General features: G+C 42.2%; 2 protein-coding genes across 5 annotated transcripts in view; one reads left to right on the top strand and one right to left on the bottom strand.

Moving 5' to 3' along the window:
• LOC125453943 (protein FAM117B-like) overlaps positions 1-34,990 on the top strand; it is a 222,987-nt gene extending 187,997 nt beyond the window's left edge. Inside the window, exons 6-8 of one of the 2 annotated variants that reach the window (XM_059647022.1) lie at positions 7,066-7,288; positions 23,908-24,028; positions 30,533-34,990. In XM_059647022.1, the coding sequence (XP_059503005.1) occupies positions 7,066-7,288; positions 23,908-24,028; positions 30,533-30,848 (660 nt within the window). In that variant the 3' untranslated portion in view covers positions 30,849-34,990. Of the gene's footprint in view, positions 1-7,065; positions 7,289-23,907; positions 24,029-28,417; positions 30,513-30,532 lie in introns of those variants that run through there. The other variant, XM_059647023.1, reaches the window with a different exon arrangement.
• Positions 34,991-46,676: 11,686 nt separating this feature from the next.
• On the bottom strand, positions 46,677-141,356 carry LOC125453942 (islet cell autoantigen 1-like protein). Of its 3 annotated transcripts, none has more exons than XM_059647025.1 (14): positions 140,977-141,356; positions 132,487-132,529; positions 129,996-130,164; positions 120,356-120,428; positions 112,936-113,059; positions 111,704-111,902; positions 84,383-84,508; positions 81,659-81,757; positions 76,924-77,015; positions 74,948-74,991; positions 69,505-69,606; positions 51,518-51,757; positions 50,785-50,883; positions 46,677-49,777 (listed from the first exon to the last, which is right to left on the bottom strand). In XM_059647025.1, exons 2-14 carry the CDS (start codon positions 132,501-132,503, stop codon positions 49,662-49,664), a joined length of 1,500 nt encoding a protein of 499 aa, XP_059503008.1. In that variant the 5' UTR covers positions 132,504-132,529; positions 140,977-141,356; the 3' UTR covers positions 46,677-49,661. The 3 variants fall into 3 exon arrangements, with proteins under 3 accessions (XP_059503008.1, XP_059503007.1, XP_059503009.1); XM_059647024.1 differs by having other exon boundaries at positions 50,785-50,892; positions 140,977-141,353; XM_059647026.1 differs by lacking the exons at positions 129,996-130,164; positions 132,487-132,529 and having other exon boundaries at positions 50,785-50,892; positions 140,977-141,355.
• Between the last annotated feature and the right edge of the window lie 2,823 nt (positions 141,357-144,179).

The following is a 144,179-nucleotide window of genomic DNA, read 5'->3' as shown; positions in this document are numbered from 1 at the left end:
ATCAATTTAAATACTGTAGTGTTTGAGGAACTAACATTTTAATGAGATTGTTAATCTAATTCTGACCATGCAAGTACCGTGCATGTCAACCTAAATAATGAGGTATTGTCATCATAGGACAACGTCCCCTTCTAAGTGAGTTGGTGAGAATGATGACAATAGCCCTTGAGAAAATCGGAGGCACTTTCAAGAACGTTGATTTTGACCTGAGATTGCGCTCAATTGATCCACCCTCCAGCTAAATAGCTCATTGAGAGGTGCTGTTTATGAATAATGGTTATTTGGGCATCATAGCAGACAGATCCTGAGCACTGTGGGACTGCACCCCTCAAATGAGATCAACTTTTTGGAGCGAAAAAAAACTACTAAAGTTTAGGGAATTTGTCTGCCCTGAACAAGAGTTAAACCTAAAAGAAATTTTTAAGCTTCTTGCTATCCTCCAGATCAAAGATGCAGCATGATAGCAACATTCTTGACAGATGCATGCTTCACTCAGAATCTGGCGAACTGGACAGCTGAAATGTTGTGTTGTAAAACTACTATTGTTAGCTTAGGCTATGATTTTTTTTTAACCAAGTGTAGTGCTGCAGAATTGAAAATTGAGGGCATACAGCCATCCCCCAGTTTTTGCTTGACTGTGGATTCTCTGCAGCAAGAACCCTTCGTTAGTACCTCGTTGGAATTGCTGTCATACAACAAATCGACCATTGCAACTGTCATGAGCATCATTAGTAGAAATGAGCATAGGTGTCATTGACCATCAAGTTCTACCTTAGCATGTCATGCATTTTATAATGTGGCATGACAACCATGCTAAATCTGGCACTCAAAACTAGTCACCCATGAGACATATATGCCATTGGCAACAGAATTGTATCTACCACAAACTATAAGTTTATGGTCTTGGATATTACTCACTAATTTGTTAGCATCAAACTAGACTGCAAACTCTGGATCGGCAAAGAGTCTAGAAAAGAAAGCAAGGAGCAAAACAGGCCTATCGAGAAGAGCCTGCCCACCCAGTCAAAGTGAGAACATCCATGTTAAACAGCAGCAGCTATGGACAGAATTATATGATCCCATAGCCAAAGATTATATGAAAGCTTATGTGGAAGGATCACTGTCCTTAATAAAAGCAAAGCTCAGTTCAAGTGTATCAGACAAGCTGGAGCTGATGTTATGATTTTCAGTTGGAAGTGTTGGGTGGTGATCTCGCGTTTCCCTTCTGATGTGCAATTACATGGCTTTTACACGTTCAAATTCTCGGTTATTGTTGACCAGAAACTAAACTGGACCAGCCCCAAGACTGTTGAATTGGAGCAGCTGAATAGTCTGTGGAGAGTTGACACTCCCAAAACTTAGTCCAACTGCAAGATGCAAGCCAGAAATATGGTGGGATATTCTTCACTTGTTTGGATGAGAACAGCCAGACATACCCTGAAGAACTGACAGCCTTCCAGGGCAAGACCATTGATTTAGTCGATAACCCAGGCACTGGCTTAATTGTCATCTTCCTCCACTGTCAGTACAGTGTCACAGTTAACTATTTATAGATGCTTCTCCCGCAGTATCTTCCAAACAATAGTTAGGAAAAGGTTTAAGGGTGGTGCTCTCGGAGGGGTGTTCATTCATAGTTACTGGAATCCTGGATTCCCCGAGCCTATTAGCATGTTATCCCCATGACGTAAATGGTTTGATAAGAAGGTTCTCATCTGCCTTCTCAAAGGGGGTTGAGAATAGGCACTGGAATGCCTGTCTTGACAGTACAGAAATAAAACAAACAAATCCTAGTGCGTCTAGACACAAGATAAGGCCCACATTAGAAGCTGCTTCCAAATGAACCATATTATTAATAACCTCCATTGAAAATTGTCTGCCTATGTACAAATAGAATGATCTATGAAGTAGAAGAGACAAAGATACGAGCTCAGCTGGAATTGTATACCGAAGCCAGCAAGTTATTGCATTATCAGATGTTATTAGCTTCTCCATTTCAGTGAGGAATGAAGACAAAAAAATTCTATGGTTTTTCACTCTTTATTTTGTTCCATTTTGGAACATTAGTCTGGTTTTGAACCAGTTGCTTTACTTGTATTTCTGTTCTTTGGGTGTTCCTGTTATTTGAATCTCTTGTTATTTTCTGTTGGCAAGGAAAGGAGAATATAGCCCGGAATGAGACTTGTGTGCGCCATTTTGGTGATTGGGTGTAGTCAGTGGTGTGTATCCTTGACTTTGAGATCCTTTCTTAAAAATTGATAGTGGAGTTTTTTTTTCCCTGTTGTTCCATGCCCTGTGAGATACTATATATGACAATATTTATTCATTGAAATGAACTTGCTTCAGAAGGAAAGACCGTATTGATATGGGAAATGCCGGGGAAGAATTTGTTTAACACAGTGCCTTATGATGGCCAATTTTTTGAGATGGGGCTGTCCTAAAACACTTGATTTGTAGTTAGTTACATAGGAAGCCTATTAAACATATTGCACATAGTGAGATACCACAATGACTAATTGATCTATAAGAATGGAATTTTCAGTGGTGCTTGTTGGCCCATATCAACTATATGTTTTTATTTATTCCTGCATTTCTAATGCATTTCCTGCATTTCCCACGGTCAGTTCACCTAACCTAAACATCCCCAGACACAGTGGGTAATTTTGCATGGCCACTCTGCCTAGCTCGCACACCTTTAGACTTGTTAAAAGTTCCAAGAAGATATCGCAATTTTATCCGTTGTATTACTGAACAGACTCTGTGGAATTTATGAATTCTAGTTCCTGTGTGAATATATTAAGGAAGAAAACAGGTGTTGTCTATATTTTACATTTTAAGAATGCATGCAATTTATAAATTTGCTGCTAAAATGGTCCCTGGCATGAAAAACGTATTAGTACTTCAACAATAGAGTTTCCGAGAGGCTCCAGGCCACTTAACCCCACACAACTATGCCAACATTTCTAATCCACACTTGCATTCCTTGAGGCATAAATTCACCAAAAATAACTTGTGATTATAGCAGTGCATTTTGTTGGAAATGCATGCTTAATTATTTAGTGTTTATTAAACAATAAGCCAAAATTCAGGCAATCACCTTTGTATTTACTTTTTAAATGGCACTTATATGAATACTTTAAAACATTTTGACAAGCTTTGAGATATACCCCAGCAGGAGGGAAATATTTTGTATCCTGCTCACTAGTCATTACTGGCATGGAGATGACCCTGGAAATATATTCTCAGCAGTGAAATATGTAGGGACATATCCTTAGAAACCACGCTTCTTTACAAAAATAATCTAGGCAGCAGACTTCTACCAAACAATATTTTTCCTTTTTTCATTCCTTTATTCCTTTATCCCTTTATCCCTCTATCCCGAATGTGCTGAGTATTGCAAGATAAATTAAACAGAAATAGCTGATTAACCATTGACATAGTGACAGTCTTCTAGCTACATGCATTGATTTTATTCAAACTCTTTGCACACAATACACGTAAATATGTTTCAGGTCTTTATTTATTACTAGCATGCATCCAACAGGTTTCAAAGTGAAATTTCATTGAAATGTATCTAATTGAAACTTAGAGAACACTGAGAGGTCTGGTTAGAGTAGACATGAAGATGACTTTCCCACTAGTCAGAGAGATTAGGTCCTGAGGACACAGCCTCAGATTGAAAGGACAACCTTGAGAACTGAGATGAGGCCAAATTTCTTCAGCCAGAAGGTGCTGAATCTGTGCAACTAGTTGCTGCAGAAGGCTGTGGAGTCTAAGTCATTGAATGCATTTAAGACCGAGATAGGTTCCTAATTAGTAAGGATATTAAGGATTATGTGGAGAAGGCAGGAGAATGGGTTTGAGAAACATACCAGCCGTGGTCAAATGGCAGAGCACACTCAATAATGGCCTAATTCTGCTCCTATATCTCAAGGTCTTAAGAAACTCCATTCGCTTTCTTGCACTGAAGTTCAGAATTCTCGCAGCACGTTTTAATGTTGTCCCTTTGATTTTATACATTAATTGTAAGCCTATTTCTGGACTTCGAGGAACATTGGTTCATAGAGACAAGTTAATCCTTACCATCCTTGTCATCGTGAATGCAGTCAGGTGCTGCTTTGCTCAGGTACAACCTTTTGGAGTGCTTGTTATTGGTTGGTATTTGCTTTCTTCTGATAGCCATGGAATATTGGAAATAACAGAAATAGTCCATTCTACACATCAAGCCTGCTCTGTCATCCTAACAGATGATAGTTGATTATACCTCTGGGAAAATTTTCCCAATGCTCTCCCCTGTATCTCTTACTTCGTTGGTAATCAAAAACCTGTTGATCACTTTTGAAGATATTTGGTGACTGATCTTCAGCAGCCGTCTGAGACAGAGAATTCTAAGGATTCACCATTCCTCCCCAATACTGTCTGCAATGGCCTGCCTGTTATTCTAAGATTGTGTCCCCTCGCTAGCGTGGTAAAAAAGAAAGGAGTGGCAGTGGGCCATATGGCCTTTGAGCTTGTGGCCCCACTCAATATGATAATGGCTGATCTTCTAACTCAGTATGCTGTTGCCACTTCCTCCCCATACTCTTTGATACCTTTAACCCTGAGAAACATATATAACTCTTTTCTTGAAAACATGGTGTTTTGACCACAACCACTTTCAGTGGCAAAGAATTCCACAGGCTCACCACTCTCTGGGTGAAGACATTTCTGCTCAACTCATTCTAAATGATCTGTGCAGTAACCTTCAACTGTTACGCCTGGTTCTGGGCTCCCCAGCCATTAGAAATATCCTTCTTATGTTTACCCGGTCCAATACTGTTAGAATTTTAGATGTTTCTAAGATCCTCTCTCATTAATAACGTTGTGTGAATATGGTCTAAAATGATACAGTCTCTTTTTGTACTTCAGTTTATGGCCCTTAATCACATGTGCCATAATTCCCTACATATTTCATTGCCGGGAATGTATTTCCAGGAACAAGACCTGGTTCTTTGCAGGCAAAAATAACTGAGTTGAAGCAAGTTCAGTGTCTGTGCAAGCAGGTGAGAATCATTCTCATTCATTTCTTGGGTCTGTCTCTCGATCAGTCATGGTCAATGTGCCCAGTTTAACAAAATTTGGCAGTTTACTGCCATTCTTCGTCTAACTGGTGAATTCTCTGTGAAACATTTGTTACTTGAGTTCTGTACTAACAGTTACTAACTATATTGTTTACTCAATAAAGGAGACCAAAACAGTACGTTACACACCAGGTGAAGACTGACCAAGACCCTGGGCAGCTGCAGTAGAACTTGCCCAGTATTGTATTCAATTTCCCCCTGCAATAAACAACAAAATTACATATGTCTTTCTAATCATTTGCTGAACTTGCAGACTAACTTATTGTGATTCATGTACCAGGCCACCCACATTGCTCTGTACCACCAACTTCTCTCCATTTAAATGGTATATATTACTTTTGTATTCTTTGTGCATTCCCAAGAATTTCAAATTTCCCCACAATACAGTTTTTTTGCCCATTCATTTAACCTGTCCATATCCTTTTGCAAACTTTCTCCCTTATCTTGACAGCTTACTTCTTGGTGTTATTGCAGATTTAGTAACCATAAATTGAATCATGTCATCCAAGATATTGACAAAGATTTTAAATAATTGTTGCCAATAATTGGTCCCAACTCTCAGTATTCCAAGGCATTTAGCATTAAGTGTATTCAGTCAAAAAGATTGTTACAAACCCTTGTATATCTTTTTCTGACTCTGGCTTCTTTCACATTTGCACACCAATTTCACTTTTGCCACCATTTGCATTCCTTCAAAGCCTAGGCCCGCTGCTTAGAAACACTCCCCAAATCCCTCTGCTGCGGATCTTCCTTAAGGTGTGTTTTTGACTCAACTTTTGATTGCCCTAGTATCTTGTTTGCATTAACTGTTCATTTTTGTCTGAAGAAGCTTTGGGATATTTTTCTAAATTCAAGGCATCATATGATACACTTGCCACACTAAGATTGAACCAAATTCCTCCTCAACATAAAATCTCAGCAGGCTATGTAACCCCTCAGGCCTGCTCTGCTATTAACTAAGATTATGGCTATCGTGATGTGGTCTTAACTCCATTTTCTTGCTTGTTCCCCCATAACGCATGCAAATCAAAAGTTCTTGGTCTGTGAGGTTCTGCTAGTGGTGATCTTTGTGGATCAGCCAGTGTTTTTTTAAATTCATTCATGAGATATGGGCACTGTTGGCCAGGCTACCAAATTTTACCCATCCCTAAATGTTCTAAAGACAGTTAAGAGCCATCTACGTTGCCCTGAGTCTGGAAACACGGGTTTACCAGACCAGTTTCCTTCACTAAAAGATGGCAGATTGCCTTTCTATGGACATGAGTGAAACAGATGGATTGTTCTGACAGTCAACAACGGTTTCATGATCATCATTAGTCTGTTAACTCCAGATTTCTATTGCATTCAAGTTCTACCATCTACCATGGCAGTATTCGACCGTAGGTTCCCAGAATGCTATTTGGGTCTCTGGATTACAGTCTAGCAATAACACCACTAGGCCTTTGCCTCCCCAAAAAATACTTTCCTGAAATGTTAATTTTTTAAAATATATGTAATTCATGACCCAATAAACTAGAGTTTTTTTTTGTAATACAGTTGCATACCTTTTATCAGCTCCTATATTTATTTTTTGTACCCTAAAAGCCAAGAGATTTACATATTTGGTTGTTCAACTGCTTTTTACTCAAAGACATACCCGAGCAAACCAATTTTGCAGTATTTTACTCCTCTGTTAATCCTTTCCTTCTCTTGTTTGTGTATTTGAACCCAGTATCTATTCCATTCTTCACTCCCAATCCATCTAGATTCTGAACTGGCCTGAACAAATCTGTTTTGTAAGAACTTACACTTCACAATCTCAGGACAGCTGAGAGCAGCCAATGACATTCTTCTGAAATGTAGCCACTGTTGTAATATAGGAACTTCAACATGAATAAAAGAATGTAGGAGCTGTTATAATGTAATTCAAGTAATTGGTTAACTCTTGCACTTTGATTTTGTGTGTTAGCCACAAGATACTCCAGATGGTCATCGTGCTCCGTTTCCTGTACAGCAGCGAAGCAGTAGTACCCGCAGTATTGACACTCAAACCCCATCAGGAATGGACCGGAGCAGTACCAGCAGCAGCCGATCCCAGTCTGTTTCACCAACATTCCTCACGATCGCCAATGAAGGCAGTGGAGAGAGCCCATGCTATATTGAAGATCTGCTAACGGATAGCCGAGAGAAAGGTATTGGGAGTCAACAGTTAGGATGTCAATTCTGCTAATCAGCATTTTTTTGTTTAAAACTGCTGGATTATATTAGATTTTCATCGATAACTCACCTGACAAAGATACAGTTTTTTCTCATTCTATTTTGTAAGCTGTCTGTTTATGTTGGTCTTCTTGAGGATTTATCATGGCAGAGCTCTAACAAGACTTGTGCTCTCGAAATAGACACGTTACTACCCAAGCTGTTCTCTGCAGCTACAATGCTGTCGTCATCTGGTACTGTTACAAATTGCTCAAACAGGACCTTTCTACAAAAAGCAGTCTTCTCTCAATCATCAGCACAGAGAATGGTTGCAGGGATGTGGAACATCACTAGAAGGATCAATAAGAGAAGTTGGGTCTATTTTGTTTGGAGAATAGGCTAAGAGGAGATTGGATAAAAGTTTTGAAAATCATGTAGGATCTGGACAGAGTAGATGAAGAGAAATTGTTCTCGTTCATAAAGAACCAAGGATTAGAGGGCACAGATTTCAAGAAGCAAATAAAAGATTAGAAACAACTTTTTCACAGTGGATTGGATCTGGAATGCACTGCCTGGAAGTGTGGTGAGGCTAGTTCTTCTGAGGCATTTGAGAGGGTATTGGATGATTATTTTGAATGAAAATAACCGAAAGGCTTATGGAATAATACAAGCGAATGACAGTAGGTCACGATCCCATTTGGAGAGCTGGTAAGACATGTAAGGCTGATTAACTACTTCCTTTGTTGGGACAATCCTGTTTGAAGTGGTCATTGACAGTAGGTTCAAGCTGCATTCACTGAGCAATAACTTGCTAAATGACACCAAGCCTGGATTATGTCAGGGCCATATAGCTCCTGAGCTCAAGACAGTCTTGGTTAGTACATGAGCACTGCAAAGTCTGAAGAGAGTATTCATCTGGGCAGTCCACCCCACATCACCCTAGACACTAGAAATAACTGTGACATAAATAACCGAGTTTACTCTACAGAGGTCTCCTTATGAACACCTGGGGGCTTATGCCAAGATTAGAACAGCTGTTCCACATCCTAGTCAACCAACAACCTGACGTTGTCTGTATGTATGATTTTGAGTCTATGACTGTGTCCTAGACGCCACCAACCCTAACCCTCCAGATTTTGTTCAGCAGGACAGAGCCACCAGATGGGCACTGTGGTATACAGTTGGGAGAGTGTCTTCCTGCGATTCATCAGCATTGACTGCAGAATTCATAAAGCCGGATGTTGTGCTCAACCACTATTCATACCTCATTGCACAGCATTTTCCCATCTACCATTACAAATAAATCCGAGGATTGATCCCAGTTCATTGAAGCGTGCAGGAGGGCATGCCTGGAACAGCACCAGACATTTCTCAAAATGAGATGTCAAGCTGCTGAAGGTACAGCACAGGACTACTTGCATGTTAAATAGCAAAAACAGACAGCTATGCAATTTGATGATTGATGGATCTGATTTCAGCTGTGCAGTCCTACCATGTCAAGGCAGTGAATGGTTGCAGATAATTAAACAATCACTGAAGGAAGAGTCTCCAGAAGTATTCTCATCTTTTGCAGGGAAAATCTGCATTGTTAATCAAAGATGGTATTTGTGCAGTCGTTAGATTTGACCTTGATTCAAATCAGGATGTAGAATAGGTGAGGAAATGAGTCACTGGAGGAATAGTCAACAAAAGAAGTATATTAGAAATATTCCACATTTACTAAAAGGGGACAGCAATAGTCGTGGGTGGCTTTAGCCTCCATAAGACCTGGGAAAAAAAACAAAGTGACAGTAGTAGTCTGAATGAGGAGTTCATAGAATGTTTTCAAGAATTTTGTAGAGCATCACAATTTGGAAATCACCAGAAAGGAGGTTATATTAGTCTAGCAATAGTGTAATATGAAAGGATTAATTAATGACCAGAGTTAGCTACTTCTAGGTTACAGTGACCACAATATGATTGAACTTTATGTTCACTTTGAAGGGGAGAGGACTGACTCTAAAACTCATGTTTTTAACCAAAATCAAAGTAACTGTGGACATGAAAACTGAGCTGACTGAAGTGAATGGTGTAACAGATAGATCAACAGATACTTGAGCAGATATCTAAGGGAATGCTTCAAAATAAATACATTCCTACAAGAACAAAGATCTTCTAAAGAGTCACCAACTGTGATTAACTTAAGAAGTTGGTGGAAACAACAGAGTTGCAGGGGGAATAAACGCATGTAACTGCTCAAAGATCAGTGGCAGGTCAGATAATTGGCCAGAATATGAAAAATGGTAGGAATGACTAAAAGAATCATCAGGAGGAAGAAATTGAGATAGAAAGGAACCTAGCTAGCAATGTAAAAATTGATAGCAAGAGTTTTGCAGGTAGTTCAGAAAGGAAAAGAACAAGTAAGTACCAGCCCTGTATTGAGTGAGAATAGCAAGTTATTAGAATAAAGAAACAGTAGATAAATGAAGAAATGTTTTGCTTCAGTTTTCTTGTAGAAGACACAAAATATTGCAGTAATAGCTGTAAATCAGGAGGTGGAAAGGAGAGACGAACTTAGCAAAATTTTAATCTTGAGAAGTGACATTGAGCCAGATGATGGAGCTTTGAACACGTCTCTGGGTTCAGATGGATTTCATATTAGGATCTTAAAAGAAGTGGTGAATGAACTAATAGATGTAAAATAAAATGAAGAGCTGTGGAGGCCAGAAATCTGAGACAAAAAGCAGAAATTGCTAGGGCAACTGTAAGGATTAATTAAATCAAAGAGGCAAGACATGGCAGGAGAGTTCCAAATCACAGTCTGCACCTCTTGGTCGATGTGGAAAGCAGGGCATATTTCCACTGCCCGGGACCTCTGTGTGCAAGAAATGTCTCTAGCGGCTGCTCCTGGAAGCCTGAGTTTCAGAGTTGGAGTGACGTCGGGGGACACTATGAAGGATTCGCAAAGCAGAGAGTGTCGCGGTAGCATGTCTTGAGAGGTGGTCACACTGCAGACTCAAACTCCACGGGCAGGAAGGGATTGGGTGACCACCAGGCAGAGCAGGAGAGCTAAGCAGACAGAGTAGGAATTTCCTGTGGCTATTTCCCTGCAGAACAGATATACTTTTGAGGGGAATGGCCTCTCAGGGGATAACAGCAGCAGACAAAATCATGGCACCATGGTTAGCTCTGCTGCAGAAGGAGGGAGAAATAGGTGTAGAAATGCTGCAATTACAGGGGATTCAATCGCAAGGGGAACAGATAGGCATTTCGGTGGCTGCAAAAGAGAATCCAGGTTGGTGTGTCGCCTCCCTGGTGCTCAGGGTCCTGGATGTCTTGGAACTTTGCAGACCATCCTGGAGGGAAGGGTGAACAGCCTGTAGTTATGGGACACATTGGTACTAACAACACAGATTTTAAAGAAAAGAGTGATGAGCTCCAAAAAACAGAATATAGACAATTTGGAAAAAACTTGAAATGTAATACCTCAAAGATAGTTAGCTCAGGCTTAGTACCAGTGCCACAAGCTGGTCAGAGTAGAAACAGCGGGATGTATAGGATGAACATGTGGCTGAAAAGATGGTGCGAGAGGGAGGTTTCAGATTTGTGGGGCTTTAGGACCGGACTGGGGGGAGGTGTCACCAGTACAAACTGGACAGGTGACACATGGGCAGGACCGGGACTGATGTCCTTGGCAGGAGGCTACTTGATAGAGTGGTTGGGGAGGGTTTAAACATGTGTAGAAGGGGAAAAGAGCCAGAGGAGTAGAGCAGTAGATGCAGAAACTGAGGGGAGAGGTAGAACCAAGGCAAATATGACTAAGAACAAGGACAAGCAGTGAAATACCCCTGACAAGAATAGGGGTGATGGTCTGAAATGCAAGAGTATAATAGGCAAGGTAGATGAACTTAGAACTTTGGTTAGTTCTTGGAATTATGACATTATTGCAATTACAGAGACTTGCCTGAAAGAGGGACAGGACTGGCTACTGAATATCCCAGGATTTAGGTGTTTCAGGTGTGATAGGGGATATAAAAGGGCAGGGGGGGGGGGGAATATATTTTGCTGGTAAGGAAGTATCCCTCAGTTGTGCTGAAAGAGGATGCATCAGAGGACTGATGTTGCAAGGCAATATGGGTAGAGCTCACGAATAGGAAAAGTGAAACCACAATGCTGGAGGTATGCTACAGGCCTTCCAACAGCCTGTGAGAGATAGAGGAGAAAATATTTAGATTGTGGAAAGATGTAAAAACAGCAAGGTTGTTGTGACGGGTAATTTAAATTTCTCCTATGTTGACTGGGACTCGCATCGTGCTAGGGACTTTGATGGAGCAGAGTTTTTAAGGACCATTCAGGAAGGTTTCTTGACAGAGTACGTAAACAGTCCACGCGGGGAAGGGGTTACAGGGGACTGGTTTTGGTAAATGATCTGGGCAAGGTGTGAAGGGGGATATTTAAAAAAAGATGCGCAAGGCAAGTTTTTCGCAGAGTGGTGAGTGCCTGGAATGCTTTGCCAGAGCAAGTAGTGCAACTGGACTTAATAGCAGCATTCAAGAAGCACCTAGATAAATACAAGAATAGGAACGGAATAGAGATCCTATAAGTGAAGACAGTTTTAGTATGGAAGGACAAAATGTGGCGGTTCAGGTTTGGCGGGTCCAAGGGCCTGTTCCTGTGCTGTATTGTTCTTTGTTCAGGTGAGTGATGTTTCAGTGGGGGAGCATTTTGTGAAAAGTGACCATAATACCACAAATTTTAAGATACTCGTGGATAGGGATAACAGCAGTCCTCGGGTGAAGGTGTTAAACTGGGGGAAGGTGAATGACAACAATATTATGCAGGAACTGGGAAGTGTTGATTGCAGGTGGCTGTTAGAGGATTAAATCCACATCAAACACGGAGTATTTCAAATGGCAGTTGGCAAAAATTCAGGAGCGGCACATTCCTGCAAGAATGAAGGACAGGTATGGCAGGTTACCTGAACTATGAATGACCAGGAATTTTATGACCTTGCTCAAAAAGAGCAAGGAAGCAGAGTAAGAAGGATGGGGACTGACCAAGCCTTTGAATAATATAACGAAAATGGGGAAGATCTTAAACAGCAAATTAAAAGGGGTCATGAACATCTCTTAAGTAAACAAGACTAAGGAGAATCCCAAGGCGCTTTATACATGTATAAAAGCAAGATAGTAGGCAGGGAAAATGTTGCCCTGATCGAGGCCAAAGGAAGGGAGTCTGTGTGGAGCCAGAAATACTAACACTCAACAAATACTTTGTGTCGGTATTCACCAAAGAGAAGGAATTGGTTGAGGATGATTTCAGGGAAGGGAGTGTCGAATTTCTGAAACAAGTTGCCATTAAAAAGGAAGAGGTGTTATGTGTCTTAAAAAGCGTCAAGGTAGATAAGTCACTGAGTCCTGATGGGATCTGCCCAAGAACATTAAGGGAGGCAAGAGAATAAATTGCTGGAGCATTAACAGACAGCTTTGTACCCTCTTTGGTCACAAGTGAGGTGCCAGAGGGCTGGAGAATAGCTAATGCAGTCTCATTGTTTCAGAGGGGTAGCAGGGATAATTCAGGAAATTACAGGCCTGTGGGCCTCAAGTTAGTGGTTGGGGAGTTATTAGAAAAGATTCTTGGGAACAAGATCTGTCTGCATTTAGAAGCAAACGGACTGATTAGTGATAGATAGCATAGTTCTATGTAGGGGAGGTCGTACCTCGTTAACTTTATTGAGTTCTTTTGAGGAGATGATGGATGAGGGAAAAATGGTGGTTGTCTACGTGGACTTTGGCAAAGCCTTTGACAAGGCCCTTAACGGCAGGCTGATACAGTAGGTGAAGTCACATGGTTTCATGAGTGAGCTGGCAAGATGGATAAAGAACTGGCTTAATCATAGGAAACAGAGTAGCTATGGAATGATTGTTTTAGGAATGGACAACTGTGACTAGTGTTTCACAGGGATCAGTATTAGGACCTCTGCTGTTTGTGGTCTACAAAAGTGGTTTAGAAGAAGACACAGCTGGTCTAATTAATAAGTGTGCGGACGGTACAAAGATTGGTGGAGTTGCAGGTAGTGAAGAGGATTGTCAGAGGATACAGCAGGATATAGATCATTTGGAGGGACAGACAGAAAATGGCATATGGAGCTTAATCCAGACATGAGTATTTCATGGAGTTCATTTAAGACTGAGATGGATAGGTTCTTGATTACCAAGGGGATCAAATGTTACAGGGAGAAGGCAGGAGAATGGAGTTGAGGAACTTATCAGCCATGATTGAATGGCAGAGCGGGCTGAATGGGCCGAATGGCCTAATTACTGCTCCTCTGTCTTACAGTCTTGTGGCCTTATGTGAGCTGATGCACCTTGGAAGGTCAAGTACAGATGGAAATTATATAGCGAATGGCAGAACCTTTAGGAGAATTACTATGTCCACAGACTGTTGAAGGTACGATAAGGTAGTGAAAAAAGGCGTACGGCATGCTTGCCTTCGTTGAAAGGAACATTTAGTATACGGATAGCCAAGGCATAGGCTGGGGACGGAGGAGTTTAGTTGGAGTTCAAAAGAGGTGTCCAAGCCAAGTTTTTCTTCAGTGCCTGGAATGCAGTACCAGAGGTGGTGTTGGAAGCAGAGACAACAAGAGCATTCAAGAAACACCTGGATAAATACGCGAATAGCAAGGGAACAGAGGGTTACGGATTCTGTAAGTAAAGACAGTTTTAGTACAGAAGGCTAAAATGTGCCAGCGCAGGCTTGAACGGCTGAAGGGCCTGGTTCTGTGCTGTATTGTTCCTTGTTCCTACCTCCTACCCCATGGACCAGGAGGCTTGGGTTCAAGTCCCACCTGCTCCAGAGTTGTGCATTAACATCTCTGAACAGGTTGATTAGAAAAATAAGTTAAATTTTTTTTTAAAATTTAGGCTACTCTTAAGACTGTTGTGACACACTGGTAACATCCCTGCCTCTGGGCTAGGAGATCCATGCTTGAGTCAGACTTACTCTCGAGGTGCGTTGTATCCTTCTTGGACAAGTTGATTTTTAAAAAAGTCTGAAAGACAATGATCAGGGCTCTTGTCCTGCATAGCTGAGCCAGGAAAAGCCTGGCCCCCAGTCCCACCTGCATCCTGGGTTTGTAATAATAACATCTCTGAATAGACTTACTAAAATATAATAAATTCTTTTTAGGCTCTTGTGGTGAAATGACTCCACAGAGGCCAGTATTCCGTCAGCAAGTCACCCTTTATATGTGGAGCGTCCTTGACACTGATCCAGCTCCCTCAGAGCCAGGATGCCTGACACTCCCGCTCTTATTTGTCAGCCAGGGCTGTTGGATTAGATAGATTAGCAACTGCAGTCAGATAACTCTGAGGTCCATCTGGCTGACATTGTACAATCACTGAGTCCAAGGACACAGTCCGGCACCTTTTTTTATAGTTCCTCCTGGGGCTTTTCAGCAGTGGGCCAGGTTCCTCCAACTCTGATCCAGGTGGCATGTAACACACAGTTGCTCGCCTGATGCACCTGGGGCCTCTCAGAAGAAATTAATTCTGTTCACCTGGCAAAGGTGTTAACCCAGGACACCTACTGTATCTATATCAGAATCCAAGGAATCTTGAACGCTTGATGGAGAGGGAGAACTCATGGATTCTGGGACAGTTGGAAAAACAGTCAAGGAGCCAGGCACGTTTTACTCCCGCATTGTTTGTGAATTTACAGCTTTCAAATGGTTCACATTGTTATTCAGGACCAGCGCACCTACGTGAGCTTTATCTGTCACTTGACCTATCCTCACATTCAGGGCCATTCCCATGGCTCCTAGACTAAATGTCATCCCCTGAAGTAAACTGCCTGTCACTTAACATTCCATATTGGTGTTCTTGATGCTATTTCATCTCCTCCCCCCGGCCCTCCCCCCCCCCCCCCCCCAACACTCCCCCACAAAAGGATCTGCATAGTCCACGTGTAACTGAGTCCATAATTTACCTGACGGTTCCAGTGATTGTGAGTAGCTGCTGGAGGTAATTTTTGTCCGTTTCGGAACTCTGAGCCCTGCCCCACCAATGCACCTATGTTTACATCCAATCCTGGCCACCAGACCTAACTTCTCACTAATGTTTTCATTTTGGAAACCCCTGGATGATCCTGGTGGAGTTCAGCTAGAGTCTGGTGGTGACCTTTACTCAGGACAATCAGTCTTGGTCCCCATAATAATATGCTATCTCCTACTGTGATATGGTCTCTCCAGGTCTAAAAAGGTTTCAGCTCTGATTATGATGGCTCTTTGGTTTCCCCATCACCACAAGCTGTTTCAGTTTTGCTAGAACCAGATCTTTCTGCATCCAAACTTTGAAATTGTCAGCTGTGACTGGAAGTGTGGCCAGAAAATTTAAAACACTTACAACTTTTCCAGTGGCACAGTACCACCAGTGGTGTATCAGCTAGCGGGAGGCAGTTCGAAGGAAGGGTCAACGGACATGAAACGTTAATTTTGTCTTTTCCTTGACGGATTCTACCAGACCTGCTGAGCTTTTTTAGCAACTTTGTTTTTTTTCCTGATTTACGGCATCAGCAATTCTTTTGTTTTTTACAAGGTTACTTGGGGTGCCTGGTATGTGCATTTTTCCTTTCTAAATCATACTTTCAACTCGGAGAAATGTCCCAGGTACTATGATCAAGTTCTCTAGGTGTTCCTTATTGGTCTTCCCTGTTATTAGCATGTCATCTGGATAAATAGCGACCTGATATAGACCATGTACAATCTTCTTCATCGTCCACTGTTGATACTTCAAATGGCAGCCTTGTATATTGGTAGAAACCTTTATGGGTGTTAATTGTTGCAATAATTCTGGGAATCCTCATCTAACCACAGCTGCATATATGCATGGCTTACGCCCAGCTTCGTGAAGGACCGACCCCTTGCCAGCTTTGGATATAAATCCTGTATGCGAACAATTGGGTATTTATCCAGCTGCAAAAAGCAGTTTACTGTTTGTTTAAAATCCCCACAAAGGCAAACCGACCGGTCGGACTTCACAACCTGTATGACTGATGCTGTCCATTCTGCAAACTGGGCTGGTTTGGTTCTTCCACTTTCTAACCTTCTGATTTCTACCTCTACTTTTGCTTGTAAGTCTAAAGGCATTGGGTGGGCCTTGAGGAATTGTGGAATTGCATTCTCGTGAATATGCGAGGTGGCCTTGGCTCCTTTGATAGTCCTGAAACCTTTGTGAAAATCTCCCAGGTATTTAGTAAGGACTTCTGTTAGGCAGCCATTTTCTAATTGAGCCAATCTAACTGAATCTTTCTCAACTAGTTTGCCCCGTCAAATATGGAACTGAGCCTTTTACTACAGTCAGTGCTAACTGAACCAGCTGTTTCTCATGAGAGATCAGAACCGAAGTTGCACCCTTAATATTACTCGGAGAAATCCTACAGTGCAGCAACAGGCCATTCGGCCAAGTCCACACTGACCTTCTGAAGAGCATCCAACCTACAACCGCTCCCCTGTACTTTCTCTACATTTCCCATGGCTGACACACTTAATCTACACATCTCTGAACACTGCAGGCAATTTAGCATGGCCAGTTCACCTAGCCTGCACATCTTTGGACTGTGGGAGGAAACAGGAGCACCCGGGAGAAACACCCACAGACATGGGGAGAATGTGCAAACTCCATACAGACAGTTGCTTGAGGGTATAATTGAACCCAAGTCCCTGGTGCTGTGAGGAAGCAGTGCTAACCACTGAGTGACCCTGCTGCTCAATCTGCTTCTGTGATCGCTGAAACAGCTGTACCAGTATTATTAGAATTAGAACTGGGTAATTAGAACTCCATTAGAACTGGGTAACCCCTTAACCATTTTGGTTATTTTGGTTCTGATTTGGAATTTGTAGATCGTAGAATCCCTATAGTGTGGAAACAGGCCCTTTAGGCCAACAAGTCCACACTGAACCTCAAAGCATCTCCCCCCTTCCCCTAGACTCACTCTGCTATGACCCACCCAATCTACACATCCCTGAACAATACGGGCAATTAAGCATGGCCAGTCCACCTAGTATGCACATCTCTGGACTGTGGGAGGAAGCCAAGCACCCGGAGTAAACCCATGGAGACACAGGGAGAATGTGCAAACTCTGCACACAGTCAGCCAAGGGTGGAATTGAACCTGGGTCCCTGGCGCTGTGAGGCAGCAGTGCTAACCACTCAGCCACTGTGCTGCATTGCTTAACAATGTTTCAAACCAGATATAGGTGGACTTTGCAGAGTGTGCACTCTCATAGATACTGATTTATGAGTTGTCTTACTCACTTCAGGCCTTGTGGGGCTCTAGCTGTTTTGAGTCTGCATCCTGACAGCAACTACAATGGCTTGCCAGCCCGGATCCTGAAGAAAATTTCAACCATTTGGTCAAAACTTGGGTTTGTTTTGAGGTTTTGCTGTGGGCAGACCTAGAGTTGCTCTGTTCAGGATATGTCGTGTGAGGCTATGCAATTGCCTTCACTCAAGTGGTGTTCCCCAAGCTCAGTTGGACTGATGAGGGTATCCACTTGCATCATATACCCTGCTACTCATATGCTCCACTTTCAGGATTTTCCAGTAATAATGCCTGTTGTGACACCTGTTTGAAGCTTCAGCTAGTAGGCACTTTTGCATCATTGATCCCACATACCAAATGATCTCTCAGCATGTCATCAAGGGTTAAACCAAAGTCACACACCCCCTGCCAGTAGTCTTAACCTAGGCAAAAATCCCAGTACAGATTTCCCTAGTTCTCGAATTGCTGAATAAAACTGATAATGTCTCGGAATTAGAGGGTTGGGGTTATAATAATCCTCAATTAAATCTGTGAACTCCTGAAAGTTTTTAGTATCTGGTACCTCAGGGAAGGTTAGGCTCCTAATAGTGGAAAAAGCTGCAGGTTCACAAGCTGCCAGGAGAATTATTAATTGCTTTTCACCTGCCTCAATATCATTTGCCTAGGAAAAAAAATACATTTTTTTCCACATGTTGGGCCCAGACTTGGCAGAATCGAATGAGTCAAGCTTCCCAACAAAGGGCCTAGTGCCAGAAATGCTTATTCCAACTGAAAAGACGACTGTTAAGAGCAAATTTCTCTGAGAACATGTTTTCTTGCTGCCGCTGAAATTACTCCACAGAGGCTGGTATCCCATCACCAAGCCACCCTTTCTTAACACATGAAACAGCCTTAACATTAATCCAGCTCCCTCAGAGCCAGATCTCAGAGTTAACAGGATGTCTTGCGCTCCTTATCTGTCAGCCAGCACTCCCTGATGGGGCCTGTTAATCTGGTCCAATAGGGGATCTCATTCTGAGGTCTACCTGGCTGACCTCGTTGCAATCATTGCGGTGGCACACTGATAGTGTTCAAGTCCCACCTGTGCTGATGAAGGGTCGAGGCCCGAAACGTCAGCTTTTGTGCTCCTGAGATGCTGCTTGGCCTGCTGTGTTCATCCAGCTTCACACTTTGTTATCTTGGATTCTCCAGCATCTGCAGTTCCCATTATTTCTACTGCACTGGTGTGTTGTCTTTGGACACATTAGACAAAACATTGAGAAGACAGTGCTTAGATTTAAAGACAGCATTTGATAAGACCCTGCAGCCAAAGGTTACTGAAGAAAATACAAGCTTGTGGTGGAGGGGATGACCCATTAGCACGGACAGAAGATTGGTTGGCAGGAAGCAGATTATTCATAACTGGCAAAATCTGACAAGTGGAGATCTGCTGGCGGTTGTGCTGAGACTTCAACCTTTTACAGTTTTATTTTATTATTTTAGATGAGAGCAAAGGCATGTTAGCCAAGTTCAGAGAGAGCACCAAGATGAGTAGAAAAGTACGATGTGAATAAGTAATGGGAGTTGCAGATGGATATAATCAGCTTGGGTGACTGGGTAACATCTGGTGAATGGAATGTAATGTTGAAAGACGTGAACTCATTCACTGGTGGGAAGAAAGGAAAAGCAAAGTATTGTTTAAGTGGAGAGTGACTGCAGAATTCTGATGAGTAGTGCAATCTGGGCACTCTAGTTCATGAGTGACCAAAACTGGTATGCAGGTACACTGTATGCTAAGAAGGTTAATGCTGTTCTTTATTACAGGAGGAATGCAACATCAAATTAAGGATGTTATGCTTCAGTTATTGGTGAGACCACATCTTGAATACTCTGTGCAGTGTTGGTCTTCTTATTTAGGGAGGAATGTAAATGTATTGGAGGCAATATCACAGGTTGTCCTTTCAAGACAGATTTAAGATATTTTGTCTGTGGTTGGGTAGTATTCGAGCCCTGTCTCTGAAGGTAGTGTAGGTGAAATTATTGAATATATTTAAAGTGGATGTAGATGTTTCTTCAGGGAAGTCGAGTGATACTAGGGATAGATGGAAATGGGACATTCAAAATGCAGGTAGATCAGTAGTGCAAAAAACAAAATTAGCAACTGTTGCAGCCTGGATTGCCTAGTGGATAATGTATCTCCATCATCTCCTGAGGTCCCCAGCATCACTGATCTGTGTCCTCAGCCAATTTGATTCACTTCACATAATACGAAGAAACAGTTGGATGTTCCGGATATTGCAAACACTGTGGGTTCTGTCAGCATTCTGGCGGTTTTGTTGAAGTCCTGTTCTCCAGAACATGCTGCGACTGTAACCAAGCTGTTCCAGAACAGCTACATCACTGGCATTGATCTGACAGTGTCCTAAAGACCCAAAGACTGCAGCAATTCGAGAACGCAACTCACCACCTCTGAAGCAATTTAGGATGGGAAATATTGCTAACTGAGCTATGTTCACATTTCCCTGAACAAATTATTTTTGTAAAAAGTTGTGGCTTGAGTGTATGTTTGCTGAAATGTGGCTTTTATAACAATTTACTGGTGGTTTTTACTCTGGTACTTCTTGTCTTTGAGCTACATTTGTAGCTTTTTCAAGTTTCTAACTATGGCCACGGTAGGTGGCGAATAGTCCTAAAGTCAGGAGCCACGTTGTGTGAGAAGGAAGCTGATAGCACTGATAGAAACCACTGTCCTTTCAGTATAGTTTTCTGGCAATCATAAAAAGTTTTCCATTTTCACTATTCTTCTTTGGCAGTGCATCTGTCACTGAGAGAAGCAAACATTTTTCCTATCTCTAGGGATTAATCCTGTTTGGGTGAACACCTCAGCAGGCATTTGGAGACTTACATGTTGAATTTTTAGTAGCAGTTAGGCTCTACTTTCTAATGTCCATGTACCCTCCTTTATTCATCTCCATGTCTCTGCTTCCTCAGGAGGCTTAAAGAAATTCGGCACGTCCACAAGGACTCTTAACCACTTCTTTTAATAAATGAGCATAGAAAGCATTCTATCTGGATGCATTGCAGTATGGTTCGACAACTGCTGTACCCAAGAACACAAGAAATGACAGGGTTGTGAACAGAGCCTAGTCCATCACATAAACAAGCATTCCATACATTGACTCCATCTATACTTGCTGCTGCCTTGGGAAAGCAACCAATATAATTAACTAGATAATAAAATGTGAGGCTGGACGAACACAGCAGGCCAAGCAGCATCTCAGGAGCACAAAAGCTGACGTTTCGGGCCTAGACCCTTCATCAGAGAGGGGGATGGGGGGAGGGAACTGGAATAAATAGGGAGAGAGGGGGAGGCGGACCGAAGATGGAGAGTAAAGAAGATAGGTGGGGAGGTCGGGAGGGGATAGGTCAGTCCAGGGAAGACGGACAGGTCAAGGAGGTGGGATGAGGTTAGTAGGTAGCTGGGGGTGCGGCTTGGGGTGGGAGGAAGGGATGGGTGAGAGGAAGAACCGGTTAGGGAGGCAGAGACAGGTTGGACTGGTTTTGGGATGCAGTGGGTCGGGGGGAAGAGCTGGGCTGGTTGTGTGGTGCAGTGGGGGGAGGGGACGAACTGGGCTGGTTGAGGGATGCAGTAGGGGAAGGGGAGATTTTGAAACTGGTGAAGTCCACATTGATACCATGTGGCTGCAGGGTTCCCAGGCGGAATATGAGTTGCTGTTCCTGCAACCTTCGGGTGGCATCATTGTGGCAGTGCAGGAGGCCCATGATGGACATGTCATCAAGAGAATGGGAGGGGGAGTGGAAATGGTTTGCGACTGGGAGGTGCAGTTGTTTTTTGCGAACTGAGCGGAGGTGTTCTGCAAAGCGGTCCCCAAGCCTCCGCTTGGTTTCCCCAATGTAGAGGAAGCCGCACCGGGTACAGTGGATGCAGTATACCACATTGGCAGATGTGCAGGTGAACCTCTGCTTGATGTGGAATGTCATCTTGGGGCCTGGGATGGGGGTGAGGGAGGAGGTGTGGGGACAAGTGTAGCATTTCCTGCGGTTGCAGGGGAAGGTGCCGGGTGTGGTGGGGTTGGAGGGCAGTGTGGAGCGAACAAGGGAGTCACGGAGAGAGTGGTCTCTCCGGAAAGCAGACCACACCCGGCACCTTCCCCTGCAACCGCAGGAAATGCTACACTTGTCCCCACACCTCCTCCCTCACCCCCATCCCAGGCCCCAAGATGACATTCCACATCAAGCAGAGGTTCACCTGCACATCTGCCAATGTGGTATACTGCATCCACTGTACCCGGTGCGGCTTCCTCTACATTGGGGAAACCAAGCGGAGGCTTGGGGACCGCTTTGCAGAACACCTCCGCTCAGTTCGCAAAAAACAACTGCACCTCCCAGTCGCAAACCATTTCCACTCCCCCTCCCATTCTCTTGATGACATGTCCATCATGGGCCTCCTGCACTGCCACAATGATGCCACCCGAAGGTTGCAGGAACAGCAACTCATATTCCGCCTGGGAACCCTGCAGCCACATGGTATCAATGTGGACTTCACCAGTTTCAAAATCTCCCCTTCCCCTACTGCATCCCTCAACCAGCCCAGTTCGTCCCCTCCCCCCACTGCACCACACAACCAGCCCAGCTCTTCCCCCCCCACCCACTGCATCCCAAAACCAGTCCAACCTGTCTCTGCCTCCCTAACCGGTTCTTCCTCTCACCCATCCCTTCCTCCCACCCCAAGCCGCACCCCCCGCTACCTACTAACCTCATCCCACCTCCTTGACCTGTCCGTCTTGCCTGGACTGACCTATCCCCTCCCTACCTCCCCACCTACACTCTCTCCACCTATCTTCTTTACTCTCCATCTTCGGTCCGCCTCCCCCTCTCTCCCTATTTATTCCAGTTCCCTCCCCCCATCCCCCTCTCTGATGAAGGGTCTAGGCCCGAAACGTCAGCTTTTGTGCTCCTGAGATGCTGCTTGGCCTGCTGTGTTCGTCCAGCCTCACATTTTATTATCTTGGAATCTCCAGCATCTGCAGTTCCCATTATCTCCAATATAATTAACTATCCTGGTTACATTCTCTTCCATCCTCTTCGATTGAGCAGAAGATATAAAAGTCAGTATACACATAAAAATGGATTCAAGAACAACTTTCCCCTCTGTTATTAGACTTCTGAATGGACCTCTCAGATTTTAAACTCAATGTTAATCTCATGCTCTGTGCACCTCCTCTGCAGCTGTAACAGGCATTCTTCACTTTGTTCTATTATCCTATGCAGAATTGCATGCAAAAACGAACCCCTTCACTATACCTGGATACATGTGACAACAGTAAGTCAAATCAAATCGTAACCGGTAGACATGAGTAGGTAGGGCTGGAATATTAACCCACTCTGCTTTGAGAGTTTGGTTTGTGGACTGGCTGAATGTATTAGTTTTACTTCTAAATCAGTCTGATTGGATATGACAGTTCTCCTTGAAGCCATGCCCTCTGGCCCAGAGGAATGGACAGTACCATTGCATTGCCAGACTACTGTATTGGAGATATTTTCTAATCAACTTGTTCAGAGATGTTATTGTACATCTTTGGAGATAGTGGACTTCAACTGAGGTTTTCTGACTCAGAGGTAGGGACCTCTGCACCGCAGAGCCTTCTATTCCTTTACTCTCTTTGATGTTAATGCAAAGAATGCATATTATCTCATAACCAGCCCTTTACCCAGATAATTGGAAGTGTTGAGCGGTATGATTTTTGTTTGTGATGTAGTAACAGTGTTCAAATCCATTACAGTTACGATGATTTTAATCAGGTGACAATGGGATGTGATACCTGCAGTAAATAGACTGCTGGCAGATAGAGTCATTAGTTTGGTTGAGTGGTCAGCAGATAAATTATAATTACAATCTGGTATTAATCTCCGTTACTCAGTCTTTTTTGGTCAAGGTTGAATTAGGTTGTGGAAGTAGCTTTAGCAGCCAGCTCTATATTTTCAGCTGTTTATGGAGTAAAGTGAATAATGATATGTATTGGGTTTATTTCACAGTATTTTTCAACCTGCCTTCAAAAAGACACGAAAGGTACGTAAGGAACAAGTGGAAAAGACTGATATCAAGTCCCATCTCGAGTCATATTGTCACACCTTAAATTACATTGTTATACACTCAAATGTTTGGCAGTGCCGTCTGCTCCTAAATGCAAGCCTCTCACACCAAAAAGGATACCCGACACCTGTATAAACTGCAGCAGTTCTATTGAAATTTCAAGCTTCAAGATGCAGGAGCTTTGCCTATGTAAATACTGAATCTTGATCTCTCTCATTGCAGAAAGTGGAACTAGCTCTCCATTACCTAAGTATGCCTCCTCTCCGAAACCAAACAATAGTTATGACTTCAAACGGGAACCACCAGAAGGCTGCGAGAGGGTGAAAGCCTTTGAGGAAACTTCGTAAGTATGAGACTTCTCAGGGAGGGCATTGAACAATCAGTATTGATTCCATGCATTCCTGGCCACTTGATTTCTGTTTGTATCCACAGTGGTTGATCTGTATTCCTACTGCATTATAGCTATCAAAAGGTGTTGATTAGCCTGTGATTATTCTTTCTGATGTGCTTTTACTCTTTGCTCATTTTAAAACCTCTTGCCCTTATCTGTGAGAATTGCACATTCCTTCAAATATCATTCTTCAATCAAACTTCAAAAGCAAGTTGGATACTTATTGGCCCAAATAGTAGGTGCCAGGATCTTTATATAAAAAGAACCATTAATTATTCAGACCTCCTTTATGTTTGCTCTTTTATCTGAGATCTTAATATATTGGCAGCGATATGTAAGTTTCCTTGTTAGTTTGGGATCGTGCCCATGTCTAATTTATTCTAAGCTGCTGCCACTAGAAATAGTCAGAGTTATTAACATTGTTGAAATTACATTTCATTGACATTTTTGGGCCATTTACTTGGATATTGCTGGGTGTTAGCTTTGCAATTAATCCAGCTGACCTATCCAGCTCTCATTCTACAGAGGACATTTTGAGCTGTAATACAGCTGCACTACTGGTTTTGTAGATCTGTCACGAGGGGAAATAATAGCAAGAAGTACCCATCTTTAGTTTATCACAGGAGACGAATAAACTGAGTACCCATCCTTATTAGTCTGTCACTGGAAGAAACAATTTAATGTTTATTCAAGAATAGCAAAATATTAATTTGATCAATGTTGACCTGATTCAGAACTGCAATTAAAATATATTTAACAGATTCTCTTCTCTCTTTGAATAAAAATTGGTTTATATGTCAAACCATTATTTCAAAACAAATAAAGAACTCTGTATTCTATGCAGACCAAGATTTAAAGTCCCCTCCCTTTAGAACCCTTAACAATTCTTCCATGCCCCTATTTTTGAGCAAGTTATCAGTCAGTTGCTGAGTTCTGTCTGTTTTCCCTTCCACCCTATTAAATTATAGAGTTTTTCTTTCTCCCCAACCTTTCTTACGATACGGCTAGATTAATCTGTCACCGCTCCTTACTCATGTTCATGTTTTTTGTAGAATGTTCATAATCTCACATTGCATAATTAACTCACAACGTTCAATGGGCATGTTATCTTCGTTATGCTTGTTGAACCAAATATCTCAAAGTATTGAAGGCACAAAATGCCGTACCCACTGCTGGAATTTGGCAGCAGAAGTACTTTGAACAATCCTTCAATGTTCTTAGTTTCCAAAGTGAAAGGACAGAATTTCTCATTCCAACTATTATGAAACCAACTCAACTTGAATACCTGCCATGAAGATCACCATGTGAAGCATTTGTAAAAGCGACTAGCTTCATTTTCTTTGGGCGATCTAAAAATGCGAACTTGATTATGTATTCATCCAGTTTTAAATTTCGTCTTCTCTAGTTCAAGTGTGTAACCAGTAGAACTGATTAATCAAGTTTGAAATTGTTGTGTCCCATTAGATAACATCTTTCTGTGATTGACTTAAAAGGGGATCAGTTAGCTCAGTTGGCTGGTTTGCAATGCAGTGTGATGCCAACAGCGTGAGTTTAGCTCCTGCACTGGCTGAGGTTATCATGAAGGAGTTTCCTCTTTAACCTCTTCCCTCACCTGAGGAGTGGTAACCTACAGGTTAGACCACCACCAGTCATCTATCTCTAAGCAGCCCTAAGGTCCTCTGGGACTGTGAGACTTAACTTTTATCTTAACCTTAACTGTGATGACCGAATGCAATTAACATGAATGGCTGTAAGGGATGAAATAGAATTGTTGATGTCAAATTATTTCCAATCTGCTTTGAATATCTGAATACCTCAATCAATACTTCTAAAAATCTCACAGACCTAGTTCCCAGTTTTAAATTTTGTGTTTAAAAGTCACAGGACATTTCTCTCATTCTGCAGGCATTTCTACCTTATTGGCAAGCATCAGTATAGTGCAGATGGCTGAAGTTTTTCCTGCATGGTACCACAAAAAAGTTGTTTAGTTTCCTTCTTTTTGCTGTTTCTCTGGGAGTTTCAGATATTTTCTCTGAAAAACATAATCTCACAGAATTGTGTTTCTTCTTAGGTTGACTTGGGCTCTCATGAATGTGACTAAAAGAGCTAAAAAGATTTTGAAGATTCCTTAACACTGATTTACTTTTCAAATTCTCCCAAAATACCCTCACATTAGCTGCATAAGTTTGGAAAATAGGTGGATTTGTACTGAGAAAATCCCATATGGCAAGACTGGCCACATCTTATAGATTCATAGAGGTCTTCAGCATGTTTAAAAAGCCCTTCGGCCCATCAAGCCTGCACCAGTTAAAACCAGCACCTGATAATTCTGAGCCCATTTTCCAGCACTTGGCCTTATGTCTTGACATTGCAAATGTACTCTGGTACCTCAGCATAAACTTCAAACTCTCTCCATGTAACTAACTCCATGTTTGTCTTTCCTGTTACTTATTCCTCATATTTATAGATAGAATACCAAACAGTACAGCACGGGAACAGGTCTTTTGGCCCACTATGTCTGTGCTAATCATGATGCCATTATAAACTAACATCATCTGCCTGCACACAGTCTGCTTCCTTCTGTCCCTGGTTTGTTCATATTTCTGTCATATCTGTTTCTACGACCTCCTCTGTTATGATCATGAAGATTTTGGCATGTAGTTCTGTTTTGAGACTGACCTGTTGTCTTGCCTTATCCATTCAGCTATGCCTGTTTCCGTCTTATTGTCTACTGGGACCTCTCCTGCAAGATTTTAATGGCGAGTCTTTTCCCCACTACATCATTGTTTTCTGTTGGAAGAGTCATTTCTGCACTTGCAGTCAATTTTTCCACTGTACTTTCTTACTCTCCACACTCACTCTCACCTCGTCTTCACCTCAGTAACTTGCACTTACTGACCATTAATTGCCCCTGCATCTTTTAATAGGATTGTTAACGTTTGACAAATAGGATGACCAGGTTCTCTCTGAAGCCTCGATGCCAATTTTTCTTGAGATGGTAGGATCTGCCGATGCTGGAGAATCTGAGATAACGGTGTAGAGCTGGATGAACACAGGCCAAGCAGCATCTGAGGAACAGGAAAGCTGACGTTTTGTGTCAAGACACTTCTTCAGAAATGGGGGAGGGGAAGGGGATTCTGAAATAAATAGGGAGAGAGGGGAGGCGGATAGAAAATGGATACAGGAAAAGATAGGTGGAGAGGAGACAGACCGGTCAAAGTGGCAGAGATGGAGCCAGAAAAGGTGAGTGTAGGTGGGGAGGTAGGGAGGAGATAAGTCAGTCCAGGGAGGATGGACAGGTCAAGGGGGGTGGGATGAGGTTAGTAGGTAGGAAATACGGATGCGGCTTGAGGTGGGAGTAGAGGATAGGTGAGAGGAAGAACAGGTTAGGGAGGTAGGGACGAGTTCGACTGGTTTAGGGATGTGGTTGGGGGAGGGGAGATTTCGAAGCTTGTGAAATCCACATTGATAGCACTGGGCTGCAGGGTTCCCAAGCAGAATATGAGTTGCTGCTCCTGCAACCTTCGGGTGGCATCAACATTTTGTGATCAATGTTTGATGTTTGAATTTAGCATCATCGTCATTCTCTTATGAAAATTCTCTTTTTTTTGAGTGAAAAGAGAGGTCAAAGAGGTGGGTATGGAGCCAGTAAAGGTTAGTGTAGGTGGGGAGTTAGGGAGGGGATAGGTCGGTCCAGGGAGGACAGGCAGGTCAAGGAGGTGGGATGAGGTTACTGGGTAGGAGATGGAGATGGGGCTTGAGGTGGGAGGAATGGTTTGCGAGGCGGGGACAAGCTGGGCTGGTTTTAAGATGAGGTCGGGGAGGGGAAATTTTAAACCTTGTGAAGTTCACATTGATACCCTTGGGCTGCAGGGTTCCCAAGTGAAATATGAGATGCTGTTCCTGCAGCTGTCAGGTGGCATCACATTTTGTGATCAATATTTGATGTTTGAATTTAGCATGATCGTCATTCTCTTATTGAAAATTCTCTTCATTGTGTGTCATTTTGAGAACACTGAAGATTTAGTTGAATGGATGGAACAATGATAAATGGAATTCAGCCTGGCGAAGTGTGAAGTAGTTTCTTTTTGAGAGGGAACACAAAGCTAGGGAGCAAACAATAAACTTGAATACTGAGGTGTAGAGTAAGTGAGAGATCTTGGAGTGCATGTCACAAGTACCTGAAGGTGCTAGGACAGGTAAATAATGTCCATAAAGCATATGGAATGCTTTCCTTCATTGGATAAAGTACAGTATAAGAGATGTATTGCCGAAACTTTAGGAAACCCTGATTATGCCAAGGTTGGAATTTTGTGTACAGTTCTGGTCATTGCATTACAGGAAGGACATAATTGCCCTGGAGATGGTACAAAGGAGGTTTACAAGACTGTGCTGTTTCAGCTTGAAAATTTCATCTACGAGAAAAGGTTGGCTAGGATTGTTTTTCCTTGTACACAAGATGCTGACTTAATCAAGGCATGCAAAATCATGAGCTTAGGGTGGACCCTAAGTTGGAAGTCCTATTTCCCCAGGCAGAGAATATGGATAAGCATATGGACGTACATGGAATAGTGTAGGTTAGATGGGCTTGAGATCGGTATGACAGGTCGGCACAACGTCGAGGGCCGAAGGGCCTGTACTGTGCTGTAATGTTCTGTGTTCTATGAGAGTTAATTATGGAGGGCGCATTTGAATTAATTGATAGAAGGATTAGAAGGGCCATGAGAACGGTGGATGTCTTGAATTTACTACTCGGTTTTGATGGTTAAATTTGAAACCCTCGGTACATATTTTTAAAATAACCTGGATCTGCACCTAGGATCCTGTAAACTGCAAGACTACCTACCTGGTGATGAAAGGTGGGGTCAGAATGAGTGTCTAGTTTAGTTTTAGACAGACACAGTACACCAATTGGTCTTTTTCTATGCTGTAAGTTAGTAATGATTCTTTACTTTGGACAGATCATTTCATTATGGTACTTCATTTCATGACTTAAGTACTTCATTGTTCCTGTGAAATGTTCATTCATTATTTTTATTCCAATTTTGTCTTCTAATGTAAGACCCAGATCTGGTGAAGATGCTTTCATCCCACTTTGCCTCTTTCTAATGTTCTGATGCCCACATCCATTGCCCAGTCCAGATAAAAGTTTGGCAGTCATCAGGCTTCTACTTTTATTGCAGAATGTCTCATTTGCTTGATGAAAGCTGAAGGAAATTTCAGTTTGCCCAAGGATTTATTTTAAGGCAACAAACATTTGATTCAACAGTATGTCCTTCCAGAACCAGTTCTCTGTTGGTTTTATACATCTTAGCCAATAGTGATTTAAATGCTTCTACTGAGCTGACCTCTGAAGAAAAATCATACTAGGCCTAAAGCATCTCTCACTGCACAAATGCCAGACTTGCTGATTTTCTCCAACGTTGTTTGTTCCTAATCTTGGATCATGGTATTGGATGGACAGAGAGACAAATGATGGTTTCGTTTGAGTAGAGGTTCAAGAATTGCAAGAATCACTGAGTACAGTTAAAGAAAGAAAAACAGCATTTGGGAACGCTGGGAATGAAGTCCCAAGCCTTGTCCTGGTAAAATTGGAAGTAAAATTAAGAGTAAAATAGGAAGAGGGAAAAGAAGAATCCAGTGACTGAATAACCTTGAAATGTGGAATGAGGGAAACTTGAAGACCAGAAATGATCCAGTGGCCCCACAATACCATTGCACTCCCCCAGTTGAGTTTCTTCAAGCCTAATTTATTTTTTTCATTGGATTGACCTTCTGTTTTCTAAAATAATTCAATTTTACCATATTGGCATCATTTTACATGTTATCTTGTGCACTTCTATTAAGAATCCTAATAGAATGTCCTGATCTTTAAAACAAAAAAAAGCCCAAGAACTGTAGGTGCTGGGAGTTTGAAACAAAACCAGAAATTTCTGGGAAAACTCTGGACTGATGGCATCTATGGAGAGAAAGCGGAGTTAATGTTTCAGGTTTAGTGCCGCTTCTTTAGAAGACTATGTTCTGCGTTTACATTTCTACTGATTTGTTTATGATCTCAGAATTTTTCAAAACTCTTTGCAGCAGTGAAGTACATTTCTAGTGTAGTCACTGTTGTAACGCAGAAACCACAGCAACAATGAGATAACAGAGCAGCTGATCTGCTTTAAGTATATTGGTTCAGGAATAAGTATTGGCCAGGACACTGTGGACAAGTCTGCTGCATTCCTCTGAGTAGTGCAGTTGGATTCTTAGCGTCTACTTCAATGTCGTCCAGCATGCCACTGAAATGGCACCCTGGATTACATGCCAAAATATCTGGCATAGAACTTGAGCCCACAATTGGAAAATTGCAATTCGGTGACTGCACTTGAAACAAACAGTGCCCACAAATGATCTTGATCACAGCTGTAAAATTTCATTTATTTTATAACTGATGTTATATTTCCTTTATTCCAGACCAAAGCAGCTGCACGAGATTCCTCAATTCTTCTGTCCAGATAAAAATAAAGTGAACTTTATCCCAAAAAGTGGCTCAGCTTTCTGTCTGGTCAGTATCTTGAAGCCTCTCCTGCCCACGCAAGACCTTACTCTGAAGGGCTCCAATCACGGTCTCATAGTTCCTGCTGCAGTCATACCTACAGTATCACTGGCACAACCTATTCCTCTGCCAACACACATGGAGCAAGATAGAATTTCAAGGGGAACCTGCATGGGCCACCTGCAGGCATCAGTACACCAGCAGTCAGCGCAGACTGAAGAGTTGGAGAAATGATCCAGTGAAGCGGGCCTTCGCTGGGAAGACCTACAACAAAGTCACATATCTGCAGCTCTACAACTTGGCAATAAGGTTTCAAGCCCAGGGAACAGGCAAAGGTGGGCTGGGAACAGGGGATGTAGGGGTTTATAATTAACCCAACAGCAAAATTAAGTAATTGCCTTCCATTAGCAGAGTGTAGACCTTTTCACAATGGGACGTTGTTCTGCTATGGTGTATGATGTTTGGCATACTTTTCTTTACATGTGTATGTTCCCCCATTCAGGCAAGGACTAATCTGTGGAAGGCTACAGCTTTGAACAAGGCAATTGGACAGAATTTTACTTGAAAGGACTACAACTGTCACTATTTACCCCCTCTTTTGTGGAGCCTTATCTTTTATGGTTCCTGTTCTGTTTACATTTAAATAAAGATTTTATATATATATATATATATATATATATATATATCTATCTATATATATATATATCTATATATCTATATATATATATATATATATATATATATATTATATACAAGGTTAATATTTCCAAGTTAATCAAAGGCAATTGAAAGCCTGCTTTACACTAGTGCAACACTTGAGTGCTACAGTAGTTCTGTTCTCAGGAAATTTTCCTCATTTCATTTGTGCTGATCTACATTTGCTGTATTATTGGCCAATTTCACATGAGAAAGCCTAACCTGATAAAGTGAAGATCTCTCAGACAGGCCATTACGCTGTATGGAGTATTGCTCTTATGTCCATATTAAGACAGTAGCAGTAATAGAAGTGGAAGCAGCGATAGTGAATGAAACAGTATTAAAGCTTTTCATTCTCTATGCCCCTCTTGCCCTTTCTTATCTTCCACTGAATGTTGACTGCTGTGATCATACCAATGTAAGCTGAGCTTGTGGGTTATTGTTGCTCAATAATATTTTGTCTCTCCCCACTGCCTGTAATGATGCCCATTATTGTGCTTTTGCTTAAAACTATTCAGTGTACTGTGCCCTAATGGAATTTATTTTTGTCATGCTATTCAGCCACAATTTTAAATCCAAATGTTGAAAATTTAAGGTGTTGATTTTATTTTTGGCAATTGGCTGCAAACAAGCACCCCGATACGTTAAAAAGCTTAATATTCTTGGGGGAGTGAGAAAATATTTGCACCTTTCTCAAAATGTGCTGTTTTATAGTGTGTCTGTACCCTTCTACATCCTGCCTCCCCTTTCTACTACTACAACCTTTTATTTGGAGGATGTTCAGAGTGGGGGGGGTGGGGGGAACCAAATCAATTTCACTATTTATTGAACAAAGCCATTTTTGTATTATAATGTTGAAATTAACTTTGGTTATAAAGGTTGAGAATGTGGGAAATTTAACCTTGAGTGTGAAGTTCGCCTACGCTCTCGCCTCCTTATTGATCACTAAAACATTTCCTCTTCAGATGGTTGAAGCACTCTAGGCTCATTAACTCATTATCTGGATTGACATTTTCCCAAGTAAGGGAAAGTGCAGCGAGTCCAGATCAAATGTGATTTAATTAAATGGCATAACAGGCCTGAAGAGTTCATAGACGGGCTCCTGTTCCTACAATTTGGGTGAGGATCAGTTTTTCTAAATTGTTTTTACACACTGTTTGGTAAAATGTATGTCCCATCCTGTTGATTAGTATGAAGAGGTTGGCACTGAGTCACCACTTCTGTTTTCTTTTAATTTGTGTTCATTTCTACCTCAGCTTTTTGGATTGTATATTCATGCATGTTGTAACTGAAGGTGCACGCATGGAAGGCGATTATGCATTTGTGAGAACGGGAGATGCACTGTCTGGTTGCACTGCAGAATTTGCATGCTCCTTGTTGACAGGCATATGGTGTGTGCAACCTTGAATTTGGGAGGGATCCCTTCCTTTCACATATTCAGGAAGTACTGACTTCAATAGGCAGAGACATTGCAGGAAGTATGCTTTTTCTTCATAGATCATAATAATCTCACAGCCTGTGAGATCAAACACGGTGTACTCAAAACCTTTCCTTTTCTTTTAGAATCTTGCCACCCTTACAAATGGAACCTCTATTTTGAAATTTATTTTTAAAATAGCATTTGTTATACAGCTTTCAGAGGTTGAGTATTGTTGACCTAGGCATTACGTTTTGTTCCAGCTGCTGTAGCAGATTTATTGCAGAGCTCTTTTTCATATCTTGAAGGTATGATTCAAAGTAAGAGGAATCTACCTTTATTAAGTAGATATTGTAAGTAAGTGTTAGTGACGGCTTGAATTGAGGTGCAAGTTCTATTTTGGAAAGAATACGGTCCGTTATAGGATTTTATCTTGGAGTAATCTTCAGACCAGTTGCCTTGTGCAATGAGCTTTGCGCAATGACTGAGCTTTTGATAATGGTGTCTTTCATCTTGAATTTAAAACTATTAAAAAAAGTTGCTCACAGCCCAGGGCAGCCATGGAAGTGAGAATTGTGTACTGATAACGGAGGAATTAGAGCAAATTGGAAAATATGTGGACTAAAGTTTTGAAAAGGGGTCTCCATTTCTCCACTGCCTCTGGTGCCTGGATATCATTGCTTTAGCTTAACCTGAATTCACCTAGTTTGAGTGTGTATGTGCCAGCAACTCATTGTCACCTCCTCAGACTGACAGTAGTCTATCCCAATATAATTTTTTCTTTTTAAAAGTTAACAATTAAATGCTTTCCAATCTTTGGTTTCAATTTTCGTTTCTCATGATTCCTGAAAGATGGTGTGACCAATTTCAGAAGCCTACTTCTTTAAGTTCCCTTGTGCTATATCAGGTCCAGTGTCATTTGCTCATTTTGACTTACTCAGCATTTTTATCAATGTATCCCTGCGCCTCATCCCTCATTCCCTTTCTAAAGAAAGAAGCTTTTGTTCTTTGGAGATTGCCAATGCTTTCCTTTTGTGAGCACAGCAAATAATCTTTTATAATATTTACTGTTCCCTGATTACTTGAGTTTATGTCACCATTGAGATTGCTGATCTCCTGCACGGTTTTTCTGCATGTTTGCAAATGTATTGATCAGAATATTGACAATTTTAATATCCTTTGCTATCCTGGCCTCCTGTTCTATTTTTGCTGTGCTCACCAGTTTCTTAGCCTTTCATTTATTTGCCTTGTTTTGCTGTGTTGTCTGCAGTTTATGCTATATGAGCTTAAGAACAAGGAGTAACTATTAGCCCTTCAAAGCCCTTCAAAATACACCATAGAGCCTGCCCAAACTGCTGAGTACTTCAACACTTATATTTATGAAGTGTAACTCCCATACTTTTCACTTCAAACTCCCTTTGGTCGAAAGCTAATGTTCTATTAATTGTTAATTAATAACCCAGTGGTTATTGTTCTCTCCTTTTCCTTTATTCTTGTACCCCTCCTTTAAATGTTTTGAATGTTCTTGTATCACCATTTTGGCATGCACATTGATTGCTCCATTTAAAACAACTGAACGCACTCCTTAAATGGGTGAGGTTCACTGTTGCTAGGCTCCTCATGCTGACTCTTGTGATGTCAAGGAATCTGTTCTGTGCATTGCAATGGACAAGCAATAAGACATTCCAAATGAGTAAATAAATGACTACAGGACTGTGTTGGAGTGAAATGTTTGCTGTAGCTGTTATTATAACTGGACCATTATAATGTGGTAAGGAAACTTATGTGAAATGTTTGTACATGCCAGAAAGAACCAGTCACGTTAATTGAGCATTTTATTTCAGTGTTTCACCACTAAAACCTCTCTTCAGTTGGTCACGAATAGAACATAGAGCATAGAACATTACAGCACAGTACAGGCCCTTTGGCCCTCGATGTTGTGCCGACCTGTCATACCGATCTGAAGCCCATCTAACCTACACTATTCCATGTCGTCCATATGCTTATCCAATGATGACTTAAATGTACCTAAAGTTGGCGAATCTACTACCGTTGCAGGCAAAGTGTTCCATTCCCTTACTACTCTCTGAGTAAAGAAACTCCGTCTGACATCTGACCTATATCTTTCACTCCTCAATTTAAAGCTATGCCCCCTCGTGCTCGCCGTCACCATCCTAGGAAAAAGGCTCTCCCTATCCACCCTATCTAACCGTCTGATTATTTTACATGTTTCAATTAAGTCACCTCTCAACCTTCTTCTCTCTAATGAAAACAGCCTCAAGTCCCTCAGCCTTTCCTCGTAAGACCTTCCCTCCATACCAGGCAACATCCTAGTAAATCTCCTCTGCACCCTTTCCAAAGCTTCCACATCCTTCTTATAATGTGGTGACCAAAGCCGTATGCAGTACTCCCAAGTGCGGCTGCACCAGAGTTTTGTACAGCTGCAGCATAACCTCTTGGTTCCGGAGCTCGATCCCTCTATTAATAAAAGCTAAAACACTGTATGCCTTCTTAACAGCCCTGTCAACCTGGGTGGCAACTTTCAAGGATCTGTGTACATGGACACCGAGATCTCTTTGCTCATCTACACTGCTAAGAATCTTACCATTAGCCCTGTACTTTGCCTTCCGGTTACTCCTACCAAAGTGCATCACCTCACACTTGTCTGCATTAAACTCCATTTGCCACCTCTCAGCCCGGCTCTGCAGCTTATCTATGTCTCTCTGCAACCTACAGCATCCTTCGTCACTATCCACAACTCCATCAACCTTAGTGTCGTCTGCAAATTTACTAACCCATGCTGCTAGGCCCTCATCCAGGTCATTTATAAAAATGACAAACAGCAGTGGACCCAACACCGACCCTTGCGGTACACCACCAGTAACTAGTCTCCAGGATGAACATTTCCCATCAACTACCACCCTCTGTCTTCTTTCGGCAGGCAAATTTCCGATCCAAACTGCTATATCTCCACAATTCCATTCCTCCGCATTTTGTACAATAGCCTATTGTGGGGAACCTTATCGAACGCCTTGCTGAAATCCATATACACCACATCAACCGGTTTACTCTCATCTACCTGTTTGCTCACCTTCTCAAAGAACTCAATAAGGTTTGTGAGGCACGATCGTCCCTTCACAAAACTGTGCTGACTATCCCTAATCAACTTACTCTTTTCTAGATGATTGTAAATCCTATCCCTTATAACCTTTTCCAACACTTTGCCAACAACTGAGGTAAGGTTCACTGGTCTATAATTACCGGGGTTGTCTCTACTCCCCTTCTTAAACAGGGGAACCACATTTGCTATCCTCCAGTCATCTGGCACTATTCCTGTAGACAATGACGAGTTAAAGATCAGTGCCAAAGGCTTGGCAATCTCCTCCCTGGCTTCCCAGAGGATCCGAGGATAAATCCCATCCAGCCCAGGGGACTTATCTATCTTCACCCTCTGTAGGATTTCTAATATCTCTTCCGTGTGAACCTCAATCCCACCTAGTCTAGTAGTCTGTATCTCAGTATTCTCCTCGACAACATTGTCGTTTTCTAGAGTGAATACTGTTGAAAAATATTCATTTAGCGCTTCCCCTATCTCTTCTGACTCCACACAGAACTTACCACTACTATCCTTGATTGGGCCTAATCTTACTTTTGTCATTCTTTTATTCCTTAAATACCTATAGAAAGCCTTAGGGTTTACCCTGATCCTACCCGCCAACAACTTCTCATGCCTCCTCCTGGCTCTTCTGAGCTCTCTCTTTAGGTCTTTGCTGGCTACCTTTTAACCCTCAAGCGCCCTAACTGAGCCTTCACATCACATCCTAACATAAGCCGCCTTCTTCCTCTTGACCAGAGATTCCACCTGCTTCGTAAACCACGGCTCCCGCACTCTACAGCTTCCTCCCTGCCTGACAGGTACATAGTTATCTTGGACACGCAGGAGCTTTTCCTTGAATAAGCTCCACATTTCTAATGTGCCCATCCCCTGCAGTTTTCTTCCCCATCCTATGCTCCCTAAATCTTGCCTAATCTCACCCCCCAGCTATAACTCTTGCCCAGTGGTATACACCTATCCCTTTCCATCACTAAAGTAAACATAACAGAATTGTGATCGCTATCACCAAAGTGCTCACCTACTTCCAAACCTAACACCTGGCCGGGCTCATTACCCAGTACCAAATCTAAAGTGGCTTTGCCCCTTGTTGGCCTATCTACATACTGGGTCAAGAAGCCCTCCTGCACACACTGGACAAAAACTGACCCATCTATAGTACTCGAACTATAGTGTTCCCAGTCAATATTTGGAAAGTTGAAGTCCCCCATGACAACTACCCTGTCTCTCTCACTCCTATCGAGAATCATCTTTGCTATCCTTTCCTCTACATCTCTGGAACTATTCGGAGGCCTATGGAAAACTCCCAACAGGGTGACCTCTCCTTTCCTGTTTCTGATCTCAGCCCATACTACCTCAGTTGACGAATCCCCAAACATCCTTTCTGCAACTGTAATACTGTCCTTGATCAACAATGCCACACCTCCCCCACTTTTACCATCTTCTCTGTTCTTACTTTCTTTGAAACCCAAGCCATTTTTGCCCAATTTGTCTTTATAGGAGAGTCTTGGCACCCCAGGAATAAGTCTGGTGTACTTTTGTTTCACTCCCTGTATGTCAATAATATCTTTCCCAAGGCAAGAAGAAAACTCTGCATAAATGCCAGGTACGTTGTAACCCAAACACATTCACAATGGAAGCAAGACTTCACTATTTCTGTATCCAAATCATCTTGCAATCGGTTGCTTTGTACACCTACAATTTCCAACCGTATTCTGCACATAATGTCCTGTTCAACTTGAGGATTGCATGGAGACAAGAGCCATTGATGGATGATCTGAAGTATAAAACCTTTCCACTTCTCATTAATTAAAAGTAATGTTCTCATGTGAAAGAGGCCTTTTCTTAGCAAAACTGAGTGAATTTAGTCAGACTTGTTTTTAAAAAATCTTAAAATCGCATTGGCATTTTTCAGAGATTTGGGGTAAAGAAAACTGTTTTATTGTTAGTATGTTTGGAAAAAGTTATATAGTAATGTAATGTCTATTTTCTAAACCTTTTTCTTATGCTGAGCTTTGTGTACTAGGTCTCGGAATACTCTCTTGTATTTCAAGATCAGTGCTAAAATTATTACTGCAACAATCTGAGTAACACATTAGACTAACTTGTTTCAGAGACACTGGATCTGTTGCCCTAACATAAGGGAAATCCTATGTTTGAAGTTTTCAGAAAAAGCAAAACTGCATTTTTGTACTGCCTTGTACTCCCTGAGGATCTGTTACAGAATTTCTCCTCCAATGAGTTACATATTTTAACTGTACTCATTTGGTTTAATATCACTTCATGTTTTCGGTGCAGCTCTGCCTAAGACCTCTCACAGCACCCCATCCTTGATGCTAACTGAAGTGTCCCTAATAAATCAGGAGTAGTTTGATGGCTCCAGCACTGTCAAAGACCGGAATTAAACAGATATTCATATTCTTATTTGTTCCTCAAATTTGAAGGTTATGTTAGCCTCTAGCAGAGAAATAAAGCTTAGTTTGGACCTTAAGAAAAATATCAGGTAGCTGCATTCTCACTGGGCTAGGCCAGGCGGTGTATTGAGTTTAGTTGTACCACTAATGAGCAAAAGTCTTTCTTTGACAACTTTATAACTGATTTTGAGTTTTTCCTCTTGATAATGTGCTATACACCAACTGTTGGTACCTCTTGCCCAGCCTGTGATTGACTTTTCTCCCCACATCTTTCCAATTTCTGTTTTCGTTTTTTTTTATTCTTTCACTCTTTCTTACTCCTTCATCATCAGAAGATTTCTCCTGCCTCTGGTGAAACAACTGAGATTGTCACTTGGTGAGGTGAGTGGATTGTGAACACCAGGCTGCAGCTATTGAAATCATAATCCCAGCTTTAACCTTGGCCCGGGCAGTAATTGCTGTATGTAATGAAACAGGATGAGATCATATTCAGATCTGACTTTAACTGGGGCAAGTTGTTAGGTGGGAATGCAAAGTGGTACTTGCTAGTGGACTTTTCTACAGCATGTATAAGAAGTGTAGCAGCAGCCTTGGCTGTAATTACCAACACAGCTACAGCTACTGCTACTTGGACTAGGCTTTAGAAAAGTGACAATTGACTTTGAAATTTACAAGACATAGGGGTAGAAAGCAAGTACTTTTACTTTGATTTACTTCATGACAATGTCCAAAAAGAATTGTATCCAAAATTAGTTTTAACTGGACTGGTTTTCCAGGCTGCTGTAGGGTGATGCTACGATATATTGGTTGCTAGAATAAGTTTATCTCTTGTTGAAAGTTCCATGTAAAATGTATTGCTAATATTGTCCCCCTGTTGTAAAAGAGAGTAGCCTGTTTAAAGAGTGGTGATGTCACTGGGGAAATGACTTAAGGTTACTCTTTAATATCTGAGATATACGTTATGCTATTGCAAAACAGAGGGGTATTTTTGTGCACCCTTGGCTATTGCTGTGATCTGGTCCAAACAGTGGTAGTTAACTGTCAAGTACTTAAGCTTTGCGAAAGCTTTATCACCTCTGATCTTATTTGACATACAGACAAAAGGTACAGGAGTAGGCCATTCGGCCTTTTGAGCCAGCACCACCATTCATTATGATCATGGCTGATCATCCACAATCAGTATCCTGTTGCTGCCTTATCCCCATAACCCTTGATTCCACTATCTTTAAAGTCTTTTATATTTGATAGTTTCTCACTAAGTTCACTGGCAAATCAGGAACAAGGATCCAAACTTATTTTGTTCATTCCCCTTCTGTCCCTGCCTTGAGTGATGAAGTTTGTTGGCTTCTCCACCTCACCTTCACTACAATAAGGATTTTTTAAAACAAAACTTTTATTAGATCTGGACTACTTCCAGTAATTAACCACATATTTACTGCAACTCCCCAATAGAAAATGAAGCTGTATAATTACACAAAAAGGTAGCCAGTTGGTTACATCAATTACTGTCTTATAGTTCAGACTTGGCAAATCTCTGGTCATGAGTCTACAGTTTAGTGTTAAAAATACTGTTAGAACTTTTGGACAAATTGCCAAGATTCTTAATTGTTATGGTATCCAGTGACCTTGAACTGGAAACTGATAGCTGGATAAAGACAGGATCAGATTTGACAGCAATACAAAGGCAAAATATTGCAGGTGCTGGAAATTTGAATTAAAAACCTTTCTAAAAAAATACTGTGAACTTAGGACAGACAACATATATGGAGAGAAACAGAGTTCAAGTTTCAGCTTCAAAAGGTCACTACCTTTTGTTATGACAGCTTGACCTGAAGCATTAACTCTGTTTCTCTCCATAGATGCTGCCTGACTGTTGAACTTAAGCGATGTTTTCTTTTGTTTCTAAATTCCTGTTTGGCAATGAGGACAGTCAGCTTCCAGGATTCTGTATTTATTTAGTGTGATCTTTGCTCTTGCGTTATGCTGTTATCTGAAACTCAAGATTATACTTTGATAAATCAACCATTCACGGTATGAACTGATTTTCTGCACTGTTGCCAGCTGCTTTGTATGCAAACAATTCAAATTCGTCAGTAAGATTCCATCCTCTGACACATTCTCAGGATATATCCCTTCAGATTCCAGTCTTACGAGTGTCCATTTCAGTTACAGCTCTTTTATGGTCCCCAGGTGTTTCAGCCTGTCGTCTAAGACAACGGTTCACTTGTAATTCCATGCTGTGCTCTGGCTGTGTTTTCAGTTTGTCTGGCCTTGCCATTTGTAGGATAATATCACATTGTTTGCCTTGGTAGCAAAGAGAATGCAGTTTTGAGTTTATTTTATCGAGAGTTTTCCCCTGCATTGAAAGCCCATTGTTTCTGCCTTACTGTGGGGCACTCTGTTCCCTGAACCTTCGTTCAGTTGGAAGGTTTAGCTAGGAATTCTGATGCCTCTCTGCTGCAGATGCATTAAGCTAACCTGTGTTCTCAACTGCAGGATATTGCTCTATTTGAAAGATCTTGCCTATTTCTGCTTTTTAAACATTATATGACTGGGCCATTTATAGGGACAACTGTGGGACACTGCTTAAAATGATTCATTCCTGTTCTTGACCTGGCACAGTTCCATGGCCAAAAGAGATTGTAACAACCCAAGAATCACTGCCAACTTCCCTGACCTCTTGTTGAGGTTAATGATTGAATGCTGCCTATTTTGGGTCATGAAAATGTTATTGACAACTTATTTGGTGCATTTGGTATTGGTAAATTTAAGTAAATCATTCACTTTGACTGCCAAAGTGTAGGTGGTACTGTAACTTAATTTTATTCATGCTTTGGGGAGGAACCTGGGTTCGTCAAATCTTTCTATGGTCTAAGACCACATTTCGCAGAAACCGATCCAGTGACTCTGTTAGCTTAATACTGCTGACCAAATGTTTCGGAGTTGTTGAGATTCACTCATAACAAGAGAGAATTGCAACCTTTGAACTGGAAACTCCTTTTGTATTGCATGAAACATACATAAAACAAGTAAAGCAGATGATTAGCAGGAACTGTGTCTTCATTAATTGCTGTCATTTTGATTCACACAACATGGCTTTGTGATAATATTGGCTAATCTCAGTCTGCACAAGGAGAGGTAATCTGTTGAATTGTGCTGGAACTTCTCACATTCCTTTGGTATTTTCATAGATTGTTGGAGGAATGTTAAACTTTACTTTATTGATTGGCTTCCACTTCATCCCTTGTGTAAAGTAGCCTGTATCTGAATCTTTGCTGGTAATCCAGTCAGACAGGACTGCTCTTTCTTCAGATGTGCTAGTACCCCTGCCACAACATTCCACCACTTTACCATGAATGCCCGCAGATGATGACAACAACAAACCAGTAAATGATGCTATCTTCAGCCTGCTGACGAAACTATTGATATATCTGTGGTTATTTCCTTAACGCATTCCTGAAATCAGGACTGAAATGTTCCTAAATGAACTGGTTTGCAACTGTGGGACAGTATTGGCTTTCTGATTGTGCAGACAACTTCTGGCAAATGTTTAAAATGGACAGGTACAGGCAGTGACCCATAAATAATTAATCTATCTGCCAGTAAGGAAACATCTTAGAACCAGTGGCAATAGCATTCAGGTTGAGAAGGAGAAAGCAGACACAAACTAAATTGTGTCTGAATCTGAACTCAGTTGAAGTCCCATGATTTGGGAATTAAGGTTGGATTTTCTTTGGAATTGCACTTAATTATTTACAAAGGCTAGAACAGAAGGGTCATGCAACTCTCAGGTCGTACACTCCAGTATGTTCTCCATAAGTTGCCATTAGTGTTGGACCTGACACTCTGAAGCAGGGATAGGTCGTCTGGCTCTTTGAGTCTGCTCTGCCATGAAGTGACTGAACACATGAATGAATAACAGTGATAAAGAATAGCCAACATGACTGCTATATATTATGTTACATGTTACGTGCAGGAGTAGCTGAATGTTATGAGATCATGAATATGATTCATAAAATGTGTTTATGAATGTTATCCTTAAGAACTTCCGAAAAGCATTTGGTAAGATTCCCCAAGAGACTGCTAGCAAAAATGAGTGCACAGGATTGGAAGTAACCTTGTGAGTTGGATGAGAAATTGATTTAGGAGATAGGCGAATTCAGGATGAAGAACGTGCAGTCTGGCACGATGTGACTAGTGATATTCTCTAGGAGTCTGTTCTGGCATGTCAATGTTTTTATTAAATTTATTGAGATGGGGGCATATTTTTAAGCTGAGAGGAGAGAGATTTAAAACATGAGCAGTTTTTTTCTCACGGGTGGTTTGTGTGTGGAATAAACTTCCGAAGGAATTAGTGGATGCAGGCACAGTTATAATGTTTTAAAAGACAGTTAGATAAGTGAATGAATAGGAAAAGTTTGGAAGGATGTGAACCAGAAACAGACAGGTGGGACTACTTCAGTTTGAGATTATATTGGAACGAGCAGTCTGTTTTCCCTGCTGTATGATTCAGATGAAAACTAGAATTTGTAGGAAGTTTCTGATGACATTGAGGAGAAACGATAAATAGTGAAGGAAGTTGCAACGGGATGGGTAAATTGCCACATATTTTGCTCAAAATGAGAGGAAGCCACTTTGACCTTGAGAAAATTAAATTAGATTATTTTCTAAATTATGAGAAGCTAGGAACTCAGAAGGAGCAGACAGGAATACATGCGGATGGAACATTGTTAAATCATTTTTATGGGTTGTGGGTGCCATTGGTTGGCCAGTACTTGATGCCTGACCCTAGTTGCCCTTAAGAAGGTGGTGGTGAACTGCTGTTGTGGAGTGAATTCCAGGATTTGACTCAAATACAGTGAAGGAATGGCAATATATTTCCAAGTCAGAATGGTGAGTGGCTTGGAGGGAAACCTGCAGGTGGTGATATTCCTTTGTAGCTGCTGGCCTTCTGGATGGAAGTGATATGGATTTGGAAGGTGCTGTCTGAAGATCGGTGCTGAATTTCTGTGGTGCATCTTGTAATAATACACACTGTAGCTACAGTGTGTTAGCGGTGGAGGGAGTGGATCTTGCTGATGTAGTACCAGTCAAGTGGGCTGCTTTGTCCTGAATGGTGTCAGGCTTCTTGAGTGTTTTTGGAGCTGCAGTCATCCAGGCAATTGAGGAACATTCCATTGCATTCCTGACTCCTGCCTTGTTGATGGTGGACAGGCTTTGGTGAGTCACTTGCTGCTGTATTCCTTGCCACTAACCTGCTCTTGTAGTCAGTGTTTGTGGTAGCCCAGTTGAGTATCTGGTCAATGATGGCCCCCAGGGTGTTGATGGTGAGGGATTCAGCAATGGTAACACAATTGAATTGCAAGGAGCAGTGGTTAGATTGTCTCTTATTGGTGATTGTCGTGTCCTGGCATTTTTGTGGTGTGAATGTTATTTGGGATGTGTCACTGCCTGGGCCAGCATTTTTTGTCTGCCCCTAGTTGCCTTTGGGAAGTTGGTGTTGAGCTGCCGCCTTGAATCTCTGCATTCCATGTGCTGCACATAGACCCACAATGCTGTTAGGGAGGGAAATCCAAGTTTTTGACCCATAGACTCTGAAAGTATGGTGATATTTTTCCAAGTCAGGATGATGAGTGGCTTGGAGGGGAACTTGCTGGTGATGTTTCGATGTATCTGCTGTCCTCGTGCTTGTAGATGTTAGAGGTGTATGCCTTGGCTCATTTCCTGCAGTGAATCATAGGGTCATACAGCAAGGAAACAGACCCTTCGGTCCAACCAGTCCTTGCCAGTCATAACCCCAAATTAAACTACTCCCACCTGCCTGTGCTTCATCCATATCCCTTCAAACATTTCTTATTTATGTACTTGTAAACGTCATAACTGTGCCCACATCCACCACTTCCTCTGGAATTTCATTCTACACATGAACCACTGTCAATGTAAAAAAAAGAATCTTGCAGATGATACACTGCTGCTGCTGCTGAGAGTTAGTCATGGAATGACTGCATGATACCATACCCACAAGCAGTCAGGTGGCTGCTTTGTCCTGGATTGTTGGAGCTGCATTCATCCAAGCAAGCGAAGCATATTCTGTTATACCCCTGACTACTGTCTTGTACATGAGGGATAAGCTTTGGGGAGTCAGGAAGTGAGTTATTTGTTGCCGGATTCCTCGTGTTTGATCAGCTGTTGTAGCTACTATATTTGTAACAAGTTTGTGGTCAGTGGTAACGCCAGGATGTTGATAGTGAGGAATTCAGTGATGATAATACAGTTGAAAGTCAAAGCAGGCTGGTTAGATTGTCTCTGTCTCTGATTGGAAATGGTCATTGCTTGGCATTTGTCCAGGTGTTGAGGTATTTGGAAATGGATTGCTTCAGAATCTAAAGAGTTGCAGATGTTGTTGAGTAGTGTGCAGTCATCAGTAAACATTTTTACTTCTGATCCTATGGAGGTCATTGTTAAAGTAATTGAGGATGGTTGGACCTCAGACACTAACTGAGAAACTTGAATGCAGATGTCCTGGCAAGGAAATGACGGACCTCCATGTGCGTACTTTTGTCTTAAGGGGTCAGGACTAAAATTTAAGCATCAGTTGTTCAGAACCTTGACAGATCTCATCCAGAGTAGCATGTTAATTGTTACCCTGCACCTTGGAAAATAGATATTGGAAGGGTTGCAGTGGACAGTCACTAGAATAAAACTTGATTGATATTCCCTTTAGGACAGGGAGCAGTTATCTCATTTGAGGTGTGTTATGGTGAGGAAGACAAATTTTCCCAAGGTGGAACAATCAAAGGAATACGTTTTTAAAGTTAGAGCGACATCATTCGAAAGTGAAATCTGGAACTGTAGAAATTTAGAATTGTTAGATTTCTGGGGTGTTGGAGTTGATTGGAACTTTCAAAAATGACGTGAATAGATTTTTGCCGAACACTTGAATATAGAAGCAAGCCATTGGATCCGACAGGCTTAACCAATGTTTGCTGGTTTTTGAAATTTATCTCGCATTTATTGCCTGTTCCTAACTGCCTAGAGGGCAACTGGGAGTCAACCACATTGCTGTTGGTGATGGTGCTATACGTAGTCCAGACCAGGTAAGAATGACAGATTAGTGAACCAGATGGGTTTTTAATGATCATTGACAGTGGTTACATGGTCACCATGAGACCAGCTTTTCATTTCAGATTTTATTGATTTCAAATTTCACCCTCGGCCATTGTGGGATTGAACCCATGGTCCCAGAACTTTGGCTTGGAATTCTGGCATGCCACTGCCTCCCCTTCTGTTTCTTTTGAAACTGAGGATCATGAAGGATTACAGGTGAAAGGTGGGAATTGCAGGTCAGTTAGGATCTAATGAAATAGTGTAAAGACCTCAAGGGCTGAATGGCTAATCCCCATGTTGGAATAGGGATAGATTGATGTCCTGGGTGAAGAGTTTGTGGCAAGAGGAAAAAGAACTACATGTGCCAAATGTTAAGCAGCTGAAAACACAGCATATGAAACAAGCTGTTGATTAGTACAGTTGAGGTGATGCAGTAGAATTGCGTGTCATTGGACAATTTCTATTTGATTATCAGTAAGCATGGACAGTGGCTGTCAACGAGAAATCGGGGAGAAGAGGTTAGAGAACATAAGAACCAACAGCAAGAGTTGGCCATCTAATCCTTCTGGCCCACGCCATCATTCAATAAGATCATGGCCAATCTTTTTGGAGCCTCAGTTCCACCTACCCATCCTCTCACCCTAACCCTTAATTCTTTCCTCCTTGATTCAGTCCTAAATCAGCTTCCCCTAATTTTGAGGTTATGCCGTCTTGTTCTCGTTCCACCCACCAGTGGAAACAACCTCCCTGCTTCTATCTTACATATTCCCTTCATAATTTTATATGTTTCTATAAGACCTCCCCAATTCTTCCAAATTACAATGAATATAATTCCAGTCTATTCTCAAGTCACCAAAGTAGAGATAAAGCCATGATTACTTCAGCGTTGATTTGAGTGGAAGGAACAGTGGACACAGAACGATAAATAATGGAGATCAATGAAAATTAGCATGCGATGGTCTTAAGGTAGGATGCTGCTCATTTAATAGTCTTCATGTATTCATCCCACTATTGATGTTATGTTCCAGATGAAATTTAGACTTTATCTGGTAGTTTTAAAGGTGCTGATCTCTAGCAATGGAACCTAAATATCTGGAATTGATGGGGGTTTAAAAAAAACTGACTAGGAACAGGTGTCATAATGGTACTGGACAATTAAGATAAAATGTCATTGTGTCCCAATTGTTTTATGTACAAAGGTGCATTTAAAGAAGGATAAATCCATTAAATATTGAGAAATGACTATTTTTAATAGAAGACTCAGTTTCCAGCTAAGTATTGAATAGAAAATACAAACACTCAACCAGTGGAGAAACTCGAATCCTACATTTTCTTTATTGACTTTTTAAAGTTAGTGTTAAACATCTTCATAGATATTCCTTTTTTGTCAAGTTACAGTCCTCAGCTTGCAGCATGACCCTCACTAAAACAAGTTGACATCATCCAATTAACTGCACTTTCCACAAGTGCAATTTAGCATGATTGGTATGGATTTCACTGGGTACAATGCTGGAGAAACTGCTGAAATTTTGTTATGGAAGTTAATTATTACAACTGGGCTGTGTGCGATTCTGTGCCGATCAACTGAATTATTGTATAATTTTACACTATTTAAAACATTAAATATTATTTGGCAATTTTCTCACCCTGTGTTCTTTACCTGCCATCTGCTCAATTGATTATGGGCCACACCATTTCACTCCAGTCAAATTCAGTCCAGCCCGGAGGGCTAGGAAGGGTGGGCACATTGTAGCTGTACTGCTGTCTACCTCGCTGTAGGTTAATGAACAGTATGCAGGCTACAAGCAAAATCAAACGAGAGTGGAAAAACAAACCTGGTGATTTTCACACAAGTGGAAGTTAGAAATGATTAAAACAGGCTGCTTTTCAAAGTGAGTTTTCACAAGGATGCCAATTGTCACAAAAATAGTTGAAAATGGGCAGGTATGTCTGCACTCAAGAGCCTCAAAAACAAAAACGAAAAACACCAAAAATAATAATGACAATGGTAGTAAATGAGACAGACTTAAATGGCAGACAGTGGTCAATAAATTACTCATGCTTCAGTTTATGATGTCAGATTTATTTTGTGAACTAGAGGTATTATTCTTTGTACATAGACTTTTCCCTTAGTCCTCCTCTGGTAAGATAAAGTTTAATAAAGGTGAGGCTCCCTCTTGTAACTCACCTAAGATCAGCCGACAGCATGTGTCATGACCGTGGAGCAGTATTGATGTTCTCATATGCATGCTGTTTTGACTATTAATTGAGATTTCTGTGCAATGTATATGAATTGCATTTTATCCAATACATCCTGTGCAGTTCTGTAACTGGCAGGCTATATAATGTTCGGGATCACATTACAGTTACTAGAGATTTCCAATCAAATGTACTGACGATTTTATGCATGCACTTCTGTGATAAGAAAACAGTTAAACTCAGAGAACACAGCCAGAGCAGACCTTACGGGGATTTACTGGACCGTATGACTCAATTTTCGATAAGAAACAGTCCAGGTTTGAATTCAGTGTTACTGTTGCACTGTTTGAAGGAAGGCTGTGTTCAATTCCAGTGTTTGACAAGGTAACAGTTTCCTCCTTTATAGGCATGCTGTGCTCAAGAGTCCTCTTCATTTTAAGAGAAATCTTTTCCAATTCGGTGGTTGTAACTTAGAATTTAAAAACTTTTCTTGAATGTTACTTATTCATTTTCTCTAGAAATATTGGTTTTTGGACAGGAACCAATGTTTAACGTTTAAACAGTGATGTATTCTGTTCAAAACACAGCTTGTAGCGTGCTACGCCCGACTCTTTATCTTCCTAAACTATTATAATATAGTGAATGACAGAGTGGACAGTGCCAAGAATCCAACACATCTCAGGGAGCTTGCAAATGCCATTCAGCATCTTTTGGTTTTTTGACACTTCTGAGGTAAGGCAATAATGAAGTGAGCTTCTGAATGATGAGTGAAAACAAAAACTGCTGACAGATGCAACCCAACCACTGGGTCAGTGCTGACAATTGCCACATCTCCGTATCTCCCTTTCTCACAGGCAAGGCTACTTGACCAATTAACAACAATAATCCAATCAAGTTTTCCACAGAACCAGACTGGGTTGTAGTAACCCTGGCTGCCACCTCACTACTCCAATGACACTATGACAATTGTCTTGTTGAAATGTGCTCACTTCATTTCAGATTGTTTGTTTATTTTTCAAGTTGGCACCAAGGAGAAATCATTTGATCTTTCTAAGGCCACAGTTAAAGATGTAACTTTTAATTGCTATGATGGCTTAGTTTTCTTTCTTCCAATACTCCCTCATTTCTTTAACCTCCAGTGTTTTCATAGTGCGTCGTGCATGAGGAACAGTTGCAGTGTCTATTCAGCATGACCTGGCCCATTCCATCAAATCACAGGCCCTCTTTAGAAGAAGGCACTCTTATTGCTGGACTTCATGGAAAGGAGGGACTGCTAATCATGTCAGTGATAAATATGGTCCTAGTGCCATAAAGGAAAACTGTAGCTAAAATGACAAACAGCAAGTAGTCCACCTTTCTGAAGTTAAGTGTAATGTTTCAGATGCTACAGGTAATAGCACAGTTCTCCCACCAGGAGTAAATGCACCACAGAGACAGACAGCTGCCTGTGTCTCGTAACAAACAATTTGGTCCAATCCAGTCAGCTTGTAGACACCACTCAAAACACTTCTCAATCACATTTTTAAAACCAGTCCAACATTAAAAGGCAAGTAATTAAACTAAGAAATAGATATGAATCATTTCATTGTACAAAGAACACTTCTACATTTGTCTTTTTAAAATGACCATTTGTCCAAAAAAAAACTTGTAACTAATATGATGATGCTGCTGTAAAATAGCCCATTGCCAGATCACAATATTGGTTGAGCACATTCATTCTCAACCAATTCAGACATCGTGTGGTCCCTAACATAGCAAGCAGACTAGGAAAACTATTGTCAGGCAGGATAGATTCTACATCAACTCTGGCTCTATCCCACAGCCTCTGATGTGCTAGTTAACATCTGCTTGGTACTATCTGTAAACAGGTAAATAATCAGCAACCAGATTACAGCAGCACTGCCTGAATGTGAAAAATTAAACAGGAATTCAAAATCATTCCATTGAACCAACCCCCATTGCAACTCTAAAATGCTGTAGCTTAAGAGATAGTAACCCAATGTTTTAGTAAATATATACATTAAACATATATATTTCATAAAATTGCAGTAGTAAAACATTTGTATATTATAATAATAAGTTAGGGTCTGTGTTGCCCAGCTTCAAGCATTAAGAAGGTCCTCAGCCATACAACCAATAGCATCAGGATTAGACAGGGGATCCAGGTCTGCAAACAGATTGAACCAAGCTGATTTGTCCTGTGTGTTGCCCTTAGCAGCTGCAAGGAAGGGGAAAGACTTAGTTACAAACACTTCCAAGTAACAAAAGCTAATCTTGTATCTGTGTACAGCTGTACAAGTGGCTGATATCAAAACAAGATCTCTGTACAGGTGCTGCCAGATCTGCTGGGGTTCTTCATTTTATTTCACACAGCAGGCAACTGGAACAGTAACTGAGGGGGCTGATTTGGCAACTGTGTTGTGCCAGCATAAACAAAGATTATTATACAGTAAATGAGACCTAGTCACTTTCAAATGCCTGAAGTAGGTTTACACAAAAGTACATAGTGTATGCAGACTTTCTACTTTCAAGGCGACTAATGGAAGTTCTGGAGTGTCAGTTTTGCTGAGCTCAGCTGCCAGCATCTCTCTTTTTGGCGTGATTCTGGCCCACAATATCAAACGTCAGAAATAAACGGATTTCACCAATAAAACTACTCTGGCACAATGAGATTCTTCACTGTTTTCCTCCCTTCACTGTGGGGCACTGACTCATATTGGTCTACAGTTCACAACTATTGCCTCTGAAGTGCTTAAGCTTGTCTCCTTGCAAGGGTATCTGGATTGGGAGTGCTGATGTTGTTCCCCTCAGGTGCTAAATCTAAACCTCTTCAATTGGAACCAGCCAAGTCTGGGACCCAAATGTGCCACCTTGAACTTAAAAAGCTCAGTATGATGTGATGGTGCTGCTGTTGCACTGAGGTGGACCAGGTCAGAAGTCATACGACACCAGGTTATCGCCCAACAGGTTTATTTGAAATCACAAGCTTTAAGAGCGCTGCTCTTTTGTCAGGACTCCCAATGCTTGTGATTTAAAATAAACCTGTTGGGCTATAACCTGGTGTTGTGTGACTTCTGAACTTGTCAATGACTTGCTGCTGGTGTTAATTGACATGACAGTGGTCTACCATGCCAATGATGTTTTTTTATTTCGCTGGGATCTAATTTATGTCCATACGAATTACAAGGAAATATGAAGCATTCTATTTTACTCCAGGTTACATACCTCTAGGTGGAACATTTGGTAGAGTCTTGTGGTTGGTTTCTGAAACCTTTGTCTCTAGGTGTGGGGCTAGAGGTGGTGCAGGCTGTTGTTTGGATACATCTGTCCAACCTCAAACAATAACAAAGCAGTATCAGAATAACACACTCAGATGCTGAACTAAAGGACTGATTGACAGTTTGTGGTATATGGGCTGTGGAAGGGATATTCAGTACTGCTTTCTACCCAGACTTTAGGCAGCATCCTTAGCTCCACATTTTATTATCTTGGATTCTCCAGCATCAGCAGTTTCCATTATCTCTGGGCATCAAGGAATATTTGTCTCCACAATGTGGCAATGGAGGCCATCATCTGCCTCTTTTTTTTAAAAAAAGTGCTTCACTCCACATGTCCTCCGTAGAAACAGGAATGATCAAAAAATGTTGGTTTGCTTGTGTCACACTTGACCTGATTACAGGAGAATGCTTTCTCTCAGGGAGTTGGGTATGACTGGAAAAGAGATCATCAGTGCATTTGTTAAAATAGAGGTGGGTTTACTGACTATGTTGCATCATTGCAGAGATCAGTGAGCAGCATTTTAGTGCATTATATCCGTTAGGGAAGGTTTGTAGTCATGGAGTTTGTAGGACAGGACGAGGGGATGGGATATTGTGGAAAGTATATGCTTTTGAAACTACAGCTCTATGGGACAAAAGCAGAATTTGAAGACCAGTGAGGAGGAAGAAATATGACTCACCAATGAAAGATCCTGTTGAGTCATGGCTGAGCTCGAAGAGCTGAGATGGCAGGAAACCAGTTGGTGTGTCTGTTGGTTTGGGTTCGACCATTCCAGTCACAGGTTCAAAGCTTTCAAATGTACTCTGCCAGTTGTGGCTGAAGTTAGTGGGTTGAGGGTTTAATAGGTCATTCAAAAAAGTTAATTCCTGTTTCTCCAGATTGTTGCTTTCTAACATGTCAGGCAGTAGATCCTTTGACACTGAAACACAAAAGGAGATGAGCAGTGATAACATGATGAATGATCTGAGCACTCATAGGGCATGTACCCAGTGGGAACTTGCCACTATCAGTGCATGTTGAATGACAATATAGCCAGCATGAAGATGACACATAGGAAAAACAGAAGCAGAGGTGGTAGTATTATGGAAACCATATTTATCAACTGCTGCAAACAAGTGGAAAGCCTTTACTTGTAGAGGGAACTAAGTAACCATCGGAATAGTCCAAGAATATGTAATGAGGCAAATTAATCAAAGATGGTGTGTATGTAACCAAACCAGGATGGTTCAAGTCCATCAACTCATCCAAATGATGAAATCCCTCTTGGATTTCCCCTGCTAATTTCTGTAACTTACCCCAGCACTTTCTGGGACTCCTGTTGACTCTAATTCAGGCCTACCCTTGCTACACTGGTGCTAGTTGTACCTTCCACATCCTAAACTCAGAGCGCATCCTGGAACATCTCCACCTTTTTCTCGTACTGTAATACTATCCTTTAAGGTTTCACCTTTGTAATCAAGCTTCTTATCCCCATACCTTATAAGTATGTCTTCTTTGCCTCAACATCAAACTTTTTGTACAACTGTTCCCAAGAAGCTCCATGGAACATTAATATTTTGTTGTCATAGAGACCAAAAAAAAGGACTTTTGGTGTTCATCCATGCGAATATGGGCATCCGGACATTCATCGGCCGTCCCACTTGCCTTCAAGAATATGTTGCCTCCTTGAACTAGTGCAATTCACAAAGTTAGAGAGAGTTCCAGAATTTTAACTCAGCAGTGATGAATGTGTGATTCTCTTCAGAACAGGACAGCATATGGCATGCAGGGGTGGTGTGCTCATGTTTCTGTTCCTCCAGGTGCCAACAGTCACAAGTTTGGAAGGTGGTGCCAAAGAAACCTTGGCAAGGTGCCACAGTGTATCTTAACTTTGTACACATTTGCAGACGGGGTGCACTAATAATGGAGCCTGTCAATGTTTAAGATGATGGCTAGATTATTAGTCACCAATGTTCTTTTGATCGCAGAACAAGGATGAGACACGAGTAGCACAAAACGGAACAGGCTTCAGTCAGAGTTTGGGTACAATGAAGCCAAGGAAGTAGAGGAATAAGCTTTAATTATTGTCATGCACTAGACAAACATACTAAATAGAAGACGATGGGGATAGGGTGAATGGTAATGGGCTGATGAACATATAGAACATAAATTATATTTGACCTAGTTCAATTTGTTGAAATTAATCAGTTAAGAGAATGGATGTTATCTGGACCAGCCATAGTCCTCTAGGAGTTATTCGATAAGAATCAACATAAATGATTACTGACAAAAATAAGGGCGCACAGAACTGGAGATTGCCTGCTGAATTGAGTCAGCTGTAGATGGAAATAATACAAGTGAATGATTGCCCAGGAATCTGTCTCCGGCCTCAATATTTTGCTATGTTAACGAAGGATTTGAAAGAAGGAAGATGAGGGTGTATATCCAGGACAGCTGATGATATTTTGAAGAACATACAGCTGTAGCTCAGTTAGTTCTACTCGGTCCTCAGAGTCAGAAAGTTATCCTTTCAACTTTCGTTCCATGCTTTGGGTACAGACACTAAGCTGACATTTGCTCCTCTGCAGTATTGGGCGAAGTGAGTGTTAAAGACTGATCCCAGCATCCTAGTTAACATTTATCTGTCAAACATTCACAAAACAAATTATCTGGTAATTATCACCTTTATTATCTATGTGGGAGTTTGTGGTGTTCAAGCTCGTTACCATGACTCCTAAATTACAATAGTTCCCACACCATTGTAATTAGTGGGATGGTGTTTTCCCGAAGTCTGAAGGGCCTGTGCTGTATTGTTCTTTGTACTTTGTTCGTTATTATAAGGAATAGGAAGTGAAGAGCAGTTATTGGACTGAAACATTGTCTTATTTCTCTCCACAGGTGCTGCCAGACCTGCTGAGATTTCCCAGCAATTTTTGTTTTTATTTAAAATTTCCAGCATCTGCGGTTCTTTTGCTTTTTTGGATACACCACTCTGCCCTCGCCTCAAAGTCAATAGTATAGACAGTAGATAATTGAGGCACAAGAACTGATCCTTGTGGCTGTCCACCTGTAAAATGCCCATTAATCCTGGCTGAGCCAATCTTGTATCCATGCTAAAACACTGCCCTCAATACTGTGAGCTGTCTTCTGCCTACCTTTTACATGGCACCTTATGGAATGCCATCTGAAAATCCAAATACACTAAATCAACTGTTCCTCTTTATCAAGTTGCTTGCTATTTTCTCGAAGAACTCTAGCAAATTTGTCAAATATGATATCCCTTTTGCCAAATCATGTTAACTATATTTGATTGATTTCCTCGAATTTGTCTTATTATTTCTTCCTTAATAAAGGACTCCAGCTTTATTTCCCCTAACAGTTAACTGGCCTATAGTCTCAAAGAACAAAGAAAATTCCAGCACAGGAACAAGCCCTTTAGCTCTTGAAGCCTGTACCGACATGCTGCTTGTCACAACTAAAACCCCTTACCCTTCTGGGGACTGTATCCCTCTATTCCCATCCTATTCATGTATTTGTCAAGATGCCCTTTAAAAGTCTCCATCATATCTGCTTTCACTAACACCCCTGGCAGCAAGTTCCAGGTACCCACCACCCTGTTTTTTAAAAAAAAAACCCTGCCTTGAACATCACCTTTAAACCTTGTGCCTCGCACCTTAAATTTATGCCACCTAGTAACTGATTCTGCCACCCCTGGGGAAAAAGCTTCTGACTGTCCACTCTGTCCATGCCCTTCATAACCTTTTCGACCTCTATCAGGTTGCCCCTGAATCTCCGTCATTCCAGTGAGAACAACCCAAGTATCTCCAACTTCTCCTCATAGCTAATGCCCTCCATACCAGGCAACATCCTGGTAAATCTTTTCTGTACCCTCGCCAAAGCCACCACATCCTTCTAGTAGTGTGGTGACCAGAATTGAACATAACATTCCAAAGGTTCTATAAAGCTGTAACATTACCTGCCAATCTTTATACTCAATGCCTTTAGCCGATGAACACAAGCATGCTGTATGCGTTGTTGACTGCCTTATCCACCTGCATTGCCACTTTCAGTGACTTGTGTACCTGTACACCCAGATCCCTCTGCCTATCAGTGCTCTTAAGGGTTCTGCCATTTATTGTATACTTTCCATCTGGATTAGATCTTCCAAAATGCATTACCTCACACTTCTCCGGATTAAACTCCATCTGCCATCACTGCCCAAGTCACCAACCAATCAATATCCTGCTGTAACCTCTGATGATCCTCATCACTATCCGCAATTTCACCAATCTTTGTGTCATCCACAAACTTACTAATCAAACCAGTTACATTTTCCTCCAAATCATTTATATGTTACAAATAGCAAACGTCCCAAACACTGATCCCTGAGGAACACTGCCAGTCACAGCCCTTCATTCAGAAACACACCCTTCCCTTTCAATGCTACCCTCCGTCTTCTGTGACCGAGCCAGTTTTTATCTGTTTTGCAAGCTCATCTCTGACCCCATGCAACTTTACCTTTTGAAAGTCCATGTAGACAACATCCACTGCCCAACCCCCATTGATCATCTTCATAACTTCCTCAAAAAACTCAATCAAGTTAGTGAGACGTAACCTCCCCTTCACAAAACCAAGTCGCCTCTTGCTAATATGCCCACTTATTTCCAAGTGGGAGAAAATCCTGTCTCAAAGAATCCTCTCCAATAATTTCCCTACCACTGATGTCAGGCTCACCGGCCTGAAATTAGCTGGATTATCGCTGCCACTCTTCTTCAACAAAGGAACAACACTGGCTATTCTCCAATTCTGTGGGACCTCCCGTGTAGCCGGTAAGGATACAAAGATTTCTCTCAAGGCCCCAGCAATTTCCTCCGTTGCCTCACTCAGTATTCTGGTGGTGTATCCCAACAGGCCCTGGGGACTTGTCTACCTTTAATGTTTTTCAAGACCCCCAATACATCCTCCCTTTTAATCTCAACATAACCCAAACTATCTACACATCTTTCCCCAGATTCATCACCCACCAAGTCCTTCTCTGTGGTGAATACTGACACAAAGTACTCATGAAATACCTCGCCCATCTCCTGTGGCTCCACACACAAATTCCCTCTCCCTGGCTACCTTTTTGCTGCTTATATATGTATAAAAAGCCTAGGGATTTTCCTTAATACTGCTGGCCAATGACTTGTCATGACCCCTTTTAGCCCTCCTGACTCCTTTGCTTAAGTTTCTTTTGATTCTCCTAGTATTGGACCCCTGCTTCATGTGTTCCCAGCTTCCTAGCCTTGCTTCCTTTTTCTTTTTGACTAGGCTGTCAATATCTCTTGTTATCCAAGGTGCCCTAAACTTGCCATGCTTATCCTTCATCCTCACAGGAATGTGCCAGTCCTGAGTTCCCAGCATTTTACACTTGAAAGCCTCCCACATACCAGATGTTGATTTGCCCTCAAACATCTGTCTCCAATCTACATTCTTCAGTTCCTGCCTAATATTGTTGTAATTATCCTTCCCCCAATTTAGCACTTTCACCTGATAACTGCACTTACCTTTATCCATCAGTACCTTAAAGCTTAATAAATTGCGATCACACTGTTCCCGAGCTACTCCCCTACTGAGATGCTGACCCCCTGGCCAAGCTCATTTCCCAATACAATGGTGCTGTTCTAGTTGGACTATCAACATACTGTTTCAAGAAGCCTCCTTGCAAACTCTGTAGTTCCTTTTCAGTCAATTCACCTTTGCTTTGGTTCCCTGACCAAAGTAAACTCTCCTGCCTTTCTATCTCCATCCCTTCTTGAACAGGAGCATCATACTGGAAAATCACTAACTGGAATCCAGAGTGTTCTGGAATATATTGACTAATAGCTCCACTACTTCTGTAGCCACATCCTTTAAAACCCTTGGGCACAGACCATTAGGTCCTGGTGACTTATCAAATACTCTGTCCCTTGAGATATAGGTTGCTACAAGATCTTTCCTCCCATTAGCACTTTCCTTATGTTATCTTTGGGTTTTTTAAAATGTCCTCCACTGTGAGGAGTGAAGCAAAATATTGGTTTAAATTATCTGCTATTTCCCTGTTCCCTGTTATTTGTCCGCATTTGCATCTTTCATTGTCCCACATTCACTTTGGTGACTCTCTTTTACGAACTCAGAAAAGCTCTTGCCGTTTGTTTTTATATTTTCTGCCAATTTACTTCCAATTTTCTACCATTTTATTTTAGTCATCTGCTGCTAGTTCATAAAGCATTCCCAATCCTGTAGCCTACCACGAGTTTTTGCCACGTCGTACGCCTTAGTTTTTGACTAGAGACTCTCCCAGACTCCCTTTGTTAACTATGGGTGGTTCATCCTTCTCATCAAATCCTCCTTTTTGACTGGAATCAGTGTAAATATCTGCCACTGTTTTTCCACTGACTTTTTCATTTGTCTATTTTCCCAGCTCACTTTAGACACTCTTCATATCTACCCTTATTTAAATTGAGGACAATGGCTTGAGACCCGACTCCCTCAAACTGAACTTGAAATTCTACCATTTTGTGATCACTACTCCCCAGAAGATCCTTAACTAAAAGATCTCTTGTTACACATTACTAGATGTAAACTAACTTGTTTCCAGGTAAGCTGGGAAATTTAAGAAGCAATTTATGACACAATCTCCAAATTCATCTTCCATGTTATGCTTGCCCATCTGATTTGTCCAGTCAACATACAGATTAAATTCACCCATTACAGAGCTTTTCTTACATGCCTCCATGATTTCCTAATTTATATTTTGTTCTGCAGCGTAGTAACTTATCAGGGGCCTATAGACAAATCCCACGTGACTTTTTTCCTTGCTATTCTTATTTCTATCCACACTGATTCCACATCACAATTTATCGCATTGTTACCACTACCATACCGATAGAATCTTCATTAACGAAGCTACCCCACCTCTTACTCCTTTTTGCCTATTCTTCACAAATGTCGAATATGGACTTAAGCAAGGCATTTGATAAGGTTCCCGACGGCAATGGACTTCAGCAAGGCATTAGAGCTTCCCCACAGCAGGCTCATTCATAAAGTCAGGAGGTATGGGATACACGGTGATTTGGCTGTCTGGATTCAGAATTGGTTGGCTGACAGGAGGGAGGGAGTGGTTGTCGGTAAGTATTCTGCCTGGAGGTCAGTGCTGAGTGGTGTCCCACAGGGCTCTGTTCTTGGGTCTCTGCTCTTTGTAGTTTTTATAAATGACTTGGATGAGGAAGTTGAGGGGTGAGTTAGTATGTTTGCTGATGACACAATGGTTGGAGATGCCGTTGATAGTATCGAGGGCTATTGCAGGCTTCAGCAAGACATTGACAGTATGCAGAGCTGGGCTGAGAAGTGGCAGATGGAGTTCAACCTGGATAAATGCAAAGTGATGCATTTTGGAAGGTCAAACATAAATGCTGAATATAGGATTAAAGGCAGGATTCTTGGCAGTGTTGAGCAACAGCGGGATCTTGGTGTTCAAATGCATAGCTCCCTCCAAGTTGCCACCCAACTGGATAAGGTTGTTAAGTAGGCTTATGGTGTTTTGGCTTTCATTAACAGGGGGATTGAATTTAAGAGCTGAGAGGTCTTATGGTGTTTTGGCTTTCATTAACAGGGGGATCGAATTTAAGAGTTGAGAGGTTTTGCTGCAGCTCTACAAAACCCTGGTGAGACTACACTTGGAATATTGTGTCCATTTCTGGTCGCCCTATTATAGGAATGACGTGGAGGCTTTGGAGAGGGTGCAAAGGAGGTTTACCAGGATGTTGCCTGGACTGGAGGGCTTGTCTTACGAGGAGAGGTTGACTGAGCTCGGTCTTTTCTCAGTGGAGAGAAGGAGGAAGAGAGGTGACCTGATCGAGGTGTACAAAGTAATGAGAGGCATGGATAGAGTCGAGAGCCAGAGACTTTTCCCCAGGGCAGGACTGACTGCCACGAGGGGTCATAGTTTTAAGGTGTTAGGAGGGAGGTATGGAGGAGACGTCAGAGGGAGGTTCTTTGACCAGAGAGTTGTGAGCGCATGGAGTAGTTTGCCAGTGGTAGTCGTGGAAGCAGAGTCATTAGTGACATTTAAGCGACTGCTGGACATGCACATGGACAGCAGTGAATTGAGGGGAACGTTATTTTGGTTATTTTACTTTTGGATTAGGATTAATCCACGGCACAACATCGTGGGCCGAAGGGCCTGCACTGTCCTGTACTTTTCTGTGTTCTCCTTCATCTCAAGTTCTCAATCTTGGTTATCCTATACTACAACTCCATATTGGCTCCTAAGTCACATTTGTTTATTTCTATTTGTGTTGTCCCCTCATCTATCTTGTTATTGCTTATTCTGGTTCTAATTTCTGCTGCAGTCTTCTGCATGTATTTTCTACCTCTTCCTGTTACGTTTTAATCCTGATCTTGATCGTCTGTTCATTACCCTACACCCCTGTTCTCTCCTGATTTTTACAACTTCCTTTCAGTTGAATTGAATTAGTTGGAGGGGAGAGTCAGAGTGAGGTAATGAGTGTATTCCAGAGGGAGGAAGTGTGGCTCATCCTAAACTGCTGCAGTGAACTTTGGAAAGCAATTAGTGTTACTTAATCATCTTTCTTTTCTTTAATTGTGAATTTTGCTGTAGCTTCACTGCTCAAAATGATCATTCCTCCTGGAAAGGAGCATGATGTCATTTAACTAACCAATAATCAAGGCTAGTGACTAATTGCTTTCCTAAGTTCACTGGTGGAATCATTCTTTAAGCGGCAGTTTAAGATGATCCACTACCATATTCACACAGTAAGGATAAGCAGTGCACATACCCTGAGAATAATTACTGCTTTAAATAAATTGGGGATTGATGATCTGTACAGTCTATAATTACAAGACTTCATGATGCCAGACAGAAATACACCCAACAGTCCAAGATGGGTTTAAAGGTAGGACCAGAGGTAAACTTGCAGAATAGGGAGTCTGGTCAGCCAGCTTAGAAGCTAACCAATGAATGGCAATTAAGTGCCCACTTTGGGGCAGACTGGGGATGTCACTGGGATTTTACTGGACCTGTCAGGATCGCTTCCTGAACTGACACCCACCAAATGGCTGGAGGCGGTCTTCAAGCACACATTGGCTGGTAGCAACTATGCCTCCTCTTCCCAACCTTCAAACATAACAATTTCCTGCCATTCAGAGACTAAAATGGCAACGTTCCATTTATTATGTTTCAAACCAAAGCCTGTCAGTAACAGTCTATTGCTGTGGAGTCAGGTGCACTATTTATTTTGTGCAGGAGAGAGGGCAGTAGCAGAGAGAGTGGGAGGGAAATAGAAACCAATACAGTTGTAATTTCTTTGTTAGGTCTGATTGCTGGTTTATGGCATCTCATTCCAAAGCCTATCCATCATCTACACTGCATAAGAAAGGAGCGTGATGCAATACTGTCCCCTTACTTGGATGGGTGCAGTTCCAAAAACACGCAAACCTTGACACCATCCAGGACAAAGCAGCCTGCTTGACTGGCACATGCACAAACATCTATTCCCTCCAACACCTACGTTGGGCAGCAGCAGTGTGTGCTACCTCTAAGATGCACTGCGGAAATTCACCAAAGATCCTTAAATGGCACCTTCCAAACCTATGAGCACTTCCATCAAGCACAGCAGAGACATGGGAACACCAGCAACTGCACGTTTCCCTCCAGTCTGCTCACCATCCTGCTTTGGAACTATATTGCTGTTCCTTCAGCATCACTGTGTCAAAATCCTGGAATTCCCTCCGTAAGGGTGTTGTGGGAAAAGCTGCAGCAGTTCAAGAAAGCAGCTCAGCACCACTTTCTCAAGAGTAGCTAGGAATGGGCAATAAATGCTGGCCAGCCAACGATGCCCACATCCCACGAATGAATTAAATAAAGTGATCGTGCCCAACAGTAATGTCAACAGATGGTAGACTATAACAAGGGGGGGAGCTGGAGAAAAAACGCAATTACAGCCATGTGCCCAGCAGGAAACAGCCTTGGACTATAGCTGTTTCCACCCACAAGAGACTGCATGTACGTTTGGTACATTTAACTTCATCGGTCAGAACAGCGAGTGTAGGATTTGCGATATCATGTTGCGGATATACAGGACATTAGTGAGGCCACTTTTAGAATACTGCTTACAATTCCGATTGCTCTTCTACAAGAATAATGTTAAACTTGAAAGGGTGCAGAAAAGATTGACAAGGATGTTGCCGGGATTGAAAGTCTTAAGTTACACAGAGAAGCTGCATAGCTGGAAGAATGACCGTATAGAGGTTTATAAAATTGTGAGGAATGTGGATAGGGTGAATGGCTGAAGGCCTTTTCCCTATATTGGGGGAGTCCAAAACTAGAGGGTATAAGGTGAGAGGGGAAAGATTTACAGAGGACTGGACAGTAACCTTTTCACACAGAGGGTGGTGCATGTATGGAATAAACTGCCAGAAGAAGTGGTGGAGCTTGGTACCATTACAATATTTAAAAGGCATGTGGATGTGTATTTGAATAGGAACGGTTGGGACGGATATGGGCCAAATGCTGGCAAATGGAACTAGGTCAGATTGGGATGTCTGGTCAGTGTAGACAAGCTAGATCAAAGGGTCTGTTCGGGGATCTAAAAACCTTACCGCTTGGCAGGAACTGGGGCTCAAAAAGGACTGCTTCCTAGCTCATATAGTTCAGCCATTTGCTCATACATTTAGTCATCAAAGAGACAGAAAATATTTCCTGTGACAAGCGAATTATTCAATCAATCCAATCCTGCTCACTTAAACCACAACTGGAATATAAGGAACACGAGTAGACAACCATTCAGCCTAAGAAGACTGCTCTACAATTCAATACTATTACAGCTGATCTTGGGCTTCAACTCTACCATCCTACCATCTCCTCATCTCCCTTGATTCCCCAAAGAGACCAAAATGTTTTCTATCCCCACCCTAAATATATTAAGTAATGGAGAATTTACAACTTTGTGCGGGAGAAAGTTCACAATCTTCAGAACATAAATGATCAGCCCCTTTGTTTAAAAAAAAATCACAGCCAATTATTGACATGGCCAGCATTTATTGCCTGTCCTTAACTACCTAGAGGGCACGTCAGCCAGAATCACAGAATTCATACAGAATGGAAACAGGCCATTCAGCCCAACAAGTCCATTACAACTTCCAAAGAGCATCCCACCCAGACCCACCTCTCTACCCTATCCCTGTAACCCTGCACTTCCCATGGCTAACCCACCTAACCTACACATCCCTCACACCATGGGTAATTTAGCATGGCCAATGCACCCAAACTGCACATCTACGGGCTGTCGGAGAAAACCAGAGCACCCACAGGAATCCCATGCAGTCATGGGGAGAATGTGCAAACTCCATGCACAGTTACCTGAGGCTAGAATTGAACCCAGAACCCTGGTGCTGTGAAGCAGCAGTGCTGACCACTGAGCCACCCTGCCGACCTGGTCAAGGCAACAGTTTCCTTCCCTGAAGAACATTTGGTATCATTACACATTGAATTCCAGGTTTTTACTGGATTCAAATTTCAACATCTGCCATGGTGGGATTTGAACCTGAATCCTCAGAACATTACCTGGATTAATTGTCTCGCCATAATAGCACCAGGCCACTACTAAATTCTTATCTCAAGTTTCAAATATCCCAAACAGGGAAACAATCTCTACTTCAATGTTGTGGCCATTTCGGAGACATGGATAGAGCAGGGACAGGAATGGTTGTTGCAGGTTCCGGGAATTAGATGTTTCAGTAAGAACAGAGAAGATGGTAAAAGGGGCAGAGGTGTGGCATTGTTGGTCAAGGACAGTATTACAGTTGCAGAAAGGATGCTTGGGGACTCGTCAACTGAGGTAGTATGGGCTGAGGTTAGAAACAGGAAAGGAGAGGTCACCCTGTTGGGAGTTTTCCATAGGCCTCCGAATAGTTCCAGAGATGTAGAGGAAAGGATAGCAAAGATGATTCTCGATAGGAGTGAGAGAGACAGGGTAGTTGTCATGGGGGACTTCAATTTTCCAGATATTGACTGGGAACACTATAGTTCGAGTACTATAGATGGGTCAGTTTTTGTCCAGAGTGTGCAGGAGGGCTTCCTGACACAGTATGTACATAGGCCAGCAAGGAGCGAAGCCACATTAGATTTGGTACTGGGTAATGAGCCCAGCCAGTTGTTTGATTTGGAAGTAGGTGAGCACTTTGGTGATAGCGATCACAATTCTGTTATGTTTACTTCAGTGATGGAAAGGGATAGGTGTATACCACTGGGCAAGAGTTATAGCTGGGGGAAAGGCAATTACAATGAGATTAGGCAAGATTTAGGGAGCATAGGATGGGGAAGGAAACTGCAGGGGATGGGCACATTAGAAATATGGAGCTTATTCAAGGAAAAGCTCCTGTGTGTCCTATATAACTATGTACCTGTCAGGCAGGGAGGAAGCTGTAGAGTGCGGGAGCCGTGGTTTACGAAGCAGGTGGAATCTCTGGTCAAGAGGAAGAAGGCGGCTTATGTTAGGATGAGATGTGAAGGCTCAGGGCACTTGAGGGCTACGAGATAGCCAGGAAAGACCTAAAGAGAGAGCTCAGGAGGAGACAGGAGAAGTTGTTGGCGGATAGGATCAGGGTAAACCCTAAGGCTTTCTATAGGTATTTAAGGAATAAAAGAATGACAAAAGTAAGATTAGGCCCAACCAAGGATAGTAGTGGTAAGTTGTGTGTGGAGTCAGATGAGATAGGGGAAGCACTAAATGAATATTTTTCAACAGTATTCACTCTAGAAAACGACAATGTTGTCGAGGAGAATACTGAGATACAGACTACTAGACTAGGTGGGATTGAGGTTCACACGGAAGAGGTATTAGAAATCCTTCAGAAGGTGAAGATAGATAAGTCCCCTGGGCCGGATGGGATTTATCCTCGGATCCTCTGGGAAGCCAGGGAGGAGATTGCCAAGCCTTTGGCATTGATCTTTAACTCGTCATTGTCTACAGGAATAGTGCCAGATGACTGGAGGATAGCAAATGTGGTTCCCCTGTTCAAGAAGGGGAGTAGAGACAACCCTGATAATTATAGACCAGTGAGCCTTACCTCAGTTGTTGGTAAAGTGTTGGAAAAGGTTATAAGGGATAGGATTTATAATCATCTAGAAAAGAATAAATTGATTAGGGATAGTCAGCACGGTTTTGTGAAGGGAAGGTCGTGCCTCACAAACCTTACTGAGTTCTTTGAGAAGGTGACCAAACATGTAGATGAGAGTAAAGCGGTTGATGTCATGTATATGGATTTCAGCAAGGCGTTCGATAAGGTTCCCCACAATAGGCTATTGTACAAAATGCGGAGGAATGGAATTGTGGGAGATATAGCAGTTTGGATCGGAAATTGGCCTGCTGAAAGAAGACAGAGGGTGGTAGTTGATGGGAAATGTTCATCCTGGAGACCAGTTACTAGTGGTGTACCACAAGGGTCGGTGTTGGGTCCACTGCTGTTTGTCATTTTTATAAATGACCTGGATGAGGGCGTAGAAGGATGGGTTAGTAAATTTGCAGACGACACTAAGGTCGGTGGAGTTGTGGATAGTGACAAAGGATGCTGTAGGTTGCAGAGAGACATAGATAAGCTGCAGAGCTGGGCTGAGAGGTGGCAAATGGAGTTTAATGCAGACAAGTGTGAGGTGATGCACTTTGGTAGGAGTAACCGGAAGGCAAAGTACAGGGCTAATGGTAAGATTCTTAGCAGTGTAGATGAGCAAAGAGATCTCGGTGTCCATGTACACAGATCCTTGAAAGTTGCCACCCAGGTTGACAGGGCTGTTAAGAAGGCATACAGTGTTTTAGCTTTTATTAATAGAGGGATCGAGTTCCGGAACCAAGAGATTATGGTGAAGCTGTACAAAACTCTGCTGCGGCCGCACTTGGAGTATTGTGTACAGTTCTGGTCACCGCATTATAAGAAGGATGTGGAAGCTTTGGAAAGGGTGCAGAGGAGATTTACTAGGATGTTGCCTGGTATGGAGGGAAGGTCTTACGAGGAAAGGCTGAGGGACTTGAGGCTGTTTTCATTAGAGAGACGAAAGTTGAGAGGTGACTTAATTGAAACATATAAAATAATCAGAGGGTTAGATAGGGAGCGCCTTTTTCCTAGGATGGTGACGGCGAGCACGAGGGGGCATAGCTTTAAATTGAGAGATGAAAGATATAGGACAGATGTCAGAGGTAGTTTCTTTACTCAAAGAGTAGTAGGGGAATGGAACACTTTGCCTGCCTTCGCCAACTTTAGGTACATTTAAGTCGTCATTGGACAAGCATATGGCCGTACATGAAATAGTGTAGGTTAGATGGGCTTCATATCGGTATGACAGGTCGGCACAACATCGAGGGCCGAAGGGCCTGTACTGTGCTGTTATGTTCTATGTCTGTGCTAGCTGAATAACATTCTAATTCAACTTTCCAGCTGCTGGTCCATAGCCTTGCATGTTCCAGCTCTTCAGGTACAGATCCTGGGTACTTTTAAATGAGTCAAGGGTTTCCACCTCAACCCCCCCCAACTAGGCAGTAGATTCCAGACCCCAATCACTCTCATGTCCCCTCTAATCCTTCAATTTTACATTCTCAGGATATTTGAAAGCCTGTTGTTTAGCAATCTGTGTGATCGTTTTTAAGTTGTGTAAATTATTGGTAGAAGCTTCTCAGTAATAATCGCTGCCTTCTGATATCAAGCACTGTGTTCAAGTGTGTCATAATTTCTTTGTGAAAAGAAATGACTTGAAGCACTGCAATAAAATATACAAACACTAATAGAATTCTTGATGCATCAGAAAATATTGGGAAATTGTCTGACTGCTGCAGGTATAGATCAAGCTTTCTCCTTTCAATGGTACATGCACAAGCTGTAGTGTCCTAGATTTTACCTAATGAAACAGACAGCCACTGTAAAACATCAAATTATTGATGAACCTGAAACTCCAAAACGACTGCACGTCACTTTAAAATAATTTACTTAATTAACCATCCACTGGAGGGATTCCCATTGACCCAGTCGGACCAGTGCCTTTGGAATCCATAGGCTGTTTGATCATTGAGGCACAAGCTTATCCCTTTCATAGCCATTGTTATGCCACAGGTTACATGTTAACTTTCAAAGCAACACAGTACAGGTAACAGTACAAAGAGGTGTTGGCTAATGCTGTTGGGAGAATTTAAACTAGAAAGGCAGGGGACTGGAACTTGAGGGAGAAATAAGAATAGAAAAAAAGAACAGAAAGGCAAAAAGCAAATATGGCATGCAGACAATAAAAAAACTGAGAAACAAATGGGGCCATAGCGCAAAATAAAGCTAATATGATGAATTAGATTAAAAAGACCAAAAAGTCTAATAGCTATGCATCTTAATGCATGGAGAATTCATACTAAGGATAGGTGAAACAGCACTGCATGTAGACAAACTGTTATGATTTATTTGCAAATACAGCGACATGGCTGCAGGGTTACAGAGAATGGGAACTGAACATCCAAAGACATTCAACATTTTGGAAGGACAGACAAAAAGGGGAAACAGGTGAAGTAACATTATTTGTAAAGTAGTAAAATCTATGCAGTAGTGAGGAATGATAGTAAGAAATAACACTGTGCAATCTGTATCAGTGCAGGTAAGATACACCAGGGGGCAAAAAATGTTGTTGTGGGTTGTTTAAACTCATGCTGTACATGCTTGGGAGTTTGATCAGGACAGTGTGCAGGGAGCTTTACATTCATAGACATGGTAGATGGAATTTAATCCAGACAAACATGAGGTGATGCATTTTGAGAGGTCAAATGCATAAGGAAAGTATACAGTAAATGCTGTAACCATAAGGAGTATTGCTATACAGAGGGATATTTGCGTCCAACTCTATTGCTTCCTGAAAGCAGCAAGTGGATAACATGGTAAAGATGCTTGACTTCATCAATTGTGGCATTGAGTTGGCAAGTCATGTTGCAGCTGTAGAAGAGTTTAGCAAGGTCACGTGAATTATCGTGTACAGTTCTGATCCCCACACTAGGACGGAGGTGAAGGCTTTGGAGAGGATGCAGAAGAGGTTTACCAGGATGTTGCCTGGATTGCAGTGTAATAGTTATAAGAAAAGGTTGGACAAACTTGGGTTGTTTTCACTCAAGCATTGGAGGCTGAGGGGTGACTTGATAGAGTATTTAAAACTATGAGAGGCATGGATAGGATGGATAAAAGATATCTTTTCCCAGGGTAGGAATATCAAATATTAAAGGGTACAGGTTTAAATTGACGGGGGAGAGTTTAATGGAAATGTGTGAGCAAAGTTTTTGTGCAGAGGCTGGTAGGTGCCTGAACCACAGTGTCATGGGAGGTGATCGAAGCAGATACAATAGCCAAGTTTAAGAGGCATTTGGACGAATAGATGAACAGGCACAGAGTAGAGGCATATGGACCATGCGCAAGCATATGGGATTAGTCTAGAAGGGCATCATGGAGAGGACAGGCTTACCATTACTGAATCCCCAACTATCCAAGCGTTACCATTGACTGGAAACTGAACTCGACTAGCTATGTAAATACTATGTCTACAAAAGAAGATCAGAAATTAGGAATTTTTAAATGATTGCAAAACAATTTTGCAGGACACTGGTAATGACACTTTTGGAACACAGCATTCAGTTCTGGTCTCCCTGCTGAAGGAAGGATGTTGTGAAACTTCAAGCAGGTGGGGAGGGTTCAGAAAAGATTTACAAGTATGTTAGTGTTGGAGGGTTGACAGGCTGAATAGACTTGAGGCTATTTTATCTAAAGTGTTGGAGGCTGAGGGGCGACCTTACAGAAGTTTATAAAATCATGAGGGGCATGGATAGGGTGAATAGCCAAGGTCTTTTCCCCAGGGTAGGGGAGTCCAAAATTAAAGGGCATAGATTTAAGGTGAAGGGGAAAGATTTAAAAGAGACTAAGGGGCAAACTTTGCATGCAGAGAGTGCTGCATGTATGAAATGAACTGCCAGAAGAAGTGGCGGAGGATGCTACAATTAAACTCATTTACAAGGCATCTGGATAAGTACATGAACAGGCAGGGTTTAGAGAGATGTGGGCCAAACACTGGCAAATGGGACTAGATTTATTTAGGATACTGGACTAGTTGGACCGAAGGATCTGTTTCCATGCTGTACAGCTCTATGACTCTGTGATTAACTCACGTCCTGACTCCTCAAAGCCCGCCCACCATCTGCAAGGCACAAGTCAGGAGTATGATAGAATATACCCCATCTGCTTGGATGGTGCAGCTCCAACACCACTTAGGAAGGGTGACACCATTCACAACCTAACGGCCCACTTGATTGGCACCATATCCACCATATTCAATACTCACTCTCTCCACGCAGTAGCAGCAGTGTCTACCATCTATGAGGTGCATTGTGATTGTGGCATTTTGGTCTCCCTTGAGCACATGGACGGCAGCGGTTCAAGAAGGCAGCTCATCAGCACCTTCTCAAGGACAACTAGGGGCGGGCAATAAATGCTGACCCAGCCAGAGATGCCCATGTACCACAAATTAATAATAAATATTCAAGCTTCAGCAAGTGGTCAGCTAGTAGCTAGTGTAGGGAGACACACACATTGGTCTAAGAGTTCCTCACACATAACCACTTCCAAAAAGCAGATAGAAAACAAAAGACTTGCACTTATAAAATGCTGTTTATGCCCTCATAATGTTCTAATGTATTTTTTAGGCAATGCAGTACTTTTCAAATGCAGCGACCTTTAGTTTGTAGGCAACAGAACTACCGATTTGCATCCAGCAAGACCACACAGACACGAGTGACATGAATAAATGGTGTGTTTGTGCTATTTGGATGAGGGACCAATTTTGGTCAGGTCATCAGCTTTACATTTCCTGCAACGTTCTATATGGTGCTGCATTGCATTCACAGCAGAGAAACAAGCTGCTTGGGTCCAAAAGGCCCAGCCAATGTTTCGGTTCCACGTGATACTCCTCTCCACCTACTTCAGCAACATGCCTTTCTACTTATTACTCTTTTCTGTATTGATCTCACTTCCCCTATATTTATTGCCTCAACATCTCCCTGTGATTAGAAGGCACACTGCAACCACTCTCTTGGGGAGATGCTCCTCCTGAATTTTCCAGTAGATTCATTAGTACCTTACATTTATAGCTCTAGTTTTATCCCCCCTCCTATGGGGGTGTAGAGATATGTCACTAGATTAATAATCCAGCACCATAGACAAATGTTCTGGGGAAACGGGTTCAAATCCCACCAAGTCACTTAAGATCTGGAATTACTGAAGCTAGTCTAATGGTGGCGATGCAATCATTGTTAATTGTTGAAAAAATCGATCTGGTTCACTGATTTCCTTTAGAGAAAGAAATTTGCCAATTTTACTTGGTCTGGCTTCCATGTGACTCCAGACCCACAGTAACAGGGTTGACTGTTTTAACTATCCTCCAGCAATTAAGAATGGATAGTGAATGTTGGCCCAGCCAGTGCTATCCTCATCTCATGGATAAATTAAAAATAATCAGCCTATCACTACATTTTGATAGCCACATGAAATAAGACAGCCATAAGTTTTGCTTGATTGTTCGAGCTTTGGATAATAGGTCTCACCAACACTAAAGTAAAGGTAAGCATGCACATTTTTTTTTACCCATCTCGAAGACCTGCTGTGTGTTGCTAGATGGTTCCAGTTCTGCAGCTAATTGTGTATCATCCTGGTTGGAAGCGTTCACTGGTACTTCACTCTCATCCCCTGTTAGTGTGGAGCAGCACAAAATGAAGCTATAAGACAAACATTTCAGGACTAAACAATAAACAACTGACAAAAACAAATGTACATTCCCCCTGCAACCCCACAATACAAGGCCATTCTTGCATCAACTTCATTCCACAAACAGCAGGATTGTGAATGCTGCTGCCACTCTCTTTGCATTGAAGTAATGCAGAACTGCTCAGCCTTGCTAAGAAACCAATTTCAATTGGGAAATTAATCCATGGGCTGTGGATGCACCAAGAACACTGACACACAAATATGATCCACCAAAGTGCAGTACAGTACATGGAGACTTGAGTGAGGCCTGAAGCACAGCCCTGTTGGTGCTCAATACTCTGAATATGCTGTCATTACTGTCTAATCCCTTAAAACACTTCATAAAACATCAGCATTGCTTAGTCATCTATAATAGTGACAGCTTCCCTCTAAAACAATACAATCTTACTGCTGTAGGACATGTTGCAGAGGAGTTGCCAATATAAGAACACTGCTGCTGTCTCAAAAGATATCCATTTGGCAAAGCTGATCCAATAGTGATGGTACTGATTAGAAGGTGCTTTCCCATTCTGTTGCAATGTCAACTTAACACAGTACGCTGCTCATTCTGTGCTTTCTTGATTACTAAGTTACAGATCACATTTCAATTCTATTCAATGTTGCAGTAACAACAACAGGTAGAAATCCAGATAGAGAAGTCATCCAGGGATACCACTGAATAGCCATAAGCAGCAAACAGCAAGTGGATCAGGCTCATCTAGGACTGCCCTACAGCCAAATAACCTGGTGATATACAATGTCACAACCCAACTCAAAGAAATACTCTTGCTGCACTGGTCTCAGTGTCGGAGATGGAACTGGAGGGGCAGATTAAGAGAAAGGAGTGGAGGGGAAGATTAAATTGTGGAAGTGGAAGGGCAGATTAAAAGAGTGAACAGGAGGGGGAGCTCTTCTGGGAGGAAATCTGCCATTCTCACCTGGTCTAGCCTACATGTGATTTCAGACCCACAGCAATGTGGTTGACTCTTGACTGTCCCCTGAAATGGCCTGGCAAGCCACTCAGTTGTACCACCTGCTACAAAGTCTCAAGAAAAAAAATGAAACTGGATCAATCACCGGCTACAATAACTGCAGAAACAGACCTGTTGACTCTGCAAAGTCCTCTTCACGAACATCTGGTTTCTAGTCCAAAATTAGGAAAAATGTCTCACAGACTAGTCAAGCAATGGCTTGACAGAGTCATTCTCAGATCTATAGCTTAGAGACAATGTGTGAGACACCACCATGTCCATCTCTGGATATGTCCTGTCCCACCAGCAGGACAGACTCAGCAGAGATGAGAGCACAGTCCAATACAGTCAGGAGGGAGTCCTCACCATTGAGTTTGATCCCATAAAGTCTTATGGCTTTCGATTAAACATGGGCAAGGAAACCTCCTGCTGATTACCACGTACCATTGTCCCTCGGCCGATGAATCAGGAATCCTCCATGTTGAGTACCTCGGCAGTGGCACTACTGATTAAGCTGATTGGTCTTAAAGGGCATAACTGCTAGAATGGGCTGTGGCATATGGTGAGGAATAAATATAATTGATCTCATCCTTACCAATTTTTTGGGTGCAGACACATCCATCCATGGTAGTATCAGTAACAGCAACCATGGTACAGTCACTGTGGTGACGAAGTTCTGCCTTCACATTGAGAATACTCTCTATCGTGTTGTGTGGGACTATCATTGTGCTAAATAGGACAGACTTCGAACAGACCTAGCATCTCAAGACTGGGCATCCATGAAGCACCGTGGGTCATCAACAGCAGCAGAATTGTACTCCAGCACAATCTGTAACCTCATGGCCTGGGATTTCTCTCACTCAAGAATTACCTTCAAGACAGAAGATCAACCCTGGTTCAATGATGAGTGCAGGAGGACATGACAGGAGCAGAACAACACATACCTTAAAAATGAGGTGCCAACCTAATGAAGTTACAAAGCAGGACTACTTACATGCCAAACAGCATAAGCAGCATGCAGACTGTTGAACAATTTGGGATCCTGTCACACCTAGTCATGAATGGTGGTGGACAATTAAAAAACTCACTGGCGGCTCCACAAATATCCTCATCATCAACGATGGAAGAGCCTAGCACATCAGTACAAAAGCTAAGGCTGAAGCATTTGCAGCATTCTTCACTCAGACGTGTCAAGTGGATGAGCCATCCCCATCTTTACCAATGGTCCCCAGCGTCACAGGTGCCAGTCGTCAACCAATCTGACTCACTCAATGCGATAACAAGAAACAGTTGGAAGCACTGCATACTGCAAAGACTATGGGCCCTGACAACATTGAATTGAAATGAGTTAGTTTTACTGTCATGTACACTCAAATGAGTGCAGTGAAAAGTTTGCAATGTCATTGTTTAGGGTGCCATCTTAGGTACAAGATACCAAGGTACAGATACGTAAGTATTTGGTACAAAATTAAAAGAATAATAAATAAAGTCCAGCATAAGAATAAAATGGAAAAAAAGTACTCTATTCACAATACTTTCACCCCAATCTATGCCAGTACCTGTTCTCCAGATTGTATCGGGCCAAGTCTCCAGACCATGCCAGGCTTCAATCCTCGAGGCTTCGCATCCAGTCTGCACGGGACTCGCCTCCCCGCTACAGCCTCCGGTCCGGGACTCGCCTCCCCGCTACAGCCTCCGGTCCGGGACTCGCCTCCCCGCTACAGCCTCCAGTCCGGGACTCGCCTGCCCGCTACAGCCTCCGGTCCGGGACTCGCCTGCCCGCTACAGCCTCCGGTCCGGGACTCGCCTCCCCGCTACAGCCTCCGGTCCGGGACTCACCTCCCTGGCCTCTGGTCTAGGACTCACTTCTCGTGCCAGCCTCCAGTCTGGGACTAGCCTCCCATGTGGCATCTGGTCCACTGGTTGGAGTTATACTTGGCACATAGGAATACAGCTGATTGTTGGAGGTCAGTCAAGGACGTCTCTGTAGGAGTTCCTCAGGGTAGTGTCCTTGCCCAAACCATCTTCAGCTGCTTCATCATCTGTCCTCCATTATAAGATCAGGGTGAAGATGTTCTCCAATGCTGCTCAAATATTGAAGCAGTCCATGTTCAAATGCAACAAGGTCTGAACAATATCAGGCTTGGGCTGACAAGCAGCAAGTAACCCTCCTACCAGACAAATCCCAGGCAATGACCATCACCAATAAGAGACAACCTAACCAGTGTTGCTTCACATTCAATGGTGTTACCATCACTGAATCCCCATCTATCAATGTTATCATTGAACAGAACTCAGATGGACTCCTCACATAGTGTGATGGAATACTCCACAGTTGCCTGGATGGTGCAGATCCTCCAACAACACTTAAGAAACAGACACCATTTAGGTCAAAGCAGTCCACTTGGTTGGCACAACATTCACAAGCATAATCTCCCTTTACCGCCAATGCTCAGCAGGAGTGTGTACTTCCCACAAGGTGCACTGCAGAAATTCACCAAAGATCCTTAGACAGCAGCTTCCGAACCCACAACCACATCCATCTAGTAGGGAAAGGGCAGCAGATACATGGGGACACCACCTGCAAAATACCCTCCAAGCCACTCACTGTCTTGGAAATATATCACTGATCCTTCATAGTCACTGAGTCAAAATCTTAGAATTTCCTTTCCAAAGGGCATGGTCAATCAACCTATAGAACATGCACTGCAGCAGTTTAAAAAGGCAGCTCACTGCCAATTTAAGGGTATCTAGGGATGAACAATAAATGTTGGCCTGTCAGCACTGCCCATATCCCATGCATGAATAAAAAGAAGTCAAGGGGCAGATTGAGAGTTAGGAGTAGAAGAGAGTTAGGATTAAGAGTTGGGAGAGGACGGACTGAGAAATGGGAGTAAAAGGGCTGATTAAAAAATGGGAATGGAGGGGAAGATTGAGAGATTGAAGTGAAGGGGTGCATTGAGAGATGGAAACGGGAGGGGCAGATCAATAGTTACCGCCTAGAGAAAGCTTTGTTTAATATTTTCACGAGAAGTGGATTTAAATTTAATATGTCAGCCACACGTCCTTGGTTTCAGGAGCAATGGAGAGGTCAGGAACTGCTGGGGAGATTAAATTGATAAGTGTTTTCTCCAGCACACTTCAAGGGCTGGGAAGGGCCACAGTACTTGTCCCAGTTCTTCAGGCAAACCTTCAGTCTCCCAGCTACTTATTGCTGCCTTTAACTGTAGCTGAACCTATCTCCACAATCGTACATGGTGACATTCTCGCCTGCCAGTAACTGGAAAGTAGCTTTCCACAGCCCTCTTCCCAGACCCAGGATCTCATTATGAGTGCAGTACACAGGACATCCCTGACTGCAGCTGCATGCTGTTGGTTTTCTTGCTTGGCATCTGGCCAGCCTGCTACTTTAGCCAGTTGCCGGTTAGGAAATAGAAAGAAAAAGTTCTACAAAGGACATGAATTGAGTCAGGTGCCCACATCCCTGGTATCACCCAGTGCACCTGACACTCCCTGGAACGATGAGGGCCGCCAAGGTAGTCCTGGTTTCTAGTTTCTTTCCAAGCCACTCATCATCCTGACTTGGAAATATATTGCCGTTCCTTCGTTAACTCACAGTAAAAATCCAGGAACGCCATGACCAAGGGCATTGTGTATCAACCTATAGAACGTGGGCTGCAGTGGTTCAAGAAGGCAGCTCACCCAGCACCTTCTCAAGGGGACAGGCCACTGCTGGCCAGTCAATGACGCCACATCCCATGAATGAATAAAAAATGTTTCCTTTTCTGAACGCTCAGTATGAGCGAGATGTGGCAATGGATGATTACACTGGGGAATAAAATCAGACTCTTCACTCAGGGTTAGCCACGTTTGGCACTGCCAATCTGCTCAGAGAACTAAGTAAAACCCTGACTCAGAGACTGACAACAAGGCAGCACTCTCTGCCATGTCAAGTAGTTAAGGTGCATAAGATGAATCCATTTGGGGTTTGGCAGAGAGAAAAATGGTGATAGGACTAGGTGAAGCTTGAGTGCAGGAGAAACACCAGAACTTGTATCCTATCCCTGCTTCTCCTGTGTGTTACATTTTCACATAGCCTCCCTCTAGATTTTGATGCTGGTTCTCTGGCTTTGGCTCCTACGGCATTCCAAGAATATAGATAAATCAGAATTTGTATTCCCTATCTAAAGTCAGGATGGGATTTGAACATTTTTTTTCCATTATGGCGAGGGAATACTTTGGATTGAAAGTTAAATTCCCTTCAGGTTTTGCTGAAATTTAATGGTGGCTGCAAGACCCTCTCAATCCTTTACCTGCACCAGGTTCAGGTTCTTCATCTTCATCCAGAACCACCAACCTGAAAACAAATGAAACCATGTCAGATGGAGAAACCTGGTGACCACCCCATTAATTTATATCAAAGTTCACTTTTCTCCAAAGCATGCACCGACTAAACTCAAGAGCGAGGTCACCACTGAGCCAAGGTTTGATGTGATCGAGACAGATTTTTAAAAAGAATTGGGGCTGGTGGGGGAAGAGGGGGGAAAACGAGCTGCGCTCCAGATATGGTGGAGTTTGAACTTAAATGGAATCAAAATGGGGCCATTCTAGAAGGAACAACTAAGGTAGGAAAGAACAAGCGCTCCAAATCTCTTTCTCTTCCACACTCTTCCTCCTCTGTACCTGCATGCTACACGGGAATTAAGATTCAACTAATCTCCTACTCTCATACAATTATTTCCAAAACCCTTCACCTCATTCAAGTCTCTCTACACTCCCAGAATCCGTGCTGAGCATCGGTGTGCCCACCACTGGCTCCCATGTGCCTCAATTTCACTTTCTGATACTGATGGTGTCTTCTAACTCACTCACTGGGTGCATCAATAACATGATTTATTAAACAGGGCATATTTATAATGAAACTTCATCATCTATGAGGCCTTCCAGTAAACACAAAAACTAACAAGCTACTTTACTAATCAAACTAAATGTAAGTCTCCACATTTTTCCACAATAAAAATGAAGAGCCTTGTTGTGTATCCAGCCCTGCAATGGCAGAATAACAAAAATGGATCTGAGATCATGCACAGGATAATAGTTATGATCCTGCTTTTAATAAAACAATTCCTTGCTGTGTGACCTGTGTTAGCCTTTGATGGATGATTCTCAAACATTACTATCAGCATGATAACTGTCTCAATAAACTGCTGCTGTTTCCTCGTACCTGTTGTGTTTCTTCCTACTTGCTGAGCAGCTCTGATTATGAACTCATGATTAAATATGAGGAAAGGCTGGAAATTAGGAGGAACTTTAAATCAATCTTTCCCTCCACCCAAAAAAAGCTTCCTTTTTATTTCCTGAATTCCTCAGTGCATCTTAGAATGTAGTTTATTACACAAAGATGTTCCATGCTGGAAGAGAGCTTGGTCTACAGTGTAGACAGAAGAGGTCACACAATTAGTGCATCAATATTCACTATTGGAGAGCAAAATCTATTTGTTCCTGCATTTTTAAAAATTTGAAATAATGTACTAATTCTTTCTATTTACCTGTTGCTCTCTTTTTCTCTAGTTGCTGACCCTCCTTACTCAGCATATGTCCTGCTCCCTGACCTTCCCACTCCTCACATCTCCCACTCGCTGTTTCCCTGTCCCCCACCAAACTTATGATCTCCCAACCACTCAAAACAATTTAATGCTCTCATCCTAAAGACAAAGGCCCATGGAAGTTTTGAGTTAGGTCACTGGTCAGCCGTGGTCTGATAGGCCTAGGGAGCTAAATCACCTTGACCATCAGACAGAGGCAAGAATGAACCAGGGCAGCCATCAGCAATGAAACCAGGTCTATCCTACTCATTACGGCTGGTCAGCAATGTGTGCCATAGCTGATAACACATGGAAACTCTTTTTGTAATTAATCCCAGTATTAACAGATGTGTGGTAATTCTTCCACATGCTGATCAATTTGGGGTGAGTCATCCTCAGCACTGGGGTCAATTTCAGCTGATAACCACCACAGAATGAAGGCAGGCTACAAATTTTCAAGCAGCATTGAGATTAGAATAAAGTAATGACCAAGTTCATCCTAGTATATACTGTACACATGCCTTATAGTCAAAAACATTTTATAACAGCATCTGCTCTGATTGATTTCTTAATCTGCCTGGAACTTACTCCAAGAAAGGCATAAAGTAAGTGTGCAATCAATGAACAATGCAGCGGCTGACTAGTGAGGTACAGCTATTTCTATCTGGCCTCTGCTGTTTGTGATTACAGGAATCTTTACTTACTTGTCTATGTCATTAGTTACACATTCCTTCTCTTTCTCCTGACTCTGGTTGAGCTCCTCCTCAGTCAGGTGATGAAATGGGTCTTGCAAGCTCTGTGAGTTTGAAAAGAAACAACCAAAACATTGAAATCAGACACTGTGAATTGCACTAACTGATTATTCTTGAGTCTATTATAACAAAGAAGTATAGATGATACATGCTTATTTAGTTCTGGAATATGAAGTGGCCACGTCTTCACTGAACAGGTGCAGTAATGATTCGCAAACACAACCCTGGACCCAGGTTTTCAAAAAATTCATTCGCTTACCACTTGTAGGCATCATGGTCTAGGCCAACCTTTAGTATGTGGAGACTCGTACTTATGACAATTGAGAGTATCACTGTCTCATCTTCCCTCTTGGGTAGATGGGAAAGATCCCAAGGATGAGAAACAGCAAATTCTTTCAAGCACCCTGGCCAATACTCAGCCATCAATCAAAAGAGATTAATTGGTCATTTATCTTGCTCTATTTGCAGTGTAGAGATTGGTTGCTATCTTTCATGATATTTGCAATGTTGTCAGAACATTGTAGAAACTATGTAAAAATGTAACTTCATTTCCATTCAACAGCTCATATACTTGATATACCATTGTCATACAGTCATACTGTATGGAAAGAGACCCTTCAGTCCATGCTGACCATAATCCCAAACTAAACTGCGTTTGACCTGTATCTCTACAAACATTTCCTATTCACGTACTTATATAAATGTCTTTTAAACACTGAAATTGTAGCCTCATCCACCACTTCCTCTGGAAGTTCATTCCACACACAAGCCACTCTCTGTGTAAAAAAACATGCCATTCAGGTCCTTTTTAAATCTTTCTTTTCTCATCTTAAAAATACATCCCCTAGTTTTGACATCCCCCACCATATCTACTCACCTTATCTATACCCCTCATTATTTTACAGGCCTCTCTATGGCAACTTCTCAACCTCTTACGGTCCAGTGAAAAAGGTCTCAGCCTATCCAGCCTCTCCCTATAATTCAAACCCTCCATTCCCAGTAACATCCTGGTAAACTTCTTCTGAACCCTGTCCAGCTTAATAATATCCTTCCTATAACAGGGCAACCAGAACTAGACACCGTATCCCAGAAGAGGCCTCACCGATGTCCTGCACAACCTTAACATAACATCCCAACTCCCATATTCAATGTATATCAATCACAAATAATTAGATAATTCTTGACTTACAGCACTGACAGTGGGGCTGCAGTGTAACTTGAATTCAACAATACTAACCTACTTCCAGCACTGCAGTGGAAGGAGAATTCAACAGCACTAAAAATGGGACAAAAACAGAAGTTGCTGGAAAAGCTCAGCAGGTCTGGCAGCATCTGTGAACAAAAAAATCAAGAGTTAATGTTTCTGGTCTGGTGACCCTTCCTCAGAACTGATAGTACCTGGGAAAACGTCAGTTTATAGGCAGAAAATAGGGAGGGGGTGGGGTAGGGAGTAAACGATAGGATAGAGCCTAAAGAGAGTAAAGAACAGTTGGACAGACAAAGGAGTTGATAATGATTGGGCTAGGAGGGTGAATAGTTGTTAATGGGGACAGTTAATGATTAACAATAGGTAGTGCGTAATGGCTCGCTATGTGATAACAAGGCCTGGTGTGGGGGTTAGGGGGCTAAGTCATTGGAGAGTTTAGGCCCTAAAATTATTGAACTTGATATTGAGTCTGGAGGGCTGCAGGGTCCCCAGGTGGAAAATGAGGTGCTGTTCTTCCAGCTTGCATTGAGCTTCGCTGGAACACTTGCAGCAAGCCAGAGACAGAGATGTTGGCCAGGGAACAGGGTGGTGTGTTGAAGTGTCAGGTAACAGGTAGCTCAGGGTCTTTTCTGCGAGCAAAACGTAGATGTTCTGTGAAGCAGTCACCCAGTCTACACTGTGCACTGACAATGGGGTTGCAGTGTCAAGTGAATTCTCCATTAGTCTCTTGATCACTTGCTAGTGAAGCAGTTGTGACCACTCTGATATCACCAGAGTTAGAAGAATCACAATCCAGACTTGCACCTTCACTGGCTCCATCACCGCCTCCTTGACCTGTCCATCTTCCCTCAACTGACCAACCCCCATCCCAAATCTCGACCTACACTCACTTTCACCATCCCCACCTTCTTGACCTGTCCACCTTCTCTCCACCTATCTGCTCCTTTATCCACCTTTCATCATCACCTCCCCACCCCCGGCTCTCTGTTTATTTCAGAGACACCTTCCACTCCCCCATTTCTGAGGAAGGGTCCAGACCGAAACATCAGCTTTCCTGCTCCTCTGATGCTGCTTGGCCTGTTGTGCTCATCCAGCTCTACACCATGTTATCTCAGATTCTCCAGCATCGGCAGTTTCTACTATCTCCGAGTGTAGGTTTCTTTCTCTGTCACTGTCCATACCTCCTTTTTAAAGTGCTGTTGTTTTGATTTTTTTTTCCTCTAAGTTTTCAAACAACGCAACAGCTTATAAAAGCAGAGATGGGCTGAGAGGTGGCAGATGGAGTTCAACCTGGATAAATGCGAGGTGATGCATTTTGGAAGGTCGAATTTGAAAGCTGAGTACAGGATTTAGGATAGGATTCTTGGCAGTGTGGAGGAACAGAGGGATCTTGGTGTGCAGATACATAGATCCCTTAAAATGGCCACCCAAGTGGACAGGGTTGTTAAGAAAGCATATGGTGTTTTGGCTTTCATTAACGGGGGATTGAGTTTAGGAGTCGTGAGATCTTGTTGCAGCTCTATAAAGCTTTGGTTAGACCGCACTTGGAATACTGCGTCCAGTTCTGGTCGCCCTATTATAGGAAAGATGTGGATGCTTTGGAGAGGGTTCAGAGGAGGTTTACCAGGATGCTGCCTGGACTGGAGGGCTTATCTTATGAAGAGAGGTTGACTGAGCTTGGTCTCTTTTCATTGGAGAAAAGGAGGAGGAGAGGGGACCTAATTGAGGTATACAAGATAATGAGAGGCATAGATAGAGTTGATAGCCAGAGACTATTTCCCAGGGCAGAAATGGCTAGCATGAGGGGTCATAGTTTTAAGCTGGTTGGTGGAAAGTATGGAGGGGATGTCAGAGGCGGGTTCTTTACACAGAGAGTTGTGAGAGCATGGAATGCGTTGCCAGCAGCAGTTGTGGAAGCAAGGTCATTGGGGTCATTTAAGAGACTGCTGGACATGCATATGGTCACAGAAATTTGAGGGTGCACACATGAGGATCAATGGTCGGCACAACATTGTGGGCTGAAGGGCCTGTTCTGTGCTGTACTGTTCTATGTTCTATGTTCTAAAACAGTAATTACTGCTCCTAGGATTCCAGGAAATCAGCTCCAATACTGAAAATACCCCAAAAAAGGAGCAACTGTTACAACCACAATTTTTTCCCACCTTCCATCTATAAGTTATACTTACATAGGTTAGACCTCAGCTGCAGTACTGTGCACTGTTCCAGTCTAAGGACCACACTTAGGAAGGATGCAAATGTTTTGGAGAGACTGCAAAGAAGTTTATGAAAACCTTTTTATGAGGAAAGATTGGAGAAACTGGGATTGTTTTCTTTGGAGAGCAGAAGGCGGAAAGGAGAATTGAAAGAAGTTTTCAAAATCATGAGGGGTGTGGACAAATTATTAAGAAGAAATTGTTCCCACTTACAAGAGGAGCGAGGACTACAAGGCGCTGTCTTAAAGTATTTTACAAAAGTAGCAAAAGCAAGCAGTTAGGAAATGAAATGCACTTTTGGAAGTATGGTGAAGGCTGGTTCAATTGAGACATTTATGAGGGCATTGGATGATTATTTGAATAGAAACAAGTGCAGATTTACAAGGAAAACATTGGAGATTGACACCAAATTAAACTGCTCAGAGCGCCAGTTCAGACACGATGGGTCAAATTGCTTCTTTCTAAACCATAATAATCCCATTTGTTCTAAGATTAAAGATGCAAGCTATATTCAGAAGACTCTATATTTAATGTACTCTAAAGAACTAAGTCTAGAAAACCAATGGTACTCACAATCAGGCAATACACAACATTTGTACTACTTGCTCATTTTAACACCAAAGGTGTGAGACAAAGAGAATTCTTTTTCACAGAGAAGCCCATGTATCTTTGGAACTTTTCTTCAAAATCTGGTGGAAGTAGAGTCTTTGAATATTTTTAAGGCAGAGGTAAACGGATTTTTGATAAGTAAGGGTAGATGGAAATGTGAAGCAAGCAAATCTTACTTCACGGCAGGTTTGAGGAGCGATCTAATTAGTCGCAGTCCCTAACAGCTTCCAATCGACTCAAGATGTTTTCCTGTTCAAGTACTTGTCCAGTTCCTTTGTGCAAGTTATTGCTGAGTTTGTTTCCACTACCCTTTCAGGCAGTGCATGTCAGATCATAACTTGTTGTATAAATAAATTCATCTTGCCTTCAATGAAGCACTGAGAATATAGGCCTTCTGATGCTGCCTTGGAGGCCTTGTGAAAGGATTGGGCAGGAGGATAGGCACGTGCATGGAGCAGAAAGACCACTAGCTAATCATCAGCATTAGTGTCACCCCGATTCTACAGCAGTGTTACTAACATTTTGTTGTTTGGATGAGTCGGACAGAAAACCTGTGGGAGCATTTGTCAGGAGATGAAACAGATGAATTTTATTTGGAATAAACAGAATCGATGGACTGAAAGGCCACTTCTTACTTCATGCTTTTTTTCGGTCTTACCTTCAAAGTGGTAAATTTGTACGGCTGATGACCCTTGAAACTCTCGTGAATCTGTGCCATCGCATGAGCAGTCCTCTCCCAGAAGTGAAGTAGTGTATTCTAGTGGAAGAAAAGCAAACACATCACTTCTAGGTATACAGAAGAAAACAGGGAAGAACAGCATGTGCAATTCAAACAGAGAGGTGACTTAATGACAGTGCATGGAGTGGCAGGGCACAGTAGCAAGCCTAACTGGCAACTTCCTAATCTGAGACATGCCATCAGGAACACACTGGAAGAGATGTTTTTGAATGGACAATAATAGACAGGGCAGATGAAGGTGGGGTGGGGGGAGAAAATGAGAGAAATACCTCAGTCCATTCTCATGTACTTACGAGCAGAATTATCAATAGTTGCGTTGACAAGCAGACTGATTTCCCACCCACTCAAGCAGGAATGGCGCATCACCCAAGGAAGGAGGGAGGAGGAGAAAATACTTTTAACTTTAGGAACAAAAATTAACAAATAGCAAAACATATTTGAACAATTGTTGTGACAGAGCTGTCTCATTAAGTTGTGACTCAAAACTTTTCAGACAGAAATATGCTTATGGAGTGGAATAAAGGAAAAGGCTTACTTTATACTTAATGTATTACACCATATGCAAGAGGAGCAGAAAAGGGGGTATGATAATAGTAATGATGCTACTGATCATTAATCCAGAGAAGATGAGTTCCAGTCCCATCTTTCTGGATGCTTCATACTTGAATTCAGTTTTTAAAAAGACAAACCCTGAAAACAAAAGTTTCAATAAAGCCCTTTTGGAAAGGAAAGGCAAGTGGAAAGGAGACCTACTATCTGTATCCAAGCTGGCCAATGCAGAATCATAGAAAGTCAAAGCACAGAAGGAGACCATTCAGCTATTATTTCTGAGCTGGCTCGTGATCCTGCTTATTCCACACTCCTGCTTTCTCTCTGTAACACTGGACGCTCTTCATCACCTCTGACCATTTGCCTTGTAAAATTACTGACGGAATCAGCTTTCACCAGTATTGTAGGTAGAGTGTTCCATTAACTCTGAGCAAAAAGGAATAAAGTCTCCTACCTCACCTCTAGATCATTTACCAATGATTATTGTGACACTTGCTCAAGGGGATAATTTTTCTCTACTCACCTCATCAAAACCACCTTCCACTTTGAAAACCTCTATTAGGTTACATCTTAACCTGAACATTGTCTTTGAGTTGCCAGCTTAGGCCTAACCAAAGATCTATACGGTTTAGCAAGGTCTTCTTGATTTTATATTCTGTGCCTCTACTTCTAAATCCACATTTGTAACCACATCAACTTGCCAAATTTAAGGACTAAAGTCTTTCTACTGTTTTCCAAAATATGTCACAAACCATTTTTCGAAGTGAATTGTATCTGCCACTCTTCGGCCCACTTCATTATCCAGGAGTCCACAACTATTACTCCTTGTTAACTATTACGTCGCTGAGTTGCATGTCATCTGCGAGCTTTCCAAATACCGTTTCTTTCATCTGAGTGAAGATTATTTATAAAATTGTTTCTTGTTATAAAAAGAGGAATTCATCCACTCTCCAGTCTGAACAGCATCCATCACTACCCAGTGTCTCTAGTCACTGGAGTCATCCAAGCCTTTTAGGTGATATTTTGCTGAATGCCTTCCAAAAGTCTGTATGTACATGTCTATTACTGCTCTATCTTGATCAATCTTCTCTGGTATATCATCATATGATTCAATCAAGTTGGCCAGACATGATCTAACTTTAACAAATCCCTTGAGGCCCCTTCTTAAATCAGGTGTTTCCAATGGACATGTTATTTTTCCCCTGCTATGAATAGTAGGTTAGCTGGCCTCTAGTTCTATGGCTTATCCTTATCCCCTTTGTTGAACAATGATGGAGCATTTGCAAACCACTAGTCTACCAGCACCACTCTTGCATCCAATCAGGATTGAAACACTGTGACCAGAGCCTCTGCAATTTTTACCTTCGTTCCTTTCAGCAAATTAGGATGCATTCCATCTGGGCCAGGTAGTTTAACACCGTTTGGTCATGCTATTTATTTACATACATCCTCTCTATTATTGTTCTGTCCGTAGCTTTTCCCTTTTCTTTGTGTTACCTTCACATCATTCACTTCTTTTATGAAGGGGAAGCTGCTTATTTAATAAGTCAGCCATATCCTCTACTTATATATACAGCTGCCCTTTGGGTCCTTAATAGACGCAACATTTTCCGTTGGTAATCTGCTGCACTTTTCGCATATAGAATGTTTTAGCTGAACGTTCTAAGATATGGCCCAGCAAGTTGTTCTTCTCAATTGTTGTTTTGGGGTGTGGGGGTGGGGTAATAAATGCCAACTTTGTGACATAAACATTCAAAGCATAATAAAATGACTGGGCAGCTGGTCAACTCTAAGTTTTAGGGGTCGACTGAACTGTTTTAGGGATTATGACACTTCTCCTTCAAAACAGAAACCTCGTCAGCACATAAGTGTAATTCTTATTAGGTAAGCTCCAACTGTGCACCATGCCAAATGATACAAGTTATTTAAGGATAGTGATGCTGTTCTCAAAACTGACAAGCAGACAAGAGATGGAAGGGGAAAATCACTGTCTCCTTGTAGAGCATGCCCAAGTCCAAGGTTTGCAAGTGTCATTATTGCTGTTATCTAATGGCACCATGTTCTGTGATGTATTTGGTTCCAAGGCATTAGTACCTGGTAAGCAACAAGTGACTGGGAAAGAAGATTACAACGGCTTGCTCCAAGTAAGTCCACTTTCTGACACACATCATTCTTTAGCTTGTCAAACTGAACTTTGGCATTCCGCACCTGTGCCTGGACCTGCATCAAAACACAAAACAGGAACAATGCTCAGCCATTGTCTGTGCATTTAAAAGAAGCAAAATAGACTCAATTTTTCTTCTTAAAACACAACTGATTTTTTTTCACAAGATCAAGACCTGCAGTTGTGATTAGCCAGTGTTAATTATTCCTTCCTTCTAGCGGGTTTTGAGAAGATTTGTAGCTCAGGTTGAGGTTCTGGATGTGAGTTTGCTCGCTGAGCTGGAAGGTTCGTTTTCAGACGTTTCGTCACCATTCTAGGTAACACCATCAGTGAGCCTCCGACGAAGCACTGGTGTTATGTCCCGCTTTTCTATTTATCCAGATCTTCGCAGCAAGGGTCACAGACAGCCACTGGGGGCAATATTTCCACCTCCCTGGCTCTATCATTGATATGGAGGAAATGGGTTTCATTTCATGGGAATAAACACAAAAATCTGCGAAACCTGGAAATCTGAAATGAAAGCAGAAGTACTGGAGAAACTCAGCAGGTCTAGCATCAACTGTTGAGAGACAAAAACACAGTTAGCATTTCACATCAGTAACTGAGGAAGGGTCACTTGCCTCGAAATATTAACTCTGTTTTTCTCTCAACACATGCTGCCAGACCTGCTGTGTTTCTCCAGTGTACTGTTTTTGTTTCATTTCATGGGAACTGATACCAGTACCACAGAAAGAGAAAGCTATTCCTCAAGGCCAGTCAGTGCGTAAATGCAGTCGAACAGGTCCTGGTGAATTTGACAATTAGCAATGTAATAAAGCCTTTAAAGAAAATAGCTGGATGGGAAGGTACAAGTTAGAAGAAATTTTGGTAGTTAAAAAGCAGGGACAAGGAAAAGTTAGAATAATGATACAGGCAATGAGAACCACAACATGACAAGATGAGATTTGAGTAGACAGATGTTTGATTCAAAATAAATCTTACGCTCACCGCCCAACATTACTCCGTCTGTACCATCGCAACCCAGGGATCAGCTCTGGTTGAGTGGAGAATGCAGGAGGGCATGCCAGAAATAGCACCTAAAAATTAGGTGACAACCCGGTGGGGCTACAAAACAGGACTACTGTCTGTCAAAGAACTGAAGCAATATGCAATAAAAATGGTCCCATAACCAACTGGTCAGATCAAAGAACAGAACAAAGCACAATACAGCACAGCAACAGGCCCTTTGGTACACTAAGACTACAACAATACATGAAGCCTTTCTAATTGAAGAAAACCTTTGTTCCTACTCGGTCCTTATCCCTCTGTTGCTTACCAATTCATATATCTATCAACATGCCTCTTAAATGCTGCTATTATATTCACCTCCACCACCACTTCTGGTAGCACATTCTAGGTACTTATCATCCTCTGTATGTGTAATACACTTGCCTCTCACATCTCCTTTAAACTTGTACCCTTTTACGTTAACCCTAGTAATTGAGATTTCTACCCTAGGGGAAAAAACTCCAACAATCAAAGCTCTGCAGCCCTGCCACAACTGGTCATGAATGGGGATGGACAATTAGACAACACACTGGAGTAAAAGGCTCCACAAATATCCCAATCCAAAATAAAGAGGGAACTCAGTGAGAAAGATAAAGCTGAAGTATTGGCAACCATCTTCCACTGCTTTATCATTGACCTTTCCTCCAACAGAACATCAGATATGGAGATGTTCAATGATGATTGCACACTGTTTAAAATGATACATTACTCCTCAAATGTTACATATGGGCATAAAATGTTTTATCAAGAGCACGACATTTAGGTTTGGACTAAAATGGAACATAATATTTGTACCATCCAAGTGTCAGGCATTAGACCATTAGACCATTAGACATAGGAGCCGAAATCAGGCCATTAAGCCCATCAAGTCTGCTCCACCATTCAATCATGGCTGAAAAGTTTCTCAACTCCATTCTCCCACCTTCTCCCTGTAACTCTCGATCCCCTTGACAATCAAGAACCTATCTATCTCTGTCTTAAATATATTCAATGACCTCCATAGCCTTCCGAGGCGCTGAGTTCCATAGGTTTACCATTACCTGGCTGAAGAAAGTTCTCCTTACCTCAGTTCTAAAAGGTCTTCCCTTTACTTGAAGGCTGTGCCTTCAGGCCCTAGTCTTTTCCACCAATGGAAGCATCTTCCCAACATCCACTCTGTCTAGGCCATTCAGTATTCTGTAAGTTTCAATTAGATACCCCCTCATCCTTCTAAACTCCACTGAGTATAGATGGAATCCTCAAATGTTCCTGATAATGTTAAGCTTTTAATTCCTGGGACAATATTGAACCCACTCCAGGGCCAGCATATCCTTCCTGAGATATGGGGCCCAAAACTGCGCACAATATTCTAAATGTGGCCTGACCGGAGCCTTATAGAGTCCCAGACGGACGTCCCTGCTTTTATATTCAAGTCCTCTCCTAATCTGTCCAAATCTTTCTGCAGTTTCCCCGCCTCCTCAATACTACCCGTTCCCCTACCTATATTTGTGCCATCTGCAAACTTAGCCAGAATGCCCTCAGTTCCTTCATCTAGACCATTAACGTATAAAGTGAAAAGTTGTGGTCCCAGCACCGAACCTTGCAGAACACCAGTCGTCACTGTTGGCCATCCTGAGAAAGACCCTTTTATGCCCACTCTCTGCCTTCTGCCAGATTGCCAATCTTCTAACTATGCTACTACCTTGCTTCTATTAGCATGGGCCCTTGTCTTACTCAGCAGCCTCCTGTAAGACACTTATCAAAGGCCTTCTTGAAGTTCAGGCAGATAATATCCATTGACTCTCCTTGATCTAACCTGCTCGTTACTTCCTCGAAGAATTCTAACAGGGCTGTCAGGCATGACCTCCCCTTGATGAAACCCATGCTGACTTTGCCCTATTTACCATGCAAATCAAGTGTTCAGAAACTTCATCCTTCACAATGGACTTCAAAATCTTACACACAAACCAAGGTTAGGCTAATCGGCCTGTAATTTTCTGGACATGCATATGGTCACAGAAATTTGAGGGTGCATACATGAGGATCAATGGTCAGCACAACATCATGGGCTGAAGGGCCTGTTCTGTGCTGTACTGTTCTATGTTCTACGTTCTAAAAAAGGATGCCGCATTAGTGATTTTCCAGTCCTCTGGGACGCTCCCTGACTCTAGTGATTCCTGAGAGATCACCACTAACGCTTTCACTATCTCCTTTAGAACTCTGGGGTGTGGCCCATCTGGTCCAGGTGATTTATCCACCTTCAGACCATTCAGTTTTTCTAGTACCTTCTCCTTGGTGATGGCCACCATACTCAGGTCTGCCCTGTCCCTCTTGAATTTTTGGGCTATTACTTGTGTCGTCCACCATACAGGCTGATGTGGAGTAATTATTTTAGTTTCTCAACCACTTCCTTGTTCCCCACTACTATCTGTCCAGCATCATTTTCCAGCAGTTCAATTCCACTTTTGTCTTTTATATATTGAAAGAAACTCTTAGTCTTCCTTTATATTACTGTCTAGTTTTTCTTTATATTTAATCTTCTCCCTCTTTATTTTGTTTCTTTGTTGCCCTCTGTTGGTTTTAGTAAGTTTCCAAATTCTCTGGCTTCCCACTGCCCTTCACCGCATTATATGCTTTCTCTTTTGCTTTTATGCTGTCCCTAACTTCTCTTGTCAGCCATGGTTGTCTCGTCCTCCCTTTAGTATCCTTCATTTTGCTCGGGATGAATTTTTGCTGTGTCTCCTGAATTACTCTCAGAAACTCCCCCAACTGCTGTTTCACGGTCTTTCCTGCTAGGCTTCTCTCCCAATCAAGTCTGCCCAGCTCTTCCCTCATGCCTCTGTAATTGCCTGTATTCAGCTGTAAACGATGCTGGAGAGATAGTAGTGGGGAACAAGGAAATGGCTGAGGAACTAAATAATTACTCCACATCAGTTTGTACAGTGGACAATATAAGTAATTGCCCAAAAATTGCCTTTATTCAGTTGCAATACTGTTACCTTTGATTCTATCTTATCCCTCTCAAGCTTCAGAGTAAATGCAATCATATTATGATCACTGCCTCCTGAGGGTTCCTTCATCTTCAGCTCCTTTATCAAGTCTGCCTCATTGCACAATACTAAATCCGGTATTATATGTTCCTTAGTGGGCTCCATCACAAGCTGCTCCAAAAAGCCATCTCACAGATATTCCACAAATTCCCTTTCTTACAATCCACTACCAACCTGATTTTCCCAGTCCACCTACATATTAAAATCCCCCATGATCACTGTAGCTTTGCCTCTCTTACGCACTTTTTCTATCTCCTGGTATATCTTGCATCCCAACTTCTGACTACTGTTTAGAGGCCTGTACATAACTCCAACTTGTGGATTTTTTTAGCTTTACTGTTCCTCAATTCTACTCTCACAGATTCTACGCCATTTGACTTTATTTTGTTTATTACTATTGATTTAATTTCATTTCTTACTATTAAGGCAACCCCACCACCTCAGTTCAACTGTCTATCTTTTCAAAAGGATGTATATCCTTGGGTATTCAGCTCCCAATCCTGATCTCCTGTTGTCCCTGAACATCAACACCCTGGAGGATTCCATTGGCCAGAAACTGAATTGATCTAGCCATATATATAGTGGCTAAAACAGCAGGTCAGAGAATATTAATCTATAGCAACTATCTTGACATTTCATTGAAAAGGCACAAATCAGGATGGAATATGATGGAACACTCCTCACTTACTAGATGAGTACAGCTCCAACATTAAAGAAATTTAACGCTTCCAGAACAAAGAAGCATCACTTGTTCAGCATAATATCTACCACCTTCAACATTCACCTCTTCCAACATGATGCTCAGGTACAAGAGTGTGTACTATCTACAACATGCTCTGCAGAAATTTATCCAGCTTCCTTGGACAACACCTTCTAAACCCATGACCACTACCACCTAGAAGGACAAGGACAGCAGATACATGGGAACATCAACACCTGCCAAGTTCCCCTCTAAGCCACTCACCATCCTGATTTGGAAATGTATTGCTGTTCCTTCACTATCACTGAATCAAAATCCTGGAACTCCTCCTTAACAGCACTGTGAGGGTACGTATATCACATAAACTGTGGTGGTTAAAGAAGGTAACTCAACATAATTTTCTGAAGGGAAACTGGCAATGAGCAACAAATGGTGGCTCAGCTAATTACACAAAAGAACAAATACATCAAATCTGCCAGCAAGTAAGGTCCTTATAGGGCAAAGTGGCAAATAGACAGGTTCTTTATCTGAATACACACAGTGTTTGTAACAAGTTAGTGCAACTGATGGCAGAAATAAAAGTAAATGGACGAGTTAATAGGCATCACAAAAACAAGAGTACAAGATGACCAAGCTGCAAACTTGAATATTCAAGTCATGATACCTCAGGAGGAGACAGAAAGCAAAGGAAGGTGAAGCAGCTCTATTGATTAACAATGAGATCAATATAAATATGAGAAATTAAGTTGATTTGGCAGATTATGTTAGAGAATAAGCGTATGAGGAGTTTTAAGAAATAAAGAAATCACCAGTGACAGTAGTTCATTGGGCCCCTACAGTAACTTCACTTTAGGACAGAGTTTATTAATCTAGAAATAGTGGGACCTTACATGAAAGACACTGCAATAATCTGCACATTGATTTGATAAGTTAAATGAGTAGGTAAAAATTCAGCAGATGGAAAATATGGGAAAACACAAGCTTGCCCACCAAATATTGGTTAGGTATATAGAAAAGCAGAATATTATTTAAATGGAGAAAGATTGCAGAATGCTACTGTACAGAAAGATCTAGGTGCTATTGTACATAAAACAAAGGAAGTTAGAAAGTTGTTACAGAAAGTCAGCTTGTTGCATGGGAGATGGTGTACTAAAGTAGGGAAATTTTGATACGGCTGATTACTGAGATGACACTCGAGTCCTGTGCAGAGTTTTGGTCTCTTACTTAAGGAGGGACATACTTATATTGGAAGCAGCTCAATGAAGGTTCACTTAGCTGATTCCTGGGCTAAAGATGTTGTCTTATGAGGAAAGGTTGAGCAATTTGGGCCTTTACTCATTAGAGTCTAGAAGAGTGAGAAGTGGCCTTTTGAAAAAAGATCTGAGAGAGCCTGACAGTAGTATGCTTCTGCTGCAGACAGGATTCTAAACGTAGGTGGCAGAGGTCAGAATAGAAGCTTGTCCTTTTTAACTTGGAAGTAGGGGAGATTCTTCTCTGAGAGGGCCACAAATCTTTGGAATTTCCCACTCCAGAGATCAGTGGAGCTGGAGTTATTGAGTGGCCTCAACCTGAGTCAACCACTTTCTTTTTAAACTGCAAGAGAGCTGAGAGTTCTGAGAACAGACAGGAAGATGGAGTTTATGTCAGCACAAGATCAACATGATCCTAGCGAATGGTGAAGCAGGCCTCAAGGGACCACGTGGCTTACCCCTACTCACATTCCATATGTTCTTATATCACATGATGAGGGTTAACGGTGGAGCCCTGACTGAGATCAGTTAAATGGAAGAGAATTTTTAATGCCGGAATCGGATCTGAACTTATGCACCCTCGGCTGAACTGAGAGATCTGGACAAAGTAAATCTACACTTCCAAAGGCTCCAATAAATTATTTTCAAAGCCAATGATGTGAAATATAACTTCAAAGAGATGCGCTGCATCCAAAAAGTGATTAAAACAAAGTGTTCTCTTCCCTGGAGTGAAATCATCTTAAAGAAATCTGCCGTGCAACTGTCACCATGTGCGTAAACATCATAGTCAGTTAATGATTTTCCTTCTTTTAAACAAACATGAAAATCACAAAGAAGGGCTGGAAGCAAGACATCAGAGCCAAAGACGTGTTAGGTATTTCAACAGAATGACCAAATTTACTTGGTGGAAAAACAAGAAGAAGTGTAATCTATGGCTAGCAGACTACCCCAGGGATAGAGGCAGGTATAGGGGCAAAAGATAACTTGATGCATCTCTGGCTCATAAAAACTCTGCAGATGAGAATCGAATTCTAGCAGAAAGCAAACAATCTGAAACACAAACTTGGTTTTTCTCTCTCTCCATAGATGCTAAGTATTTTCAGTATTGTCAGTGTTTTCCTTCAAATTTCCATCACCCTACAATATTTTGTTCTGTGAGTTTTTTTTAATTCGTTCCTGAACACGACAGCCTTCAGAAGTGAGATAATAGGAACTGCAGATGCTGGAGAATCCAAGATTACAAGGTGTGGAGCCGGATGAACACAGCAGGCCAAGCAGCATCTTAGGAGCAGGAAAGCTGACGTTTCAAGCCTAGACCCTTCAACAGAAATGGGGGACAGTAAGAGGGTTCTGAAATAAATAGAGAGAGGGGGGAGGCGGATTGAAGATGAATAGAGTAGATAGGTGGAGAGGAGACAGACAAGTTAAAGAGTTGGGGATGGAGCCAGTAAAGGCAAATGTAGGTGGGGAGATAGGGAGAAGATAGGAGATAATGGGAACTGCAGATGCTGGAGAATCCAAGATAACAAAGTGTGGGGCTGGATGAACACAGCAGGCGAAGCAGCATCTTAGGAGCACAAAAGCTGACGTTTCAGGCCTTGATGAAGGGTCGAGGCCCGAAACGTCAGCTTTTATGCTCTTAAGATGCTGCTTGGCCTTCATCCAGCCCCACACTTTGTTATCTAGGGAGGAGACAGATCAGTTTAGGGAGGACGGACAGGTCAAGGGGGTGGGATGAGGTTAGTAGGTAGGAAATGGGGATGTGGCTTGAGGTGGGAGGAGGGGATAGGTGAGAGGAAGAACAGGTTAGGGAGATGGGGACGAGTTTGGCTGGTTTTGGGATGTGGTGGGGGAGGGAGATTTTTGAAGCTTGTGAAACCCACATTGATAGCACTGGGCTGCAGGATTCCCAAGCGGAATATGAGTTGCTGTTCCTGCAACCTTTGGGTGGACCACTCTCTCCGTGACTCCCTTGTCTGCTCCACACTCCCCTCCAGCCTCACCACACCCGACACCTTTCCCTGCAACCACAGGAAGTGCTATACCTGCCCCCACACCTGCCCCAAGAAGACTTTCCGCATCAAGCAGATGTTCACTTACACATCTGCTAATGTGGTATACTGCATCCGCTGTACCCGTCGTGGCCTCCTCTACATCGGGGAAACCAAGCGGAAGCTTGGGGACTGCTTTGCAAGAACACCTTCACTCAGTTCGCAATAAGCAGCTGCACCTCCCAGTCCCCTCCCATTCCTCAGATGACATGTCCATCCTAGGCCTCCTACAGTGCCACAACGATGCCACCCAAAGGTTGCAAGAACAGCAACTCATATTCTGCTTGGGAACCCTGCAGCCCAATGCTATCAATGTGGATTTCACAAGCTTCAAAATCTCTCCTCCCTCCACCGCATCCCAAAACCAGCCAAACTCGTCCCTACCTCCCTAACCTGTTCTTCCTCCCACCTATCTCATCTCCCACCTCAAGCCGCATCCGCATTTCCTACCTATCCTCATCCCACCCCCTTGACCTGTCCACGCTCCCTGGACTGACCTATCTCCTCCCTACCTCCCCACCTACACTCACCTTTACTGGCTCCATCCAGCCTCTTTAACTTGCCTGTGTCCTCTCCACCTATCTTCTCCTCTATCCATCTTCGGTCCGCCTCCCCCTCTCTCCCTATTTATTTCAGAACCCTTTTTCCCTCCCCCATTTCTGATGAAGGGTCGAGGCCTGAAACGTCAGCTTTCCTGCTTCTAAGATGCTGCTTGGCCTGCTATGTTCATCCAGCCCCACACCTTGTTCCATCAGCCTTCAGAAGTGAGTTTGATTCTGCCTTAGAATTTTCCATTGACCCCACATAAAACAAATTAGATTTTAAAATTACTTTAACCTTCATTGGTCTCCTGGTGGCCAAATGGCAGGCGAACAGGGTGTTTCCATGTCTTTTACTAGATACTCCACAAGTGACAAATAAAAGTGTGGCCTGGGATTGACCATCTCTTGCTTTAACCAAGCACGTGGCCTCTGTCACAATGGCAAAGGGATACACATTTATTTCAGTGCTTTCAGACCTCTGGGTATGTATTGTGGCTTTGGACACAATCAAATGCTTTTGAGGTGTGGTTACAGTTTCAATGTAGGAAACTCAGCAGTTAATTCTGCACCAAGTAAGATCCAAAAATCAGAACTGTGATATCTAGCAGATCAGCTGGCCTTCTGTCTCTGAGGTGAGGGTGCTACTGACTCAGTGACATTCACATCTAGAGAATCCACATGATTAGGTGTCCCACCAGCTCCAGTGATCTTGTTGTGCTCCTGCTGTTACCTTATTTCATGTCCACTGTTTTTTTCACTTTGGGAGAGGAGGACTAAAGTGGTGCTGATAATAAAGGTTTACAACGTTGTTGGTACATTGCAACTATAAAACCAAATTATAAAATTCAGGAGTTGTATTAAGACAGGAAACAAAGTATAAGAAACATGCAGTGTATACAGTACAATAAAGCATTTTTAAAAGTTCATCCTAAAGTGCTGGGAGCAGGAGTAGGCCGTTTGGCCCTTTGAGCCTGTAGCACCATTCAACTGGCTGGTTATTGCCTACCTCAATGCCACTCACTCATACTATCCACATATCCCTTGATATCTTCAACATCTGGAAATTGATTTATTTCTGCCTTGAATATATTGAAGGACTAAGCCTTCTTGGCTCTCTGAGATATAGAATTTTGAACATTCATAGTTTTATTCAGACATTACCAAAACATTTAAAACAATGCGCACAGAATATCATTCAAAAAGCCTTAGTGTTTTGGCTATGTTGCTACGAAGTTAATGGCAGTTACTTGTGCATCTCTGAAGGCGTTTTGTGCTGAATGCATACTTTGCCATGTCTATTTGGCCAGATAAACTAATTCCACATTTCTTCTTCTTCACTGATCTTTCTCCCACAAGTTAGCAGGACCATGCCAAATGCTATGGTAAACATCCAAAGATTTCCAAACTGCTTTTCGAACTGAACTGATGGACTGGAGCAATCAGGCAATTCAGGAAAACAGTCTGAATGAAAGTATTTCATGTGTTTGTGCTTTCGTAACTCAATGAGAGTCTGTAAACGATTAAGATGCTCCAACAGACTTCAAAACCCTAGGTTGGGTTTTGCCCTAAAGCACAGATAATTCAGACTACAATATGTGGTAACTATATATTGGGATAGTGCAAAAGCCTAGACAGACTGAGAGATTGCTGCAGTTAGTTCTCAAATAATAACTCGGGGGATGGCAATAGCCTATGGGTATTATAACTGGACTGTTAATCCAGAGACCCAGATAATGTTCTGGGGACGTTCGAATCCCACCAATGGCACAAAGTGGAATTTGAATTCAATTACTATCTGGAATTAAGAATCTAATGATGACTGTGAATCCATTGTCAATTGTTGGAAACACCCATCTGGTTCACTAATATCCTTCAGGGGAGGAAACTGCCATCCTTACCCAGGCCTACACGTGACTCCAGACCCACAGCAATATGGTTAACTCTTAATTTCCCTCAGGGCAATTAGGGATGGGCAATAAATGCTGCCTACCCAGCAACGCCCTCATCCCGTGAAGGAAAACAAATACTGCCAGACTGCTAAATACGGTCACGCCTTAGAACGAGAATCTTTTCACTGGAACAATGGCTCGGCAACACCCCAGCATATGACAGAACATTCATGATGTCTCACAATCCTGTCTGGGAAGCATAATCACAAGCGTTTTTTTCTGGGATTTCTCTTCAGTCAGCAGATCCCTCTCCTAAATCTAACTACGAACTAAACAATAGGTAGAATACAGGTTCGTCTTCTGTATTTATAGAGTCACACAGCATAGAAACAAGCCTTTCACCCCACCATATCTATGCTGACCAACAACACCAACCTAATCTAATCTCATTTATCTGCACTTGGCTCACAGCCTACTATGCTCTGGCATTTTAAGTGCTCATTCAGATGCTTCTTAAATGTTGTCAGAGTACCTGCCTCTACCACCTTCTCAGGCAGTGTGTTCCATATTTTTACCACCTCCTGGATGAAAGAAGTTTTCTTAGATCATCTCTAAACCACTTAATCCTGACCTTAAACTTGTACCCTCCGGTCTGAGATAAGTCTACCATGGGGAAAAGATTTTCGTGATTTACTCTGCCTATATCTCTGATAATTTTGTACACCTCAATCAGTTCCCATCCCCCAGCCATCTGCTCCATGGAAAACAAACCCAACCTATCCAGACTCTCCTCATAAATTTTCACCCCAGGCAACATCCTAGTGAATCTCCTCTGCACCCTCTCCAGTATGGACAAGTCCTTTTGATACTGTGGCTACCAGAACCAGTATTCCATCTGTGGCCTAACTAACAAATGTTTTATAAAGTCATAACAAGATTACCTTGCTCCTATGTTGCACACCCTGGCTATTAAAGGAAAGTATCCCATATGCCTTCTTCATTGCCCTGTATATCTGTGCTGAATAAGGTCCCTTTGTTCGTCAGTAATCCCTAGGAACCTACCATTCACAGTGTATGTCCTTCCCTTAATAGACCCCCGAAAGGCTTCACCTCACACTTATCAGGACTAAATTCCATCTGCCATTGCTCTACCCAATTTACCAGCTGACTGATGTCAGACTCTAGCCTGAGACTGTTCCCCTCAGTATCAACAAGACCACCAATTTACTAATTGTACTCTCTACATTCACATCCAAGTCATTAGGATGGGTAACAAACAGGAAGGGTCCCAGTACTGATTCATCCGGTACACTGTTGCTCACAGGCTTCTAGTTTCAAAAACAACTTTCCACCATCACCCTTTGATTCCTAGTAGCAAGCCGATTTTAGAACCTGTTTGCCAACCTGTCTTGGATCCCACGGGCTCCTACCTTAGGGTCAGCTTTCAATACAGGACTTTGTCAAAGGCCTTACTGAAGCCCATTTAAACCACAGCATACTAAAAGTATGTTTGCCCGTACCAGGCATGGCTCAGTTAGTAATCCCCCACTGCCATCATCCTCCCCACTATTTTCCTGAGTCAGAAGTTCATGGGTTCAGAGGTTTGAGCACAAAATTGAGGCTGAGGGAGCACTGCCCAGCTAGAACTAGTATCTTTTGGATGAAATATTGAATCAAGTCTCTCACTATCCTCTTGAGTGGACATATATGGATGTGCCTACTAAAGAAGGTGCAAAACTTGACCTCCTCTTGGGAAATAAGGCAGGGCAGGTGACTGAGATGTCAGTGGAGGAGCACTTTGGGCCACAGACCATAGCCCTACTAGTTTTAAAATAGTGATTGAAAAGGATAGATCGAATCTAGAAGTTAAAGTTCTCAATTGGAGGAAGGCCATTTTTGATGGCATTAGGCACAACCTTTCAAAAGTTGACTGCGGGAAAATGTTCGCAGGTAAAGGGATGGCTGGAAAATGGGAGGCCGTCAAAAATGAAATAGCTGAAGTCCAGAGACAGTATATTCCTGTTAGGGTGGAGGGCAAGGCTGGTGACAAGAGAAATTCAGGCTTTGGTCACGAATAAGAAGGAAGTATATGTCAAGTATAGACAGTATAGACAGCAGGAATTGAGTGAATCCCCAGAACAGTTTAAAGGCTGTACACGCATAATTAACGTGGAAATCAGGAGGGAGAAAAGGGGACAAGAGATAGCTTTGGCAAAGAGAGTTAAGGAGAATCCAAAAGGATTCCACAAATACATTAAGGACAAAGAGTAACGAGAGACAGAGTAGGACCCCCTAAAGATCAGGCTGCCTTTGTGTGGAACTACGGGAGATGGGGAGATACTAACCAAGTATTTTGCATCAGCATTTGTTGTGGAGAAGGATACGGAAGATATAGAACATGGGGAAATAAATGACGACATCTTGAAAAATGTCAATATTACAGAGGTGGTGATGCCAGATGTCTTAAAATGCATAAAGGTGGATAAATCCCCAGGAACCAATCAGGTATACACTACAGCTCTATGCGATGCTTGGGAAGTGATTGCTGGGCCCATTGCTGAGATACTTGTATCATCGATAGCCACAGGCGAAGTGATAGAAGACTGAAAGTTGGCTAATGTAGCATCACAATTTATGAAAGGTGGTAAGGAAAAGTCAGGGAGCTACAGATCAGCGAGCCTGTCATCAGTGGTTATTGAGCAAGTTATTGAAGGGAATCCTGAGGATTTACATATATTTGGAAAGGCAAAGACTGATTAGGGATAGTTAACATGACTTTATGCGTGGGAAATCATGTCTCACAAACTTGTTTGAAATTTTTGAAGTAACAAAGAGGATCAATGAGGGCAGAGTGGTGGACAAGATCGAGAGGGCCTTCAGTAAGGCGTTCGACAAGGTATCTCCTAGTAAATTGGTTAGCAAAATTAGATCACATGGAACAAAGGGAAAACTAGCTATTTTGATACAGAACTGGCTCAAAAGAAGAAGACAGAGGGTAACGGTGGAGAGTTGCTTTTCAGACTGGAGACCTATGACCAGCAACATGCCACAGGACTGATGCTGGGTCCACTGCTTTTTGTCATTTATATAATTGGTTTGGATGTGAACATGGGAGGTATGGTTAGTAAGTTCGCATATGACACCAAAATTGCAGGTGTAGTGGACAACGAATGGGTTACCTCAGAGTACAATGGGACCTTGATCAGATGGGCCAATGGGTCAAGGAGCAACAGATGGAGTTTAATTTAAATAAATATGAGGTGCTGCATTTTGGAAAGGCACATCAGGGCAGAACTTATACACTTAACGGTAAGGTCTTGGGGAGTGTTGTTGAACAAAGAGATGTTCAAGTGCAGTATCACAGTTCCTTGAAAGTGGAGTAGATAGGATAGTGAAGGCATTTGGTATGCTTGCCTTTATTGGTCAGTTCATTTAGTATAAGAGTTGGGAGGTCATGTTGTGGCTGTACAGAAGTAAGGCCTCTTCTGGAATACTGCATTTAGTTCTGGTCTTCCGGCTGTAGGAAGGAAGTTGGAAAAGGTTTGAAAAAGATTTACAAGGATGTTGCCAGGGTTGGAAGGATTGGGCTATAGGGAGAGGCTGAATTGGCTGAGGCAATTTTCCCTGCAGCATCGGAGGCTGAGGAGTGGCCTTATAGAGGTTTGTAAAATCATGATGGGCATGGATAGGGTGAAAAGCCTCAGTCTTTTCTCCAGGATGGGGGAGTCCAAAACTAGACGGCATAAGTTTAAGGTGCGAGGGCAAAGATTTAAAAGGGTCTTAAGGAGCTATGTTTTCACACAGAGGGTGGTGCGTGCATGGATGAGTTGGTTCAAAAAGTCTGTTTTCATGCTATTCTGCTCTATAACTCCATGACTCTAAATGATCCTGTGGCACTATTTTGAAGAAAATCAAAAGTGGTGCCATCAACCAATTTTTATCCTGTTATCAACATCACTAAATCAAATCAGATCACCTAGTTGCTATCACAGTTCTTTTTGTGGAAGGTTGTTGTGTAGATTGCTTGCCGTGTTTCAAAAATGCTTCACCATGGTCACAAAAGGTGCTTTAGAAATATAAGTTATTTCTCATTGATTTTTAATTATTAGCTAAATCTAGATTAACAAAACCCAAAGTCTCTCTTCAAACATCTTAGCTGGGGTTCAGTGGAAAATACTCTACTTCAGAGTCAGAAGATTGTGTGTTCAAGACCTTCTTCAGCACTTCATGCAAAAAGCTTTGAAAGAGTACGGTACTGTTGCAGATGCTATCTTTCAGATGCAAATTTAGACCATCTTCCCTGTTGAACAACAGTGACTCACTGAAAACTGGTGCGCATTGACTGTATACCACTTTGGGACATCTGGAAGTTGTGAAAGCTGTGATAGAAACGTAATTCTTCCTTCCCTTTGTTCGGAATGGGGGTTTCCTTTAAAATTACATGCTTTTAGTATTTCCTACGTAGCTTGAGACCTCATTTAATGATGTTATATTAGTAACTCGCCTTCTACTAAACTAAGCAAAAGATTTATCAGACGTCACAGTACCCCATCATGAGTGTTTTTGAAAATAAGAATTTTGTTCTTAGAGCTTATGAAAATTAACCTTGATATGGAGGTGGACAAAGGGCAACCAGTCATCCTGGCATCATGAATAGCTCCCCCTGGTCATTGGTCAAAAGGATTCAGACAACTGACTGACATAGCATAAGTTAACACCCCTAGAACTAGGGTAAATCAACAAGTGCTTTGAAGCAGAGGGCAATCCTCAACAGGTAGTCCTTGTAGGTAGTCTGCAGAGTTGTCTTCTCTAGCTGCAAGATGGAACAGAAAAAGCAAAGAGTTCCCTAATACCTCAACCAGATCGCAGGATGCTGTCCCCACAACCTCAACAAGATCACATGTTCCATGCCGAGATAGTAAGAACTGCCAATGCTCGTGTCAGAGATAACACAGTGTGGAACTGGAGGAACACAGCAGGCCAGGCAGCATCGGAGGAGCAAGAAAGCTGAAGAAGGGTCCTGATCCAAAACGTCAGCTTTCCTGCTCCTCTGATGCTGCCTGGCCTGCTGTGTCCTCCAGCTCCACACCGTGTTATCACATGTTCCATGCCAACAGCTTGTGTCACCTCTGGCATCAATGAACTATTTCCAATTATCATGGTCATATACTTTCTTTATCTAATTAAACAAAGTATCATATCTAAACTTATGCCTTCTAAACTCATATGAACAGGTTGATCAGAAAATGTCTACATTATCAGAAAAGTGCTACAGATCATTGACTTCCTCTGATTAGATAACCACCCAAAATTAATGTCTTTCTTCCCATATGGCTGTAAATCTCTTAAGGTAAATGAATCCACACTATTAAGCTTCCATGTATTTATAATGATTGCTGGTTTTATTCAGGTAAGCTATGAGAGTGACTGGAATGAGAGACTGTAAATACTAATAGAATTGAAAGTGAAAACACACTATCAAGAACATTTCACTTTGCATTTATCTTGTGCTTTATCTGACTGGAACCTCTCAAGGTAAACAGGTACAAAAAGTGTAAACATTTTGCACCATTAAAATCCTCTCTGTCAATGAGGGCATAAAACAAATTATGTGGCCATCGAAAGATTTTCTCCCAGTGGCCATAGCCAACAAGTTCTTATTTGCAGCAAAGCAAGAGAGCAAAAACTGTAATTGTGGATAACTGGGGAAACATTAATATTCACCTTAAAGAGCGAAGTACAATAGGAACAAAAACACACAAGCAACTTTGCACCTGAATGTGAAAATCTGAAACGTCTTCTCTGAATGTGAAAAGCTGAAACGTGTTCTGAAACGCGCCTCACAGACTAGCAAACAAACTGAGTAGGTGTTCTGCAAAGCAGTCCCCAAGCCTCCGCTTGATTCCCCCGCTGTGCAAAGCGGTCCCTAAGCCTCCACTTGGTTTCCCTGCTGTGCAAAGCGGTCCCCAAACCTCCGCCTCAAGCTTGGGGACCGCTGTGCAGAATATGCTCAGTCCACACTAAACAACTGCACCTCCCAGTCGTGAACCATTTCAACTTCCCCTCCCATTCCTCAGACAACATGTCCATTCTGAGCCTCCTGCTGTGCCACAACAATGCCACCCGAAGGTTGCAGGAACAGCAACTTATATTCCACTTGGGAAACCTGCAGCCCAATGGTATCAATGTGGACTTCACAAGCTTCAAAATCTCCCCTCCCCACTACCACATCCCAAAACCAGCCCAGCTAGTCCCCGCCTCCCTAACCATTCCTCCCACCTCAAGCCCCACCCCCATCTCCTACCCACTAACCTCATCCCGTCCCCTTGACCTGTCCATCCTCCCTGGACTCACCTATCTCCTCCCTAACTCCCCACCTACACTCACCTTTACTGGCTCCATCCCCACCTCTTTGACCTGTCTGTCTCCTCTCCACCTATCCTCTCCTCTGTCCATCTTGTATCCACTTCCCCCTCTCTCCCGATTTATTTCAATACCCTCTTCCCCTCCCCCATTTCTGAAGGAGGGTCTAGGTTCGAAACATCAGCCTTCCTGCTCCTCTGATGCTACTTGGCCTGCTGTGTTCATCCAGCTAAACAAATATATGAAACGGATATGGAGAAATGTCGCAGATTGGATTCAGAATTGGCTGACCCTTAGAAGACAAAGGGTGGTAGTGGACGGAAAATAATCAAAATGGTGTCAGTTACAAGTGGTGTACCACAAGGATCTGTTCTGGGTCCTCTTCTAGTTGTGATTTTTGTAAATAATTTGGGGGGTGGATTAGCAAGTTTGTGGACGATACAAAGGTGGGTAGTGTTGTGGACAGTGCGGAGGGCTGTTCTCGGTTACAAAAGGACATTGATAGGATGCAGAGCTGGGCTGAGAAGTGACAGATGGAGTTTAACCCTCGAAAGTGTGAGGTGATTCGTTTTGGAAGGGCAAACTTGAAAGCAGAATACAGGGTTAACGGTGGAGTGTGGAGGAGCAGAGGGATCTTGAGGTACATGTTCACAGTTCCCTGAAAGCTGCCACCCAGGTGGATAGAGTTGTTAAGAAGGCGTACGGTGTGTTAGCTTTCATTAATGGAGGAATCTGGTTCAAGAGCCGTGAAGTTATGCTCTAGCTATTCAAAAGCCTGGCTCAGCCACATCTGGAGTATTGTGTCTGGTTCTGGTCGCCTCATTGCAGGAAAGATGTGGAGGTGTTGGAATGGTGCAGAGAAGATTTACCAGGATGTTGCCTGGAATGAAGGGAAGGTTTTACGAGGTAAGTTTGGGAGAGCTAGGGCTTTTCTCTTTAGAACAACAAAGAATGAGCGGCGACTTGATAGAGGTATACAAAATGATCAGAGATTTGGATAGAGTAGACAGCCAGAGACTTTTTCCTTGGGTGGAGGTAGCTTTTATGAGGGGTCACAGTTTTAAAGTGAGTGGAGGTAGATATCGGAGAATGCACTGCCGGAGAGGGTAGTGGAGTCGGCCTCACTGGGGGCATTTAACCAGCTATTAGGTAGGCATATGGATGATAATATAAGGTAGGGGTGGAGGTTAGACAGACCTTAGGATTAGGGTAAAAGTTCGGCATTACATCGTGGGCCGAAGGGCCCGTACTGTGCTGTACTGTTCTATGTTGTTCTGTAACTCTATTTTGATTTAGACCTTTCTGGCTCTCCCTACCCTATCCTCACTTTTGATGGTTCACATTGCCCATAAATAGGTTTTGCATATAAATTTCTAATTGGCTGCACAGGCAATTTACTGGTGGCGGTTTAAAAATAAATAAAAAGTCACAATGATTTGGTGACGGGAAAGTAGCTTGGTTGTGACATATAACATTTCTGGATATAAAGAGGAAAGCGACAAAGCAGATCCATACGGGGGCTCCTGTGGTGCATTAGTAGTGTCCCTATCTTTGAACCAGGAGACCCAGGGAAGTTTCATAACATTTCTGAACAGGTTGACTCAAACATATTATAAAACAGGAAGATGCATAGTGTTCTTGAGGTGAAGTGGTAGTGACTATAGTTCTGATACAGGAGGCCCAGGGCCTACTTGCTTCAGAAGTCTAACATAACATCTCTGAACAGGTTGATTTAAAAAAGCAAACCAGTGGATATAAAAGAAAATACAGCAGACTCACAGGGTTCTTGTAGTACAGTGGTAGTACTCAGCCCTAAGTCATAAGACTTGGGTTTGAGTCCCTCCAGCTCCCCAGGTGTGTAATGACATCTCTGAACAGGCTGGTTAGAAAATATTACAAAGCAGACCTGGGGGCTCTTGTGCACAGAAATAATATTCTACCTCTGAGGCAGGAGGCCCAGGTTCAAGCCCTATTTACTTTAGAGATATGTAATAACATTGCTGAACAGATTGATTAGAAAATGAAGCAGATCCAGTAGTACAAAATGGCCAAATAAAGCAGACCAAGAGGCCTCTTGGAGCATAATGATAACGTCTCTACCTCTGAACTAGGGGGTCAGGGATGGATCTGTCCAGGCCTTTGTAAGCCACAAGAGTGTCTTCCAAATATAGGCAGCAGCTGATAACAAACAGCCCTCATGATCCAATGCCCTGCAATCTTCAAAAATCTTTAAATCCTGGCCTCTTAAAAAAGAGCAAAGAAAATTACAGCACAGGACAGGCCCTTCAGCCCTCCAAGCCCGCACTGACGTGCTACCCATCACAACTAAAACCCCCCCCTACCTTCATATATTTGTCAAGAAACCCTTTAAAAGTCACTACTGTATCTGCTTCCACCACCTCCCCTGGCAGCAAGTTCCAGGTGTCTACCATACTCTGTGTAAAAAAACTTGCCTCATACATCACCTTTAAACCTTGTCCCTCGCACCTAAACCCATTTCCCCTGGTAACTGATTCTTCTACCCTGGGGAAAACACTTCTGACTGTCCACTCTGTCTATGCCCTTCATAATCTTGTAGATCTCCATTAGGTCTCCCTTCAATCTCCGTTGTTCCAGTGAGAACAACCCAAGTTTCGCCAACCTCTGCTCATAGGTAATGCCCTCCATACCAGGCAACATCCTGGTAAATCTTTTCTGTACCCTCTCCAAAGCCACCATATCCTGCTAGCAGTGTGGCGATTCAATATCTCGACTTCCTTCATTGCCCAAGACAATGGCAATCATGCCTTTAATTCCATAGCATTGAAACTCTGGATTTCTCTCCCTTTACCTCTCTACCTCCTGATAGGTTTCAGAAGCATTTATCATGCAAACATTTAGTCATCTCTTCCAATATTTCCTCATGTGGTCCAGTATCCAACTTCATCTAATAATACTCTTGTAAAGCATGAAATGTCTGATAACGCAGCATCAGAAGTAGTTCAACCAAAGTACAACAGATGATTTCTGAGAAGAAGGAGACATCCTATGAGGAAAGGTTAAGCAGGTTCAACCTACCCTCATGGACTTGCATGGAATCAGAAGTGATCTGAGTGAAACACAGAAGATGCCAAGGGGACTTGTCAGGAAGAGATGCACAGAGAAGATGTTTTTCATTATAGGAGAATCTGGGCAGTCTCAAAGCAAAGGCCTATCATTTAGATGGAAAGGAGGAGGAATTTCTTCTTTCAGAAGGTCATTAGTCTTTGGAATTCCCTTCTCCAGAGAGAGGTGGAAGTTGAGTCTGTGAACATATTCAGGGCAAAGTTAAACAGACTGGATTAACAAGGGAGTCATGGGTTATGGTAGGCAGGAGGAAAATGGATTTCAGGCCACAATCCAATCAGCAATGATCTCTTTAATGGCAGAACTCAAAGGACTAAATGGCCAACTCCTGCTTTCATTTGTTATTATTGTATTAATCCAAGTTACTCTTGCTGGATGTTCTATATTTGGAAAATACAAGTAGGCAAGCTGAACATGCAAGGCTCAGTTTGTTGCCCCAAAGGCACTCAGATGGCTACAACTTGCACAACTTCTATTTTGTTCTGCCAGGCCGGCACATAGCATCAAGCTAGCAATAATCAATTGGGATCTACCAATCATCAGATGTGAACTTGTGATCACACCATTTAAAAGTTGGCAAGATTACACCTCTCAAGGTTTGCATCGCAGCTTATGCGATCTGACATTCTTCTGCGTTAAGGATGTATTAATAGATGTGAATTCTGTAAACAGAATGTTGATTATACAAGCTGACACAGTAGTGTGAATAAAAAAAATCTTCAACTGCCCCCGCTTCCTTCTAAGGAAGTAACCCAGAGAGAATAGTTTTCGGTCTGATACAAGCCGACAAGTAAACAGTGTGACCAGCCATGCCGAGAAAAAAAGGAGCTATTCTTGGCAGCCAGCGCATACAACTGTAAAGGTAACTGCTGGAAGTCAAGGCATTGAATGCTAGCAGAATTCTCCAGGAAAGGAATCAATCCATCTTTGATAGATACATTTATACATTCTGCTGCAAAACAAATGGCTTATTCATGCCAAACTGCATGGCAAACCTGAGTAACTACCAGCGTGGTACTTAAAGAGGCATTCTCTTTAAAAGCGCCAGTGTCTCAGAAAAGCATATGATGCAATAAATTGCAATACGTGTAAAGGAAAAATGAAGACACTATGCTTGTGGAATTCTGAAGGTGCTAAACTTGAATTTGCTGAAAAACTCTGATAAAGTCACCTACAGGCGATTGCTTAGTAAAATTAAAGTGCATGGGACAGGAGTAATGTTTTGGCATGGATTAAGGATTGGCTAACAGACAGAAAACAGAGCGTAGGAACAATAGGTCACTCTCATGCTGGCAAGCTATTACTAGGGAGCTAACACAAGGATCAGTACTTGTGCCCCAGCTGTTCATAATGTATATTAATGATTTGGATTGTATTGGTTTGTCACATTTGCAGATGTTATAAAACTAATTGGGAATGTGTGCTGTCACGAAGATGCAAAGTGGGTTCTCAAGAGGATTTGGTCAGACCTAGCGAGTAGACAAGAACATGGCAGATGGAATATAAATGTGGAAAATGTGAGGCTGTTCATTTTGGTCAGAGTATTTCTTAAATGGTACAAGGTTGGAATGTGTAAATGTATAAAGGGAACAAGCTCAAAGATAGTAAGAACTGCCGATCCTGCAGTCAGAGATAACACCGTTTGAAACTGGAGGAACACAGCAGGCCAAGCAGCAGGAAAGTTGACATTTCAGATTGGGACCGTTCCTTGCTGTCCTTGTTAAGTCATTGAAGACTAACGTGTAAGTGCAGCAAGCAACTGGGAAAGCTAATGAAATGTTAGCCTTTATCCCAAGAGGGTGTAAGTATACGATTGTATCAGACTTTAGTTAGATTGTAACTGTGTGCAGTTTTGGTCTCCTTATTTCAGGAAAGATATTATTGTCATAGAGGAAGTGCAACCAAAGTTCACAGACTTGTTCCCAGAATGGTGGGACTACCCTATGAAGAGAGACTGGGCAAACAGCATTCTCTAGAGTTTTGAAGAATGAGGAGTGCACTCATTGAAACTTATGAACACTTCAGGAACAGATAAGATTTATCCCTTGGTTGGGAGGTCTAGAATCGGGGGGGGGGGGCACAATTTCAAAATAAGAGGAAGCACTTGAGACGAGATGAGGAGAAATATATTCTACAATTCCTTTGGAAGTGTCCACTGGAAAGCAGAGGAAGCTCATTCTTTGAGCATGTTTAAATACAGGTTGATAGATTTCTGGTTACCAATGATGTAGAAGGATATGGGGATAATGTAGAAAAAGGCTGTGATTATTGTCAAAGCTCCCACACAAACAGCTGCAGTGCAACATAACAGTTTATCAGAATGCAGCAATTAATGTTGTTGCACCTGCACAGATTCTCAAAGCTGCTCCCTCTGATATTTGCTGAACTTCATCAGTTCTGAAGGATCCTCCATCAGAAAGTCACTCCAAAAAGTTGTGAAAGGAAATGTCTATATTTTACTTTGATTAGTGTTGAAAAATGGGGTTTCTAATCCTAATCTGAAGATCTGGGCCTATATGTACTATGTGGCTGCATTGAGAAGCATGTTTTGAACCCAAGCAATATTCCACATGTAGTTTTCCCTCTCATTATTTGATAATAATGAATTAGAACAGAAATTTCAGAGATTGGCATATAGTGTTAGTAAATAGGAATGTAAATTACAATGAAGTAAGAAATTTACAAATGGATATGGTGAATGGGTCAAAATTTGCCATATGAAGTTTAACATAGGTAAGTTTGAGGTTGTCCATTTTGGTTGAAAGAATAAAAACACAACTTATGATCTAAATGAAGAGAAACTTCAAAATGCTTCATGCAAAGGGCACTGAGAATCTTTGGGTATTAGCCACAGAAAACTTGTAAGTATAGCAGGTAAAAAGGAAAGTAATTTGCCATTTATGGCTAAAGGAATCAAGTATAAAAGCGGGAGGTGGTGTTGCAACTCTACAAGTCATCTGGAGTACTGCATACAGTTTTGGTCCACTTGAGGAGGTATGTAATTGTACTGGAGGCAGTTTAGAGGAGGCTCACTAGATTGATTCCAGAACTGAAAGGTTTCTCTTGTGAAGGTAGGTTGAGCAGTTCAGGCCTATACTCTCACCAGGGTTCACAAGGATGAGAGGAGATCTAACTGAGGTATACAAGAGGCTGAAGGGAACTGACAAAGTAAACAAAGAAGGGATGTTTCCTCATGTGGGAAGATCTAGAACAAGAGATCATAGTTTTAAGCCAAAAGGTGGCAAGTTTAAAATAAAGATGAGGGGAATTACTTCTCCCAAAGGGTTGTGAATCTGTGCAATTCACAGAGTGTGGTGAATACCAGGACAGTAAATAAATTTAAGGAGTTTAGTCATTCGTTGAAGGGTTATGGGGAGCAGGCAGTAAAGTGGAGTTTAGGCTGAGATGATTGTAATCAAATGGCAGTAAAGGCCTACTGCCACTCTTATTTCTTATTTTGGTGTTAATTGTGTATGATCAATCCCAAATACCATAATCAGTGCCGCAAGTTCTATATACCCACAGAACGCGGATATTCCCAAGAACTTACACTGCAATATTAGTTTCTAGAGTAAACAGTACTCCGCATACTTCCACTTGCCAAATAAATTATGGAAAATGTCTTTTACATTTGTGAATGAGTGTGTATCAGTGGTCACTAAGATAATTTTTACAACACACAGAGGGGAAAAGTTCTTTGACAAACACAAGTTTGTGTAATACTCCTAATTCATTTTCTCCAACTAAAACTGTACATTGTGACACCATTATTCATTGCTGGAACGATGACTGAATAATTTCCCTGGCAAACACATTTGGAGACCTCACTGCTGCACTCGACTGGGGTTAATACTGCTCACTTAATGTGTATGTAACTATCTCCAATCACTGCATGTTGCTGGAGGTATCATCTGGCATTAACCAGAAAAAGCTTGCAGTGGTTACGTTTATGACATCTTCATTAAAAAAATGCAAAAATAGATTCTGCGAATGGTCTTCGTTTCTTGGAATATAAACTGTACTTTCTCAATGCTGACCCAAGTCTCAGTCCTTCCTGACAGACACCATATAGTCAATAGTGATGCTGCATAATTAAGTTGCCCTAACACTGCATCAGGTAACAGACTACCCAGGATTTATCTCACAGTCTGACTACACAGCTCAAAATGCTCTCTCCAGGAATACGTCTCAACAGTAGGGGCCAAACCAGTAAGTGTGTTACTGGTCCGTATCGAGAAAGTTTAAAAATTTCACATATTTACTGAATTCTTAATACTATCAATAAATATTCTGCAGTATTAATTCTAGTCCTGCATTCTCCAGAATATTCCTACTGTACGCATTCAGATTATCCCATGTTATGCCCCTCTGAGTTCTCAAAATAGTATGGATCCATCAGCAGCCTGTGAGATGTGGAAGTGATATTTTCTGTAATGGTTAGTACCATTATGTACTTCGTGTACTCTTTGCAGGCCTTGCCTGACCATACAGACAAAGTAGGCAATTGCCGAGGGTGATACATTTTAACAGATACCAAATTCATCATTTTGAATGCCAAGTTAATAAAAATAAAATTTCATTCTAGATTTCTCATTTTTCTTTATATTGGATATTCAAGGTCAGGCTTTTCTCTATGACATTACCTGAGAACAGCAATGACCAGCTGGAATAAGAAACTGAGTTTCTAAAAATCGATAGGGGAGGCTGGTTTTGAAAACTGTATGAGGGGGGCATGGACGCTAGAGATCAGAGATATACCAGATGGAGGAGAATGGCAAATGCAACGAGAGGGTGACACGAACACACTGATTAGACACACAGCAATGCAGCTGACTCTTAACTGCCCTCTTATACATAATGAGGGAGCCACATTCGATTAGCATTAGCTTTACTGTCACCTGTACTTGAAAGAGTTCAGTGAAAAGTTTACGAGTTGTAATTTACAGCGCCACCTTAGCTACAAAGGTACCCAGGTGCATTCTTAAGTACAAATTCTTGAGGAAAACAACTTAGAAAAATAAAGAAATACAAGTATTGCATTACAGATCATAGGAATAAATTAGAAAATTAAAGAAAGAAAAGTTCAGAATAACACACCTTCCAACCAAGTTGAGACCAGCATCTAGCTTCTACTCCACAGCAAGAGAGAGAGCCAGCAAGAGAGAGAGAGGGCGCACAAGAGAGTGAGATTGGGTACTGGGCTGAGATAAACATGGTGACCAGGGAATGGAGGCAGGGACAAAGACTGGGGAGTGTGGCAGGGACAGTGACTGGGCATGGGAACAGTGATTGGAGAGAGGGGGCTAGGACAGTGACCAGGGACCTTGGGCAAAGACTACTGTACTGACCAGGGTCTGGAGATTGGGAGACAGAGGCATACTCAAGGACATGGGCTGGCAGGGATTGCACTGACAGAGTGATTGAAACCCCAGACCCTTTGCATAAACATTGAAAAATTGTTTGCATTGGCAAATGAAAATGCAGGCTTCTCTTGGCCAAAGCTGGAGGAAGATCATTCAGCCAAGGGCTATTAAACCATACAATCCTTCAAAACATGTAAGGTAGGTGCTGGAGTTTGATTTTAAGGAAAGGAAATGCGGTTTCAAAACTAAACACAATGGAATCCGGGAAGAATGGGGGTGAAGAACTATACGAGCACCAAGATCTGACATGAAAATTTCAACCAATTCAAGATCCTGAACTCAGAAAATGCCTTAAAATGACTGATCCAATGTACCGTCTAGAACAGGCTTTAGCTTAGTGATGTGAGCTGTCTCCAACTCTACTATGTAAAGCCTGGAATCAACCTGGACCGTACATAAACTTCTCAACATTACAGCATATTCACTCTAGTAACAGTTACCTAAAACAAAGGTTCCAGGTTGTCTATGCTCAACAGATTGCCTAGCCTAGTGAAAAATCAGCATGTCACTTGGACGGTCTATTTTGAACTGCAATGGCATCAGAAAGCAAGGACATCTGGTCTTTGTTAAACTGTATTCCCTAGGCACATTCAGAAGTCATCATGCATGGAGCAAGTCAGAAATACAATGTGAACATTAATGACCAATTATGATATTGGCTTAATTGACTTTGGAATGTTGACCAAGATATCAGAACTCTTTGTTCCTCTTTGAATAATGCTGTTGTATCCTGAATATGGACCTGAATGGGTAAACTGAGCAGAATCTGAAGGACAGCAGCTTTACTAAAGTAGCATTTTCTTTGTTCTTTGTGGTATGTTAAACCAGTGACTTTCTGATCCAAAAGCAACAGTCTAATCAATGAGCTAAGCTGAACCTCAGATGAACGATATTGCAGGGGTGGGCTGAGCAAGTCAAATAAAAAGATCAATGAAAGAATAAAACTAAAATTTGAAATTGACAGGATTAGGTCAGTTTTCAAAGACATTCTTTTCTGTTAACAACATCAGCAATAATTTACAGTAAGTCTAGACACACTCCAGAAAACAGTAAAATAGAGCGAGCACATGTAAGTACTCTTGCTCAGTAATGCAAAACTTTCCACATTTTGATCATCCCCTGCTTCCTTTCTTGCTGAACTTTCATGACAATCCCACCACTGTGAAGAATTTCCTGTTATTGCTCAGAAACTAGCTCCCCAGAATGTTTGATCTGGGTCATATTAAAATGAGGAAATCAATGGCCAAGTGGTATAATCGTGAGACAATTAACCCAGAAATTCAAGTATTTTCTGGAAAATCGCTCCCTTTTGTACATAGAAAGGCCAAAATCCACATCAGAACAGAATTATAATTTGACTATTATAAAAATGAAGTCTTATCTTTAATAATCTCAGGCCATCAACACAGCTCACAACTTATTCCCCAATTTAAAATAAAGCCTGTTTGAGCAGTCCTTGAGTCCTTAAGGCCATTAGCACTTTGGGGCACTTCCTTTGACATGTGTCCCAAAGTACTAATGGCTTTAATAAAAACACAGATTCAAAAAAAAACATACTTTCAGCAGTGTAAGCCCGGGAAACTGTGGATATGCTGCTAGACAAGAGCCAATTGGTAGTGCAATCTAACTACCCCTAATGCAACCCTTGGAACAAAATGCTCTTGCAAGATGGCAAACCTAAAAAAATGCAAGCACAAACCAAAAAACACTGCCAAATCAAGAGCAAAATGTTCTTCCTCCTAAAGTCTCCCAAGTGACACTGCCTGTCCTTCTACATCTAAACAAAATTTCAGTTCAACACACCCCCTAAATAATTAGAATAGAATGCATTATTCCTGCACAGCCCATGTACCTTCCTGAACTTCTCCATCTGTTTGTATGTGTCAGGATCCAACTCCTGAGAGACATCCTTCATCCAGAGTAACGCCCCCCTGTACTCTGTTCGGGACTGTTCCATCCGGTTCACCGTGAGGAGAGTATCAGTGACTGCTCGTCGCCGGAACGTCTCCACTTCCTGCTCCAGTCGGACTAGAGGGACACGCAGTGCTAACCTGGAATGAGCAAAGGCAGGAAGCGGATGGATTTCACAACACCAGACATATTTAGAATATTAAGTAAAAACCAAAAGTATTGCGGATACTGAAAATCAGGGAAAAAACAACATTGCTGGAAAAGTTCTGCAGGTCTGGCAGCATCTGTGAAGGAAAAAAACAGTTAATGTTTCGGGTCTAGTGACCCTTCCTGTAGAATTTAGAATATTAGTATTCAGGGAATGGCGGAGGGGATCATACTTAAAACCAACATATTGCTGGTTTTTCTGATATTCTTAGTTTCGCAGTTCTCATCACTGTACCTAGCAGTGGGACCTTCAACCACTTGTACTTCAGTCTAGGTCCGGGCATTACATGTATCTGGGTCAGGCTGCTTCTCAGTGCCCACAATGGGCATTTAAAATGTTATACATTTCTCCAAATCCTTAAGAGATGATGCTCAAGGAAATGCCATCTTTTTTGCAATGACATCCCACATTACCAAACATGCAACCAACTTCAGCACCAGTGTTAAATTTATCTTCCCTGCAAATCAACACATATAATTTTTCTGAAGAAGGGTCTCAACCCGAAGCATCAGCTTTCCTGCTCCTCTGATGCTGCTTGGCCTGCTATGTTCATCCACCTTTACACTATGTTATCTTACATCTAATTGGCTCCCAGAATACCACTGCAGAAACAAATTTCCCAAACAATTTTGGACTGAAATGTTTACACAACAGTGGATTCCATAAATTCAGCATCATCTTAGAATCGTTCCATGGATTGTATTGTTATTGCAATAGAAACAGTTACCCCTTACCCACAATGGGCAGCTTGAAACTCAAGTCTTCAACTGAGCCACAACACGCATTCAATTTACTGACAAATAAAAATTGTATGGGCTCAATTATCATCAGAGATGAAATCACATGGAGTGAACATATATCCACGGATTATTTCATTTCTCAACCAACAGCATACACGTGGAAACAGCAGCCATCAGGTGAGACAACAAGTACAAGGGTGAGCTGAGTCTGGTGAGTGAGTGTACCTTTGCTTTGCAGAACCACACAGGGCTTTACTGGTAGCATGCATCATCCTGCCAGCTGGGGTTTTATCTTGCTCGCTTTGCCCCTTCAGGAACATGCCCAGCTCGTTCTCTTCCTGGGATAGAGCTGCAAGGGTCAAGTTAGACAGCAATTACCAGTAAAATCACAATGAACTGTCGAGATACATGGTCACACAGCTGTCCTTAAAGATAAGAAACTCTAATTTAGAATGAAAGAGCTGGAGAAGCTCGTAGGTATGGCGGCATCTGTGGGGACAGAAATAGAGTTAATGTTTTGACTTCAGTCTGATTTCTTCAGAAGAGTCATATTTTGTTTGAAATTTCGAGCACCGCAATATTTCACATATTCTAATTTAGACTTTGCATTTATAATGCTGCTTAAACAGAGCAAAGGACATTCAAAGGATCTTAAGGAAACAAGGACACTCAAGACGACAACACTAGGGATTACGGCCAAAAAGTTAATCAGAGAGTATTAAAGGGGATCTTAAAAGAGGAGTTCTTCCTCCTCAGCATTTGATGCCTATCCCTATCTGTCCTTGAACACAGTGGTTAGCCTGTCATTTCAGAAGGTGACTAGAGTGATCACATTACCACTATGCCAGGTTTGGGGACGGTCAACAAGACAATTTAATGAGGCACATAAGCAAAATACTGCAGATGCTGGAAATCTGACACAAACACAGAGAATGCCAGAGAAACTCAGCAGATCTGGCAGCACTTTTAGAGAGAAAAACAGAGTTTCAAATCCAGTATGACTCTTCTTTAAAACAGAGCTTGATATAGCGGGTTTACATCTTTGCAGGCTGCCAGTGGTGATGAACCAAGGAGGCAATAGAGCCTAGAAATCTAGGGTGGGGGCAGAGTGCAAGGGAATGCTGTAGGGCTGGAACCTGTTGCACGTATGACAGGGTGAAACCACAAAGGGACACAAACACAAGGGTGTGGTGCCAATGGGCCATGAGCCAATGCAGATCGACAACTCAAAGATGACGAGTCAATGTGATTTGGTTGATTTTGAGGGGACCAGAGTTTTAGATAAAGTGAAGTTTACACTGGATGAAGATTGGAAGTTGGTCAGGAGGACTTTGGGGTTGTGAAGTCTGAAGGTGAAGAGGCCATTGGTGAGGAATCCAGCAGCAAAGCAAGGACACTTAAATTGAGAAGCATGGATCTTTTGCAAAGAACTGAGCAATGAATAGTAGACTCAGTTTAGGCATGTAATCTCTTGCTGCTTTCACAAGGCAACACTTTATACAATGTACACTGCAACAGACAGAATTGAAGGCTGATCACCTTAACATTGTCTAAATTCCTTACACATCATTATCAGAATCACTCAGGGAGAACGCAAGTACTAAGGTTAAAGGTCCTAGCATTGGCAAACCTTGATCTGACATTAAATGGGGCAAGTCTAAACATATTATCACTGGAATATTAATCCAGAGACACAGATTATTGTTCTGGGGACCCAGGCTCAAATTTGAATGCAATAGCAATCTGGAATTAAGAATTTAATGATAACAAAGAAATCACCATCAATTATTAGAAAAATCCATTTCGTTCACTGACATAAACCACATTAGGTGATTCACCTTTATTGAAGGAAATTGTCTGGTATATATGTAAATCCATACCCACAGCAGTGTGGCTGACTCTTAGTCATTGAGTCATAGAGATCCACAGCAAAGAGAAAGGCCCCTTTGGCCCTTTGCGTCTGCACCAGTCAGAAACAATAAAATAATTCTAGTCCCTTTGGCCTATAGCCTTGAATCACAAGTGCACATCTAAGTACTTATTAAATATTAAGACGGTTTCTGCCTCTACCATTCTCACAAGCAGTGAGTTCCAGGTTCCCACCACCCTTCGGGCGAAAACGCTTTTCCTCACATCTCCTCTAAACCTTCTGCCCCTTGTCTTAAATCTATGCACCATGCCATTAATCTCTCCATCAAGGGGAAAAGTTTCTTTCTGCCCACTCTATCTATTCCCCTCATAATTTTATACATCTCAACAATGTCCCCTCTCAATCTCTTCTACTATGTGGAAAACAACTCTAGCCTGTCCAATCTCTCTTCATAACTGAAACTCTCCAGCCCAGACAACATCCTAGAAAACAAAAACAGAAATTGCTGGGAACTCAGCAGGTCAAGCAACATCTGTGGAGAAAAAACATGGTTAATGTTTCAAGTCCATTGGCTCGTCATCACCGGGCTATAAACATCAACACTGCTTTCTTTCCACAGATGTTGCCAGACCTGCTGAGTTTTTCCAGCAATTTATGTTTTTGTTTCTGATTTCTAGCATCTGCAGTTCTTTATTTTTTTTCCCTGTTAACATCCAACAAAATCTCTGCGCCCTCCCCAATGCTATCCGATCCATCATATAATGTGGATTCCAGAACTGCACACAATACTTTAGCTGTGGCCTCACCAAAGTTTTATCAGTTCCTGCTTTTAAACTTTATGCCTTGATAAATAAAGGCAATATCCCACATGTGGTCTTAGCCACTTTATGCACTTGTCCTGATACCTTATGGATCAGTGTACATACACATCAAGGTCCATTTGATCCTCAGTGCTTCCCAGGGTCCATCATGTGCTCCCTTGCCTTGACTGTCTTGTCCAACGACACAAGTTCACATTTATCCCAACTGAATTCTGTTTTCCACTGATCAACCCATCGGACTAACTCATTTAAATTCTCCTGTAATCTAAGGTTATCTTCTACACTATTTACCACTTCACCAATTTTTGTATCTTCTGCGAACTTACTGATCAACCCTCCTACATTCAAGTCTAAATCATGTAAGTAAACTAAAAACAGCAAAGGATCTAACACTGACCTTTGTGGGATCCCACCGGACACAATCTTCTAGTCGGAAAAACACAACTCTGCTTCTTGCCACTCAACCAACTGTGGACCCAATTTGCCAAATTTTCTGGTAATGCCTGGGCTCTTAACTTTGCTATCAGTCTCCACTGCAGGACCTTCTCAAATTCCTTTTTGAAGTCCAAGTAAACTACATCTAAAGCACAGCAGCTCACCTACACATCTAAGCCTATATTTTAAAAGGGCTCTGGGCTATAAATGCTGCTCTAGTCAACAACACCAAATTGAACATGAATGAATAAAAGAAAATGTTGCAAGTTCTTGAGTGGTGGACCTTCACTTCACATTTGATCCAGCCAGAGATGACAAAACCCCTCATAAATCAGGCTTGGACAGGCTTAACCCAATTTATTTTGGCTATGGATGGAAATATAATTTGCACACACCTCCTCAGGCAAGCCCCAAGGTAGGCTGATGTGGGAGACAGAAGCACGAGGCAGATTCACCTTAGTGGAGGTGGAAATACTTTTGGAGTAAGATATGTCGTTGTAGCAGAGGAGAGAGGCCTTCACTCTCTGACTTACCAACCTGCAATTGACCTGACAGCGTATGCCACAAGTAATGAGTGCCTGAAATAGAAACTATTCAGTTCTTGCTGTTACAAGTGTGATTCTTATTAATTGGAGACGATCGTTTAAGTAGCATCGCACTAAAGCCAACACTATTATTTCAATGTAAGACAACTGAAAAAAATAACTTTAAGAAGTTATATTTGGAAACGAGTGTTGTGCTCTTCAACGTGAGCAATGTTAGCAGTACCACCTTGAACACTGGGTTTCAGTCATGCCCTGTCAGGGAGAGCCAGATTTTCCAGATCAGGTGCAGCATGGTTAGAGATGCAGCCTAAAATTTGCCATGGCCCTAATCCAAGTGGACACATTTCCACTTTTTATAGCCGTCACCCCATGGCCTGACTGCCAATTTATTGCTGATCACTCCCAAATTTGTTCAATTGGAACCAGGATTCAGACTGCAAAAATCCATTTCATGTCTTCTAGGCAGTTTACTGGCATCATTATATGACTACTAATTCAGAGACCAAGTAATGTTCGGGGAACTAGGATTCAAATCCCACTTGGCAGATGGTGGAATTTGAAATGAATGAAAAAATCTAGAATTAATACTCTAACAACAACCAGGAAATCATTGGCAATTGTCATAAAAGCTCATCTGGTTCACTAATGCCCTTTAGGAAGGGAAACTGTCATCCTTACCGGGTCTGTGCTATATGTGACTCCAGACCCACAACAATGTGACTGACTCTTCACAGTCCTCTCAAAAGGCTCAGAAAACTATTCGGTTTTATCAATCATGTGAAAGAAAGGAAGGATTGAAGACGGAAAGATCACCTAGCTTTGACTAGACACATCTAAACCAAGTGGACTGCAGCAATGCAAAAAGACAGTTCAGCATGAATTACCCACCTTACCAAGAACAACTAGGTTTGGGGCAATAACATTGGCCTAGAGAGCGATGGCCACATTACATAAAAGAATAAAAAAAGCAAACAGCAAATGTTTTAATCCCGTTAAACTAAATTAAAACATCATTAGAACCACTGAATGGTTACAGCGTAACATGCTCACTCTGGCTCTCCGCTGGAGCAAATCACATAGTCCCAATCCCTTAGCCTTGCCCTCTGGCTCTGCAATGCTTTACCCTTTATAGAAGTTTCAATATTTGTTTCTGTGCACTCATTTTGGATATGGTGATTATGGCATTAGGAATTTGGTCATTGGTGATGACGGATGCCAATTCACCCCAATTTTTGTTGTTCTACAGAAGCAGACTCACCATACAGCTCAACATATCCTGGTAGAAAAATGTGCAAATAGCACCACCTATAGACACAAATCATTTTGATACTTCTAAAGCAGAATCGGGCCCAAAAGCCTAGGTTTTTTATGATTCTACCAATTAAGATACAATTAGAGGCGCTTGCACCAAAAATAAAATTGGGATCAACGAGTTAGGGTTGTTATGATGTGCAATCACTCGCTAATGAATCTGATAGTCCACCTAGGACATTCAGTGTCACTGGTCATGGTTCTGTGGGTCCTTGCATGACTGATCTATCTTTTAGTTGGGGTGTAGCACATGCTATGGTATAGGCAATGAAGAAAACACAGTATTCTGTTTCCTGTCACAAGCACATCAATTCGGAGCAGAAGCAGGCCACTGAGCCACTTGAGTCTGCTCCGCCATTCAATAAGATCTTGGCTGATCTGTTTGTGGTCTAAACTCTACATTCCCATTCCTTTCCTCCTCTGCATCCACCCCACTCCTAATAACTTTGACCCCCTTGTTAGTCAAGAATCCATCTCTTCTGTTTAAAATATTCGATGATATCACTTCCATTGCTTTCTTGGGAAGACAGTTGCAAAGACTTGCAGCCCTCAAAGAGAAAGAAATTCTTCTAATTTCTGTGACATCAATGTATGGTCACAGGGAGTTTAGTAAAACATTATTGTTCAATGTGTGAAATTTTTATACATTGCCCACTTGAATTGGATTTGTCTTTTCAGACTTGGACTGTCTGGAGAAACAGCATTTTGTGCTGAATGGCACAAGAGTGCACTGCTGGCAGATACAGGTGGGTCACTACTGGTGGCAACAATTTAAGTTGATTAACAAAGAGCCACACAGCAGGTGATCCGCTAAATTGGGATTTTTTTTCCAACAGTGTATTAATTGGAAACGTCAACTATATCTAGTGACAACATTGGTACTGTGCTGTTCCAATCCGATTCAGACACTTTGATCTTGCTGGCATCATTGCACCAAACAAATGTAACACCTGAAGTCTCTTAAACCTTCTTTACTTTATCTGCTGTGATGACAAGGGGTCAACAATTTTAATTAAAAATGAACCAAATCTAATCCTGACAAACTCTGCATTGTGCTTTTAAATGCCAAGTCTTTCTCTGCTACTGCACCAGCCTGAGAGAGACATATCTGGTTGCACAAGCCATGTTCTTTCTGAACTGGATCCTGCATCAGTATAAAGTGGTAGATCAGACTGAGTTGCTTCTCAATGATGTAAGAAATTGGGTAGAGCTCTGGCATTCAATTTACACCATCGTAGGTAAGTGGAAAAATCTTAAGTGGACAGAAATTTACTTTAATTGAAGCATGGTATAGGCATCTACCTGGTCTATGATAACATGGCCTCATTCTACCCTTCTCAGTGCAAGTTCTTAGGGCACAGTACTTAAGACAAGTCTGAAATTGGATCAAACCACTTTGCAACTGAAGATGAATTCAATAAGTGAACTGCAGATGAAAAGAAAGGTATTCAATGTTTGGTCATTTTAAGTCATCTCAGACCAGTTGGTAGGTAGTCCTGCAGATTTTCATTCTGAATGATGATCAGGCTAGATGATACGTAGATTTGCTAATTCTGATGGCATCGAGTAAAGAAAGTCTTTCAATCATTGATTTAGTTCAAAACAGAGACTGATGCATTTCTAGTTACTAATGACATCAAGAATTATGAGGATAGCTTGGGAATATGGCATTGGGGTAGATAGTAGTAGACTCGCCAACCTTAAGGACTTTTAAATGGTCATTGGATAAACAAATGGATGATAATGGAATAGTGTTGGCTGGATGGGCTTCAGATTGGTTTTACAGGTCAGCGCAACATCAAGGCTGGTACTGCGCTGTAATGTTCTATGTTCTACAGTCATGTTTCAAAATGGCAGAACAAGGCTCAAAGGACTGAGTGGCCTACTTCTGCTCTATGTCCCTCCACAGGAGGCAATTGCCTAGTGGTATTGCTGTTGGACTGTTAATCCAGAGACCCAGAAAATGTTTTGGGAACCCGGGTATGAATCCCAACATGGCAGATGGTGGAATTTGAATTCAATTTTTGAAAACCTGAAATTAAGAGTCTAAAGATGACCATGGATCCATTGTTGATTGTCAGGAAAAAACCCACTTGGTTCAGTAATGTCTTTAGGGAAGGAAGCTGCCATCCTTACGTGGTCTGGCCTACATGCAATTCCAGATCCACAGCAATGTGACTGACTCTTAACTGTCCCTGAGCAATTGGGGATGGGTAATAAATGCTGCCGAACCAGTGACGCCCTCATCCCATGAATGATTAGAAAACCCAAAAGTTTTCTTTTCAACCCTCGATTCCACCCTCGGGCGACTGTGTGGAGTCTGCACATTCTCCCTGTGTCTGCGTGGGTTTCCTACGGGTGCTCAGGTTTTCTCCTACAGTCCAAAGATGTGCAGGTTAGATGGATTGGCCATGCTAAATTGTCCATAGGGTTCAGGGATGTGTGGATTATTTGGGTCATGGGGGAATGGGTCTGGGTGGGATGCTCTGAGGGTCAGCGTGGATTTGTTGGGCCGAACAACCTGTTTCCACACAGTAGGGATTCTATGATTCTATGAAGCCAAGTTGTACTGAGTGGAGCCAATACCTGATGATTCCACAGCTGACTAGTTCACGCAGTAGATTTTGTCAACACTACCTGAAAGGAAGTATTTGAGTACTTACTGTTGAGTCTTTGCTGATATTTCTCAATAACCTTCAGAAGATCCATGCATGATGTCTGTACTATTCGGAAAATCTGAAACAGTGAAATTGAGAATTTTATAAGATCTCACTGCAGGTAAGCCTAGGTAGTCCTCATGATTCCAGCCCAGACTTACAAGCTAAAGGCTCCTGCATTATTCAATTTCAAGGGCCCAAAGCAAATTAAACTGAATGGTTTGAATCTCATTTCAAGCAAGTGTGAGGCAGTAAATAGTCCACAGGTCACCATAAATTGTCAATCTCATTCAACGATCATCAGGACAGCTTGAGTGGGAAATGTTCTGACATTTACTGCAGGCTATTGGTTTCTTCAACCTTCGAAAGTTTAACTTCAATGCACGACAAAGCCATTTAAACAATACATTTCTGCTCTCAACTTCACAAAAATGTCTCCAGTGCTGGCTGGGAGCCAAGTCGATTTATGCTTTTGAAATCTGTACTATTCAATTTACAGACGGTGACTTCAGGATGCAGTGATTGTGAATTTGATCCAGGACTCTATTTTTAAAATCATTTGCAGGACTATCATAATTGTGGTCCAACTAAATGTCACCGAGTAAGCATGCTCCAATTCCTAAGACGATCACTTCTTGGGGGAAAATTCATATCTGTGAACTCTGTGGCATTTATAGATTTGTCTAGAATGAAGTTTCTTTTTGAAAGAATAGTAATGGAATAAGCTATAAATGTCATTCTATTTGCTTCAGCTCCCTGGGCTTGCTTACTAACAAGGTGAGGACTAGTCACCGTCTAACAGCATTAAATGCATTGGTCCTTCAGTCCATAAAATTTGCCCCCAATCTGAGAATGGGTCCATCACATACAAATAGAATCATTAGTAAGCTTGTATGATCCAATGGGAACTACAGCCTCTGAATATCACTCTTAACTAACAAAATGAGACTGCCATACAGCCCTAATAATGCTGCACCAAATCAGTGCATCAGGAGGTAGTGGTAACTTCACTGGGCTAGAGTCATACAGCATGGAAACAGACCCTTCAGTCTAATTAGTCCATGCTGACCATGCTCCCAAATTAAACCAGTCCTACGTTTGGCCTATATCCCTCCAAACCTTTCACATTCATGTACTTATCCAAATGTCTTTTAAGTGTTGAAACTGTACCTACATTCTGGCCTAAGCTAATGCCCTGGAGACATGGGTTCAAATCACACTACAGCTGCTAATGGAATTAAAATTCAACTATTAAATTTAAAATTGAAGGCAGGGCACTATCATCAATAGCCACATACACCCATCAGATTCAATCATGTACTATATGGAAGTAAATGCTTACCCACATATGACTTCAGATATGGTTGTTTCTAACTGTTCTCTGAAATGCCTTATCAAGCCACTCAGTCCAAGGGATGTGGGTGCTTCCTGTGTTTCCACGTGGTCAGCACTGCTGCCTCAAAGCGACAGGGACCTGGGTTCAATTCCAGCTTCAGGCAGCTGGCTGTGTGGAGTTCATATGTTCTCCCTGTATCTGTGTGCGTTTCTTCTGGGCGCTTGTGCTTCCTCCCACAGTCCAAAGATGTACAGGTGGATTAGTCATGCTAAAATGCCCATAGTGTCTATGCTAGGTGGAGTAGCTACAGGAAATACAGAGTTATAGGGATAGGGTAGGGAGATGGGTCTGGGTGTGCTACTATTTGGAGACTTGGTGTGGAGTTGGTGGGCCGAATGGCCTGCTTCCATACTGTAGGAATTCTATGATTCTACATCCAAATCCCATTTAAGAATAAAGAAGTAGAAATTAATATCTTGGCATGTGAACTGCTTCAGCCTTTCCACATTCCTGCATAAGGAGGTTTGGGGGTCCTTCAGAACAGAAACGGGAAGCAACTAGTTATATGAAGGTCAATCAGATATGAATCACAAAAATGGGCATCAGGATTTCAATGTAACATTGAACAAACTTTTCAGGTCTGTTCCTAAATCCTACCATAAAAACGAAAGCTATCATTGGGACCTACTGGTTTCCACTGAAGTTCTTAGATATTTCTTGCTTAACTAATTGGCAATGTGAACTACATCAATAATGTGGCACTATAAATGCTGTCCTTCTGACTTTCGAACTCCAAATACATCCAAAACTTGTCAAATCCAAGAGATTAAGACAGGTTAAACAGAGGGTGATTTGTTTGGATACAGACAGATTGCCAGCTCTCAGTAGAACCAATTCCGATCATAGATCATAGACCTTAGAAGATCATAGAATTCCTACAGTGTGGAAAGAGGCTCTTCGGCCCAACAAGTCCAGTGACCCTCAGAACATCCCACCAAGACCCATACCCCCAATAACCCATCTAACCCACACATCCCTGAACACTAAAGGCAATTTAGCATGGCCAATCCACCTAGCCTGCACATCTTTGGACTGTGGGAGGAAACCGGAGCACCCAAAGGAAACCCACACAGACACAGGGAGAATGTGCAAGCTCCACACAGACAGACGCCCAAGGGTGGAATCAGACCCAGGTCCCTGGTGCTGTGAGGCAGCAGTGCTAACCACTGTGCCACCGTGCCACCCAAGAAGAAACAATCTTTGGAAAGACATGCCGTCCAAACAATTCACCACTACCCATAATTCTACTGTTGTTCCATCTCCTGACAGAATTTTCAGAGCTTTGAATGATTTTATTTGTACATGACAAGAAAGGGGAAGTCGGCCTTACCGGGACAGGCACTAGAGAATAACACTGGTGGAAGCCAGTGTGACAATGGGAGTCCCTTTCTCATGCTTTGCATTGAGTATTGGCACTGTTCGTGTAAGCAAGTGATGGTTCGGTTTTTCACCAAACATAAGATGGAAATCTAGACTCACGACCATGTGGATTGTGCAGATGGAAATGGGAGGCTGTGACCCTGATTATATCATAGTAACTCCTCTCAAATATAAAGGAAAGCAAAGTCTACAGTCATACTGTAAGCAAAGCCTAAGGCGGACAATTTTAATCCACACCAATACATCAGGAACTTTATAGGACAGCTGAAATGGCAGTCTGCAACAAGTAGAACATCAAATTTCTTTCACAGTGCCCAGCCTCTCACCACTAACTGGAGGCCATCTGCCAAGAGTTAGGACACACATCCTGCATCATCTTTGTGTACTGTGTAACCACAGATAATTGTACTAGGCCCTCGCCATTAATAAGTGTTAAACATTTGGGTTGCTGCTATTTGTAACAGCTAGCGGCGAAAGGTGGGGTAAGTGAGTTAGAGTGGTGGAGAGGTGTGTCATTACAGGTCCAAGAAGGTTGATTAAAAATATTCCTTTGTAAATGAAAAACTAAAGTGTTTAACATGGGTGAGATAAACAATTTTATGGAAGCTGCTGAATGACAGCTATGAGAATGACATGCTGCTTTCCAACAACTAGAAGTAACCCATAATCTTTAGAGTACATTTCACTCATGATGCTGCCAATGCCCAAGAATTCTTCTGGAGTATTTTCTTATGTCCCTCCCCATCCTTTTGGATCCTGTTTGGATCTTCCCAGGATGTAGTCCTACAGGCACGAAGAGCTCTCCAGTGAACGGTCAATTGATTAACACAATGAGACTCTACGTGGGGAACAGAAGTAAAGCTGGTTCCCCTCTCTTCACCAGATATTCACATACATATTAAAACAGACTCCATAATTTCTACTCTTATTTTTTTAACCATATCTACGTATTTCTTGCCTTAGTTTCTCTTGCGCTGCATTGTTATCCCTGGTATATCCCAGATCTGTTCTTGCCCCCACCACCACCTGTTTCTCATCTACACGCTATCACCTCAGCAATCTTATTGTAAAGCAGAGTGTTAACTTTTTACATACACTGACAACAGACAGCTCTACCTCACCACAGCCTCTCTAGACTTTTGCTAAGATATCAGATTGTTTATTTAATACCCAATAAGACCATAAGACATAGGAGTGGAAGTAAGGCCATTCAGCCCCTCAAGTCCACTTCACCATTTAAATCTTGGCTGATGGGCATTTCAACCCTGCACTCTCCCCGTAGTCCTTGATTCCTTGCGAGATCAAGAATTTGTCGATCTCTGCCTTGAAGGCATCCAACGTTGCGGCCTCCACTGCACTCCATGGCAATGAATTCCACAAGCCCACCACTCTCTGGCTGAAGAAATGTCGTCTCATTTCAGCTTTAAATTTATCCCCTCTAATTTTAAGGCTGTGCCCATGGGTCCTAGTCTCCCCACCTAACGGAAACAACTTCCTAGCGTCCACCCCTTCTAAACCATACATTATCTTGTAAGTTTCTATTAGATCTCCCCTCAACCTTCTAAACTCTAATGAGTACAATCCCAGGATCCTGAGCTGTTCATCATATGTTAAACCTACCATTCCAGGGATCATCCGTGTGAATCTCCACTGGACACGCTCCAGGGCTAGTGTGTCTTTCCTGAGGTGTGGGGCCCAAAATTGGACACAGTATTCTAAATGGGGCCTAACTAGAGCTTTATGAAGCCTCAGAAGCACATTGCTGCTTTCATATTCTAACCCTCTTGAGATAAATGACAACATTACATTCGCATTCTTAATTACGGACTCTACCTGCAAGTTAACCTTTACAGAATCCTGGACCAACACTCCCAGATCCCTTTGTAATTCTGCTTTGCGAATTTTCTCACCATTTAGAAAATAGTCGATGCCTGTATTCTTTTTTCCAAAGTGCAAAACCTCACATTTACTCACATTGAATTTCATCAGCCATTTCCTGGACCACTCTCCTAAACTGTCTAAATCTTTCTGCAGCTTCCCCACCTCTTCAGTACTACCTGCCTGTCCACCTATCTTTGTATCATCGGCAAACTTCGCCAGAATGCCCCCAGTCCCTTTATCCAAATCATTAATGTATAAGGTGAACAGCTGTGGCCCCAACACTGAACCCTGCGGGTCACCACTCGTCACCTGTTGCCATTCCGAAAAAGAGCCTTTTATCCCAACTCTCTGCCTTCTGTCAGACAGCCAATCCTCACTCCAAGCCAGCAGCTCACCTCAAACACCATGGGCCCTCACCTTGCTCAGCAGACTCCCGTGAGGCACCGTATCAAAGGCCTTTTGGAAGTCTAGATAGATAACGTCTACTGGGTTTCCCTGGTCTAACATACTTGTTACCGCTTCAAAGAATTCTAACAGGTTTGTCAGGCACGACCTCCCCTTACTAAATCCATGCTGACTTGTTCTAATCTGACCCTGCACTTCCAGGAATTTAGAAATCTCATCCTTGACAATGGATTCTAGAATTTTACAACTACCAAGGTTAGAGTAATCGGCCTATAATTTTCCATCTTTTGCCTTGATCCTTTCTTAAACGGGGGGTTACAACAGCAATTTTCCAATCATCTGGGACTTTCCCTGACTCCAGTGATTTTTGAAAGATCACGACCAAAGCCTCCGCTATTTCCTCAGCCACCTCCCTCAGAACTCTAGGATGTAGCCCATCTGGAAAATCAGGAATTTCCTCCAGTTAATTATTGTGAAGACTGTACTCATTTGGTATAAATATATGCAGCTTCTAATAAACAAAAGTGAGCCACACTGCGTCCCTCACAAGTTCTGCACTACTTAGAGTGAAAAAGTTAAAACAGACTGGACAGTGCTTTGCTTGTGAGAGGAAAGAAACAAGTCTGAAAAAATGTTAACCCAATTCTTCTTGGATGTAGGCAGATGATGTGCAGTTGTTTATGATGAACATGAGTTGACCATTCAGCACCAAGCCCAGATCGCCATTCAGTAAATGACAGTGAACTTTTTCTCAATTCCATCTACCCAGCTTGATCACGTTTTTTCTAATGTCATTGCCTAAATTTTTAAGAAATGCTCAACTAAACCATAGCCCCATCACCATTTTGGAAGAGAGAATTCCAGATTCCACTGTCCTTTCTGCGGAAAAGTATTCTTGACAGCACTCCTGAACTCTTGGCTCTGCTTTAAGACGCACTCTTTGTTCTGGACTTCTTCGACAAGAGGAAACAACTTCTTTCTATCTACACTACCAAATCCTAAAACATCTTAAACTGTGCTAGGATCCATGGTGTGCATGTTCACTATTCCCTTAAGGTAGTGGGAGAAGAGGATAAAGTGGTTAAGAAGGAATATGGGACACTTTTATTTATTAGCCAAGGCATAAGTTTAAGAACAGGAAAGTTATGCTGGATGTGTATAAAACATTGGTTAGGCCATAACTAGAGCATTGTGTACAGTTCTGGAATCCACATTGTAGGAGGATGCGATAGCACTAAAAAGAGTTCAGAAAAGTTTTATCAGGATGTCTGCTGGCCTGGAGAGTTTGTGCTCTGAAGAGAGATTGAACATATTGAGGATGTTTTCTTTGTTCAGAGGAGATTAAAAGGGGACACCATAGAGATGTATAAAATTCTGAGGGGAATGGGCTGGGTAGCCAGGAAGAAACTTTTCCCCTTGTTGGAAGGATCAATGACTGAGGGCATTTAATTTGATTTGATTTATTGTCACAGGTACCTAAGTACAGTGAAAAGCTTTCTTTGTGAGGCAGCACAGACAGATCATAATAAGCAAGGACATATAGATCTTACGGTGAAAAATATCTTGGACAGAGTAAAATATACAGGTTACACCATGTGCTAAGCAAGATCAACATTAACAAGATCAGCATTATTTGAAGTTACAGAGTCCATTCATCGGTTTAATAATGGCAGGGAAGAAACTGTTCTTGAATCTGCTGGTGCATGTATTCAAGCTTCTGCATCTTCTGTCTGATGGGTGATATTGGCAGCCTTTCTGCGGCAACAAGACACGTAGATGGAGTCCATGATGGAAGGTTGGCTTCTGTGATTGTCTAGGCTGTGCACACAACCTTCTGTAGTTTCTTATAGTCTTGGGCAGAGCAGTTGTCGTACCAGGTCGTTATGCACCCAGACAGCATGCTTTCTACGGCACATCTGTAAAAGTTGGCAAGAGTCCTCATGGATATGCCAAATTTCCTGAGCCACCTGAAGAAGACAACATGTTGTTGTGCCTTCTTGACTGTCACATCTGCTTGGGAAGTTCAGGACAGGTTGTTGGTTATCGTCACTCCTAGGAACCTGACGCTCTCAACCCTCTCAAACTCCGTTCCATTGGTGTAGATGGGGGTATGTTCTCCTCCTTTCTTTCTGAAGTCAACGATCAGTTTTTTTAGTTTTGCCGATTTATAGTAAGAGGCAGAAGGCTTAGAGGACATGTAAAGAGAAACTTTATTACCCAGAGGGTGGAGGGAATCTGGAACTCACTGCCTATAAGGGTGGTAGAGGCAGAAACGTTCATAACATTTAAGAAGTATTTAGCTACATGCCTGTGATGCCAAAGCATGCAAGACGATGAGGCAAGCGCTGGAAAATGGGATTAGACTATTCAGGTGGTTGTTTTGAACAGCGCAGTCTCAATGGGCTGTAAACCTTATTAATTTGTCTTTATGTGCTGTAAACCTTATTATTATTTGTTTGCTTCTTCTTGCTTTTTAAAATTTTAAATATTGGTAACTTCCCAATCCAAAGGCAATTTCTGATCAGCAAGTTTTTTTGGACAATTTTCCACGTTTTTTTAATACTCTGGGTAGTCTTGTAGGTCTTTGAGATTTGTAACTTCATTCTTTCTTCAATTAAATCCAGTAAGTTTCCAACCACACTTAATTTGTTTTTACATTTCCTTGCATCTCTGGCATCTACCTTTTTCCTCTACTGTAAAATGTAACATAATATGTTTAGCAAGCTTGACATTTCCTGATTTTCAAATAAAATTTAATCTAAGGAGTCCACAGTACTCTTAGTTACCTTCTTTCTCTCAATACTTTTCTAAAAACCTTTAGTGATGCATTTGCCATCCCTTGCAAAGTTTTTCTTGTGCTCCTTGTGGCAAGCTAAATATCCTTACCGTGCTCTTTACTTTCCTCTCAGCCTGCAATAGCTCAATTAAGTTTCCCCTTCCTACAAGTCCGTTCTTTTAGCTTTATACTTCTCACTGACCAGAAAAATCTACACTAGAAAGGAATGATCGTCTAAAATTTAACGATTTAAAACGTGTATTTGGGAAAGGGCAATGCTCTATTTAGTGCCCACCTTAGTTTCCAAATAGACAGTAAGGGTAACTATATAACATGGGACAGGATCACGTGTAGGCCTAACCAGATGAGAGTGACAATTTCTCTTCCCTCAGGAACATTCATGAAGCAGTGGTATTTATACAAAAATCTGACAGCTTTCATGGTTATTTATATTTTTTTGTCACTATTCCACAAATTGTCAGATTTATGGAGGTCAAATTACACACTTTCCACCTGTGGAAAGAAACAGAATCAAGGTTTTGTGTCAACTTGATCTTTCTTCGGATCTGATGACATGTCATCACGACCTGGAACATTAAAACTACTTTTCTCTCAAAAGTCTCTGCCAGACTTGCTGGATATTTCCACCAATTTTTATTGTTGTTTCAACTTTGCAGCATCTGCAGAATTTTGGTTTTCTACACACTTTCCATAGTGTGATGGGATAGTCAAACTCCCAGGTTTTCAGTTCTGGACACTTATCGACTAAATTAACAGCGTAGTAAATTAGAGTTAAGGCATTTAGGGTCCTGAATTTCCTCAGGACTTCCCTGGACTCCTGGAACTCACTGAAAAATGGCAAACCCCCCCTATAGAATCCAAGACTTTGCATTTGGGCTTGACAAGAACTGAATGCTCACCGCCTCTTCCAGAGAGACAGGGACTTTCTTTGCTGGTAGTTCCTGCTTCCTCACCTCAGCTATGGCCTGGAAGAATGTTGCAGGTTGATACATGGAGTAAGGTGAGACATTTTTTCTGTGAATTTTTTTATTTATTAGAGACATACGCAGCGCAGGCAAGTAATTTCATGGCACATGGGTAAGCATTGTAAAGTCACAAAGAAGTTACCCAGGGTGCCCACTGTTTTTTTTTTAAGAAAACACCTTTGAAGGCAAAAATTGAACACAAAAGATAAAATTCAGATTTCCCCATTCAATCTTTATTTATGACAAAGGTGTTGCCAAAGTCCTCAGTGAGTAAAGAATCATCAAGCACGGTTTGAGAGAAAATAAATGGCAAAGCTTGGAAAACTAAAACAGAAAATATTAAAAAAAAAGTTTGAGTCTATCAGAATCTGAAGAGAGAAAAGGCAGCTGAATGTTTCAGTTTGAGGTCTCTTAGCCCTAAATTCAAACTAATTACTTTTCCTCCCTGATGCTGAAAAGTTATTTCCTTTATATTCAGTAAAGGGCAGGTCTTATTGTTCCACTCAAAATACAGGTTCTGGCCAGGAGAACATCAATGTTGTCATCAGACATACTTAGAATATCAGGACCAAAAACCCTTAAGTAAAGAAGCAGTTCCCAATAAACCGGTATTATTCCAATCTATTTCTTGTGTTGTACTCTAACCACACATCAGTTTCAAATCTCCAACCAGTGATAAGATCTGTAATCACCATTAATTCATCTTACTGATATGTAGGTTACGTATCTCACACCCTCACAGATTTAGACATGTGGAGTTTATGTCTGTACTCCTGGATGTTTTTGACAGTTCGCTGAGGCTGGTTGGATTTACACACCTACCTCCAATTTTGCATCCAAATCTGCATCAGATGCCACCACATGCTCATCCTCTTTCTTCCCTGTTGCTTTAATAAGCACCTGCTTTGTCTTCCAATACTTTTTCTGCATCTGGCTCACCACAGATTTGTCATCATTGAGAACATGCCGGTTAAACATCTCTCCAGAATACCTAATGACAACAACATCCAGTTATTTCTTGATTCAATACCCCAAAGTACATTTTTTAAATACAGAATCCCTACAGTGTGGAAGCAGGCCTTTCGGCCCAACAAGTCCACACTGACTCTCGGAGCATCCACCCAGACCCATCCCCCTATAACCCACCTAATCTACACATCCCTTGACACTATGGGCAATTTTCCATGGCCAATCCTCCTAGCCTGCACATTTCTGGACTGTTGAAGAAACTGGAGCACCCGGAGGAAACCCACATAGAATGTGCAAACTCAACACAGACAGTCTCCTGAGGCTGGAATCGAACCCAGGCCCCTGGCACTGTGAGGCAGCAGTGCTAACCACTGAGCCACAACTTACATGTTCTAAACTATGTCGTGTTGGTGAACTTTGTTTACAATGTCAGCAGTATAGTAGCCCAATAGGATGTCGATTTTATCTTGAATTCATATATTTTGAACTACCAACAATGAGGAATTAATGTAATAACAAATGTCCTTCAACCTCTGTATAAATTGAACTATACTCTCTGCTGGTCTGTACCTGAGCCTTGCCTCATTCAGTGAGGAGGACATTTGGTCCATTGTGCCTCATCCAGTATTTCAAACAGGCATCATTACTTAGTGCCATCCCTGGCTTTTTCTCCACACTCTTGCACATCGTTTCTATCCAAATAATTATCCAATGCCCTCTAAGTGCCTCAGTTGAATGAATTTATCCTTGGTTCAATGAAAATTTCAGGAGGGCATGCCAGGAGAAGCACCAGGCATACCTAGAAATGAGGTGTCAACCTGCTGAAGCCACCAAACAGGACTACTTTCATTGTAGCACAGTGAGTAGAATCCCTGCTTCTTAGATGGTAGCTCTGGGGTCAAACTCCACTCCAGCTCTTAATGGCTAAAGAAGGTGCACTCATAAAGCAGCCAAACAGGTTGATTATCAACCTGCAAATTCTTCCTAGCTACCTGTGGCAGGTAGCAAGAGTGGGAGAGTCTCCTCATCAGTTAGGCTCAACACAGAGCAGCAACCCAAAAGTAATAACCTCTTGGAAAGATGAGCAACATGCCCCAGGAAATGTGCTTTTGAAACAGTCTTAAGCACATGCTTTGTCTGCCTGATGCACCACTAGGTGTAGGAAGAGAAAAGCAGAGAGTTGCAACCTTTTTTTGATGAAGAAAGATTTCTTTTACTATACTGGATGTCTTTCTGGTTAAAATTAAAATGTGGCCACTTCTTACCCTGTTTTTCACCTCATGTAATAGAAAATAGGTACTGAACTGTGCCAATCTTCACTCTCTAGACCATTTGTGTTGGCTGGGGCAGGTTTAGGCATCTAAGGCCCTTTTACAATCTATAAATTTTATCTATGGCGTAATCATGATTTGATGACAGTTCGTGAATACGAAAACAAAATATAGAAAATAGTTGGGGATTTTGGCATCTATTTTAAGAATAATTTGGTGTCCTTCATTCCCTGGAGGTCAGATGGCCGGTACATTGTTAACAGCCAATGCAATGAATCAGAAGTCTGGATCATTGTACCCATTCTAGGAATTCGAGGGCTCTAAAAAGAATAGAAAACAAAGCAGTACAAACTGACAGAGCTGTTGGAATGAGAGAGGTAGAGACTGACAGATGGACAAAGGAGCAGCAAGGTTACTGAACAACCAGAAGGAACATGGTTGAGAATCAAAGGAGAAACAATTCTAGGAATGATCCACACATCACAGAGCTAATTCAGTCCTGTAAATGAGATAATGGGAACTGCAGATGCTGGAGAATTCCAAGATAATAAAATGTGAGGCTGGATGAACACAGCAGGCCAAGCAGCATCTCAGGAGCACAAAAGCTGACGTTTCGGGCCTAGACCTCTCTGATGAAGGGTCTAGGCCCGAAACGTCAGCTTTTGTGCTCCTGAGATGCTGCTTGGCCTGCTGTGTTCATCCAGCCTCACATTTTATTATCTTCAGTCCTGTAAATGGTTGTTTACAGCAGTGTTTTATTCTTGTGATTGATGGATCATGCAACATCTTTATTCACAAATGCAGATTGACAAAATGTAGGTTTCATTCTTGTCCTCTTGTGGAGGTGGTGGTGGTGGTGAAGCAGGGGGGGATCAATCTGAGCACAGTTCCCCACCTCCAACTGCCTGGTTTGCAGAACACTACAAAACACAGAAACCTGATCAGTGAAGGTAACTGAGCCTTGCACCCGTGACATCATTTGAAGAGAAACTGAGATGTATTTGACTATCCAGGGGCCTTCTTGTGCATTATCGTACTACAATCTAATGCAACTCCTCTTGCATAATGCTTACCCTTGATGACGGTCCATTGTGTACTGTTTCTGTTGTGAGGAACCTAAACAGATGCAGAAGTAATTAGATACAGATTTTTCACTTACAGGACAATTCTAAAGAAAAGTCTTGCATTTATAGAGTGCCTTTGGCAACTCAAGACATTTCACAGCCAGTAAAGCACTGTTTTGAAGTGTGGTCATTGACTGATGCAGGATACAATTGTATTAATACTATGACTTCAGTACAGCTGGGAAATTACAATCGGATGGACTTTGCCATTTGTAAGAACCATTCCATTGAAAGGTTAATGTTATAAAAACGAAATCACATAAGGTTGTAGCACAAGGCAGCCTATTAAGTGAAAAATAAATTGGCAGGCTTCTATGGAACAGCTCCCTCAAATGCACCTGTGCCCTGCAGTGTTGAAGCAGTCAAAGAAGATCCCAGTTTGACCCCCACTCAACCTAGACTGAATGAGTTGTTCTCAGCCACATCAAATAGCAAGGCTGATAAATTGACCTCTGCATTCATGAGCTGTAGAAGAGCACAGAGAGGAAAGGCAATCAGTCCGATCATCAGTAAGGACAGAATCAGGCTCAGATGTGAAATCCTCCCGCACTTAAGCAACACTCTCATGCTCCTTCTTTGCACCCCCTCACATGGATGAGATAAGAGGCAACTGACAGAAATCCACCCAATACAACTCCATGGCAGAGGAAAGAGAAAAAGAACATCTTTCCAATAAAGCTTCATTTAGCTTCATTTGATCAAGACTGGTTCGCACACTGACGCATTTACATCAGTCTGATTCCAGTCACACAATGTTGGCACATCATCAGGGGCTATCAAATTTTCATTCTTGTATTTAAACTCTCCATGACCTCCCCACTCCAGATCTCTTCAATCTCCTCCAGACCTTACAATCCAAAGTCCTTAACTATTTACTCTGGGGTGGTATCCAAACAACTCGGCTGGTTAAAACATTAACTCCACGTGAAAGGGCAAATACAGCCTTGGTTTGATGTCTCATCCAAATGACAGCACTTCAGACAATCTGGCACTCCCTTATCGTTCACTGGGGGTGTCAATCTGGATTTTATTCAGTTTCATCCAAAATGTGGCATATCAGTATCAGGACAACACTGCCCCCCACCCATCCCCTGCCAACACCACCACCCTCTTCTTTTTTAATTAAGAATCTCTACAGTGCTGAAGGAGGCCATTCAGCCTGTCAAGTCTGCAATGACCCTCCAAGTGCATCCCAACCAGACCCAGACCCTGTAACCCTGCATTTATCATGGCTAACCCACCTAGCCTGCACATCTTTGGAATGTGGGAAGAAACCAGAGTACCCGGAGGAGACCCATGCAGACACGGGGAGAACATGCAAACTCCACAGACAGTTGCCCAACGCCGGAATCGAACCTGGGTCCCTGGCATTGTGAGCCAGCAGTGCTAACCCCTGTGCCACCATGCTACCTGTTTTGGGGAGAATTCCACAAGCACTGAATAACAGTGGAAATGTAGAGCAAAAAATCACTTTCCACCTGTCATGCCTCTGCCAGCTTTTTCCTGGAGCAATCCAAAACATATCCCGTGATGCTGCTGGCCCCTCTCCAACCCAAGAGTTGTGCACTCTTCCCATTCTTTCACTGAACCACTCCCTGTGGTTACAGTATTGCACCTGACACTTAAAGTAAATTGCAAATGTTGCAAGTACAACAGCTACTGGCACCTTTTAAAAAGCCCAGTCAGAAATGATGGTGTAAGCAACAAACTCCAGGAGAAACAGCAAATGTTGGGAGCATTTATAAATGGTGGATAAGTAGAGAGTAGATAGGGAGCATCTACAAATGGAGGAGAATTTGTGACAGATTGAGGAACTGTCAACTCCCGCTCAGAACTGGCAGTTAGCTAGTTGCTTTGCAACCTGTGGTAAGATATTGAATGGGAGAGTGCTGAGAGGTCATCACTGTTGCATGCAAAATGTGCCCAATCTACCTTAACAGACAGCACTTCAGACAATCTGGTACTCCCTTATCATTCACTAGGGGTGTCAATCTGGATTTTATTCAGTTTCGTCCAAAATGTGGCATATCAGTATCAGGGCAACACTGCCCCCCCGCCCCGCCCCATCCCCTGCCAGAAACTCAAAGTGCAATAGCTATATAAGTTATTATCTTCCACTAACAAAATTCTGCTGCTAATCTAAAAGCATGTTTTTCTAATATTCGTAATAGGCAGCGTAGAACCATGTTCAAATAGCTCAAGCTTGAAAAACCCAAAACAAAATAACTACTGTTTGACGTAATTCTGCGATTGGATCGAACTTCAATAAAAGAAAATCTGGAATTAAAAGTCTAATGATGATCACTGTCAACTGTCATATAAGATCATACTCATGTCTTTCAGGAAAGGAAATCTTACTTGGTCTGGCCTACATGTGGCTTCAAACCCACAGCAATGGGATTGACTGTCAAGTACCGTCTAGAATGGCCAAGCAAATTACTTCATTCAAGGGCAGTTAGGAACAAGCAAGAAATTCTGGCCTTGCCCATGAAGCCCACGTGCTGTGAGAGAATAATGGGTAAAGAACAATAGCAGCATTGATCCTTGTGGAACATCTGACCCCACAACCAAAGATACATTTCTCTCCCCACCCCTATCTGTCATTCGTAGGAACCACTTTCTCCGCGACTCCCTTGCCCGTTCCACACTCCCCACTAGCCCCACCAACTTTCTCTGCAACTGCAGGAAGTGCTACACTTGCCCCTATACCTCCCCCCTCACCTCCATTCAAGGCACCAACCAAGCCATTCACATTAGACACAGGTTCACCTGCAAATCCGATAATGTGATCTATTACATCCGCTGCTCCCAATGCGGCCTCCTCTATATCGGTGAGATCAAGTGGAGGCTCGGAGACTGCTTTGTAGAGCAGCAGCGCTCTGTTTGTGACAAACAACAATGCCTCCCGGTCATGAACTATTTCAACTCCCTCTCCCACTCCCTGGATGACATGTTCATCCTGGGCCTTCTCCTGTGTCACAATAAAGCTACCCGCAAATTGGAGGAGCAACACCTCATATTCCGTCTTGGGAGCCTACAGCCCAATGGCCTAAATGTGGACATTACCAGTTTCAAAATCTTCCCCACCCCTGGCCTCATCCCATGACCAACCCTCCCTCTCATCCCTGCCTCCTTGACCTGACACAACACATTTTCTCTCCCATCTATCCACTCCTCTCATCCCACTGAACAATCCCCACCACTCCCTACCTGCATTCACCTATCGCCATCCCACCTACCTTCTCCAGCCCCATCCCTCCTCTATTTCTGAGCTCCCTTCTGCCCATCCCTCCACCTCATTTCTGAAGAAGGTTCCCAACCCAAAACAACAACTTTCCTGCTCCTCTGATGCTACTTGGCCTGCCGTATTCCTCCAGCTCCATACTGTGTTATCACTTGCCATTTTCTGCCTGCCTGAGTAACCACGATTAACCCCAACTCAGCATTCTACTATACAACTATATACTATACTATACTTCATATCCGTGACTTTCCCAGAACCAACTTCTCTTGACACAATCACAAATTTGCTACGCAGTATCTAATCAAAGATCCTCGAAAATGTAAATGTATTATGTCAACAACATTACCCCTATCTATTATTTTGTCTTTCCTTCAAAGTATTCAGTTAGGTTGGATAGCCATGACACAGCAGTCTGTGCTGACTACTCTCTATTGTATATTCAATTTGCAGGTATTAAGAACATAATGGGTGCACACACAGGATGAGATATTTTTAGATTTGAGCTCCACCCAAACACACTGTCTTCTCTTTTATTCAAGCTGTCAGACCTGCTGACAAATTATTTTGTTTCCCAGCATCAGACCTTTCCAAATTTCTAAAAGGCACAATCAATGCAAATTTATTGACAGAATTCATCGAAGCTGTTACTGAATAACTTATTTAAATGCAGCTATACACACTTGACTTGTTCTATATCCGATTCTGAATGAACTAATTTGACCCAAAGAGGAAATACATTTAACAGTGATACGATAGAAGGGAGAAATCATTATTTTCTGAAGAAGGGTATCGACCCAAAACGTCAAACTTTCCTGCTTCTCTAATGCTGCTTGGCCTGCTATGTTCATCCAGCTTCACACTGTGTTATCTTAACGTAATCCAATGCTTTTCTCTCACTCTTATACAATGACAGGACTGTCCGCACTGGTACTTTACCCCAGTGTTACACAGATAGACCTGTCCCCACCAGTACTCTACCCCAGCAGGGTAGAGAGACAGACCTATCCGCACCTGTACAGTACTCCAGTTTTAGATTTGTCACATGTATATAAAAATATAGTGAAAAGCGTTTTTTTGCACAATATACACAGAGCGTCACCACACTCCAATACCATCTTGAAACACTGAATATAATGCAAGATTTTACTGCAATAGATTTCATCTTTCTCTCTTCTTCTTGTTCCTCCACTGTTGCTCCTCCAGTTGCGGCTTGTCATCAGTCGGAGTCTTAGCCCCCAAGACGTGATGGTGGGTAAATCAGCGATTATTATGCTATTGAATGCCAAGGGATAATGGTTAGAGTTCTACTTTTTGGAAATAGTTATTGCCCGGTGTCTGTATGGCACAAATGTTACTCTCCACCTTTTAGCCTTAGCATTTGGACATAAGCTGCTTCAACATCTGAGGAGTTGTGAATGGTGTTGAACATTGCACAATCATCAGCACACATCCCCGCTTCTGGCCTTTTGATGCAGGGAAGATCATTTAGTGAAGCAGCTGAAGATGGTTCAGCCTAGGACACTATGCTGAGAAACTCCAGCAGAGATGTCCTGGAGCTGAGATGGTCCAACGACCACAACTATCTTTCTCTGCATCACACGTGACAACAATCAGGAGAGAGTTTACCTCTGATTCCAATTGACTCGAGTTTGCAAATACAGTCTTGATATTATTAAGGGCTGTTACTCTCAACTCACCTCTGCAATCAGCTCTTAAGTCCATGTTTGAACTGACGCTGTTGTCACTGGACCTGAAATGTTAACTCTCCACAGATGTACAAAACCTGCTGAGATTTTCCAATAATTTCTGTTTTTTGTTTCAAATTTCCAGCATCCACAGTTCTTTCAGTTCTTCATTTTTTAAAACCAGATTTTTATCCTTGAATGAAAGAATGAAAAGATCTTCATCCCACACAGTGGGATGCGAACACAGGCCCCCAGAATAATATCCGAATCGCTAGATTACTAGTCTCACAACAATACCACTAGGCCATTGCCACCCCATTCCCTGTCAGAGTTACAATAAACCATGCAAATATAGAGTCAAACAGTACAGAAACAGACCCTTCAGTCCAACACGTCCACAATGACCAGACATCCCAATCTGACCTGATCCCATTTGACACCATTTGGCTCATTTCCCTCTAAACCCTTCCTATTCACATACCCATCCAGATGCCTTTTACATGTCGTAATTGTACCAGCTTCCACTACATCCTCTAGCTGCTCATTCCATACACGCACTACCATCTGCATGAACAAGTTACCCCACAGGTCCTTTCTAAATCTTTCCCCTCTCACCTTTACCTTATGCCCTTTAGTTCTGGACTCCCTCATCTAGCAAAAAGACCTATAACTATAAAATGGGGAAAGACATGTTGGAGTATTTCCTAAATGGTGACAAACTGGAGACTGATTAGGAAAAATGAGATCTGTGAGTTCAATTAAACTAATCAATCTAAGCAAGACAACAGGACCAAACAAAAAAATCAAAAGTCTAATGGAAAGTTGACTGTCACAAGGAGGCTGGAATATTAAAGGGAGGTTATGTTTCAGCTGTCCAGAGATTTTCTGATCAGATCACACCTGGAGTATTGTGTGCAGTTCCAGACACTGCACCTCAGGAAGGATATACCAGCCTACGCTATACTGACACTGAACCAACAAAGCCAGAATGGTTAAATTATGGACATGGGTTACAGGAGTTATTTCTTTGAATTCAAAAATCAAAGGGTTAAAGTAACTAAGATGCTCAGAATGTTAACTGGATCTGAAAGGGTGGACACAGAAATGATTTCCTCTTGTGGGGAAAATGATCTTAAAATTAGAGATAGGAGAGTCAAAAGCCAAGCCACAATGTCACACCAAAGGTTGTGGAAATGTTAAACTGTCACCACCAAAACAGCTGTGCTTACTGCAACAATTTAAGCTCTCAAAACATATGAACAGATGCTGCTGGATAACATGATGAAAGAATATTGAACAAAACAAATTGACTTAAGACAGAAGTCAGGAGGATTTAGAATAATAGAACCCCTAGGGTTTACAGATTAGATTAAATTCCCTACAGTGTGGAAACAGGGCCTTCAGCCCAACAAGTCCACACTGCCCTTTGCAGCATCCCACCCAAACCCATCCCCCTATAACCCACACACCCCTTAACACTACGGGCAAGTTAGAATGGCCAATCCACCTAGCCTGCACATCTTTTGGACTGTGGGAGGAAAGCAGAGCACCCAGAGGAAACTCACACAGACATGGGGAGAATGTGCAAACTCCACACAGACAGTTGCCCGAAGCTGGAATCGAACCTGGGTCCCTGATGCTGTGAGGCAGCAGTGCTAACCACTCAGCTAACGTGTGGAGCAGGATGTCAATACTCTACTCAGGATAGGGATAGGGATTGGTTATGAGAGTTCCCAAATACATGGTTATACACGGACAAGCCTATATTCACCAGTACTGCACCCCAACATTATTCACCTCAAGTGCTGTATCCCAGTATTACACACTGGCAGACCCAATCCTACCAATGCTGCATCCCAGTGGTACACAATGACACTTCTGTCCACAAATATACAGCCCTTCAGGGCTATACACTGATAGACCCAAATCCACCAGTACTGTACACCAGTGATATAGTGATCTGACCCCACCAGACTGTACCTACAAGTCGAACAGTCACAGACTTGTCCCCACCAGTACTGTACCCCTGTGTGACACAGTGACAGACCTGTCTGTCTCCATCAGTACTATACCCCAGTGTTATACACTGACAGACCTGTCCCCACCAGTACCGAACTCCAGTTTGATACAGTTGGAGCCCTGTCCAAACTAGCACTGTACAAAGGGTTATACAGTGGCAGATCTATGCCCATCAATATGACACCCCATTGATATACACTGGCAGCCTATTCCCCATCTGTACTGTGCTCCAGTATTATAGTTACAGATCTGTCCCCACCAGTGCAGGATCCTCGCTTTAGACAGTGACAGACCTGTCCCCACCATTGAAACCACAGTATTATACACTGACAGAACTGTCCCAACCAGAACAGTACTCCAATGATATACAGCAACAGATCTGTCCCCACCAGTACTGCACCCCAAAGACAGACTTATACCCACCATTACTGTACCTCAGTGTTATACAGTGACAGATTTGTGCCTACCTGCATTACACCCCAGTGTTATATAGTGATAGACCTGCCCCCATCCTGTACTCCATTGTTATACAATAACAGGTCTGTACTATACTCCAGGGTCATATAGTGACTGACATCCCCACCAGGACTGGACTGCAGTGTTATACAGAGACAGCTCTGACCCCACCTGTTCTGTACTGCAGTGTTATACAATTGGAGGCCTGTCCAAAATATCACTATACCAGGGTTATACAGTGACAGACCATTGTCCATCAATATGACACGACCATGGATATGTATCGGCAGACACGTCCAATTCTGTACTGTATTCCAGTGTTAAAGTTACAGACCTGTCTCCACCAGAGCAAGATCCCATTGTTAGACAGTGACAGACTTGTCCCCACCAGTATTGTACCTCAGTGTTATACAGTGTCAGACCCATTCCCAGCAGCACTGTATTCATCTTATAGGGTGACAGATCTGTCCCCAAAGATGAGGGCACTGTTAGATAGTGACAGAACTGTCCCCACCACTGCACCCAAGTGCTTGACAGTGACAGACCTGTCCACACTAGTACTGTAGCCCAGAGTTATACAATGACAGACATATCCCCTACCAGTACTGTACCCCAGGGTTATAGTTATACTCTTGTTCCACCTTCATAGTACTGTAGCCCGGTATCATACAGTGACAGACATGCCTCAGCAGTACTCTGTCCCAGTGTTAGACCTGGACAGACCTGTCCCACCGATGGAGTACCTATGTCATACAGTCACAGACCTGCCCCACCAGGACTGTGTTATACAGTAACAGACCTGTCTTTAGCTTTAAGTCGTGGCTCCTTCCTGAAGAAACTCCCCGCTCACTGGTCTCAGGACAACTTACATCCCCCGCCCCGCTCTGATCTAGATTATATTAATGGATAATAACCGAGGGCCTCGGCTCTCCACCTTTACGTGCTCCAGCCGGGACCTCCCTCTCTGGGTGAACACAGCCCAGGCCCCGCATCCTAAACCCTCCATCCACCCCACCCCACACCCTGGTTGTTTACCGGCACTGGGTGGTCGAAGGTCGAGGCTGAAGGGTCCAAGCCCGGGGTGACAGACTGTCTCCCTCGGCGGTCTCAACTCAGCTCATTCCAGTGAAATCCACCTCGACCCAGGCCGGATCAGGGCGTGCGGACGTGTTCTCCACAGCCCAGAGAACGGCTGGACTGAGTCCTCCCGACCACGGGGTGGCGCTGCCGAGGCTGGACTAAGCTCTCCAGACCGCAAGGCTTATCTTATGGCAGAGGGAGTGAGTTATCCAAGGTAACAAAGTGTGGGGCTGCATGAACACAGCAGGCCAAGCAGCATCTTAGGAGCACAAAAGCTGATGTTTTGCGTCATTATCTTTGAGTTGTCCAGATGGGTGTAGTTGAGTTGCTGGTGGCAGGGCTGGGAGGCTCTGCTGGAATCGGCAATGAGTCCTCCAGACCGCAGGGCGGGGGCCTCTGTTTCTTCTCCCCACCTGCCCTCCGAGCCGCGGGGTGGAGCTGCTGTGCATGGAGTGAACCCTCCACAACGCGGGGCGTCGCTTTCGTGTAAATGTCGAAAATGGTCAGTAATAATAACACGTGATTTTTAGGAAAGGGTGAATTCGCTGCTTAAAGTCGTGGAGTATGTTTCTGTTCTGCTACACAATTGTATTTCCTCTGGTTAAATCAGTAATGTGCTTGGGCTATATTCTTGGAGGTCAGGTTTCTTTAACTGATACCTCTGTGACAGTCTATGCTTTCATTTCGATGTTAGCGGTTTGTTGCAACAAGTCATTATTGACGTTGCGACAAAACCAAACAACACAAACGTGTTGATTTTGTGCCCCATTGAAGTGGTGTTTTTAGTCATTCCGCAGTAGATAAGTTTACAGCCCAGCTTAATTCAATCTCTCTACCCAAACTCACACTGGCACACTTCCTAGAATGGATGACTTGTGCGAACCAGGATTAATTCCACGATTTCCATGAATGTGGCACTGCTGCAAGTAATTCGGGAGAAAGGGTAGAGCAACGTTAGAGAAAATTGCAGTTTTTCTTCAAAGATGGTGTGAGATTACTTGATTAGGCAATTGAGGTGATGAAGTTAAACCTCCAAGAATACATTTAGCAGAGTTGGCAATGCTTAATATACCATCTGTCTTATTATAATATTTCTCTGCAGGTTTCTGGCTGAGATGTTCTCCTACCTCATTTCTGTGCTATCTTCAACCTTTGACATGGGTGACACTATGCTTCATTCTTCTAGATGAACTGAACACTTTAAAGACAAACTATTGGAAACTGGCAATGATGGTATTGGTTTCAACATGTCTTGGTCCTTGAAACTGTTTCAAACCAGTACAGCCATTTCCAGGTTTACACCGTCTAAAAGCAAAATACTGCAGATGCTGGAAATCTGAAGTAGATATAGAAAGTACTGGAGAAACTCACCAGGTCAGGGAGCATGTGTATATTGGAGAAACAGTTGTTTTTTTTTTGAGTACAATATGTCTTTTTCAAAACTGAACAGGGCTGGAAAATGGTGGTTTTTATGCTGTTGACAGCAGGGGAGCAGGTGAGAGTGGAAGAGATTGTGACAGTATCCAGAGCAAAAGACAAAGGGAGACAGTGATGTAAAATTGCTGTAAACACAGGTACGACAAGGACAAAATGGGTCCTCTGTGCTAAAAGCAAAGCCAGTGAGACACGACAACCATAGGAACGTGTGGAGGGTTGTAAGAAAATGGAAGACAAGAAGTTATGCTTTGAAGGTGTGGAACACATTATTGAGTCATTGAGGGTATTAAAACAGGAAATGAAGCAATTTATTCCTCACTGACCTAAGCCCCAGACAAACCTATCACATGAAACTGTTTTATTTCTACTTGTTTCAATCTGTATTTGCTGTTCACAACGCAGTCTCCTCTACTTCGGTGAGATCCACTTCAGGGAACACCTCTGCAGGAATGACTCAACTCATTATATCGGACTTGAAATGTTAACTGTTTCAGTTTTCACAGATGTTGCCAGCACTGCAGCACTTTTTGCTCTTAACACTTGTTATCAACAATGGTCGTCTTCTAACTGCCAGCACTTGAAACGCCAGAGAGCTATCTTCGGATCCCTCAGCCCACTCTGGTGCTGACCCTCGGTGACTCCTAGAGGTAGGATTGCTTGCTCTACTTGTGTATTCCTTCTCAAAATTGCTGACTAATGTATCTAGTTAAAACATTTTGCCTCCTGATTTGCAATATTTTTACTACAGAAAACCAGTTGCTCAAAAGAAAATACACATGTTTTTAATATCATTGTGATTTTTCTCCTGAATTGCACACCTCAGTCAGCAAGAAAATTAATCTTTCATTTGTGAAAGTTCCAGTATCATCTGGAGAGGTGGCAACTGTTATGATCCCAGCTGATGGAAACACTTGGACCAGTCAGGTATCAATGTCAGGCTTAGCTTGATAGATCATGAGTTTTATTTTTGCTATTTGTTTACCATGTTGATAACAACAGCTCACTTATTTCTTAACATTGAGCTGTTCTTCCACAACCTTCTGTTTCTGAGCTGACATTAAGCCGCTCATGGCTTCTTCTCTTCTTTTGTGACTATTTTGGAGATTGCTAAACTGCATTTTACAGACCCTTTATCTCTGAATAGTCTGCCTCGTTCTAAAATACATCTGCGCGCACACACCTGCTGAATGATTCTCTCTTTCTAAAATAACTTGTTTGTCTTTTTTAATAAACATTTTTCTCACCTGTGTTCCAAAGGCACTTAATCTTTTCCTCAAGGATTTTATAAACATCACTTAAGTGCAATTAAATTAATTACCAGAAAACCTAACCCAATCACAGTGTTGAAAACTGAGGATCGAAGAGTTCTGATAAAGAATCACTTGTCCCAAAATGTTAAATTTGTTCTTCCGCCACAGAGGCTGCTGGACCTTCTGAGTTTCTCCAGCACTTTCTGATTTTGTTTTGGATTTCCAGCATCTGCAGTTCTTTGTTTTATTTTAGTTGATTGCAATTTACCTGGGCCAGATGCACTTTCATCTCCCTGAATCCGGTCAATCTCTGTTAAGACTTTTTTTACTGTAGTTCCTGCTTGTTCTTTTCCACAGATAGTTATCATTAATATCATGGGTTATGATCACTATTCCTTAAATGTTGCCCCCACTGACACCTGACTGATCACTTTTTGATTAAGTAAGGTCTCCTGAAAAAAATTCATAAAA

This window comes from Stegostoma tigrinum, chromosome 7, assembly GCF_030684315.1.
Source record: "Stegostoma tigrinum isolate sSteTig4 chromosome 7, sSteTig4.hap1, whole genome shotgun sequence".
NCBI lineage: Eukaryota > Metazoa > Chordata > Chondrichthyes > Orectolobiformes > Stegostomatidae > Stegostoma > Stegostoma tigrinum.
The sequence above is the reverse complement of the archived record's forward strand: the minus strand, read 5'-3'. Positions and strand labels throughout refer to the sequence as shown.

Excerpts from the sequence above, each read along its gene's own strand:
- LOC125453942 (XM_059647024.1), bottom strand. Across the intron at positions 113,060-120,355 it reads ATATCAGCAAAGACTCAACA|CTCTATCCCAGGAAGAGAAC; the intron begins GTAAGTACTCAA and ends TGACCCTTGCAG. Across the intron at positions 50,893-51,517 it reads CTCAACAGGATCTTTCATTG|GTTGGACAGATGTATCCAAA; the intron begins GTGAGTCATATT and ends TTATTGTTTGAG.